This window comes from Lissotriton vulgaris, chromosome 7 (assembly GCF_964263255.1).
Source record: "Lissotriton vulgaris chromosome 7, aLisVul1.2, whole genome shotgun sequence".
Classification (NCBI taxonomy): domain Eukaryota; kingdom Metazoa; phylum Chordata; class Amphibia; order Caudata; family Salamandridae; genus Lissotriton; species Lissotriton vulgaris.
Genome location: NC_141695.1, coordinates 49,748,624 through 49,892,802, shown reverse-complemented (window position 1 = coordinate 49,892,802; position 144,179 = coordinate 49,748,624). Strand labels below are relative to the sequence as shown.

The following is a 144,179-nucleotide window of genomic DNA, read 5'->3' as shown; positions in this document are numbered from 1 at the left end:
TATACATCAACACTTTTTATTAAAAGTATTTTGACAAAGAAAGCATAGTTGTAGCGGTTGCATTAATGAGTTTTGGATGTTTTACTACAATGAGCGAAGAATAAGTATGATGAAAGCTGAAGGTTAAAAAGGACCAGATATTTAGCAGCTACATTATGTGTCACAGGCAGCCGGAAAAGTGTTTTAGACGCCCTTAAAAGGACACCACAGAGATACCACCTGACCGCCACCCTTGCACCCAACAAAAGGGGTTGCGACCAAGTAACTCATGTAGATACGCAGATCGTCAAATGATTATCTATCTGACATCACTGGTCCCTCTGGGCTTAAACGCCGAGATGGTAACGAAATGCAGTACGTGGAGATAGGTCGAGTAAGTGGTAGGTAAAAACATTTTCGGACTACTGCATGCTGATGTGCTTTGAATGCTGCCCCCCACCCCTTCTTTCTCCTCCCTTCTGCAGGTCACGTCAGAACGTCGGCTGAAGTGTGGGAGAGCGATGGTCGAACCACCGACGAAAGGGGAAGGAGGGAATATGTGCATAGTCCTTATAACGATAAGTTTTTAAAAGACGTAGACTTAAACATGACTGTTCCTCCTTAGAACATAGCGACTGGGAGGATGGACTGACATAGAAATTGGACGGGTACTGTATGACGAAAATTGACTAGACATAACACGTTAGATAATATAACTAGACATTTGACCAGGTAGGGAAAGGACAAAGAAAAATGTGTGGGTAAGGGTTACCACGGCACCACCCGTCTGGGAAGTTAGAAATGTTGCTGATGTTCAAAATGCACTGCCCCCTTTCTCACACTCTTATAGATATAGCCAAGCTGTCCGACTATTCTCCCGATCAATACTTGCCGTTGCCTCAGCCTGGAGAACTTCCCACCAAAGGAAGAAAACTGAAAAATGGTTTAAGATCGAACCATGGGTAAAAAGCACGACCAGGTTAATTTCTGATCGACTAACCGAGGTGTAAGTATTGGCAATTGAGAACGCTCGCAGAGATAACAAGCGAGAAGGAAAAGGAGGGAAGGGTAGAAAGAGCTAAGCACGTAGATAAATAGGATAGTAAAGATACGTAGGATACAATATGGATTTTGTTGGCCACCTGTTGTTTTCTGTTTTGTCGTGAATGTCTTATATATATGTAATACATGTGCTGTCTTCCTTGTCTGAGTTTGTGTGTATGTAATGTACGGATTTATGTCTTCCCTCTGTCTGTATTTGCGTGTTACCTGACCTTCGCTGTTCTGTGTTGTGAGCGCACTAAATGACCTATTTTCGTACACGTCTCTCTTTCTCTCTCTCTCTCTCTCTCTCTCTCTCTCTCTCTCTCTCTCTACATGTCATACGTGTACCGAATGGCTCGTTTAGATTGCGGACGACTCTCACTCTCTATGAGAGTCTCCCTATTTTCTCTCCCTCTTTGCGGTAAAATAGTGCCTCACTGGCACCAGTCTGATTGGATACTTATTGAACGCGAAGGTGTTCAGAAAAATTGACCGAAACTAAAATTGATTATGATTTGCCATATTACTACCTCTCCTTTCTACAAAATGAATGAACTCGAATTGGCTAAGAAAGAAAGGACAGGTGAGACGACTAAGGTCCCCTAATCTGGCCCTCCTAAAAAGGGAACTATATGTCAATGGCACCCTATTTTTATCGTTGTTAGAGACAAGCGTCAATGTCCAGACTGGCCCCCAATGCCCAGATTGCCCCACCCCCTTTTGCACCCAAGCGCGAGCGCCCGAAGCATCCCCGCCCCATTTTGATAGACCCCAGCTGCTGTCCCGGATATAAACATGATGACCATGGGTAACTGTTGTCCCTCGAGAAAACCTTGTTTTACCTGACTCTCGATGATGGCACCCCCGCCCTGTTTGAAAAGGTTAGCCAGCCTTGAAGGGAAATGCTCCGAAATGTTGAATATGATGAAATGCACAGTTGATGGGAATCTCATTTATCCTCACTTGAGTTATAAATAGGACAATGAATAAACCTGGCATGAACTCAGTAGGAATGCTGACATATGCACTGCTTGGTAATAGACCTCTGACTGTGACCGATGAGCGTATCTCCCAAAATGCGTAGAATTGAGGGAGGAATTCACATACGTAGATATCTTCTTCTGCCATTTCTCTAAAAACCTTGTTTTGTACCTATTCAAAGATTCACGATCACCAGGAGAAGGGTCAGACGTGACGTACAGCCTGGCTGCAGATCTTGAGACACGTGTGACCTCGACCAAAGGTGGAGCTGCAGAGCAACAAGATACGGGACGAGACCGCAATTTCAACGTGGAGAATGAAAAATGATGGGCCGCCTTGAAGCCCTTCGTCTGCTAACCCACGTGTGCCTGGAGTCTCCGTTCCCCTTCTTTGGGCCCGATTGATGGGCCTGCCTGCTTGTTATCCTTTGCTCCCTTGGTCCCTTTTGTGTGTCCCAGGAACTCTGACCCAACTCCGCCCTCTCTCCTATCGACTATTTGAACCACACTCACCCTCTTTTCCACGTGACTTTTTGCCAAAAGGAAGGACTGCATTCAAATGGGAATAGGGTGTTGCCACGGAAATATAGGTGCCGAGCATAAGGCGCCGCTAAACGGATTGTTTAGGGAACAGGACTGTGGTCTAACAGCAGAGGACTGACCGCACCCTGCAACGCGTAAGGATAGAACCGAGCTGGACCTATAGCTCCACCGCCGGTGCTCAACAGCGCCAACGAAAGGACACGGACTAGAGCCTACCAGTGATGGCTCACTGCTAAAAGACACTGTGACGAAGAGACTTTGTATATTGAACTGATTCCGCCCTCAACTGCTTGGTCAAAATGTTCATTGGTCACATTTTTAAGTCAGAAACATTTATGCTATGTAGTGCTTTTGAAATGATAGGAACTCGACAAATGCAATTTCCTATGTGCTGCATTCTGCCCATCACATCAACTGTTCATGATTTTTGTGCAATATGTTAGTATTGACAAATGCTATTTCATCAACCACATGTTTATATGTACGCCCCTTAACTAGGAGGGATAGGAAAATGAACTTTGTTGTTTATATATACCCCCATTAATTAGAAAAATGAACTCTGTTATGTAAAAAGGGGCGACTGTGGAAAATAGAAAAATTGATGTACATAAGCAGCGTTCATTTGCCCTCTCCCGTCCCCCTCCCTGTAGGCACCACGTATACCCTGAAATATTGACCGTATCACTCCGCCAGTAAAAGCCCGTGCCCATATGTACATGACAGCCATTTTAGGCACCTTGGCCTCTTGCCCACTCATTAGAATCACTGGCTTCCCTCCTGCGCGCATTTGAGCACCCCCCTCCCACTCTCACATGCATAGACCATGAAACCCAGCACTCTGCGCGACCCTGCTATGAAAGGCAACCCTCCTGCTTGACCCAGGCACCCCCCCCCATTTCCCTCTTGAAGAAGCATCCTTCGCCTCAGCTGACATAGCCCCCCAGCTGTATCTGACTGCCCCTGTTCTCTCATGTACGGGTCATAAGACCTCTCTCTCTCTGTGCGACTCTGACCCTGCGCGCACCCTGACCCCCTCCTTCTCCCTCACATGGACAAGTCATAAACCTTCCTCCTCTGCAAGATCCTGTCCTTGGGAGTCACGGCCGCGCCTGACCAACACCTCCTTTCCTTTCATGAATAACCCCTCTGTTAGCAAACCCTCCCTCCGCGATGGACTGTCCACACATGTCCGAGGCCATCGCCTAAGCCGGGAGACACTGTTTACTGCCCTTTATTGTATGGAGTCACTCCTCTTCAAAGGACCCACTATTGATCCTGGCCTCCCCACCCCCTGGGCTACGATCAGGCGCACACATCCTAATAATCAGCGGAACATTCAGCTGCGTCATTGCCCCCTCTCTTATCAGCAGGTCAAGGGTCCCTATTGTGAACACATGTGGGGTAGGATTGACACGAGGATTATGGGGTTGTCTTTTCTTTGTTTCACAATGCTGTGACTGTAATGCCAAGTGTTTTGTAAAGTATAAAAGACAGAATCTCAGCTCACTTGTTAGAGCACCTCCCGATGGCACCTTGTTTCGTGTCTGACATGACAGGCTCTCCTCATGAGAATTAAACTCTGTTCTTGATTCCTGCTTCCAGCGCCCGTCTCTTTATTTTGGTAATTATTCAGAATGGGAACTAAGAGGCGTCTTGCGCCAGCAGCCTGGGCATCGATGGTAATATGGGCTCCTGTTCCACAAAGGAGCCACTAGACTTAACTGAAAGAGGAAGAGAGTTCTATAGTTTAGGGACCAAATAAGCAAACCTGCGGCCACCAAACTTTTTAAGTTTTACTTTAGGGGCGACCAGCAGGTGAAGATGCGCCGAATGAAGATTGCGCACCGGACGGTGCTGCGTGATCAGGGTTTAAAGGAAATCAGGACTGGTGCAGTGGAGGCCTTTAAAAGTCATGCAAACAATCTTAAAAGCCGCCCTTTCCACAACTGGTAGCCAGTGGAGTTTTTGCAGTAGTGGTTTCGCAGATTCCCACTTTGGGGTTTTGTGGATGAGTCTGGCAGCCTGATTCTGTACAATTTGGAGACGGGTGTGCAGCGACTGGGGAAGACCATAGTAGAGGGAGTTCAAAAAGTCGAGGCGGGATAGCACTAGGGAGATCACGACCTGGACCAATGCCGCATGTGGTAGTAGATGGGCTATTTTGCGGATTTTTTGCAGGTGGAACATACAGGAGGAGATCCCAGCATCTACTTGGGCCTTAAGAGAGAGCACCACATCGATGATGACCCCCTAGCTCTTAACCGTGCTTGCTGGGGCAGGAGGGGAGCCCAGCTCCGTGGGCCAGAATTGAGGGTCCAAGAATGCTGGGCTGTTACCAGGAAGGATAAGTTCAGTTTTCCCTGGATTTAATTTAAGTTGGTTGTGATTCATCCACAGTTGTATATGGGTCATCACTACTTGAAAGCTTTTGGCGGCATCAGGAGAGTCAAGAGGAAAGATGATCTGCAGATTGTCAGCATAATTGAATACTGTGATATCCCAGCTTTTGAGCGAGTGAATCAGTGGCCGGAGATATAAATTGAATAAAAGAGGGGAGAGGGAGGAGCCCTGAGGGACTCCGCAGGTTGTGAAGGCCTGGCTGCCGTGAAAGGGCCCAAACGGACAGCTTGTGTTCTGCCGACGAGAAAAGACTCAATCCAGTTGAAGGCAGGTCCCTGAATGCCGGCCTGTCTGACACAGTGGAGAAGGATGTTATGGTGCACCGTGTCGAAAGCGGCTGACAGATCTAGTAGCACGAGGGCCTGGGGTGACCCTTTGTCAGCATTCCCCCTCAAGGCATCCAATACTGCCAGGATGACTGCCTCGGTGGAGTGGGCCGGCCTAAAGCCGGCTTGAAAGGTTCAATATACCAAGAATTCTCGATTAAATTTGAGAGACATCTGGTAACCTGATCCTCGAGGAGTTTGGACAGGTAGGGCAAGAGGGAGATTGGACGGTAATTGGAAGAATCGGTGGGGTCCGCACCTAGTTACTTCAGCAGGGGCACAAGAGTGGCCTCCTTGAAGCAGCTGGGGACCGTGTCGGTGCTGAGGGAGGAGTTCAGCAGGGGCAATATGCAGTCCGGTAGTATGAGGCAGACGTCCCGAAGGACCGAGGGAGGGCAGCAATCGTTGGGAGAGCCCGATTTGACACGGACCGCCAGCTCGGCGAGGGAATTGGGGTTGAGAGTGGGGAACTGATCAAAAATATATTGGTTAGTGGGGGAGGTATCTGATAATCCAGTGAAGGGGAGAAGAGGGATGGAATTCTTGATTTTGACTATTTTTTCAATGAAGAAGGAGTTCAGGGCGTCACAGGTTTCCTGAGATGGGGCCTGAGTTGGGAGGATTCTATCATCCGTGGTGAACTCGTTCATAATTTAAAAAATTTCTTTGGATTTATTATCAGCTGATTAAATTCTGTCAGAGATGTGGGTGGATTTAGCCAGGGAAATAGCGCCTTTGTACTCTTTACGGGCTGCCATGAAGAGCAATCTGTTAGAGTCTGAGTAATTGCGTCTCCAGATCCGTTCGAGCTGACGCACCTTCAGTTTCTGTTCTTTAAGGTCACCAGAGAACCATCTGTGTGAGCTGCTGTGTTTAGTGCGTGAAAATTTAGAGAAAGGGTTGAACTGGTCACTGGCCATTTTTAGCCAGTCGCCAATGTCCTCTTCTATTACCTCGACATTGGCATTAATGTCGATGGTGGGTCGAGACTTGGCCAGAGTGGCAAGAAAGCCTTGGGAGTCATAAGAGCTCCATTTGCGTGATGACCCGCCAGCCAAGATAGGGGCCTTGGCCCTGCCGCTGACAGTGATGGTGGTATCGATTAGATAGTGATCTGACCAAATGCAAGGGGAGACGAATGGACACAATAGTGCTAATTCATGAGTCCAGATGTGGTCCGGAGTTTGACCTTTAATGTGAGTGGGCACAGAGATTTGTTGGACAAGATCAAGGCTGGTTAAGGCTTCAAATAATTCTGTGGCGTGAAGGCCAGCTTTCTTGTCGTTGAACCAGTAAATAAAATAGCCAAAGAGAGCAATTCTGGGGTCATGCGTAAGTAGGTTGGTTAAATGTTCCACCAGGAAGATGGGAAACAAGGGCAGGAAATGGGGGGGCCGGGAGAAGAGTATGAGTGTGAAAGCACCAGCCTCTGTTTCTAAGCTGATAACAAGGTTGTCCACCTCTTGGAGGACTAAAGAAGCAGAGGAGATAAATCTAAATTGTTTCGATATAAAGGCTGCCACCCTGGGGGACGGTCGACGTGGAGAATGTAATAGTCAGGAGGAAGGGCCGCAAGAATGTCAGGATGTGAGTTGGTGGTAAGCCAAGTCTCAGTAAGTAGCAGTATGTCGGGTTTGTCTGTAGTGAGGAGGATAAAGATGTCTGAGTGGTGCTTTACCAGAGAGCTTGTGTTCAAATACATCACGCGGACGGTTGTAACACTCCCTGCAGGCCCTGTACCGTGCTTGGGACTCTCGGAGACATTGGTAGACCCACGAGCAATACCGGCGGAGTTAATCCGTCGCACAACGCCAGGGGGAGGTGGCGGGGGGTAACAAAAGCACGGTTTGTAGCTTTTTAAGGAAATTTGGCGAATATGATAGCATTTGACTCACCGGTAATCTTCATTACCTCAAGTCCTGGTCTTCCTGTTCCATCCCTGTGCCACCTTTTGTGATGAAGCCATCCTCCATGCAGCTTTTAGGGCAAGTTTGTTGGTCTTTTGTTAGTTCTTGCTCTGATCCTGAAGAGGGAATCCTCTTACAGCTGTAAGGCTTCAAATCACTATCTTATCTGTCCGTTGTGTGCCCTGCCAACCGGTGGCTCTGGACAGCATAGTGTCATGCTGCACTTACTCCCCCATTGGCCTACTTACCTTACCGTAAGGAATCCCAAGGTAAGTGGCCTTCCTCCAACACACTACCCTTTGGTGTGTCTCCTTTACTAACTAACGTGTCCCTTTTTACTGCCTAGCCTGTCCTCTCAGCCGTGCGACAATGTTGATGTTCTGGTGTGGGTTTCTAATTTCCTGCACTCACACTGCCCCACAAATATACTTTCTGCAGGGGCAGCACAGTCCTTTTAACCCCCATGCTCTGATTGAGAGTGCGATGATGTCCCCCCATAGTGTATTCAAAACATTACTTGGCATTACTGTACCCTCATTTGGTCCGGTGTCTTCTAACTAATCTTGTCATGCCTTTGTTACCCTGCGGGTGTTAGTATGCCCCTTCCTTTATTGTTTACCACTAAGGTGGCTTAGGCTGGTAATTTTCCGGCCAAGGCAGCTTTTATTGCACCTTCCCCAGATTCCCTCTTTGGGAAAGGACTCTGCCATAACAGAATTAGAACTGAGGAAGTATGAAGACGTATGCTTTACTTTATCAATAGAGGTCCAATACACTACTGTTCATGTAGGTCTGACTCTGATATTGCAGTCTATGGGCGTGGTTCACAAAGATAAAATTACACTTTGTGTATGTTTATGATTGCTTGTTTTAAGATCATTGAATAACAGCATTCACAACTCCTCATGTGTCTTTCTTAAGTTGGATTGATTCAAGAATAAATAACTGACAACTAGCCCATTCAGCAGTTGGGTACAGCTGACTATATTTAAACATTTTCGTGATGTTGGCCTACAGGGCATTATGTTGTAATCAGTGACCTAAGCAGGGTTCTTGTTACCCAGGCTAAGAATCACCTAGTACAATTCTTATATATAAGTATCTCACATTATAATGGTTATGGTGCACTATCGCCGCACTCTGTGAAGTTTCCACAATAGCTTAATTCCAGGCTGAACCATTACTAAACCCTACTATTACAAACTATTTTCAAAGAAGCAGAAGGAGCACTAAAGCGAATCAATTGTGTGTAAATTGCCTACTAGGCTTAAACTGAATTCCAAAGAAAGATGTGTCAAAACATGTCTTTTCTCAGTGTTCTTTTCTTTATTTTCTCATTTTCAGAATTACCATATACTCAGCCAGCACGTTTCATCCTGGAACATAGGAACTTCTTCAGGGCTGTTTAGAACATATAAAGCAAAGCCTTATAAACAGGTTAACATCACAAACATTTATGACACTAACATTACAAACATTGCATACACATATAGATGACAAACATTACACATAAATGTCAAAAACAATTGAAAATCCTTTAAAATTACATATGTGTAACATATGTGTAACACCAATTGACACATCCAAACAAAGATCACTATTTATATATCGACATGTTCATATCCATTTGGCCCTTATTTCAGCTCTCTCCTCCATTAAAAACACCTCTCTGTCTTGGCAAGCTATAAAACTTAAAAAACATTTAGCTGCCGCAAAAGAGTCTTACATAGGGTTCAGACTTGCTATTAGTAAGGGACGCCCTTTGAATGCCTAATAGTGAGGCGCTAATCCTATTTAGAGAGTCGCAAATCATTTGCGACTCGCTAAATAGAGTTTGTACATGGCGCATTCATTTTTTGCATGCGCAAGCCGCAACTCCATTTGCGCTTGCAAAAAGGGTCATACATCTGGCCCTAAGTGACATGGAGCTTGGTTTAAACAGCTGCATGAGTTATCACCACAGATATGCCACTGATGGCAACACTAAACATCACACACTCAACCAGTCACAGATCCTTTGCGGATTGATTAGCAAAAGTAATTCACCTCTTCAATTTCTTAACACTTGGCAGTGGCATCATGTGGGAACTCTTCAGGACCTTGTAAACCAAAAGCGTGGCACTCACCACCCTCTTAGCAGCACTCAGTGGCAGCCTTGCACGTGTCGGGGTTGGTGGAGCAAGACGGGACCAGTTGGCCTGATCTAGGTACAGACAAAGTGCTCAGGAGGTAAAGACAGAGGGGATGCACCAGTGATTATGAAACAGACCAGATGGCTCTCAGCGGGGAAAGCCCCAAGTTAGCTGCTGTGCACACTATGAGTGTCTGTGGAGGCCATAAATATTGACAAGGATTTCCAGGTGCTTCATACCTGGGCATGGGCAAATCAGCCCCAAAAACATTCAGGTCTCCTGTTCTGAGGACGCACACTCGCCATAATTCTGATCTGGGGAACCTGAAATGTCCCAGACACTGTAGCCGATAAAATGAGGGTTTCCCTTGCACACCACTGCATAATCAATTTTTAATGCAGCAGACATATTAGGTGAAAGGAAACCCTGCAATACAACTACTCTTTCTGAGAAAGTGCGCAACTTCTTCCAAACCAAATATTCGAAACATAACTGCCAGCATATGAGTGGAGTGAAAGACAATCTCAAGGGGAATCTCACATAATTGCCTGGCGGTCAGCTGAGGTGTCAAGTCAGACCATAAAAAGAAGAGTCAAACTGTGCCTATCCATGTATATTACGTTTGTGTAATGCTGCATGCCAGCCGTGCTAGTTTACTTCAGGGAGCATGGTGTCACTATGCAGCATTAGATTCTGGAGGGATTAAAGAGAAAGAGAGAGGGTGAGAGAAAGAGGGAGAGAGAATGAGAGATAGAGAGAGATAGAGAGAGAGATAGAGAGAAAGAAGTAGCAAAACCATCAGTGGTACAAACATGGCTAAAAAGTTTAAGATCAGAAAGCAGTGTGTAGGCAGTTTTTGTACTGTTTGCTATTTTCAGTCGCTGACCACTAAGTCATAAATCAATTCAGTCACAAAAGTCACTGTCTCTTCCATTTCCATATATGCAGCTCCTGCAGTAAAGTGATTTTGGAGGCAACACGGCATGTCATGAGGAGGACATTCACCTATTCCTGTTTAGCACCAGCTTCCTGCTTGACGTGTTGGCAGCCAATCAGATTTCAGCACAGGGACTGTCGGATCCTCAAAACTGCTGAACGGATTTACACCAATTTACAAAAGGGTTGCTTTCTTGACCAAAAGCTATCTTTCTGCCAAATTTGGTGTAATTCCATCCATCGATCATTTGATGTGTCATCAGTGATGTCACTGACCATGTCATGAGAAAAGTAATATGGGAGGACTTAAGCAGTGCATTGCGGGAGCGTAAGTTATAGTTAGCTTAGGTAACTATAACTGCTGAGTTTCATTGTGTTTGTATGAGTGAAATCTGAGTCTAACTATAACGTCCCTGTATCCTTTGTTTTTTCAATTAATTTCAAAGTTTTTTAAATATTATATTTCCTTACTATACCAACCCTGTAACCTTTGGTTTTTTAAGTGGATTTCAAAGGTTTCTCAAATTAAATTTCCTAGCTGTAACGTCCATATAACTTTTTTAAGTGAACTTCTATGGATTTTTAACTAGGAGTTGTGTTTGCAGAGTGGTGGAGAAAGGGGTCTGGGCCTCCGACCACCAGTCAGGATTCCATCTGTGTTGGACTTACAGAAGGTACAAGGAGGGCTTTTTGGCTCCCAAGAACCCTCAGAATCCAAGAGGATCTCATCCCCCAACCAGCAGTGCACCAGGGGGCGCGTTTGCAGAGTGTTGAAGAAAGGCGACGTAGCATCTGAAGACCTCTTTGTATCCTGTTATGTGGCCTTACTGGAGATAACAGGAGGACTTGTTGGCAGCTAAGGACCCACTGGAGCTAAGGGACCTCATCCCCATCCAGTATTGTGCCCAGAGATGCATTTGAAGAGTGGTGATAAAGAGGCATGGCCTCTAAACACCTCTCAGCAATCCCGCTGTGTGGGAATTACTGGAGGTAACAATAGGGCGTGTTGGCCCCAAGGACCCTCTGCAGCCACGGGGACTTCATCCCCAATCACAAGGGCACCAGGAGGTGCATTTGCAGAGTGGTGGAGAAAGGGGATAGGGCTTCTGGTGACTTGTTGGTCCTGCATTTAAAGTTTTTTTTATTTTTTATGTGGGGGGTGCATGGTCCCATTCTCTGGGCTGGATTGTGCCCCAGGGACCCCATGGCCCTGAGTCAGCCCTTTTTCAATGGGGGTCCACATGGCCCACCTCACTGGGCTGATTTCGTCCCTCTTCCCCAAGGCCCGGCGAAGAGTGTGGGCGCCCTGTTCCCCCCAATGGCACCAACTCTCTACTGTTGGGGACTGAGGTGGGAGCACAAAGAGACCCTCAGTCCCTGCCAGTTCCCTGCCTCCTGCGAGAGCCGTCATTGCTTTGGACAGAGGGAGCTGCCAACATTCAAATCTCCTCTATGTCAAAGCAGTTGTGCTCCACTTGAAGCAAGCAAGAGCAAAATGCTCTCACTCGCTCAAAGCGAGCACAGTTTGAATGACAATGCCCTGGTGTCGTGGCGATCCCCAGGGACATGTTGGCTCCAGGAGGAGGGCTGTGAGACCCCCCTCCTTTGTTAGATTTTGCCCCAGTTCTGGTCCCTGGGGCTGCTGAACGGTCCGTGCGGCCCCCACACTCATTTATAATAAAGCCCTTGAAAGCTGGTGGTTGCTGGGGCTGGAAAGTGTCCACGCACCCCGCAATGTATTTAATTAAAGCCCCTGGATGGTTGCGGTCTCCGGGGCTAAAGGAGGTCCTCATGCCTTGCACTCATTTATCTAAAAGCTCTGGGGAGGTGGTGGTCCCTGAGGCTACTATAAGCCCTAGGAGGGGGGACATGTGTGCCCTGCTCCTTTGGCAGCCCCAATGCCCCCAGAACCTTGCCCACCCAGGGGTCAAAGAAAGTAAAAGTGTGGGAGACTGCGTTCTTTTGTTAATCTCAGAAAAAATTGCGTATCCGGATGCAGATTGTCAAAGATTTATTTTAATGATTTTTTGACTGTAGCAGGGTCTTTGGAGACCACTGCACCACAGCCAAGATCTCAGGGTGTCCCTAGCATGTCCCCTTTTCTTTTTTTTGTGGGACTCGACTTTAAGCCGAGGGGCTGCCAATACTTTCTGGTTGAAGTGTTGACAGCCAATCAGATGACACCACTGGGATAGTTGGATTTGCGGATAATTCACATTCCAGATATCCAAATTTGTTTTCCAGTTAATAGTTCCCAAACTACTATTTACAACAATGCTCAAAAAGCACGAACCGACATCTAGCTTCCTGACTAGTTTCGTACAATTCCGTCCTGCGGATTGGGCTGCAGGCTTATTCAAAGGTCCTATGGGAATTAACATGGGGAAAACGCATTTTAGGGACCATCTTTTTTTCTTGGTCCCCACTTGACGGATCACCCCAAAACTTTCTAGACTCCATCTGAAGTATGGGGTACATTTTTAGGGTCATTTCATGAAGATTCATCAACCGGTGGCAAAGATATAGGGGCCACATGTATCATGCATTTTAGCGTTCACAAACGGGTAGATTCTGCGAATCTGCCCGCTTGAGAACGCAAAAATTGCTTTTCCAATGCAGCAAACCTAATTTTGCGACTCGCTACCCTGCAAAATGGGTTTGCGATTTGGTATTAGGAAGGGGCGTGTTTAGGGCATCCCTTCCTAATACCAAATCCCATTGGTATGTGTGAATGTTTTGTGACTGCATTTGCGGTAGCAAAACATTCGCATTTTACAACCTATTTCAAATAGGTTGTAGCCCATTCGTAAATGGGAAGGGGTTTCCAAGGGATCTCAGCAGGCCACCATCCTTGTGATTTTGCGATTCCAAGGGAGTCACAAAATGCGACCTACCTCATTAATATTCATGAGATAGGTCATTTGTGACCCACTAGGAATAGCAAAAGGTGTACTATACACCTTCATACATTGCATTTTGCAATTTCCTAATTGCAAATCCTTGTGATTCGCAATTAGGGAATCGCAAAATGCTATCTAAATACATCTGACCCATAGATACCTATGGAAAATAGGTCCTAACTATATATCTCCACAAAACTTTCTGTAAAACTTCTACTTTTTTGGGTAGTTGAGCTTGGAAAGATTTGGGGTGATCCGTTGAGCAGAGGTCAAGAAAAGGGGGTCCCAAAATGCATTTTCCCCATTATTTATCCATAGGAGCTTCAGACACCGCTACCACTCAAACCCCTGAACAGATTACCATACAAATTTGGCAGAGAGTAGATTTTTTCCAGAAAAAGTGCTCAAAAGGAGGTGGTAACCCTTCCCATTTGTAAATGGTGAACAAAAAGTTAGGGCTAGGCAGTTTTTTTAAAGAGTAGCCACTGCCTATAAAAATAACCTTGATTTTGTTTTAAATAATCCTGTTTTCTTTTAAGAGAAATGTACTGCAGTTAAAAAAAAGATTACTTTATTTAAAAACAATGTCCGACATTATGGTCGCATGACCCCAGCAGGCAATTTGCAACCTTCCTCATTATTGTTTATGAGGTAAGTTGAACTGCTTTCTACTACAATTCTGTATTTTGTAAAGCAACCTATTAGTTCCCAATGCATCCTTAGCACATGAGGCCCTAAATCCCTTATTTTTAGTTAGGAATGTATTGTGCTATAGCTATTTGGAGATGCAGGACTGACTACTCCAAAATTATAAAAATGTCTCATGTGGAATGGGGATGACCAAAGAAATCTGTATTAAAGTAACAATCTCCACAGATAATTTCACAATTTCAGCCCTTTATTTAGGGACAAACTCCCCCGTGACTGACCGGTTGATTGTGTCACCTGAAATATCCAGAGTAAAAATTCTTTATTTAACTGGTAATATTAGAGAATTCGCATCAAATCAGAATGAGCACCTAAGGAGCAGTATAAACAGTACCAAGTTAAAACTCATGATCGGGCCGTTTTGCGAGGCTCAAATAGCGAATCATAAGGAATCGCTATTTGAGACTCGCAAAACGGTAATCATGTAGGAATCGCAATATTAATTGCGATTCCCACTGATTCCTTATTTGCGATTAGCTAATTGCTAATCGCAAATAAGGAATAACTCCCCATGCATTCCTATGGGCCAAAAGGCCCATAGGAATGCATGGGGAGTATTCCTTATTTGCGATTAGCAATTTGCTACTCGCAAATAAGATAGCGATTTAAAGGGTGCCAGGGGTGTCCAAAGGACACCCTGTAGCACCCCTTAAATGCAAATTGAAACAGGTGTTGCGCACACACATGTCCAAAGGACATGTGTGTGTGCAACATGCAACTTAGAAAAATGCTTTTAAAAGCATTTTTCTAAGTTTTTGCTTTTTACCGAGAGGTCTGACCTCTCGGTAAATAGCGGCCCAAAATTGCATTTTCGCAATTTTCAAATGCTTCATGAATTGCATTTAAGGAATCTCAAATAGAGATTCCTTAAATGTAATTCCTCGCTATTTAGCGATTTAGCAATTACCGATTTTTGCATTTGGGATGCTGAATCCCAAATGCAAAAATCGCACTCGCAAAGGGCCGGATTCTCAGAATCCGGCCCTTTGCGAGCCGATTTAGCCTTCATGAATAAGGCTGTTTGTCCATGCTTACAAGGTGTGCAAACAAATCAGTAATATCACTCCCTTGATTATCAGTACCACCATGAAAGGACATTCTTAAGCATATATTTATTAAAATGTCATTCAACATACCTTAGCAACCGAAGTTGATGCGCTGTGTTGCAAGAGAGGGAGAAAGTACTGATTATACTAAGATAGAGCACTGTCCTTCTCTCTCCCTAGTGCCCTAGCACTGGTGCACAATTAGGCTGTCTAACACCATGTGCACACCTTTGCACCACAGAAAAAACATATGTGCAATGTCTAGCATTGTTTTTTTTTGCTGAATCGATATTTTTACTGTGCAAAATACAATGTCTAGACAAACTTTAATGTGTGCCGTACACTGCAACTTACAAACAAAAACAGAAAACTTTGGAAAGATAAAATAATTTTTCCAAGTTAGGGCCACTCTCAAAAAGGCTTGTGTAAGTAGAAAGGACTTCGAAATAAAAGCTATGAATGATTGCAGGACAATACCCATGTACCACCCATGAAATGCTCCCCTGGTGCAGGGTAATCAAAAGCTGTGCTTTACGTTAACTTCAGGCATCTTTACAACGCTAGACAAGTTTTGCACTGGAGAGTAAATTCAAAATAAAGATTTGACGCTGATTTGCTTCAATGCAAGTAAATCTGCCCCCTGGTGTGGTATTACTGCCCTAGTATAAGTGATGGGCCTGAAAATGGGGAATAACATTGTGAATCGACTCCTGCATTACATTGAGCAGGGCACACTGAGTGGAATGAATGTTTGTAATGATAGTTATTTTATTCCCTGTGCCTCCTAAAGAGCATTTACATGTGTGAACGGGATGAAATAAGTTGATGCGAGGAAGGTAGGAAGCTGCTTTGGGCAAATAGAATACTCCCTTCCAGCTGTCAGAAGTACTAGAGACTGGATTGCAAAGCATGTTGTCCTTCGTTATATTACATTTCGTCACCTGTAGGTGGTGCAATTCTTCTTTTAAACAATTTATACATCTTGATTATGAAACATGAGTTTGTTGAATGGTGTTGTCTAGTTATTATATATATAAAAAAGACAGATCTGATCATAGAGACTACTTGGAAATGAAAAAAACTAAATGACACTTTTTCATCTTCTTTGGAATGCTCTCTTACTTACAAGTAATCTTCTTTGCTCCGCGTACCGTTGTCCTCATCCCATTCATGACAAAGTGGAGATAATCATCTCCCAACAGAAAAAAAAGGCAAGAGGAATGCTTGGTTACCCTAATACTGCCCCTCCCACTGGGAGTACATAAGCAGCACTTACCCAGCATTCCACCTGAACTACCAAGCACCCATCAGGAAGGCTGGCTGGCCGGGAGGGAGGGTGGGGCGTAATGAATAGGAAGAGGACTAGGGGACCTGGAGGAATATGACTTGTTACAACACAAGTCATTACATTGTGTAGCATTGCAACGCGGTTGTTAAAATGACCGCATTGTTACCAATCAATGCCATTACATGGACTTGCAGTAGATGGCGTGCTGACATTAGAAATTTGTAACTTACTATTTCAACTCCAGCCTACTTAAAAGTAGGGACAGTGTTGGAATGGTAAACTATACTATTCCTAATGTACACTGTTTATGCCTTATGGGGATGGGATAATGTATTTTTCCTTCTTTTGAAACATGACATGTAGCTTATTTATTTATCATTTTCAGGCAGTGTGTTTGATTAGTACAGACCTATTGTATTTGCTAATGCTTGTTGTATTTAGATATTATTTATATCGTTATTATGCCATGGAAGCTCCACTGTTAGTGATGATAGCACAATCTAAGGACGTTTTCATGATATGGATGTTCTGCTTTGGCACTGGACAAAATCAGTAATTCATCCAAAAAGACAAAAACATGGGCATTTATTAGAAAACTAAATACTGAATACAGATGTTGAAATGCAACAGGAGCATTGCATTATACCTAGTGGGATTGCTATATATTCATAGTGCCCTAAATATGTACTAAAGGTCGCCTTCTATTCATCTACTTCTTTTTTAAGATCCACTTTAAATCAAGCATTCTCATTGCATAACTATTTAAGAAGAACCAAAATTAAGGGTAAGGAATTCCTCTTTTTAATGGCAATAACATTTACCTAACTTATTTCATGCAAGTTTAGGATAAAGAAAATATAAGCTACTGCTATTGAGAAATAGGGGTGAATTCTCATGGGTAACTTACACTTACACTGTTGAATATCTTTACAACTTTTGGCCATTCACAAAGTCTGAGTGTAAAGTTCCTAAAATTGTTAACTTACACATCTCCAACCCATCAAAAATGGGGTGGAGCCACATTTATGAGTGTTATTTACTTTTCTCAAATGGAACAGTTGTAGGGCCAGCACCACACATAGCCCACCTCTGTTATTGCAACACTCTCTGATAGATAATAATGGCAACAGGGACTTCAAATATAATTCCTTAGCAAATAATGTGAAATTAAAATAAAATTTGAAACATTGTGCACACATAAATAACTATAATTTAAAGATAACAAATATATACAAATAAAACATATTTAATAATGTTATAAGACACATCAATTTATTTTTTCAATTTAAAAATTAAGTAACATTAAAAATTACTTTCAATTACATTTATATATAATGTTTAATCATTATTAAAATATCATAAAACCATATTTTTTTTCTTTAAATGGGAATGTATTTTTAATTAAACTTCGGAAAAATAATCTTAATTTAAAATAAAATAATTAAGTTAATTAAAGATTTTTTACAAAAATTTTCCATGTTTAATAAATGTTACTTTTTTCTTTATACTTTAGCATACATAGATCTTCACTTCAACTGTGGTGGCTACCTGTGGTATAGTAGAGGGAAAAGGAAACAAATATTTAATCCGGATTGGCAGAGAGAGCTTTAAAAACAGATATACAAATTACACAGCTGTATAATTTAATTATTCACTATTTTTACCTAAGCTGCCACCCGTGGCACCACTTCTGCTGGATTCATCCTATTTCTCAGTTAGAGTGTACACTCCTTTGCTACTACTAATCACTAAATGCATGGTCAAGAGGTTTGGCTGGTCATCGTAGCATTGGTCACTAATTCTTCCTGGTAATGAAATACCAGATTCATTTCTCAGCTGAGCTTGACCTGATTAAGAGCTTACTGCACCCTCCTGGTCATTGCCCAGCCTGAGCATCTATCCCTAGATACAGAGGCCAGCTGTTTCTCTTGCCCGGGAAGCTTCCTCTTTACCTTTGTATTACAATTTGAGGCGTAGACAGCTGTTATCCGGGAGCAGTGCGGGTAAGCACCAAACTCAACTAAAGTTGGTTGTGTCTGACCTCTGTCCACACAAGGGATCCAGGTCTCTAGGCCAGCTGCCTGATTGAGGCCCAGTTTGTAGGACAATGCAGACTGAGAACCCTCTGATCTGGGGGAAATACTTATGACTGATTCTTTCAAGGAGGCTGGATTTCAGTTGGGTGGTGAGGAAACACCACATTTCTGAAACAGCAGGTACTGTTCACAATAAAAGGGTGGAACTTTTTGAATCAGGGCAGTTTAACTTGCACCGGGTCTACTTGGACATCCTACTGCAAAGCAACACTTTTGGAAGGATCCTTTAGCGAAGTTCTGTGGATTAATTGGCGACAATTAGATAGAATGAGCAGTGAAATGAGTTTCTCCTGCAACCAATTTCCCTAACTGGATGACAGGACTTTTGAAATTTCCATTAATACAGGCAATTGTCTTCAGAAGTAAACGATTACCTCAGAGACCTATACCACAGGAACCGAAGGGCCAAAAAGGCTTCATCTGTCGGACCCCTGACCTTCCTCCTCCCCAGGTCTGACTCCTTGTCCTGGAGTTGCTTTTCACTCCATGCATGGGAGAGAACCTCCAATACCAGATGTGCAGATCAATGCCCAAAAATGTGGGAACATCTGTGCCTTCTTATTGCCACTCCCTTAAGTCCAATATGTTGATCACTGCACAAATGCTTCGTTGGGTTGTGAACTTCATTTATAAGCTATGGAGTGATATGGAAGCGCCTAAAAGCACATCGGGCCGAACTTTAGATCTTTTTATCACTTTATAATGCCTTTTGACCTTTTGCAAGGTGATATTTCAGGAGTCTCTACCTTTGACTTTGAAACCCTTTCTGGGTGGGTATCAAATGTGGTTTGCGTCTTGCACTAAATCCATCCTGTACATTGCAGAATAGGGAACTTCTTCAAGTCCTCCACGCTCAACCCAATGGAGAATCACAAAATGTCCATGGTGTTTGGGGTGAGGTTCTGAAAGAAGTTTCCACATTTGTGGGAATGTTTGCCCCATGCAGGCGGGAGAGGAATCCTGCTTCCAGAGCTGCTGCTGTTTTGTCAACCATTGGGTTTACTCATGGGGGATTTCCTTGGCAGTGGGTCAGATTTTTCTCTACAAAGGGTGGCTGAGATACTCTGTAGCCTGCCTGAGGTTGTTACAAGCCTTATACCTTGCATAATATTAGCCTCCATGCCTTGATATATATCATGCTAGAGAATGTAGATATTCTCAATTCCTCAATTTGAAATAATTATTTTTTTGAAGGTCTGGAAGTAAATATTATTCCACTCATCTGCTTAAGCTCCTGAATAATATTTTTTTCTCCTGTTTTAGCTGTTTTGAATAGTTTTGCACAACGTGGTTAATTCTTTGTAGCGATTTAAGATTGATCAGGCCATTCATAATGGTATTCTTCTTGATAACCATTTACACTTCAAAAGCATTGCCCACACCAATAATTCCCCCCTGGAACACCTGGTGTGGGGCTATTGGCTTTGCTAATGGTTTTTTTCTCTTCACAGAATGCATTTCAAGTTTGCAGGAGTGTGCAGACAAGAATTGCAACCATCTTCGAATTTCCTAAAAACAACTCAAAACACTTCACAAGTTGGCTAGAGTATGTATGTGTGCTGGCATTGTGGTCATCCTAGAATGGGTTGTTTTGCATTAATACCAAAAGGCATTTCAAGATGGCTGCAGTGCCTGCATTCCTAACGCCTACATCAGTGCTGCTGTTGCACAGCATTGGCACATAAAGGGTGTTGATGCACACATGCATCATCACATGAGCTTTGGTAGCTCAGGTATCACAATGCTCGCATGATGTTGCGCTGTTTTAAATTACCTTTCCAAAATGGTGATGCGCATCTTGGAGTAGTAAATTAAATAAAAATAAAAAGTGTCTCGAAGCAAATTTTATTTTATAAAGTGGTGTCCCAGCAGGAATTTGTAGCTGCCCAGTCCTCAAAAAAAATAAAGACAAAAAAACGAGATAGGGAGGAAGGAGCAATGATGAAGCAGGTAGGTGATGTAAGCGCTAATGAGCGGCAGAAGAATCTGTGAAGAAACTGGATGGGCTACACTGACCAAACCAAGAAACCCCAGGAGGGGCAGTAATCTGAACAGATTAGCTGATGTGCATGAGAGGAGCAACACAGAGTAGGTGGGTGGGACAGGGCTTAAGCAACACATGATGGAGAGAGAAAGAATACACAGGCACCCACAAGGAATAAAGGGAGAAAAAGAAAAAGTAATTCGCTGAATGTAAGCAGTGGATGGATAGAAGCCTTTTCATGAAAAGAGTTAAAAATAAGCTATGCACCACTAGAGAGTCACATACAATAAAAGAAAGGTGATCCGTGGAATAAGAAGCAAGCAAAGAAGATTGACAAGAATGCCAAAGAATGGTAAACAATTGGGAGACATAAAAGGCCATTATAGAAGGGGCGTAAGACAGGCCCCCGCTGCCCCCGCATTGCGGGGGGAAGCCGTGCTCCAGGGGTCCCCTTACTGAAGCAAGCATTTTTTGGTAATTAATACATGACGCCCACCGCCCTCGCTCGTTGCACCTCGCCATGGCCTCTTTATATTGGTGCGCAGATGTCATCGCCTCCGCAGCTGCGCAGTCCTCACCCTCAGGGTGGGGCTGGCATGGGGAACATTGTCATGCGCATCGTGCAAATAAAAGTGCGCACATGACGGGTGAGGTGAGGTATCACAGAGGCCGGAGATGACTGATAGGGACCGTGCTGTCGCCGGACATAATTAATTAGTTCTAGCCCCTGGCTAGCCTTGCAGTCTTCCCCGTCTTCTGCCGCCCGCAGGTGAGTCTCCGACGCCTCCGAGCCAGGAACAAGAAATCCGTCTCAGAGGGTGGGGGGTGAAATTGGATGCATCATAGTGCGGGCGGCCGGGGTTAAATAAGTACAATGTAGTATAGGCCCTCAATCCGTTCTGTGCAGTGCAGACCCCGAAGATTGCTCAAGTTTGAGAGATAAGGGATCATGGTTGCAGCTTGTGCACCATCGCGTGGCTGCAATAAATCAAACATTTTATTCATGATGATTGTCACCTTTGCAATCATCATGATTAAAATTTTGACTTATTGCAGCCACGCTATGGTGCACAAGCTGCAACCATCACCCCCCTCTCCTCTCAGTCTCAGAAACTGGACCCCCAGCGCCGTGAATTGCAGAGGGAGTGACATATTTCAGGACTGGAATCTGAGGAGGAGGGCGACCGGGCCGATCACCCCCCGACCTCCCCCCCTCCCCCCCCCCCCGTAATTAACCCATCGCTACAGCTTGCGGCCTGGCAAGCTGTAGTAAGGTCAATCTCCCTGGAAATCTATGCAGGCTCGAGGTTGCCGGTGTCTGGTTTTGAGTGTCAGTGTTGCTGACAGAGACTCTGTGGCGCCTTCAACAACAGAAACACCATCTACCTCCCGTACAGGAGGCGGGCACATTGAAAAGTGAGGAGAGTCTTATGGAAAGGGGCGACCACTCGGTCCCCCCGAACGTATGGTGGAGTACCCCGATCCCCCCGGGAAGCCATTTTTGGGCGGGAGGCGAGTCTCGGCTGGTATGCCCGAAGCGGCGTAGCCGGGGCGCGCCTTTTCCTGCCCATAGAGGGGTTGTCCTAGACACCTACACCGTTGGCCACGCCCTGTAGGCGGATCGGAGGAGGGTCCACGCCCGCCCGAAGGAGGATAAGAGGAGCGACAATCCAAGGAAGCATCCTCTTGTTCCTGTGCTCAGAAGCTGCACCTCCCCGTTGCACGTGAGCTCGAGACGGAACAAGGAGCCAATTTTGAGAATTTGTAATTCTTGTGTTTTCTCTTCTAGCGCTTCGAACTCTGGTTCCAGGATCTTTCGGTCGAATATCGTAAGAGAATGCCGGGCAAAAAGGTCGGAAAGAAGGTTAGCACAGACCAAATGCTCCGTATGCTGGTGAAGGACATGGCGAACATGAAGAAGCAGATGGCGGCCATGAACGGTACGGGCCGGCCTAAGAAAGTCATCGGACCAGCATTGCCGGGGGTAGTCCCTGCCGGGAGAGGTAAAAGGGCCAGGAACAGGGCGGCAGGGGGTGAGGCTCCGGTTCCCGAGTCACCTCCGGCGAGCCCAGTCAGGCCAGTAGAGGCCCCAGTTCCGATTCCGGATGCAGGACAGCCGATCCCTGTCGTAGTTACACCTGTGAACGAGGGGGGTATGCCACCCGAGTTAGCCGCACAGTTGGCGGCGTGGTTGGGCAAGAATAATGAGGGTGCCATAGCTCCAGGGGATACGGCCGAAGAGGCCAAACTAATAATGAAGCAGTTGCGGCAGTCTCGAGATGCTGCGAAGGCACCTTGTCCTTTTGTTCCCCCTCAGGTTCCCGCAGAACAGCCGTCTTCGGGCGTTGGAACAGCGGCAGCAGCGAGTTCAGCTACTGATTCGGGTAAGAAGCCGTTGCCAATGGCTGGGGAGGGGTCGGTACCCTCAAGAAGGGAAAAGGTGGTACAACATATCCCGTTGGCCACTAAGGAAATGATATGGGCGGATAAATATGTGAATATATTTTCGCTATTAACTGATCATTATGAAAAAGAGCACGTTAAAAATCAGAAGGAATTGTTGCATCCAAGTGTATGGCGAGCAAAGATGGCGGGTTTCAGAGTTGAGACAATCGCTAATTGGGCCAGGGCTTTCGGGATGTTCACTGCAATCATGGGGGAACGTAGGCCTGAGGTATTGACTGAGTTGGCTTGTTACCAGACACGAATAATGGAGTTTTATGAATCTTACGATGGAGATCAATGGTTGGGTTATGATAACAAATTTCGTAAGGCCAAGGAGCACGACTCATCCCTGACGTGGGATTGTTTCGACTCCATTTCCTGGCAGAAACAGGTCAGGTCAAACCCGACAAAGCCGTCTTCGTTTGGCGGGAATGGGGCAGAGCCTTCCCGCCATTCCCTGGCGGTGCCCTTTCGAGCGGGCGCCGGTGGTGATCAGCACACAAGGAGTAATGGGAACTCTGGCAAAAAAGGAGTCTGTTGGAGCTTCAACAGGGGCAAGTGCACTAGGCCACAGGGGACGTGCAAATTTAGGCATGAGTGTGCAGGGTGCGGACAATCTTCACACCCCGAGAGTTCATGCAGAGCCAAGAATGGCGATTCAGGGGGCAGAGGCGGCGCCAAACAGGTCTAATGACGGCCGAGGGGCGCTGCTACCTACTCCCATCGACATCATGGCAATGATCCCTTGGCTGAACGAATACCCTGATCATGTCTCCGCTGGGGTATTGAGGGACGGTTTCTCATGTGGTTTCCGCATCCCGGCGGGGGATTTTCGGGGTGAATCGCTGTGTGAAAACCAACTGTCGGTTCGTCAGAATGCGGTTGTAGTACAGGCAAAGATTGCAAAGGAGGTGGCCCGAGGTCGGGTTGCGGGTCCATGTAATAATAATAATAAAACCATTTATTGAGCGCCTGGTTACACTGAACAGTGTGTCCCCGCGCTATAGAACCCCATCATTAAACCATCAAACCAGCCAGATCAGTAGAATCTCTAACCAGACACAGACCGCAAGTCTTTAGGGAAGATATGCGTCTTAAGTTTCAAGCGGAATCTCCTCTCGGAGGGTTCCATCCGCAATTCAAGGGGTAGTTTATTCCAATAGGAGGCCGCTAAATAACAAAATGAACGGCCGCCAATTTTGGCTTTAAAAATGCGAGGAACTGTAAACAGCATACTGCCCAATGATCTTAAGTGATGTTTTGGGCGGTGGATACTGAGGAGCTTGTTCAGATAAGGGGGTCCTTTCCCTTGTGCGATTCGATGGGAAATGCACATGGCCTTGAAAAGTATACGCTCCTTTATAGGAAGCCAGTGCAATTTGGATAATGCATCCTTTCCTGAAGCTCTGCGTGGGAGGTTGAGAACTAGGCGGGCAGCCATATTCTGGACTCTTTGTAGTTGTTTCAGACCTTTTTGGCTCAGCCCTATGAGTAGTGCATTGCCATAGTCAAGATGTGGGGTGACTAAGGCATGGACAAGGGATTTCCTTGTATTCATCGGTACTAGGTCCAGGACCTTACGCAGGATTTTGAGAACTGCGTAACATTTACCAGTAACCTTTTCGATATGCTTCGCATACGAGAGTTTGGTATCTAGTATCATTCCCAAATTCTTGGCTGAATCCGTAGGAACAGGGGTCTGACCAAGTTCTGCTGGCCACCAGTCTGATGACCACGCTGAAGGAGCCTTACCAATGAGCAACACCTCAGTTTTGTCTCCATTCAGACGCAAACAGTTATTGTTCATCCAGCTCGCTACAGCTGAGAGACAAGCTGAAAAGTTGATAGCTGTCTCTTCTCCATCTTGACTGAGTGTAATCATTAGTTGCGTGTCATCGGCGTAAGTTATAATATTAACCCCGAAGGACTCAACTATACGTGCAAGGGGTTCCATATACAGGTTGAACAAGGTAGGGCTCAGACTTGAGCCCTGTGGAACCCCGTGCTTCAGCTGTCTGGGAGTGGACTTGAATGGCGGACAATGAATTTGGAAACTTCTATTTTCCAAAAATGACTTTAGCCACTCATATGCATCTCCTTCAACTCCAATCTCTGATAGACGTGACAGCAGCGTAGAGTGTGACACAGTATCAAAAGTTGCGCTTAAGTCAAGTAACACAAGCGCTGCTGTCTGGCCTTTATCAGCTATTTGCCTCAGCAGTTCTGTTGAGTAAAGGACTGCCGATTCAGTAGAGTATTGAGCTCTGAAGCCAGATTGAGTAGGGTGAAGAAATCGCCCTTGCTCCAGATGTTCCATAAGCTGTATATTTACAATTTTTTCTGCCACTTTCATACAGAAGGGCAACAGAGAGATTGGGCGGAGATTCTGAAGTTGAGACACGTGCAAGTTAGCTTTCTTTTTTAATGGAATAACCTGAGCTCTTTTCCAAGGTTCAGGTACCTGCTTTTCAAAGAAAGAAAGGGAGATGAGATGACTTATGTGATTTATTAAAACATCTGTGATGTCAATGAAGCATTTAGGTGGGACAGCATCGTTAGGTGAGCCTGATTTCACACTTTTAACAATGCGAAGCATAGACTGACGGTCTGGCATCACAAAACTGTTTAAGCACCTAGTTCTATCTGGGCAACTGTCTGTCATCTTCACCTGCATAGAAATCGCAGGTATTTTGCGAACCCGCCTGTCCAGAATTTTGTTTGTTCACCGTTGGGTGTAGTCCCCAAGAAGGACCCAGGTGAGTTTCGGTTAATACATAATTTGTCCGCTCCTAAGGGTCTTTCCGTGTATGATGCGATTGACCCGGGAGTTTGTTCGGTGCGGTATGCTTCCTTTGATGAGGCTGTCGCCATGTTGAATCGCCTGGGGCCCGGAGCGCTGATGGCAAAGTCGGATATCGAGTCAGCGTTCCGGTTGCTCCCGGTACACCCACAGGATCAGCGTCTGCTAGGTTTTGTGTTCCAGGGACGCTATTACATGGATAAATGTATGCCAATGGGTTGCTCCATCTCTCGTGCGTATTTTGAAAAATTCTGTAGTTTTTTTACAATGGGCGTTCACCAGAGCCACAGGCTTTACGCAGGTTATGCATTACCTTGATGATTTTCTGTTTCTGGGGGCAGCTGGGGACACGGAATGTGCACAGGCTTTGAGTAAATTTTGTGATCTCATGAGAATATTTGGCGTGCCACTGGCACCGGGCAAAACAGTGGGACCGTCTGCTTCGCTCGAGTTTCTAGGAATTGAGCTCGATTCCGAAGAGGGGTTCTTCCGTTTGCCTAAGGAAAAGGTATTGAAATTTATGGCCTCACTCGGGGCATGTGTTGACCAGACGAAAGTAACGTTGCACCAGTTGCAGCAGGTTGTGGGTCAGCTTAATTTTGCCCTTAGAGTGATACCAATGGCTCGCCCCTTTTCTCGCTCTATTGCTCCAGCCATGGTGGGCCTTAGGGAAGGGCATCACCGCACAAGACTCTCGGCAGAGGTTCGCCAGGACATGCGCATATGGTTGGCATTCCTGGCGGATTTTAACGGTCGTGTCCTGTGGAACAAACCAGCGGTTTCCTCCGAGGAGCTGGGTTTGTGGACCGACTCGGCAGGGAGTGTGGGTTTTGGCGCCATCTTTGGTAATCAATGGTCGGCACAAACATGGCCGGCATGGTTGCACGAGAGTGGGCTCACAGGTAACATTGGGTTTCTTGAACTGTTCCCTATTCTAGTGGCCTTGAAGACATGGCCGGAGGGATTTCGTGATCGCACTGTGGTGTTCTGGTCGGATAATATGACTGTGGTAGAATGTCTCAATAATCAGGCAGCTCGCTGCAAATTGATCTTGAGATTGATGAAAGAAATTGTCCTGCTATGTATGAAATTAAACGTCCACTTTAGAGCAAAACATGTGCCTGGGGTACTGAACCAGGCGGCTGATGCACTATCTTGTTCCCACATGCAGGCCTTCCGGGGCCATCTGCCCTCTGCGGACTTGGTGGCGGCACCATTTCCCGAAGTTCTCTGGTCTCTCGGTGCCCCGGATTACAAAACCTCATGGGAGAGAGTCTAGCCCCCAGGACAAGGAAGGCATATGAAGGGGCGTTCCGTTCCTATTGGGCATTTTTGGGTCCAGCTGGGGGGGAGCATTGGGGGCAGGAGGAGTATGTCCTGAAATTTCTAGTCTCATTGCATCAGGCAGGCCGATCAGTGGCAACAGCCAATAGACACCGAGCCGCCATTGCATTCATGGCGCAGGCTCATGGCATTCAGGACCCCACAGCGTCCTTTCTAGAAAAGAAGGCGTTGCGCGGGTGGCAACGCCTTGAGGGTCGTAGGGAGGACGAGAGGCGCCCGATAGGGCTAGCAATGTTGTCCCAGTTAATGTCCGTACTCCCTGCGACTTGTTCATCTCAGTCAGAGACAGTGCTGTTCCGGGCCGCCTTTGCATTAGCGTTCCATGGGGCTATGCTGATAAGCGAACTGGTAGCAAGGAACAAGCGGGATACGGGGGGAGGTCTGTGTCGAGAACACATCCAGATTAGAGGTGACGCGATGGTAGTCACTATAGCCAAGTCCAAAACCGATCAGGGAGCGATCGGAGACAGTGTGGTTGTTCAACGCATGCTGGGATCCCACATGTGCCCAGTGAAATGCGTGGAAGAGTACTTAGCGCAAAGGGCGGCATCATGGGGGGGAGCTTGCTGAGACATACCGACGCCACCCCACTGACCAGGTTTCAGTTTCAGCGGGTGTTAATAATGGCAATCGCGGCAGCGGGCTTGAACCCGGGCGATTTTGGGACCCACTCATTCCGGATAGGTGCTGCTACAGAGGCTACAGCCAGGGGGTTGAGTGTGGATAAAGTAAAACAGTTGGGGCGTTGGTCCTCGAATTGTTATAAGAGGTATGTGCGGTTGCACATGTTGTGAAGCTAATGTCATGCACTCACGCTTCTTGTTTTCTGTTTGGTTTACAGTTTCGCGAGCAGGCTTTGCGGGGCGGACTGTGCAGTTGACCCGACACCTGGGAACCAGTGGTCAAAGATCACCGGCTGAGGGAAGAGTGGTGTGGGTCGTCGGCCACTCATACGTGAGGCGTGCCGCAGACGTATTCAAAGCAGGTGACATGATTCACATGGCTGGGGAATACGGGTACAGGGTGACCTTCTTCGGAAGGGGCGGGCTCTGTATTGACCAGTTTCAAAATTTTATGGAGGGTTTGTTAGGGCGGACAAGGTCACCACCATCTGTAATCATAGTGCATCTTGGGGGCAATGATTTGGTGACCACTGGTCGACGAGTACTTCTCGAATTAATCTTATCCACAGTAAGTTGGTTGGCGAGAAGGGTTCCGGGGTGCACGATTGCATGGTCACACATGATTCCGCGGAAGGTGTGGCGGGGGGCTATCTCTGTGTCAGCTTTAAATCAGTCGGTGAAGAAGGTAAATAACAAACTTGGTAGGTTGTTTCGTACAGGTACATTGCATTGTGTTCCTCATGGGTGTATCCGGGGGGACCATATGTATCTGGAGGATGGGGTCCATTTGTCCCGGGAGGGGAATGTTTTACTCATAGGAGATTTTGTAGCTTGGTTAAAGAGTTTGTGCAGCCATGACCTTTAGGTAGGAGTTTTGTGGGGGAGTCCGGATAGCCGGTCAACTATCCGGCCTGTGGCGGTAAGGTCATGATCGGTGAGCAGTAATTGGAAGATCCCTAGAGGTGGGGGCGTCACCCATTATGGATGGGAGCGCCCGGGGGGAGTCGGCCATTGGCCCCTCAAACGGAGAGGCGGTCTCCTCTAAGGATGGGGCCGCCGAAAGGGAAGGCAGTCATAGGCCCCTCCCTGGGGAGGAGGGGCTACGGGCCCCTCCTGGGAATTTCCCGGGGCCAGGACATCTGCGACGGCAGATGTGGTAAGCAGTGTGGGGTGGGAGGGGGGTCTACGCTACCTTCTAGACACCTCACACGAGTCCTCGGACGACCACTAAAGATGGCGTCGAGTAAATATGGGGCCCCCGTTAAGACAAGGGAAATTGGAAGTTGGCACAGAGGGACAGTCCTCTGTGCGCCCGCCCCTCACAAGTGAGGGTGGAGTTCTGGTTTAGGGATCTGACACCGGTTACGACCTTGCCGTTGGCCCGTAATGTTAGGATGTACAATTTGGATTTTTGAAATGCATTTACAGGATGTTTTAGAATCTGTTAGGAGAACCTCTGTATTAGAGATGTGTTAAGGTTAGCCAAGAAACATCGTAATGTGTAAATGAAATTGTACATGATATGAAACTGTTATTTTAATGTTTTAATTTTGTTTCATATTTTAATAAATACGACCGGGAGGGTAACTCCCTCCCGCCTTCCAAAAGTTCAAGAACCGTTTCCGTCTTCCCATTCTTGGGGAGTGTGTTGGGAGGGGGTGACGGGTATCCCAACCATATGGAAAGGGGCAACCACTCGGTCCCACCGAACGTATGGTGGAGTACCCCGATCCCCCCGGGAAGCCATTTTTGGGCGGGAGGCGAGTCTCGGCTGGTATGCCCGAAGCGGCGTAGCCGGGGCGCGCCTTTTTCCGCCCAAAGAGGGGTTGTCCTAGACACCTACACCGTTGGCCACGCCCTGTAGGCGGATCGGAGGAGGGTCCACGACCGCCCGAAGGAGGATAAGAGGAGTGACAATCCAAGGAAGCATCCTCTTGTTCCTGTGCTCAGAAGCTGCACCTCCCCGTTACACGTGAGCTCGAGACGGAACAAGGAGCCAATTTTGACCCACCCACCAGCCCCTGATGACAGCGATTTGTTTTGGAATAAAGTTGAGTGACACGATACTGTTTCTTTTTTAGGTTGTTTTCGAATAAAGTTGGTAATTTTTTGGTATGTAAATAAAGTGGTTGCTCTTTCAGCATGTATGTCGTCAAAGTTTAGTAGGAGTTTATACTTTGAATCGCTCAGTATGACTGTCTTTTTCCATCCTCTTTAGTATAAAAAATGTCGTATTTATTTTGGTCGGGCGGTAAGGTCATGATCGGTGAGCAGTAATTGGAAGATCCCTAGAGGTGGGGGCGTCACCCATTATGGATGGGAGCGCCCGGGGGAGGCGGCCATTGGCCCCTCAAACGAGGAGGCGGTCCCCTCTAATGAGGGGGCCGCCGAAAGGGAAGGCGGTCATAGGCCCCTCCCTGGGGAGGAGGGGCTACGGGCCCCTCCTGGGAATTTCCCGGGGCCAGGACATCTGCGACGGCAGATGTGGTAAGCAGTGTGGGGTGGGAGGGGGGTCTACGCTACCTTCTAGACACCTCACACGAGTCCTCGGACGACCACTAAAGATGGCGTCGAGTAAATATGGGGCCCCCGTTAAGACAAGGGAAATTGGAAGTTGGCACAGAGGGACAGTCCTCTGTGCGCCCGCCCCTCACAAGTGAGGGGGGAGTTCTGGTTTAGGGATCTGACACCGGTTACGACCTTGCCGTTGGCCCGTAATGTTAGGATGTACAATTTGAATTTTTGAAATGCATTTACAGGATGTTTTAGAATCGGCTAGGAGAACCTCTGTATTAGAGATGTGTTAAGGTTAGCTAAGAAACATCGTAATGTGTAAATGAAATTGTACATGATATGAAACTGTTATTTTAATGTTTTAATTTTGTTTCATATTTTAATAAATACGGCCGGGAGGGTAACTCCCTCCCGCCTTCCAAAAGTTCAAGAACCGTTTCCGTCTTCCCATTCTTGGGGAGTGTGTTGGGAGGGGGTGACTGGTATCCCAACCATAGGAGACTGAGACATCTGCCTATTTAGCCGGTGTGCCACCCACTACTAGCATTCTGTAAATCAGGCACAAATGCGTGCGCGGATCTCCGTAGAAAAGTTTCGTAATTTAAAAGAGGCAGCAACATCTGGTCTTCACGTCGTTTTTTGTTTAATAGAGAACCACATATTTGGAACTGAAATAGACTTTTATGCAAATCCCATCGGATGTATTTATTGTTTTTCATAACACTGTGCATTGCCTTTCGGTTACTTCAGAGTACTCGGTATTTCAGAAATTTACATATTTGTAATAACCTAAGAAATAGCTCACTAATGTGTCTCTGGCATAAAGGATGATGAAATTAAACACATGTTATCCCAATTCATTTAATGCTAGTTATTACCTGGAGGTCGAATTCACCCATTAAAAAATTCACTGCTGCCTTCTTATTTTTGCCCTCTTCTCTGCGCTAGGATACCTGTATAGTTAGCAAAAACGAGGCAGAAGCACGGACCCACAATCTACCAGAACATATCCAGTTCAAGGAGAGTGGGGACCATAATAATGGAGAAAGTATCAAAACCACTCTATTCCTGGTTGAGAAGCGCAACATATTTTAAAAGTAAACCCCAGGACCAGATGTATAGCAGCTTGGAATATACAAGAAAATAGAAGAAGATATAGAACCACTGATTCACCTATATAGCTTTAAGATGTTATGTTATGTTATGTTATGATATGTTATGTTATGTTAAAAGAACTTGTTACCGCGCACGGACACCAATTGGTTTCATGGCGCTCAGAGACAAGTGGAAGGAAAGAACAGGTGTCAGTGAGGGGATTAATCATAAGCTAGCTGCAAGAGATAGGTTTTAAGAATTTTACGAAAAGTGATGTAGTCAGAAGTAAGCCGGATTGAGAGAGGGAGAGAATTCCAGGTAGAAGGGGCAAGAAAAGAGAAACAGGCGCCACCATGTTTCTTGCGTTTGTACCTGGGGGTAATTAAGAGATTGTGAGCAGAGGACCTAAGATGCCTTATTCAGTAGTTTTCTATAGCGCTAACAAGACCCGAAGGTAGCAGAGCGCTTTACAGTAAAAGGAATGAAAAGGTGAACAAAAAGACGCGTAACAAATTAAGGCGATCATCGAAATACAATAATGGAGGAGGGAAAGTTCATGGCAGTAGGACTTATTGGTAGTAGGATCCAGAGATAACACATAGTTCTGGGGGTGGTCCTAGTTACCCAGGACCTTGGGAACGGATGAGGAACAAGGATTTGAGTTGGTTCTTGAATACCGCATAGGACGGTATGGTTCTGATATGCGGGGGGATAGAGTTCCATATTTTGGGGGCATTTCCAGTGAAGGAGCAGTCCGCAGTTTTCTTCTTTCTGGTTTTTGGTAGGATGAGCAACAGGGAGTTAGAGCTTCTCAAATTTCTGCTTTGGCTTGCTTTTGTGAGCTTGTTTGCCAAGTATTCTGGTTTTCCGGGGTGGAGGGCCTTGTGGGTTAGGCATGCCGTTCTGAAGGTGCTGCGCATTTCCACCGGGAGCCATTCAAGTTCTTTGAGTACTGGGGAGATGTGGTCAGATTTTTTGCATCCTGTGATCATTCTTGCTGCCGCATGTAGTGTTGTTTTTAATGGAGCCAAGTGCGTTTTGGGGATGCCTGTTAGGATTGAGTTCCCATAGTCCAGTCTAGATAGAACTAGAGATTGCGTGGCTAGTTTAAGGTCCTTGTTTGGAATGAAAGGTTTGATTTTGTTCAGAAGTCTGAGGTTAAAGAAAGCACTTTTTGCCAAGTTCTTTATGTTGTTTGTCAAGGTTAGTTTGGGGTCTAGGGTGAAACCCAGAGATTTAACGGAATCAGCTAGCGTGAGAGAACCTTTAAGAGCATCAATCGACTTCAGTCACTCAATGATTTGAGGATTGTCTTCTTTGTTTGAGATGAGAAGAGTTTCGGTCTTGTCGGGATTGAGTTTCAGGTGATTCTTTGTCAGCCAATCTTGAACATCGTTTAAGACAGCATTTAGTCTGTGGATGTCGTTAAGTGAGTAGGTTTCCAGGTAGATCTGCGTGTCATCCGCGTAGACGTGGAAGAGGATATTGGCATTCCTGAGTAGTTTGGCGAGCGGTTCCATATAGATGTTGAAAAGCTGAGGAGAAAGTACTGATCCTTGGGGGACACCCTTGTTGACTTACTGGGTTTCGGAGGTGAAGTTCTTCATTTTTATTATTTGTGAGCGGTTGTGTAGAAAGGAAGAAAACCAGTCAAGAACTACCTCGCCGAGGCCAGCTCTTGCTTGCAGAGTCTTGAGGAGCAGCTTATGGTCCACCGTGTCGAAAGCTGCGGATAGATCAAGGAGTATGAGGAGGCAGCACTTGTCAGCGTCAAGAGAACCGTGAATGTTGTCTATGATGTTCAGCATCGCGGTTTCTGTGCTACGGCCTTGTCTGAAGCCGGATTGGAGGGGGTCCAGGAGATTGATGTTATCCAGATGGTGAATCAGTTGCAGGAGAACGCAGCGTTCCAGTGTTTTGGCGAGTAGAGGGAGGTTAGATATCGGTCTGAAATTGTTCAAGTCAGTAGCGTCAAGACCGGGTTTTTTCAGCAAAGGGGTGACTTGTCCCATTTTTAGACAGTCCGGGACCACTCCGCTTTGTAGGGAGCTGTTTATGATTTTGCCCCAGGTAGGTGCTAGGGTGAGCTTAATTTTTTTGATTAGTGAGGGGGGAATGGGGTCTGAGATGTGAGCTGATGGTTTGGAGGTCGAGATCAGCGAGATTATCTCAGCTTCCTGCACGTGGCGAAAGCTTAGCCAAGGGAGGGGAGAGGGGCCGGAAGGGACGGCCTGTGGGATGGCCGCATTGCTCTTTGGGAGGTATAAATTGTTGATGTCTAGAGATAGTTCGATTTTTAAGACCTTATCGTTGAAGAAACTGGCGAAGTTGTCGCATAGTTCTTTGGACGCCTGTAGGGGTGAGGGCTGAGGCTTGGATGTTTGATGTCTGATTATGTTGTAGAGCTCCTTAGGTCTGTTTTTGGAATTGGATAGTGCCTCTCGGAAGAAGCTGGATTTCTTGTTTTTGATATGGTTGTTATACTTCTTGCGGGCTGTTTTTAGTTGTAGGCGAAGGATGGCTGTTGGGTTGTTTCTCCACTTTCTTTCTTTGGCTCTCAAAGTTCTTCTTTCTGCGTTGAGGTCTGCATTGAACCTGGTTCTGGAAGGGGTGGCACGGCTTCTTTTGAGCTTTAGAGGAGCTAAATTATCGAGAATGGAGACTAGCTCAGAGTTGAAGTGGTCAATGAGATCATTGGTCGAGAGGTGTGGAAAGTTGTCTGGAAGAAGTGAACTTAGCTGACCTTCTAGAATGTCTAGGGGTACTTGGGAGAGGTTTCTCGACCATTTGGGGGGTCTTGGGGAGGTTTAAGCGGGATGATGGGGTGATTGATGTGGAATAGGATCATATGATGATCTGACCAGTCAACGGGAAGTATGTGGTTGACCGTGATTGAATTCTTTTGTTCAATGATGGCGTCCAGTATGGCTCCTTTGTAGTGTGTCTCCTCAGTGCAATGTTGAGTAAGGTTGTTGTCGGGAATGTGACGATTGAGGCTCAGAGAGATAAAGGCAGGGGCAAGTGCAGAAAGAGATTTGAAGACAGTGCAACCCATTTTAAAAATACAACGGGACGCGACCGGGAGCCAATGCAATCTTTTCAGCAGGGGCATGACGTGTTGGTACTTTGGCTGTTGGAAAACCAGTCTGGCCGCCTGGTTTTGTACCAGCTGAAGCCGATGAAGGTGGTACGCAGGGATCCCCACATACAAGCAGTTCGCATAGTCAATGCGTGAAGTGACAATGGCCCTAATAACAAGTATGAGAGCCTCTGAGGAAAAGAACCTTCGGATTTTACCAATTCTGGGTAGGTGATAACAGCAGGCCGAGGTGACGGAGTTGATTTGGGGCCTCATCGACAAGTCACTTGAAATGATGACATCAAGGCTCTTCACGGACTTGACTGGACAGGGAGGGGGACCAATGGCTTGGGGCCAGAAGCTAGGACTCCAAGGATTTAAGGGCCCTCCTGTCAAGACCAACTCAGTCTTGCTGGGGTTAAGCTTCAGCTGGCTGAAGTTCATCCACTCATAGATGGTAAGCATAATCGATTGAAAATTAAAGCAAGAGAGAGAAGAGGAATCAATAGGAAAGATTAGCTGTAGGTCGTCTGCGTAATTAAAGATGGTAACAGGAATTTGGCGGAGAGAGGCTAAGAGGGGTAGCATGTAAAGATTAAATAAAAGGGTCGATAGAGCAGAACCCTGGGTGACACCACAGAAAAGTGAAGATTGAGGAGCAGAGAAAGTGGAAAGTTGAACCGATTGAAAGCGGTGTTGAAGGAAGGACCCAATCCAGGTCAAGGCCAGGCCCTGAATACCCGCATTTCAGACACGGTCTATTTTAACCAGAAAAAGCCAAGAAGGAAAACAACTCCAGGTAAAGAGACTACCTGGGTTATCTATATCTAAGACTTGGAACCTGAAGTATCTCAGTGGAACACTTAGAAGTCAAACTCCCAAGAGGTCTTCCCCCCCAGCATTCCCCCAAAGAAAGCGAAGAGTTATTAAAGAAGGATATCCCAAATGTTGGAAACGATGACCCCAAGATTGATCCTGTCCTGAAGAAGGTGTTACAATATCTATGTGTTTGACACCGAAACGGGTCGACGCACTGTTCTGTAAATAGAATCCAAATAGAGCCTAGGGAACAACAAATATTCATAAATTACTGGTACTGTAATCCCTACAACTAAACATAGAAAGGCTTCTTTGGATCAAGTAAATGCATAGCAAGAATATTTCAAGCTATTGATAGAAAGGGGTTTATTTGAATATTAATTTATTAATGTACTGTGATTGTGTGATGATTCGAAAAAAAAATTCAAAGTTCCAAACTGTGATTAACTGATATACTGTGTTGCTGTAACAAATAGTTTTCTCCTGGTTTTTAATTTAATTTGTATATACTTTATGCGTTATTGTAAATACTTGTTTTTAATGTTATATATCATTTCCTTTATGATGATTTAACTATATATGTCTTCAGGAAGTGTTTCTGAATTTTAAAAAGGGAAGATAACGTTTCTTTTTCCACTGTTTATGATCAAATAAAAAAGACTGTAAACGTTACATTTTAGCGTGGAACTTTGATATTTACATTCATATTTATGCTTCATTGGATGTATGTGTTACATGATAAATTGTTATTGTTATTGTTATCTTGGTTTTATATCGAGCCAAATCACCGTCAGGTCTCAAGGCGCTTCTGACAGATACAGCAACAAGAAGTAGGATGAACAAGAATGCAGATTATCGGACTAACTTACAGAGATGCAAAGGCGTCTCTGAATAGACATGTCTTCAAAGATTTCCTAAAGAGGAGGAGATTAGGTTCTTTGCGAAGGGCCTCAGGTAGCTTATTCCACATTGTAGGGGCTTGGACTGAAAAGGATCGCCCACCTTTGGTCGCCATTTTAAAGTGCGGACATGACAGCAATTGGGAGTTGGAAGATCTTAAAGCTCGCTTGGGATTATACACTTCAAGCCTCTCTTTTATATAGGCAGGCGCCTGCCCATAAATTGCTTTATGGGCAATGCACAGGCTTTTAAATTCCACCCTTTGCTTTATAGGGAGCCAATGTAGCCTATGCAATAAAGGGGAAGCATGGGTCTGTCTGGGTGATCTAAAGATTAACCGTGCTGCATCATTCAGGGTGACCTGTAGACGGTTGATTAAATTTTTTGGTAGACCTAGATATAATGCGTTCCCATAGTCGATCCTGGAGACTATTGTTGCCGAAACAATGGTTCGGAGCATGTTTGTAGAAAGCAAAGGGACTAACTTTCGCAACTGCCTAATCAAGTTGGTGCAAGATCCAACAACGGCGGATACTTGGCTGGTCATTGAGAGCTCCTGGTCAATCTTAATACCAAGGATCTTTACGCTGGGTCATGGCTTTGGGGTCGGTCCAAGTTCTTGGGGCCAGAACAGATCATTCCATGGTGAGGTGGTAGTTGAAACTACCAGGACCTCCGTTTTATCGGGATTAATTTTTAGCAGATTCGTTGTCATCCAGCTCACTGTAAACCGCAGTATATTTTGGGCCATGGACTGAGCCGATGTTGTATTATCGATACTCAGCAACAGTTAAAGACTTTACAGCCCATGTTCACCAAGGAGTCTATCAGTGGCTGCAGATATAAGTTAAACAGGAGTGGCGAGAGTGCGGACCCTTGCGGGACTCCACACTCCAGGACACCCACATCAGATACACGATCTGCTAATTGAATCCTCTGCGTCCTCCCTAGCAGGAAAGACGTTAGCCATTGGAGAGCCTGTTCTTTTATCCCAGACATAGCCAGTCTGTCCAGGAGCAATGTATGGCTGACAGTATCAAACGCCGCTGAAAGATCTAAAAGTATCAGGGCGCTTGGTTTTTTACTGTCAGCCATGCATCTATGCTCATCCAGCACCAAGAGCATTAATAATTCAGTGCTATGATGGGCATGAAACCCCGCTTGCCGCTAATGGAGTAGATGACATGATTCCAGGAAGGGTGATAATGATCTTAATACATGCTGTTCTAAAATCTTAGACAGAAAAGGCAGCTGGGATATTGGCCTGTAGTTTTCCAAGCTGGTTGGATCGGCCCCTGTTTTTTTTATCAAGTGTTTAACACGTGCCTCTTTAAAGCTAGCTGGTAATAGTCCTGTAGCTAATGAGTTGTGAGAGAGAGTGAGTAAAAAAGCAGAAATCCAGGGATTCTCTTTTGACTTTTTGTCCACTGCACCCTGTTCCCTGGAACTAATGGGGTCTTCTCTCATTCCTAAAACGTAAGAGAAATGCAGCCTGGAAGACAAGTAACTGTCTCCAGTTAAACGGTGAAAAAACGGAAATGTTGCTTTTCTGAAAGGCTCAGCTCCTCTCCACCACCGATTTGTGGCCCAAGTAATCAGGGGCAACTCCCTCCCCTGGTGACACCACAAAAAACCTGGATGTTAAACTAGACTAGGGACTATCCATGAAGGAATACATAGTTGAAATCTGTTGTTCCTGTTTTGCGACTATGAGACTACTGAGGAGGGTCTTTCCTTGGCTAGCTTCTTTTGCCAGGAAAACATTGGTCCAGGACTAGTTCATTAGCCTCCTTGATTACAGTAATTCTATGTTTATCGAAGCTAATGGCACCTTACTCTCTAAACTCTAGGTGGTGCACAACACAGCTACCCGACTGGTCTGTAATGTCGCAGCCCACTCACAGAGCACTTTAATGGCTTCCTATCAGAAATCTTTTTATAGATATGTTGCCTTGATGGGTAGAACCCCTTTATAGCAAATACAAGGAGATGATGGACGGGGCGCTGAAACCTTTCAGACACTCACCCCCAGTCACAGATCTGGGTTGAATCCATCAACGTTCTTTAGCTCACTTTGCCACCCCAGTTCAGACACAGCTGTATGCAAATCAGTCTTGACCCTTTGCCTCATGGGAACAGTCCAGCCCGAACTGCCAAGCCCTGTCTTCCATGGACTGGAAACAAGCATTCCGGGACCGGTTTAGGCTAACAGCCCTCATCAGCTAGGCTAGCTTGAATCCAGTGGCAAAGTGAACAATGGACCCACTTCTGGGCATAACCTGCCAACTTAGGGAAAACAAAGCAAAATCAAGGAGATGATGGACGGGGCACTGAAACTTTTCAGACACTCTGCCCCAGTCACAGATCTGGGTTGAATCTATCATCATCATGAACCCCTTCATTCCTAAAGGACAAATTGCATATATATCAGCCTTCCTGCATTTTAAGATCTAGCGCTAAGGAGCTACTTACTGTCCCCGTGTTCTTATCCCTAGATACGGTGGCAGAGCTTTTTCTTTCACAGTCCCTAGTGCCTGGAATCAACTCCATCTCTACTTCTGCTCGGATTTCACTAAAGTAAAAAAAATATTGAAAACCTGTTTTAGGTTCTGGATGTTTGTTATGTGCTGGCCGAGCACTATGATATACCTCTGGGTAGGTCTGTTGCACTTTATCAAGTTAAAATAACATGCCGCTCACTGTGGGTTGCTGCTGGGGAGAAGGACTTGGGATTTTTGCGCACTGCAAGCGCTTTCTGAATTGGACCCTGCGGGCTGCCTTGTGAGGAAAGGAGACGAAGTGTACCACACGCCGAGGGACTGCGAGGACCAGCAGGCTCGGTGAGTCACAGCTGCTGCCTCTTCCCTCGGCGTTCCCACCCCCCCACCTGGACATTTGAAATACTTTTCGGGCCCCCGCTCCGCGGGTGCCGCTCACTGTGGGTTGCTGCTGGGGAGAAGGACTTGGGATTTTTGCGCACTGCAAGCGCTTTCTGAATCGGACCCTGCGGGCTGCCTTGTGAGGAAAGGAGACGAAGTGTACCACACGCCGAGGGCCTGCGAGGACCAGCAGGCTCGGTGAGTCACAGCTGCTGCCTCTTCCCTCGGCGTTCCCGCCCCCCCACCTGGACAATTGAAATACTTTTCGCGGCCCCCGCTCCGCGGGAGCCGCTCACTGTGGGTTGCTGCTGGGGAGAAGGACTTGGGATTTTTGCGCACTGCAAGCGCTTTCTGAATCGGACCCTGAGGGCTGCCTTGTGAGGAAAGGAGACGAAGTGTACCACACGCCGAGGGACTGCGAGGACCAGCAGGCTCGGTGAGTCACCGGTGCTGCCTCTTCCCTCGGCGTTCCCGCCCCCCCCCCCCCACCTCCAGAGATTTAATCTCGCTCATATTTCCGCGACGCGGGACGCGCGTGGGACATAGCCCGGGGCTAAGCCCGGGCAAAGGGCGGGCCCTCTGCGGCCCTCATCGGACTAAGGAGGACGGGGACGGGCCACCCCCTTTGTCTGTTTAGAGGTAAATTTCCGACTTGTACTTTCTGTAACTATGCCTAAGCCCAAAACAGGGGATATGTCCGACAAAATCCCGGATGATATATTTGCACATTCTCCATCTAGTATTCCTTGGCTGGATGACTTAAATAGCCTGTGTAAGGTTAAGTATGTTCCAGCAGCACTTTCCCCCACGTTAAAATGCTGCAGCTTATCACTATGTCCAAGGGAGCTGAAATCCTTCCCTGATACCCATAAAATACCTCCCAGGGTTACACCTGCCAAAAGGAAGATCGATGGGGACAAAGACAATGGGAGTCTTCCTAAAACACAAAAACTTGATAAACCTTCTCTAAGTCCTATACCACCTTTAATTAATTTGTCCTTTATTTCGCCACCTGTTGCTAACCTGGACGACTTATCACCATCCTCCCATCAGGCTCTGCTGACTATGGTCGAGCAACTGATCAAATCTTTAATACACCCCTTGATGGACAAAATCACTACGTTGGGGGAGAAGCTGACGGGGTTGGAGAACACTATTGAATCTCTTCTGAAATCCTCAACCAACGTTGCAACAACTCAATGCCCGCCGACAACCGCTCTTCCAAATCTACCTAATCTGATCACTCCTTATGAAGCGGTGGCTACTCAATTGCCAATTCCCACCTCCTTGTTGCCTATCAATCCCAAAGCCCCCCCAAAATTGACAACAGCACGTCACATTCCATCTAAACATGTGCGCACCACCCATATACACTTACCTCCAGAAGCAGCGCCTTTTGTAATTGTTCTCTCTGGAGTTCCCGAACTAACAAAGGGTAAAGCTGAGAGACAACATCAACTTATGAACAAGGTCAAGTTCTGGTTATCTAAAAACAGACTTCTGCCCTACCATCTTGATGGCCGAATAATAAGTGTCCGGAGGGTGGGCTGGCTTGGACCCCTTAAAAAAGACATCTTGGGCGATTTGATCCTGATACGATTTAGGAGCAGACATATTGTGCCATACATGCAGACATGGCTATCTCAAAATGGCGATGGACTTATTTCTACCTGGAATCTACATGACTTTTACCCTAATACGTCCTACATGCTTTCCCCTACCCCCCGGGGCATTGACAACAACCCAGTGGGTAGAGGAACCCATTTAAGTAATGGCACTAGTTTTTCAGTGGCTTTTAATTGTCCTAAACCATCGTACAATAGTTTTATGTATTGTAATTATTAAATCGTTTAGAACACTGTTACCTACAATGTTGCCTAAAGGTTGTGTAAAGCATGCTTAACCCTTTTAACTGTGCAATTTAAAGCCATTATGAGTTTTATTTTAAAATGTTTTCTAAAACGTATTCTAATATCTGTCTGAATGCTTTTATGATTTTAAACCTAAAATCGAATAAAGCCTTTTTTGATTTGATTTGAACTTAACATAACAACATGTGTGTTGTACTTCTGTCTATGTATGTTTATGGCACGAAGAGCTTAATCCATGAGTGTACATTTCTGACTACATGTGCCAGTTCGGCTGTACGTATTTTGTAGGGAGTATTTGTGCAATTTGCTGGGTTTGTTTATTGTTTCTGTAGGTATACATGTATGCAGTATTTCTATAGGGCAAACAAAGCAATAGATGTCTTTTTTTATAGTATTTTATATAGCGCAAACTTGACCCAAATCAGGTATCAGAGTGCCTTACATAGCACCAGTTGAGGACACATTCATTGTTGTTAGCCACGGGGAGATTAAGTGATTTGCCCAGAATCACAGGTTGGTCAGCGTCATTGCCGAGACTCAAACTCAGTTCCCCAGATTTGAGGTCAGCTGCCCTAGCCGGTATACACCTGTTACAACGCATTCGTTACTCCGCACTACCATTACAACGCGACTTTTACAACGCATACCATTACAACACATTGCGCTGGGGGGCGCTCTAGGATAGGGAATAAGTATAATTTACTATCCAACACCTTCCCTAGGGTCCACGGGGACTGGAGTTAGAATAGTAAATTATACTTACCACTATCCAGCACCTCAAAGCGCTATGCGTTGTAATGGTATGCGTTGTAATGGTCGCGTTGTAATAGTAGGTAGTTGTAACGGTATGCGTTGTAACATGGTACATCCGCCCTAGCCATTAGGCCAACTCCTCTCTCCAAGTTAAGTGCTTTTAGTGGTAAAAGTCCAGGAAAAAGTTAATGAATGTTAGAAGAGGAAGATGATTTGGGAACTGTTAACGCATTGTTACGAAGTGTTCTTTAAAGAAGTCTATATTCAACATTTTTCTACATTGGAGCAGTGTTGGTGTGGCTCTCATGGATGCAGGGATGTTGTTCCAGATCTAGGTTGTATAGTTGGAAAACTATTGCTACCTTGTTATTTGTTTTGCATTCTTTTTGGACTGCATTCTGCAGTCTAAAATTGTCCTAGCTCTAGGTGAACTAGGGCAGTTATGGCAAGCTTGTCTGCAGGATAAACAGGGGTGCTGATCATGATGGCTTTGTAAATGGTGCAGCTAAATATGATTTGAGCTGCAAGGGGAGCCAATAGATATCCATCAAGATGGGGGTGATCTCATCATATTTCTTAATGCCCTGGATGAGATGTTCTGCTGCATGTAGGATCCTCTTAAGGGGTTCCAATATGGAGCTGGGAGGCCATAAAGCAGTCTGTTACCGCTATCCAGATGTGGAAGCACCAGGGGTTGAAAAGCAATTCTAAAGCCCTGTTGTGGAAAAATTAAGTTTCACTTTCACTTCCAGAGATCCGGTACTAGCCCTTTCTTATCTTTTGGCTATGTGTTTGAAGTTGCATAAAAGCTGATTGTTCTTTACATGAGACAATTAATAATTAAGACACAGCCACTCTAACCTGCACTTTGCACTAGAAAAACAACACAGAAACAGAAAAATTGAAGGACTAGCAACATAAAAGCGTGCTTACATTTGTGGGAACAAAAGACTTTAAATGTGATAAGTCTAACATGCTTAATAATTAAGTATTATAACAGAATAGGTAAGAAAATGTTTGATTAAAATGCTTTTACTTGCAAAGTAGAGCAATTCTTAATGATGAGACTTAGCATCTCTATTGCTTTCACTCTGATGCACCAAGAGAAGTAGAACCTGGTACAATTATATTACTCTACATGGTATATGGATGTTATTTACAGTATTAATACTTGACATTATTATGATGATGAAAACCTAAAAACTATTTTAGTGAAATGATTTTTAGGAATATTTTACATAGACTTACTTTGAAAATTGTGGTAGTAGGCCATGACAAGTTCAGACATGTCTCTGTAAATATTACTGATTTAATTATGGTTTTATCTAATTATGAGGTGACATCCTGATTTGTCCCCCCTCACTACAGCCAACAAAGGTCCATCCGTCTCTGTGGTAAAGTGTAGTGATGCGAAGTGTCAAATCGGAGTAGGACCCAATACTGTTAGAGGAGTAGAGTAAATATTAACACTTCTGTTCAATCAATCAATCAATCAAAGACATTTATAGAGCGCACTACTTACCCGGAGGGTCTCAAGGCACTTGGGGGGAGGGTGGGTGCTGCTACTGCTCGAACAGCCAGGTCTTGAGCTTCTTCCTGAAGGAGAGGTGGTCTTGGGTCAGGCGCAGGTCGGGAGGGAGGGAGTTCCAGGTCTTGGCGGCCAGGTAGGGGAAGGACCTTCCTCCTGTTGTCGTTCTTCGGATGCGGGGGATGGCGGCGAGGGCGTGACTGGCTGATCGGAGATGGCGTTTGGGAGCGTAGAAGTTGATGCGGTTGTTGAGGTAGCTCGGGCCTTGATCGTGTAGGGCTTTGTGTGCGTGGGTGAGGAGACGGAAGGTGATTCTTTTGTTGACGGGGAGCCAATGCAGGTCTCTCAGATGTCCGGAGATGTGGCTGTGTCGTGGGATGTCGAGGATGAGTCTGGCTGAGGTGTTCTGGATCCGCTGGAGTCTCTTCTGGAGCTTGGCGGTGGTTCCGGCGTAGAGGGCGTTGCCGTAGTCCAGTCTGCTGGTGATGAGGGCCTGGGTGACCGTCTTCCTGGTCTCGGTGGGGATCCACCAGAAGATCTTCCGTAGCATGCACAGGGTGTTGAAGCAGGAGAGGGCGTTGACTTGTCTGGTCATGGAGAGGGAGGAGTCCAGGATGAAGCCCAGGTTGTGTGCGTGGTCTGTCGGTTTGGGTGCGGTGCCCAGGGCGAGGGGCCACCAGGAGTCGTCCCAGGCGGAGGGCGAGGAGCCCAGGATGAGGACTTCCGTCTCGTCTGAGTTCGGTTTCAGGCGGCTGGTCGTCATCCACTCGGCTACGTCTTTCATCCCTTCGTGAAGGTTGGCTCTGGCGGCGGCGGGGTCGTTGGTCAGGGAGAGGATCATCTGGGTGTCGTCAGTGTAGGAGATGATGTTGAGGTTGTGTTGGCGTGCGATGGCCGTGAGGGGGCTCATGTAGACGTTGAAGAGGGTGGGGCTCAGCGAGGATCCTTGAGGGACGCCGCAGATGACTTCGGTGGCCTCTGACTTGTACAGTGGTAGACGGACTCTCTGTGTTCTTCCGTCAAGGAAGGAGATGATCCATTCCAGTGCCTTCTCCTGGATTCCGATGTTGCTGAGGCGCTGCACTAGGGTGCGGTGGCAGACAGTGTCGAATGCCGCGGAGAGATCTAGGAGGATGAGGGCCGCTGTTTCTCCATTGTCCATCAGGGCTCGGATGTCATCGGTGGCAGCGATGAGGGCGGTCTCGGTGCTGTGATTGGCTCGGAAGCCAGACTGTGAGGGGTCGAGGGATCCATTTGTCTCGAGGAAGGCGGCCAGCTGTTTGTTGACGGTCTTCTCGATGACTTTGGCTGGAAACGGGAGGAGCGAGATGGGGCGGTAATTCTTGAGTTTGGTGCGGTCCGCTGTTGGTTTCTTTAGTAGAGCACTGAGTTTGGCGTGCTTCCAGCTCTCCGGGAAGGTGGCGGTGTCGAAGGAGGTGTCGATGATGTCCCGCAGGTGGGGTGCGATGACAGCGTCGACCTTGTTGAAGACGTGGTGAGGGCAGGGGTCGGTCGGAGATGCGGAGTGGATGGAGTTCATCATGCGGACGGTGTCTTCAGTGCTGATCGGAGTCCAGGCGCGGAGGGTGGTGGTAGGGGGCGGTGGTTCGGTCGTGGCGTGCGTCGGTTGAGTGCTGAAGCTGTTGTGTATGTCCGCGATCTTGTTGTGGAAGTAGGAGGCGAGGGAGTTGCAGAGGTCTTGCGAAGGGTGATGTCGTTGTTTCCAGCGTTGGGGTTGGAGAGCTCTTTCACGATGTTGAAGAGTTCCTTGCAGTTGTGTGCGTTGTTGTCCAGCCGGTCCTTGAATGCAGTTTTCTTGGTGGCGCGGATCAGTAGGTGGTGCTTCCGGGTGGCAAGCTTGAGGGTGGTCATGTTGTCCGGTGTTGGTTCCCTTCTCCAGGCTTTCTTGAGGGCTCGGCAGTTCTTCTTGGAGCTCTTGAGTTCGTGGGTGAACCATGGGGCCTTCTTGCTGCCGGGTCTGCTGGGCGGGGTCCTCAGTGGGGCGAGTTCGTCCGCGCAGTTGCTGATCCACTTTGTGAGGTTGTCGGCGGCCTGGCTGGGGTTCGCTGAGCTGGCGGGAGGGTTCTGGCTCAGGGAAGCGGCGAGCTGGTCGGCTGTGATCTTGTTCCAGCTTCTTCGAGCAACCTGTTGCTGGTGGTGGTGGATCGTCGTTCTTCTGAAGGTGAAGTGGACGCAGCTGTGGTCCGTCCAGTGGAGTCCACTGAAGGCGTGGCTGAAGGCGATGTCTTTGCTGGATGAGAAGACGGCATCGAGTGTGTGTCCGGCGAGGTGGGTGGGGGTGGACACCAGCTGCTTGAGTCCGAGGTTGGCGAGGTTGTCGAGCAGGGTGATGGTGTTGCGGTCGTTGTTGTTCTACAGGTGGAAGTTGATGTCCCCCAGGAGGATGTAGTCAGCGGAGGGGAGGGCATGCGGGCTGACGAAGTCGGCGATGTCCTCGCTGAATTGTGTGCGTGGTCCCGGGGGTCGGTAGATCAGGGTGCCTCTGAGGGTGGTCTTCGGGTCGGTGCGGATCTGGAAGTGTAGGTGTTCGGCGGTAGTCAGGGTGTCGTCGGTGTTGGTCGGGATTTGGATGGTGTCCCTGTGGATGATGGCGATGCCTACCCCAGTCAGGATGTTGCGATCTCTCCGGGTGATCTTGTATCCCTCTGGGATGGCGATGGCGATGTCGGGCACTGAGGAGTCGTTCATCCAGGTTTCCGTGAGGAAGGCAACGTCAGGAGCTGTGGTGTCGATGAGGTTCCAGAGTTCGATGGCGTGTCTGTGGACGGAGCGGGTGTTGAGCAGGATGCACTTGAGGTGGTTGCTGCTGATGTTCGGCTTGGCGGGTGCTGGTGCGAGGCAGGTCCGGGTGCAGGTGAACTCTGTTGGGTCGACATACTTGATAGTAATATTACTACTGTTCCTAGTTTGTTGTTCTTGGAAAATAACAGGAATTCTGAATTGGTAGAATTGAGCTTCAGGCAGGAGCTAGATATCTATATCCGGACGATGTGCATTGTTTGAACCACTGGATGTGTGAGAAAGATGAGACTTTCAGGCAGAGTTGTGTATCATCAATATATTGGTGAATCCTGATGTTATCTTGAACAGAGTTCCAAGCATTCGGCCAATTAGCATCTTGAATATGGAATAGACGCTAGATGTCCGAGCGTCACTTTTTTGCACCTAATAGGGGGAAAAAATGCTGCTACCTGAAAAAAATGGCAAACTTTCATGAATGCAGCAATGGAGCAGACAGGAGTGATCACAGCCTAGGACAACAACCCTAACAACCTCAATACCAGCCAGGATGACCAGCCAAAACAAAAGTGCTGCAGATGAAAGCATCAGTTTTTTTCGTGCAAATGGTATCAACAAAGAGTTTGGGGTGCTGAAATCACCACCTTCCCAGCTTTCAGGGACTGACAGAATTTTGTCAGGAAATCAAAATTTTGTACACAGTTTTGGCATTTTATTGGGACTATTTTTCCTATTTTTGTGGACTTTCAACCTCCTTCCAGTTAGTGGTGAAATGGGTAGAAAACAACAATGGATTCTGGAAAGCTATACATTTCAACAAAGTAGACAAAATTCTGAGTTCAGCAATGTGTCATTTGTGTAGATCCTTCAAGGTCTTTTTAAAGAAACTAACAGTTGAAAATTGGAAAAATTGAAAATGAGTTGAAAAAAACAGCCATTTGTGCCAACATTTTCACCTGTAACTTCTTCTAAGTATGACAGATATCTTAAATCAATATAGCGTTACATCCGTCCTTCTGGTTGTGAGGATATATAAGACTTGTGGGTTCACAAGTCCCCGAGGAACCCAGAGCCAATAACTGAGCAGTATCTTGCAATGGTTTTTATTGTGTACTGGGTCTATAGAAATTCATTTTGGGAAATATAAACAGTGAAAAATCAGTGTGAAAGACACCTATGTATTTCTGAAATGGGAACAAAATCTAGAATTTAGAAGCAGTAGCTATTTGGTTTGGGTTTGGTAGGTTTCCCAAGATGGCAGCCGAGCCCGGGGGACAAAAACCCAGGTGACCAACCTTGCAAAACCAGGTAATGTTGTGATTGGTAATTTTGAATTCTCCACTATATGTTTTGGGCCATTGCCTGTCATAGGTACTTGCGCCATCCTCATGGGTGAGGTGCCATTTTTATTGGGAGACCTGGGGGAATGCTGGGTGTTAGGAAATTTGTGTCAGCCTGGTGATCCCACACAGCTAAATTTGAGGTTTGCAGGGGATTCTGGGTAGGAAAACATTGGTGAGTCCACCCAAGCTATACCTCCCTGGACTTCCCCTGGGGTCTAGTTTTCAGAAATGTGGGGTTTTGGTAGGTTTCCCTAGATGGCCAAAAACCTAGGTGACCCCCCCCACTTGCAAAACCAGGTAATTTTGTGATAGGTAATTTGGATGTCTCCACAATACATTTTGAGCCCTTACTTGTCGCGGGTACTTAGCCCACCCACATGAGTGAGGTACCCTTTTTATCGGAAGACTTTGGAAAATGTGGGATGGGTGGAATTTTGTAGATCCACCTAGATTCCAGAACTTTCCATCACAGAAATATGACGAAAATGTGTTCATTTAAACTAAGTTTGAGATTTGTAATGCTATGATTCCCTAGGTGCCTGTTGCGCTAGGGCCTAAAATCAATAGGTAGGCACATTGCGTAAAAAAAGTCAGTGCCTAGTTGGCTTTCTTCTGCGGGGGGTGTTTCCCTGATAAGCCTCCAAGGGAAGGGGGGGGCAGAAACAATATGGCTTTATTTTTAGTGGGATGGTATGCCCATTCTGGACAGCCCTCACCTCCACGTATAAAAAAGCCAGCGTAATCTCTGGTGCCTAGAGTTCTCTCTGCTGCCCCCAGGGGGGGCAGATCTGGGGCTACTGACCCCATCTGCCTCCTGGGGGGCAGAAAGACTTTGCCATGTTTTGGGGGGTGGTGGGGGCATTGACATGCCCATTCTGGGTTGCCCCCACCCCTGAATTTTGAAAACAAATCTCCCCTGATGCTTAGTGAGCTTTCTGCCCACAGGGGTCCAGATAAGGGGCTATTGCCCCCATATGCCTCGGTGGGGGGGGAGAAAGACTGTGGCAATTGTTTGGGAGGGTGGGGGCATCAGCATGCCCATTCAGGGCAGCCCCCACCAATATGTTTAAAAAAAATCATAATCATTGGTGCCTTGTGGAATTTTTGCCCCCCCACCCGGGAGGCAAATCAGGGGCTACTGCCCCCATCTGCCCCCTGGGGGGGAGCAGAAAGATGGTCTCAACTTTTTTTGGGGGTGGGGGAATTGACATGCCCATCCTGGGCAGCCCCCAACCCCTACATAAAATTTAAAAAAAAACTGACATCTAGTGGGAGTTTCTGCCCCCCCAGAAGCAGATTAGGGAGTACTGCCCCATCTGGCCCCTAGGGAGGGCAGCAAGATGGGAGTTTTGGTGTGGGGCAGTGGGGGCATTGGCATGCCCATCTTGGGCAGCCTCCAGACATAAATCAAATTTAAAAAGTGGGCTTTCTGCCGCCCTGGGGGTCAAAAACACTGGCATTTCACTGGGGGGGGGGGGCATTGTCATGCCCATCTTTGGAAGCCCCACCCCAAACAAAAGAATCCCTGGATCTAATGGGCTTTCTGCCCCCCCCGGGGGGGAGATTGGTGGCCTAAAGCTAAAATTGCACCAAAAGAAAATTGGGGGAGCAAAGGCCCTTGCCCAATGGGCAGCTCCCCCTCCCTGGTGTCTAGTAGGTGGATCCCTGCTTGGGATTTGCCCTCCTGGAGTGATCCCTGAGCAGGTATCCAATGGGGAGGGGTATCTCTCCTTCCCAATTATACTTCTCATGACTTTCTACGTGCCCAGGGGGCTGAGATGGCCCCCTGAGCACGTAGAAAGTGAAACTGAAATGGGCCTATCAGCTCGTTTCAGTTTTGGTTTATTTGAAATGACGTTAGCGCGACGTTTCAGAGAAACCAAGGCAACACCATAGGGAACTAAGGAAGCTCTACCCCAGCTCCTGAGGTTGTTGGGGCAAAAAGGAAATCCCTCTGGTGCACCAGAGGGATTTCCGGTGCAATATACAAGGATGGCTGGGAGCCGTCCTGAGCACGCGAACACCGTGGTTCTGGATGGCTCTCGGCCGACCAGAGTATCGAAGGGGTTAAGGTGGCATAAATATGGGGCAGCGGCAAAATTAAGACCAGGAAAAACCTGGTCTTACTCTGGCAAAACAAGGAGAAATGCTTTATTTCTCCTCGTTTTTGCTGTTTCTATGTGTGCTGCGTTATGCAGCACATGTGCATTAACGTGTTCATTACTGCACATAAACAATCATTAAAATATTTACGCAATGCAACTTCTATGCAGCACACGTAGAGGTTACAAAACGCCACTGGTTAGTGCTTATATGCCGAAAGGGACACATCCCTGCACATAAACAATCTTCCAATGCAACTCAAGCACCCTTGCACAATGGTGCAAGAGTGTCTGCATTGGCGCTAGGCACCTGTAAGGCAGGGCTGCACCGTAGTCTTGTAAATACGGTGTAGCCCTGAGTTTCTGAAGTGGTGAAGCGCAGCTTTCAGCCAACAAGGCTAACACTGCGCTCTGTCACTTCATTGACATTATACCCCTGGATGTGGTAGTCCAGCACACCAGGAGCAGCTGGACCCCTTGGAGGAGCAGGTGTCAGAGGTAATCTCCAAGGAATCGGTGATATTAGCTGGGGGACAGGACAGTGCTGGCTATGACGATCAACAACAGCAGCAGGGTAAGTTGCAACAAGGAGCAATGTCAGTAACTAGGTCATATTATGCACTGTAGGCAGCCTTGCCCCAGCGTTCTGTTGCACTGTCTGCATACCAAAGGGTAGTATGCTGGCTCATCTATGGTTACACATAATATTAACAATATTTTGCAGCAGGGCAGTACTGCAAGCCTTCTAGCTGTGCTGCCCTACATCAAAAGAAAACTACATGAATGTGCCGTCTCTACACGACATGGCAGATTCCTGTTCTTACTGCCAGTGCTGGTGCACATTCAGCAGCCGACTGCCGTAGCAGGCACCCTTGCCCCTTGGTGCAAGAGTACCTACGGTGGCACTAACCAGTCTATTGTTCACCAGTCAGATGAAGGCACAGGGATGCGTTGTATTGTTGTAAACACAGCGCATCCTTGCACTTTCCTAATGACACATCTGTGCGCAGCAAGATGGTTTGGGGTGCTGCTCTGCACGTTATGTTTAGGAAATATGCCCCTCTCTCACCTGTGCCCATGCACTTTAACCTATCCTGGAAATCCATAGCATGGAATGGGTTTCTCAGAGGAGAAACAACCCACCTGAGGAGTGGGGGATATGTAGGCAATGGAAAGTATCAACACATAGGGCATTTCGAGAGCCATGTCCATAGTAGTCTAGATTAAACTATATTACACTCAGCTGCCCTGGCATGCAGAGTCAGAGCACACAGGTTTCAGCTGCCATGGTAGGGATCACCTGAACTCCTCTCATCTACTTAATCTGACTGGGTGTGGCAGTGAATGCAAGTGATGTACACAGGAGGACCATGGGGCATATGTACAAACAATTTGCAGCAAACAATTCTGCTGCGCTAAGCTGCTTAATTTAAAAAATGCAGGGATGCACCATGTTTACGGGAATATGTGCCACCCCTGTGCTCACCCCTGTGCCAGAGCAAAAAGAACAGCTGTGTGCCAACGCAGGGACCCTTACACATAGATACCAGTGTGTTTACTTCTGGCTCTGGAGTATCTTGCTGCAATCTCTCTCGTCCCCCCTCCCAGATACATTCTATAGACAACTAAATTGCTGAACACAAGGTCACCAATGGCGCCCAGGTTGCTTATTCAGGTTGCAATTTGTTTACAAATAGAAAGTGCGAAGGGGACAAGTTTTGAAGCGAGTTATAAGACAACAGGCTACTGATCAGGTGGAAATAAGCACTCTACAGCTGTAAGATGGATAACACAAGACCGTGCCCCTGATATTAACATGGAAAAGGCTCGGAATCTGCAGGTGTAAATCAGAGGTCACAAGGTGGACTGGAGGTGGCCAAACTTGACTGCACTCACAGCCATTGGAGAACAGCTTGGAAAACAGATTGATCTCTTCAGTCATGTGTCCCAGCCTTCTCAAGGCTTACCAATATCAATTGCCTGGCAGAGTAGCAGATACTGAGTCAAATTTGCCTCAATGAGACCATTGACAAAAGAACTACAGAATCAGGTAGTGGACCACTAGGAATGAATTTGTTATCCAAAATTCCAAGCATAGGGCTCAAAGGGTAGCTTTAGGAGGACTGGCATACCAGAAAAACCTGAATATGTAAGCATTGAATTATATCTGGAGGATTTGTTTAGCAAACAGATAGAGCCTCGTGGCTTATCAAGCTTCTTGTCATTGAATAGTGCATTCCAGGTTCTGGGGCCTTCTCCTTCATCAAGTTCTCACCCTAGACTGGTGGTGACTTGATTATGCAATTATAACGACTGAGACCATTTAAACCAGAAAAAAGAGACACATCCAGGTTAACAAGAAGAAGATGATCATCCATCGGAACTTCGTGGGAGCAGTGCTGTCCAGATGCAACTCATTTCTGGCAATAAAAAGGAGAATCAAAGAAAGGAACATCAAATGCATGCTTACCTTCACTGACAAAATAAACATCATCCGAAGAGGCAACACTTACTTCTTCACAATCCCAAAGAAGCAACTGCTAATAACATTCAATGACAGAAGGCACCTTGGCGTGCTCAACTAAGAACATGGAGACAATGGTGCACCATTAGGAAACATTTTCATCACAGCAAATACAGGCTGGTAAGTGGATGCAGATCAGGTCTGGGCCAACTTGAAGAATGAAGGACACTGACATCAAGTTCTAGCATCTCCATATTGCATTCAACAACAGAGGATGAAGAACAAGAAGTGGAGGATTAAACTGGAGGATTAGTCTCATGTGAGAGCCACCCCAATGATGTCCAACTCATCATTTGGACAGACGCACCATGGCCTACATACAGAGGCGGCGTACTCTGAGACACAATTGTGGCAATTTTGAATTGTTACACTACATATGAGGGCTACATGGTTTGTAACAACTTCCTCATCTGTGGTGATGATACAGTAAGGGTAAATCACAGATGTGAATCCTAAACAATACAGAACGTTTTACTCATATGATATGGTTTGAGGAATTTTTTACCTTGAATCGAATGGAGCCAGTTGTGCCGGCAGGCTCTGGGAGTGAGTTATGTTGTGTTTGGGACTTTCACAAAAAGGAAGTAGACAACTTTCAATAATGTGATGCTTGTACAGGTTAGGTCTGCTTTGTATCCCTGGTCTATCACTGAAAATATTCCCAGACCAGGAGAAAGACATTTGAACATCACAAATGATGTGTTTAACATGTTATGAATTCCTTGCACAGAATGTTAGAGGATAGGACAATTTATGTATATTGGGTGGACAAAATATCATGTCAAAAAAGACGATTTAAAAAATGTCAAGACTGTAAGCGCAAAAAAACGTATTGATTTACTATTCTTAATTCCACATCAATGTACCTTGAAGATATATATGTACATATATTTGAAATTAAGTATGGTAAAGCTTTACTTACCATCCAAATTTTTTTTTTTTTTTAATAAATCTTTTTATTAAACAATCTCGACATGATGGTCCATAATCACAGTAATTAGTAGATAGGGTACAGTACGTTACAAAGGAAACAATCGAGAGTTTCAGTGGGCGGGAATCTTCATTGTCTAATTCTTGAGGGGGGGGGAACAGATATCTCCTCGGTGAGCGTTTCAATGGGCCCATATTTTAGACCATTTCAGGGGACACCCTGTGCTACATATACAGTTTTTTCACGCATCATACTCCAGTCGAGGTATTTTTCCCAGTCAGTTACGGTAGGTGTATATGCGCCCCCCCCCCAGAGTTGGGCTATAGTACTCTTAGTGAGCATGCAAGCGAGAGTGACCCATTGTGTTTTATATGTGTTGAAATCGGTAGGCTCCCAGATATTGAGGAGGCAGTAAGATGCAAGTGGTTTGATTTCGACACCCAGTGTTTCGCTCATAACCGCGTGGATTGCACGCCAATATTCTTTGATCAAGTCACAGTGCCAGAGTATGTGCATAAAAGTACCTGTATGTGTGCATCCCCATCTACATGTGTCATCAGGCAGTCCACTTATGTGTACTAGTTGGGGCCCTGTCATGTCTGTCCTGTGAAGGATTTTCAGTTGCACTAGCCGGAGTCGCGCAGGAATAGCGACCGTCCTGGGGGACGAGACCGCCGTTTGCCAGTCCTCGTCATCTAGTTCAATCCCGTCATTGGTCCATTTATCATGGAGTGCCAATAGGGGTCGCCCATATTGTTTATTAGTTTACGGTAGGTAAGGGAGATGGCATTCTCAGGTAGGTGGCCATCTAATAGTCTGTCTTCTAAGGGGGAGCTGTCCGGAGGGTTGTACCGCGTGGCAGTGCTGTGTTTAGTGCATGTCGGACTTAGAGGTAGCGGAAGCGCTCTGAGTTCATGAGGGAGTATTGGTTCTGCAGTATGTCAAATGATTTAATGCCCTCGGCGCTCCAAAGGTCTTTGATGTGGGAGATACCAATTAGATCCCATTTGTCGAAACCCTTGGTTTGTCGCAGGTCTCCAAGTTTTTGAGAGTCCAAGAGTCAACCTATTATTCCAGCCAAGAGATTTGGTTGCAGCATGCCAAATTTCGACTGTATATCGTGTAGGGCCAGTAAGTGGAAATCTATTCGGTTTGGAGTATAGTGGAAGGGCAAATTATCTATTTGGTAGAATCCACCGGTCCATATTGAAACCGGGATCTTCCGGGCAGCAATATGTGCATTGGTTGATAGTTGTGAGGTTTGACGCCCAGTAGTACTTCCTGATGTCCGGCAGTCCAATATCGCCGTCATACCAGCTGAGTGTAAGTTTTTTGTGGGTATGCGCGGTCGCCCCGCCGACAGAATGTCTCTTTGGAGTCCCTCGATCGCTTTGAAATACGCGTTAGGGACAGGATCAGCAGAGTTTTGGAGGATATAGAGAAACCGAGGGAGGGACATCATTTTGAAAAGGGCCTTATCCAACAAAGAGAGAGGAAGTGTCTTCCAGTGTGCAACGTCGCTACGGAGACATTGCAAGGGGGGGGCGAGGTTACAGTCATGTCTAAGCATCGGGTCAAGTTAAATGTGTATACCCAGGTATTTAAAGCGATCAGAGACGATGGGTATGGGACAGCTGTGGGGTAAAGGGTGTGGTAAATAAAATTACCGGGACTATTTTTCTATACATTAAACGACAATAAGAATAGCTCAATAAATGAGAGGCAGAGTCCGTGGTATCTGAGTCATACGGGCTTTAATTAAGTGCCTCGAGACACTGGACATTGGGTTCCATCACCACTAAGGTTCAGGAAGGGATATTCAACATTTTATTAACATCACACAATATATATAGTAAAACTGTACAGTTGCATTGAATACAGTAGGCGTAACAAGTGAAAAGAAGAGAGATAAGAACATATGGGCGTGAAAGAAAGCGTGCACAGGGCGTACACGGAGGTGTGTGCTGGAGACGTCACAGAAGTGTCATAGATGGGTGGATGCATAGAGGAAATCTGCAGGGTCAGCAGGAACCTTTACCACAGATGCGCACGCAACTAGGCATGACGTGGTATTAACGTGTAACTGGGGAAAGCTGGGGGCTTGACTTTAGCACTAGTAGAGGAGACTGAAGTCTGAGATGTCAGAACGACCTGCACCTATAGCATATCTGGTATCTTGTGTTTGGAGGATGTATTATCTGAAGTGAAAGGTCTCTCGGGCAGAGGCTATTCATCACTGAATGCTAGTGTGTGCATACGTGTCTTGGTGCAATGCGCGGGGCCATGGGCCTACTATGGCAACGGGAACAGTAAATTACTTGCAGGGAGACAGGAAGGCCGGGCCCTTTGCTCTGCAGCAGGGAATATGTTTACCTATTTCACTAGACTGGAATGTGTTTTCGCGGAGGCTGAGCAGATAACTGTAGGCAAAATACCGTCTTGGCAGGCAGGCCAGGCCGAGCCAGGCACCGCTCGGCTGGGCAGGAAGTAGGATAGAGGTCAGGGATGCATACCTAAACTGCAACTTTCAGAGACAGAAGTGGTTCGGAGTCAGAAATCAGGGCCTGGCTCGGCTTAGCCAGAAAAACGTGTGCATCCTTAAACGTGCATTATGTAAAGGTGTTGGCAACATAGGTTTAAGAATCAAATTAATGTTGCTTTCATGGAGGACTTGGTAGATGACATGTTAACGTTGGACGCAAATGCATATGCGTCTTCATTTTCGGCCATGGAGGGAAAATGCATGGATGCCATGCACATACATTGAACGTTGGGGTACACGATAGGGGACATACTTGGCCATGTAAAATTCGATTTTCCTCAAGGGGGAGGATCTCCGTGAAGAACATCAGGAGGGATTTCTGCCAGTTTACGCGGAATCCGGAACAGTTGCAGAAGGCAGCGAGGATATCAAATACGGCAATAAGAGATCTTTTACGGGACGTCAGATAAATGAGAATGTCGTCTGCGTACAAGGAGATGCGATCTTCCCAGTCCGCCGACCATTGCATCCCTCGGATCAAGACGTTTTTTCGGACCCATGCCGCAAGGGGTTCGAGGGCAAGGGCGAAGAGCAACAGGGAGAGTGGGCATCCCTGCCGTGTATCCCGGCTAAGCTCAAATGTGTCAGACTTCCTGTTATTGACAACGATTTGGGCCATATGTCTATTACATAATAGGCACACCCACTGACAGACGACCAGACCGAAGCCCATCTTCTCAAGCACTGTGAAGAGGTAAGGCCACTCAAGAGTATCGAATGCCATAGTGGCATCTAAAGAGGCTATGACCGCATCCTCTTCTATAGTTGAGGCCCTGCCCATCACACCGTGCAGTCTGCGCATATTTAGGGCTGTGTTCCTTCGCGGCATAAAACCCGATTGGTCAGGGTGTACTAAATCCCCGATTACTTTAATCAGTCTGTTAGATAGAATCTTGGCTACAATTTTGGGTTCCACATTGAGAAGGGAAATAGGGCGGTAAGAGGAGCAGTCTGTTTTTGTTTTTCCATCTTTATGTATAACGACTATAGTGACAAGTCTCTGATCGGGGCAATGTGCCTTCGACGAGACTGGATTCACACATGATTTTTAGATAGGGGGCCGGTTTGTCGGGACGGAGCTTGTAGAGCTCGATTGGAATTCCATTTGGGCCGAGGGCTTTGCCCGGTTGGAGTGAGCGGATAGCAAGTGCAATTTCATCTACTGTAAGGGTGCTATCCAAGAACTTATGGTCGATATCAGATAGTCTTGGGAGTGTGATATCTCTGATGAAAGCCGAGGATTCTAACTCTGTGTAGGGTGTCACCAAGCTGTAGATGGAGTAGAAGTGGGTAGCAAAGTGGTTAGCTATGGACTGAGGTTCTGTGATGAGGAATGCATCCGCGCTACTGAGTTCTGGGATGAGTCTACTAGCATGGTCTCTTTTGTCCAGCCAGGCGATCAGCTTCCCGGCTTTGTCTCCCCAGTTGTATATATGTCCCAATCTATCTTGCCCCTTTAGTTTTGCCCGGCCTGTTACTAGAGACCGATATTCGTCTTGATACAGACGAAATAAGTGAAGGGCTTCCGGGGTAGCGCTTGTATGTATGTGTGGCTCAAAACTATAGATCCAGGGCTCAGCCTCTGAGATGTCTTTGAGCCTGTGCTTTTTCGTACCAGCAGTTAGGGAACGGGCCAGGCCCCGAACCACGGTTTTGAAGGCCTCCAACAACATCTGGGGTGATTCCACCGTTCCGTCGTTTTCTTGGAAATAAGTGTCAATGGATTTAATGAGGTTTTTACGGATATTGGGGTTGTTGAGGTACCAGGGGTTGATAGGTGCGACACGTCCCACTAGTGTGTGATCAAGAATGATGTGGACCCAGAGTGGGAAGTGATCTGATATTCCCCTGGCCAAGTGATGGATCTTGTGAATAGTGGAGATCTGCGGGGCAGGAACAATTATGTAGTCATGGCGTGAAAGGGTGTTGTGAGCCCCTGAGTAGAAAGTATGTTGCAGCTTGTCTGGGTCGTAGGTTCTCCAGCAGTCAAGTAAACCCATCGCCTCTAAAAATCTGGGAAATGAGTAAGTGGCTTTAGGTAATTTGCGAGGTGGGTGTCTGTCGAGAGAGCCCGATAGGACTGAGTTAAAGTCGCCAACCAAAATCAGGTGTTCCTCTGGCATTGTCAACAATAGGGCGCTGAGATCATTGAATGTTGCAGCTTGTAGTCCTGGTGGGGCGTATATGGAGAGGAGAGTAAAGGTACCGCGTTCCAAGGTGCCCGTGATTCCCGCATATCTCCTAGATATGTGGTTGTAACGGATAGGGGGAATGATTTCCTCTGTAGTATGCCCACTCCCCTTGGTCCCGAGGTATAGAGTTAGCGTGTGCTATCATGTGAAAACCATATCTATGCATTGCCTTGCATGTATTACCTAAAAGATGAGTTTCTTGGAGGAGTACAATGTCAGGTGCAAACCTCTTTATGTATTGTAGTACCACTGTCCGTTTGATTCTATCCCCCAGCCTGTTAACATTCGAGCTTAGGACTTTGAGTTCCTTGTTACGCTGCGTCCCCATAGATTTGTGCGTAGCATGTGACAGATTACCTTATGAGCAAAAGCTGTACCATCAAGATAAAACAGATTACAACAAACAGAAAAAAATAACCCTTCCCAACTACCCTAGCGAGTATAGGGTGATAGTGTACAGCAGCTGTAGTCACTTACCCTTGTACCAGTGAGCCAGTGGTCTTACTGGCTCTTTTCTCTGCATCTTTACAGACGCCTCACCTTCTATTACCTTGGATTCAACTTTATATTTTAGCCTGTGCCCTACTGGGTTGGAATGATCACCGGTACAAGGGTAGGAGACTACAGCTGCTGTACACCATCACCCAATAATTGTTTTATGGCTATATCTTTGGGCATTACAAAATTCAAATCTACAGGCCCTAATTTAGATGTTGTCTTATATATTCCCCCACCCCTCTTTTTCTCTTACTTTCCAGACATTACAGCATTGGATAACGTTCCTAAGGTACATTGCTCCAGGGGTCTTTTGTCTGCATAAGATATATGTATATGTTTTTCCACAGTCTCATTTCTCTTAGAATATCTCTGTTATTTTTCTGTTACCCTCTGAAGTTTGGACCACTTAGCAAGAATTTCTGATCTTCCATTACACAAGATAAATGGGTACAGTTGCCGCAGACGTTAACAAACCTGTGTCTTTTTCCTGCTCGCTTTCAGTCATTCATGTCAAGATGTTTTGCTGTGTTTATCCACCATGAGGACACATATGTTTGTCTAGCACAGGTACTTTCATATCTAGGATGTTTTACCAGTAATAAGCATGGGTACTTCACACACACAAATATTCGGGCCTTTCTAACATAGCAGGGTTTTCACATGTGTCTGGGTGACATTCACAAATGTATTTTGGAGATTATGTGCTCTCTGGTGATGTCACTCCATAACTTGCTCATAAACCATTATTTCTATAATTCCCATCCCTGAAGAGTCGTGGGGTCATTTTCCCCGACGAAACACGTGTCGGCTGGTTGCATTTTCCATCAGAATAAAGAAATTACAACATCACCCAAGAATCCTGTACAAATTGCTTCTATGGATATTTGCATGTCTTGTTGAGATCTTGTATGTGTGCACTGAATTTAGCTAAACTTGTTTGTTGTAGGATTTCCCTACACATATTAAGGGGTTACAAGGGTCTCCCCTTCCGAGGCAGCACCATACGCACCATTGTGAGTCACACACACTCACATAAATTTGCTGTGCGCCATTTCTTCCTATTTACAAAAACCCTCAACCTCCATTTCCAAAAGAACAATAGATGTAACCCAGATCTCTTGACTGGCGGTGAAGGTGCTGTATCTTGGTTTCAGCGCAATACATCTTTCCTGCTTATCTGTCTTGATGCTCAGCCAGTGTGGATGTACTGTACTGTGGAATGTTGGTATGTGTTGGTATGTGTGGTGAGGTAATGGAATGTTGGGGATGCCTGATGTTTGAGTGTCAGTTGGGAGTATGGGCTGAGCAGCAAGGGAGCTGCACCTGGTGGGGCTCTGTGATTCTGTACTGAAGACCTAAACTTCATCAATAAAACTTTCTCAATTATTATACACCTCGGCTACATAGACTTATTACATTTGGCGACTATCTGGAAAGAATCTACGGGTACCTCCTCATGGATTACAAATTTCAAAATCTGAAGAAATTACAAGGTAACCACAGGAACCTCCTGAAACTTTAAACTACGAATTTTAAAGAAACTTTGCACCCTTGAGCCCCACCTGTGACCCTGCTATCGGTCGCCCACAACTGAAATGTGCCAGTTCCTACCTGTTGTTCGTGCCTGCTGACCTGCTGCCTGCCATTTCTTGCGAAACCAGTCGCCTACAACTGAAATGTGCAAGTTCCTGCCTGCGTGTCCTGCACTCCTTTACTTAACCCCTTCGCTGCGGGGTTTATTTTCCCGCTGTGCTGGGGGGGATGGGGGCGCGCACGGCGTTCCTGTGTTCATGACTAGCTCAGCTCGTCACAGGTGCATTACCTGCTGTGGAACGCTCAGCACAGTAGGGGAATTATGCCCGCATGTGAGCGTTCCACGGCTCATGACGAGCTGAGCTCGTCATGAGCACCGGAGCGCCGTGGCTCATGATGAGCTCAGCTCGTCATGAGCATGAAGAGGTTAAGGAGCTGCATAACTGAAAAATGTCTGGCGGATCTGCCTTGATGCTTTGCTACCTTCGTTCAGTCTTCAGAGAGCCCAGAATGGGGGAAGAAAACCATAACCGGGACAAGAAATGTCTACCGAGTCAGTGATCCCTGATCTGCGTCAGAGAGATGAAACCGGAGAAAGAGACCCAGAACCAGAGAATGGGGACGAGATCCGGTCGGTGTGTTGCATGCTTCTTCAAGTCAGGGGGCTGACTGAGATGCTCAAGAGCCAAGCTGAAGTGTAAATTCCATTGTTTTTACAATTTAAACAGTGGTGTAATTTAATTGACTCTGCCCGCGGGAGTGAATGAATATTTTCTGCCATCTTCTGGAGGTCAGTGAAACTTTTATTTTGCCTGCATCTTCATTTTAATATTAGAAAATGTTTCCCGAGCACATTTTCAGCTTGTCAGTTACCTTTACATCTTACAGCGATCGTTACTGATTTTACCGCTGTTGTTTGTGCAATGAGGACTTCACGGCTCATATTTTCTGAGGAAGAATCACCGGTTGGAGGTAATTACTGTTGTTTTTTTTTTTAAACTGTCACCTACCTTCATCACTAGTTTTTTCCAGGACGAGCCTGTCATCAGTTTGAGTCTGCCTATTGCGTGTGTAACGTTTCTTCTTGTTTGCACTCTAGCCTGTAGAGTGATGTTTTCTTAATCAACGCGCCCAGAGCTACCCGGCACGAAGTTGGTAACGTGCTTCCATTTTGGGATGTCAGGTGTTTCAAGCATTAACAACCTTTCAAACATTTACAATCTCCCATTTGCCAACCACGTTCATGACTACTGCGGTGAGAGGCGCTGTTTTTTCCACAAACACGGAGGGGTGAGTCATGCAAGTGCGGTCTAATCTAAAAATAAAAAGGAGATCTTGAGCGCATTCATTTTTGTTAAAGAAGAAACAGAAGTTTACATTTTTCGACCTAGGAGCAAGTTGTTATCTAACCACAGTCTACCTTCCGAGGTCTACTTTGCAACATGCCCTCAGTTTGTTGTAGAAATGTATTTATCAATGAGGACGCTGCACATATGGTGTGGATACAGGCTTCTTTATTTATATTCGTTACTTCCCTAAAGAGCGCCGAGCCGGCGCTGCTCTCTGTATGCTTTCGCATCCCTACAAAATGGCCGCCGCACGTCACGTCATTACGTGACGTGCAACAACTAGTACGCGCCACTACATGTCTCCCCTTTTTCCAAACAATGGATAAGTCACTTACAGTTCGCTGTCCATATCGTAGTCTCGAAACCTGGAGGGTCTCACCACAGACCTTCCACTCCGGGTTACCCTGGTCGGGGTCACCGGGGCCCCCCTGCTCTGTATCTCTGTGCATCTTCCCTCTCTCAGCGCAGCCGCGCTCTCGTCCGTACTCCTCCATTGTATGTCCATTTCAGTTCCTTGGTCGCTGTCAGTGCTTCTCTCCTCCAGTCGTTCACCTCTCTCACTTCTCCCTTCTTGCTGCTCTCCTGCCGGTTGTTCCATCTCCACATTCGGTTCCTCCATGTCCTCCCATTCAGTTCCATTTTGCTGCCATCGCAAGACTTTGTTACATCTGGCAATGCGATCTTGGGACCACACGTTCCACATCGTACCTGAACTCAAGTAACTTCAGAGTCATTTTAGATATTCTGGGGGTGGGGTTGGCATGTCCCCTGGACGTTAGCACCTTCACCAAGGGCTTGTGATCTGTCTTTAGTTGGAATCGGGCTCCCCATAGGAATTGTCGAAATCTGGCCATGGCCCACACTACGGCCAACATCTCCTTTTCGATTACACTGTATTTTCTTTTGGTGTCGTTCAATGCACGTGACGCAAAACTGATCATCTTCATCTTCCCTTGCCCCCGATCTTGCATGAGCACTGCACCTAGCCCCTTATCGCTGGCGTCGGTTGTGAGCACCGTTGTGCCCTGTGGGTCATACCCTTGGAGCGGTACCGCTCCTGCAACATCTTTCTTGATTGTATCGAATTCACTTTGAGTCTCTGGTGTCCATTGGAAGGTGGTGCTCTCCCTGGTCAGCATCCTCATGTGGTGTGTTTTTGAGGCGAAGTGTACCACAAATTTGCTGTAGTACTCCGCCATGCCCAAAAATGACCTGACCTCCTCTTTGTTGGTGGGGGGCGGAGCTTCGGAGATTGCCATCACATTTTCTGCCTTTGGTGTGATTCCTTGCACCCCTATCTCGTGGCCTAGGTTGGTCACCGACTCCAGACCCAGTCGGCACTTTGTCCATTCTGCCGTGAGCCCCTTGACTTCCAGGGTTTCCAGCACCTTGCCGAGCTTCAAGTCATGGTCCATTTTGTCCCGCCCCATTACCAGGATGTCGTCCTGGAAATATTGGACGCCCTCCATGTTCCTAAACAGCTGGTGCATTAGCTTCTGGAACACTGCAGCTGCCGAGGCCAGTCCAAACGGCATGCGGCAGAACTGATAGCATCCAATTGGGGTGATGAATGACGTGAGCTTTTTGCTGTCCGGGTGCAAGACTATTTGGTGGTAGGCAGAGGTTAAATTGATGGTGGAGTACCACTTGACTCCCCTGGTTTTCGCCAACATTTCGTCAATCCTTGGGAGGGGGAATTTCTCCACCACAATGTTCTTATTTAGTTCTCTCAGGTCAACACAGAGCCTCACCTTCCCGTTCGGCTTCATAACTACCACCAATGGCGCGAGCCACTCTGCGCATGTGATAGGTTCAATTATCCCTTTTTTCTCCAAGTCTTGTCGTTCAGTTTGAACCGCTTCTCTCACCGCTATGGGCACATTTCTTACTTTGTGTGCGATTGGAATGGCTCCCTCCTTAAGTACTATCTTGTGTAGGAATCTCTCCAGTTTTCCCACTGTGCCTCCAAACACCTTCGGGTAGTCTTCTTTCCACTTCACCAGATTTCGCCACACTTCTGGTTCCGTGAGCAGTATCTGTTCTTTTCCTCCTGGGTCCAATTTGATTCCCAGGTCGCCCTGGTCCAGCCATCCCAAAACTGACGGTCCCTTCTCTGAAATGTACAGCTTGCAGAACGCTGACCGGCCTCTGAACTCGAACTTCAAGGGTCGGAATCCCGCCATTGGTATGCGGTCGCCGTTATATGTGACTGGTCGGATGTCCAGTTTCTCTAGTTCTGGGCCCAAATGTGGTCTGAATGTTTCGTTCCACACCGCTCTCTGGACGATGGTGTAGGGAGAGCCAGTATCCGCAACTACACTTATGGGTATTCCGCCAATCGTCATTTCTAGTACAGGTTTAGTTGTCCTTTTCCCATCCACACATAGCACCTGGTCGTATATACACAGGACTGTGACTACCTCTTCTTCTGTGTTTTCTTCCTGGTCTTCCTCGCCCTGGTCGATGTATTTCACCACGCTCTTGGATGCTTTCTTCCGGCACACTTTCTCATAGTGACCGATGTTCCCACAGTACATACATTTGGCCCGGAACGCTGGGCATTTTCTGTCGTGTGCCTCATGGGACCAACTTCCACATCTGTAGCACATTTTCTTATTCTCGTTGCTTGCTTGTTTCCCTGGAGGTCCGGTGTTGCCCTGCCATTTGTTAGGTCCCTTTGGGGCAGACCCCTTGTACTTATGGTCTCTACGAGGTTCCTTGTCGTAAACCCTGTTTACCATGGGACTGGGTGTCGTTTCTTTCTTGGTTGCGTCTGCGCACCTGCGTGCAAGTTCTGCCCTTTTGACGATGACCATTACTTCCTTGAGTGTGGTGTCCCCACTTGCCCACAGCTTGTCCTGAACGTTCGTGCTGGTAGTGTGCATCACTATCTGGTCTTTGATGAACTCCTCCTCCCATGTTCCATACATGCACGTGGTCGCCAGCTTCTTCAGGGCCGCCACATATTCCTCTATCAACTCTCCGGACCGTTGTTTCCTCTGCTGGAAGTTGAATCTGTCGACTGACACACATACCGTGGTTCGGTAGCGTTCGTTCAGGTCATCAATGGCATGGGCATATACGTCATCGTCTGTGCTTCCTCTCTGTTTGGTTTTTTAAAAAGAGTGAGCGACCCGAAATACCCTTGAGGGCTTGGGTAATGAAGTTGAAAGGGTAAGTTTGCCTTCAAGGGAATTTGTTCAAACTATATTTTGTTTAGTTGAAGTTATTTCTGAAAAGGATCAATCACTTATCCTTGGAATGAATCAATCAACAATTTTTGAGCAATGCAACAACATATAACATGTAAACATATAAATAAGGACACAAGGTGTATACGAAAAATATATCTTTATCAAATAGCTCAGTCAAAAGAAATCAGCTACATATACATATAAGTAAATTACAAAGTGACACAACAGAACCTAAAAAGACACCTATCCCAAATCACATTGAGCCAAACAAAAGAAAGGGATAAGGTGTATAGTCGACGTTTCGGTTTCTCTGACGTTAGTTTGCTGAAACCATCCTCAGGACTGTTATTAAATTATGGTCTGTAAAGAGATTGTTATCTGTTTGAAAGGAGTGACTGCATCCCGTAGATGACTGTTCGTCAAGATAATTTATTGATTCTATTCGTTATTGAATGGAAAACTGCACTTGATAATTCAGGCTGTCGATGGGATGTTCCTCATGGATATTCAAATATATATGATGGAAGCAGAAAAATCCCGTATGTATGAAATTGAGTCTCGTAATTTCAAGATATCAAACTTGAGCAAATATGGACAGAAGTCGATGATATATAGAGCAGTTATTAATCCTGCATCACCTAGTATTCGGGCGAGGCAGAGTCAAAGCACGTCTCGTCTGTACGAACCAACGTTGAAATTACGAGACTGGTTTCAGCAAACTAACGTCAGAGAAACCGAAACGTCGACTATACACCTTATCCCTCTCTTTTGTTTGGCTCAATGTGATTTGGGATAGGTGTCTTTTTAGGTTCTGTTGTGTCACTTTGTAATTTACTTATATGTGTACCTACAGCCCTAATTTTATTTACTTATTGATCTGTATATGTAGCTGATTTCTTTTGACTGAGCTATTTGATAAAGATATATTTTTCGTATACACCTTGTGTCCTTGTTTATATGTTTACATGTTATATGTTGTTGCATTGCTCGAAAATTGTTGATTGATTCATTCCAAGGATAAGTGATTGATCCTTTTCAGAAATAACTTCAACTAAACAAAATATAGTTTGAACAAATTCCCTTGAAGGCAAACTTATCCTCTCTGTTTGGGCACCAGGCTTTTGTAGATTCTGAGTCCTTCTGGTCCCAGGTTGAGTAGTAGTATGCGCTTTTTCCTTTTTGGGTTAAATTGTTCCTCATTCTCATCTTCCAGGACACCTATGAAATTATCTATATATTCTCTCCAGTCTTCCCTCTTCATTAGTGGTTCCCCTGGCTTGGGCAGGAATTGGACTGGCGCTATTGCGTATCCTGCTGGTGTGCTCATTTTCTCCTCCTTAACTGTGGGTGCTGTGTTCCCTTTGCTGCTGGGGCTACCTGGGGTGCTGTCCGTTTCTTCTTTTCCTGGTTGCACTTGGGGACTCTCAGAGCCAGCCCCCTCCCCCTCCTTTATGGTAGCCAGCGCGGTTCCTCACGTTTGTGTGGTCGATTTGGTTTGGCACGCTTTTTCTTCCTGACTACTCTTGGATCTCTGTGCCTCCTTGCCTGTTGCTTTCCCCTTCCCAAGGTGTCTATGGGCTCTGCCGCGCTCTTCAGGGTCCAGTACCTTATTTGGTGACTTCTGTACGAGCTCTGTCCACCTTGTGCTCTTCTGGGTCGCTTGGCCGTGCTAATCTGACCTCTGTCAGGGTCTGGGCCCACTGGTGTGCTGCTGTCTCCCTTGGTGTGCCCTCGTGGTGGGTCCGTTTTTTTTCTTCTTTTTTTTTTTCCTTTGGGCGCCTGGTGGTGGCTTCCCGACCTCGTCGCCACTGTAGAAATGTATTTGTCAATGAGGACGCTGCACATATGGTGTGGATACAGGCTTCTTTATTTATATTCGTTACTTCCCTAAAGAGCGCCAAGCCAGCGCTGCTCTCTGTATGCATTCGCGCCTCCAAATGAGTTGCGCGCGCATCCCTACAAAATGGCCGCCGCACGTCACGTCATTATGTGACGTGCACCAACTAGTACGCGCCACTACACTTTCCCCTTCCCAAGGTGTCTATGGGCTCTGCCGTACTCTTCAGGGTCCAGTACCTTATTTGGTGACTTCTGTACGAGCTCTGTCCACCTTGTGCTCTTCTGGGTCGCTTGGCCGTGCTAATCTGACCTCTGTCAGGGTCTGGGCCCACTGGTGTGCTGCTGTCTCCCTCGGTGTGCCCTCGTGGTGGTTCCGTTATTTTTCTTCTTTTTTTTTTCTTTGGGCGCCTGGTGGTGGCTTCCCGACCTCGTCGCCACTGTAGAAATGTATTTATCAATGAGGACGCTGCACATATGGTGTGGATACAGGCTTCTTTATTTATATTCGTTACTTCCCTAAAGAGCGCCGAGCCGGCGCTGCTCTCTGTATGCTTTCGCGCCTCCTAATGAGTTGCGCGCGCATCCCTACAAAATGGCCGCCGCACGTCACGTCATTACGTGACGTGCAACAACTAGTACGCGCCACTACATATGTCTACTTGGGATTAGCCTTCCTTTGGCAAGGATGTGTGGTACTGTTCCTTTTACAAGCATTCGGATTTGCAGCTTACTTACTGTTTTAAAGTTCATTTGCCTTGACAGCTGGGCGCAGTTATAAGAAGCATGGGAGATTTATACTTCTTTGTGTGTTTTACGTATAATAACAAGCTTGTTTTCTACAGTTCAAATGTTTATTTTATCTTGCTAAAATGAAATGTACTACTATGTTAGGGGAGGTGGGATTTGTTTCTACCGATACGTTTCTGTAGGGGAATTTTCATTAAATGAGGTATGAGTTCGATAGCCTGTGACCTTCCACTTATGCATGGATACGTCACCTACATTATTACTGTATGTTACTTTACTAAATGCTAATGTTGTTCACACTGCTTTGTTTATGAGTTTCAGTAAGGGAACTTTCATTAGTCTGCGTTGTAGTAGCCTCCCGGCTATGTTAGTTCCTCCTTTATTCAAATTTTTGACCGTGGATTCGGCACCTACATTTTTAGTGCATGATTTTTTATTTTAATTTACAGTGCTATGTGATAGCATTTGACTATGTGACCTTCCACCACTTTTCAAATTAATGCCTGTGGACTTGTCACCTACATGGTTTCTACATGTTATTTAATCTACAGTACTTTGTTCGCAAGTTTCTGTATGGGAATTGTTATTTATTTAGGTATGTGTTGTCACTTTTTCACATGGTACCTGTGAGTAATTTTACACCTACTTAATGTCATGTTGGAGTTAGGTTAATCCAACCTACACTCCTTGAGTGCAAGTGCCTCCCTTCTTTTTCTTCTGGGGAGTACGAATTTCCTTCTTGGTGTCACTTGTTGGGAGCACATTGTTGTTCTTTTCGTTCTTGTGCTATTCTTTTTAAATGGTTGACGTTCTCTGCTTATCATCCCCATGCTAGTCTGGCCACCTGGTGTGTTCTGCTGGCAACTTAGATGTCAAGTTCTTGTATTCTTTCTACAACATTTATTGCAAGATTTATGTTTATTGAAACCATTGCTTGACGTTCTGCATTTCCCTAGGTCCATTCTTCATTTGCTTTGTAAAGGAGAAGAGGTGTGCCATGTGTCATGTCAGTCTTGGGTAATTAATGAATTGCATTCTTTTATGGATTTATTGCAAGGTTTAATTTTGCTATGCTCACTACTTGTATTATTCATTTGTTTCTGTCCCTTAAAGGGGTGTTGTATCTTGTTTTAAGTGCAATAAATCTTCCCTGCTTATCTGTCTTGCTGCTCAGCCAGTGTGGGTGTACTGTGGAAAGTAGGCATGTGTGGTGAGGTAATGGGATGTTGGGGATGCCTGGTGTTTGAGTGTCAGTTGGGAGTATGGGCAGAGCAGCAGGGGAGCTGCTCCTGGTGGGGCTCTGTGATTCTGTACTGAAGACCTAAACTTCATCAATACACCTTCTTATTATTATACACCTCTGCTACATGGACTTATTACAGAATGTTTTGATTTGTTCTGCATTCCGTCCATCAATTGTGTGTCTTTAGCTTTCTCGCCCTAAGTGCGCCGGTTATGCCCAGACGTGGGTCCTAGCTCACTGTGCCACTGGATTGAAGCTATCCTGGCTGATGAGGTTTGAAACCCCGAAACCGGTATTAGGATGCTTGTGTCCAGTCCAGGGAGGACCTGACTTCGCAGTTCGGGCTGGACTGTTCTCTTGATTATAGAAAACAAAGGTGCCTAGCTTATTCAACATCAATACAATACAGTATAGGAACACAATGGAATACTATACGATTAAGGTTTCCTAACCCAGCCGGGAAAGGAATTTATTTCCAAGAAACAATGTCAAATATACAATATAAAAGGAATAGCGTGACACAAGCCTGTGCCGTACCAAAGAGGAAAAAAGAAAAATAGGAGTTGAGTGAAAGGGGTGTTTTTCAGGCAAAGGAAGGGAGCAAGAACAGGGCACTGTAGACAAATTAAAGATTACTGACAGTATCGCCTGGAGTGGAGCATACACAATCTCATTTAACAATATCATAAGTGTAACCCCACTCATGGGTGTCGACGTTTCGATCCCTATTGCTCCATTAAATACATGGGATCATCATCAGGACTTAGAAATAAACAAAGCATGCCTGAATGCAATAAAGCCTGTTAGGAGAAACAAAAAAGATAAAAGAGTTTTAAGAGTAACACTAAGGAGTAGTTTACACATGTCTGCCAACTTTGTAACACAATCGGATTCACAGTGTGTGAATAAGTGCTTGGTGAGCGTGCCAGGTAAGAGAACATAAAAATACTGTTTTGACAATAATCGGAATCGCAGTGACATGCGTGGTATGCTGCATTATTGGACTGTGCAGTGACAGTGATTGTTCTGGTTCATCTCAGGACATGACGGTGAATTGGGATTTTCACTGTGCAGTGGTAGTGAATAATCCTTAGGTTTACCGTGTGTGTGAGTGATACTGGTGGTTAAGTGACTGCGCATAAAAACGCTAAATATCTCCCATTGTTGGACTGATAAGAAGGTGATGAATGTGGTTCATACCTCTATTATTTGAGGTAAGAAGCCTCACGTGGGAGGTTTCCTGCACTTCTGGAGTTTGCTGGCGGTAGTTATTATCGTCACGCCAGGCTGGGGGCACAGATAGAAAAGTGGAGAACTTCAGTTGCGAGTCCACTTGTTTACTGAACAGAAGATTGCGAGGTGTGAATACTAACAACATACCCAGGGGTTATATATCACGGAGGTCCTTATTGGGATCCAATCGTAATGTCAGTTTTTAACAAATGAAAAACTCGTTACCCGTTTCCGTTTTCGTCTGGTAAATGCACTGAAAACAAATTGAAAAACGAGAACCCTTGTAAGTACTTTTAAGGATTGGATTCGGTTCAGAGTGTTAATAACGGGGCGTGTAAGGCTCAGGGCGATAACAACGGGGCGTGGAAGGACCTACCTTTTCCCACTCTACGAGTGAGCGAGGTACGGGATTTTAAGTGTAGGCATCAATGGCCGTACACGCAGTGCACCATCAGTGTGGTGCTCAGGCGCTGAAACGAATAAATAAGAGCCGATCAGTGCGTGGCTCAAGATTGGGCCATAACAGGACAGGCCTTTTGATTCTAAGTTACTCACCAAGTCTGAATGACGACTCGCCTCTGCTGTGGATACTCGGTCAATGCCGGTTCCCTGTAGTGATTAGTGTGGGGGAGTTGTTTGTAGACTCGCCTACTGGTCACGTGATTGCCGCTGTGGGCGCCATCTTTGAGAGGTGATCAGTTATGAGCCTCGCGAAGGATTGGGCAGCGGTAGCAGCCATCTTGGAGTGGATACCTAAGTGGGGTGACCATTGGGGTGTGGGGGTGCATGGGTACATTAACTGTGACAGTGTATTTGTGACAGTGAAAGGAGACTGGTGATATAATTAACATTAACATTAGTTTAGCCCCAACTGTCCAATTCCATTTTTTGGACTTCTTATTCGTCTCTTTATCATAATGCAACCATTTGAGGAACTCATCTTTCAGAATCCAGTTTTCAAAATTGTACATAAAGCCAAATCTCTTTACGGGGTCGAGATAATATTTCCACAGACATTTTAGTCCAATCAGAGTAGTGTAGTCCAGTCCTCACTCCGATTGAGACCTGTATGGATGGTGTTGAATTGTATAATGGATTTCAATTCCTCCCGGTTTAGCAGTTGCTGCAAATTGCCACCTCTCTGAGGTAGTTTGACTGACTTCAGGATTGTCCATTTCAGGTCATCTGCCGTGTGATTCATGTTGGCAAAATGTTCTACCAACGGGGCATTAGCGGGTACACACCTTATGCGGCTCCGATGCTGGCTTATCCTTGTCTTTATTTTTTGTGTCGTTTGCCCCACATACATATGGGGGCATGGGCATAGAACCGCATAAATTACATTGCAACTATTGCAATTCGTGAAATCTTTCATGCGGATTGTGACATTATTGTGACTAAAAGTGCGCCCCTCAAGTGTCAAATCACAAACAATACATTGTCCACACTTAACATGCCCTCTCAGTGGTGGTAGACCCCAATTTGACTCAATTGTGTTATTTGGAGGTGGTGCAGGTAGGGCAGCCCGGACAAGGTGGTCTTTTATATTCTTACTTTTTTTGAATGCAAACAAGGGTTTGTCAAATGTAAGCTGACCTGAATTTAAGGTTGGCCAATGTCGCAGAATTGTTTTTCGGATTTTATTCGAAATTGGAGAAAAGGTTGTAACACAGGCTATTCTCTCTGAATTTTGCCTGGTCTTTGGTTCGAGCAGGGCCTCCCTAGGACAGTACCATGCTCGTTTTGAGGTGTTTCTTACTACTCTACTTGGATAACCTCGTGCTTTAAGTTTTGAACACAAGATACTTGCCTCCCTGAAATAGTCAATTTTTGATGAGCAGTTCCGTCTGATCCGGAGGAACTGCGAGTACGGGAGTGAGTCTTTAAGAGCTTTGGGGTGGTTACTGTCGTATCTGAGTAAAGTATTGCGTTCGGTCGGTTTCCTATATAGGCGAGTTAGTAACTCGCCTGCCTCATGATAGATCGTTAGGTCCAGAAATGGTATCTCGGTTTTGTGATGGGAAAGAGTAAACTGCAGGTTGTCGCAGTTATTGTTCAACCAATGTAGAAAGGAATCTAGAATCTTTTCATCTGAATTCCAAATCAGGAAGATGTCATCTATATAACGGCGTCAAATCCCAATGCTGGTTCTAAATGGGTTGGTGTCAGCTAGGATTGTGCCCGTCTCTAGTGCATCCATATACAGAATGGCCAGATGGGGAGCGAAAATCGCTCCTATCGAAGTGCCTTTGATCTGCTGGAAGAACACCCCGTCAAAGACAAAATAGTTTCTTGTGAGACATAGTTCCAGTAATTGTAATATGAACAGTGTCGGTACTCTGTGTGGTCGTGGTCTGGAGTCAAGTGTTTTCTCAATAACTCGTAGAGCCGCTCCCTGAGGTATATTAGTGTAGAGCGACTCTACATCAAGCGTACAGAGTGTTTGATTATTGGGGTCAAAGGAATGATGTTCGACAAGATTGATCATTTCCATGCTGTCACGGACATAACAACACGTGGAAGGCACAAAGTCCTTAATGAAAAAGTCCACATAGGACCCCAATGGTTCCAAAATTGATCCACAAGCCGATACTATCGGTCGGCATGGCGGGTTCTCAATGCTCTTATGAACTTTTAACATTAGGGAAATTATATTCCTTTTTGCTGAGAAAACCCTCGTCTCTGGCATCTGTGGTGATTTTTTTAATCAGACTTTGGATCTCAGTCGTTGGATTGCGACACAGTTTTAAGTAGTGTTCCCTGTTACTTAACTGGCGGTTGATTTCATCTTTGTATGTGTCAATATTTTGCAAAACGATTCCTCCACCCTTATCAGCACTTTTAATGATTACACTCGTATTAGATTTAAGGGAATCTATTGCCTCCTTTTCAATTTTGGGAATATTATACGGAATGAACAACCTATTCTGGGGATTGAAGTAGGGTCTGTTGGTATAAAAATCTTTGTTCAGATATGGGTAAGTAGTTTCGGCACTGTAATTCTTAATGTCCTTTTTAATTTTATTAGATTTCTTATTCTGTTCAATGCGATAATAGTCGGCCACTGTTTTATCTATTTGTTCCAGCAATTTTTTGCATTCAGCTGTAGGGTCGGAGTCGTTAATTTGTTTAAGGAGGTCAGCAATTTCTGTCTCCAGTGCTTTCAATGTCTCTGTCGCAATATCAATGCCTAGTGCTAACCACGGTCTCGAACATTTGGTGCCAATATGACTGAAGTTTGTAATATACTTAGGATTATCTGTAAATATGCCAGGGATATTACGCACCTGTAAGCCAAGTGGAATTACTCCAGATTTGAGATAATCCGTTAGCATTAGTACCATCAATTGTAGTCTAACCTGTTTCTTCCTTAGCTTTTCTAGTTGTTCTGGTAAACTGGACACTACAGTTAATGGGGCATCTGGGGTTTCTGATAATAGTGATGGTAATGTGCATAGATGTTTGATATGATCTACGGTGTACAAAGGGGCATGGTCTGACATCTCCTAAGGCTAAAGAAAAGAGAGTTGTTTCAATAAACGACAGAACATAGTGGGGTTCTCAGATACTTCAGAGGACTCATCTGATAATTCAGAACCAGGTGAGGAAGGAAGTAACCAAAGAAGAGGGGGCGGAGGAGCACAAGGTAATTTTTTATCCAGAGGCCAGCCAGGTACCCCACAGAGAGGGAAGGCCAAAAAACCCAGGAAATGGTTCAACACTCCAGGAGAGCGGAGGACCCGCAACAACTTTTATCAGTGGTAGTACCCACAGCGCAAAATATGACTGAAATATTACCAATTTTCAATCTATCGAACCACATCCTACAGCATTCGGAATTAGAACTCTTGAAGAAAGGGCTTTCTTTTGTCCCTACGGTGCGCCCAAACTATATGGAATTACAAACAGAGTTACTTAGATTCTTTAGACTGGTTCGGCTGAAAGCATTTTTTCAATTGCACCCTGCGCCTGAACCTAATCGAAACACCCCTTTCTGCCCTCCCTCCACTTTCTTACCCACGGCGAGTATGATTCCGCCAGAGATCATTACTTTCGAGAAACTCATTCTCAAAGATCTCGAGATATTGGAGAAGAAGAGGCTGTTCATTTCGTATAATATTCCCAAAATTGAAAAGGAGGCAATAGATTCCCTTAAATCTAATACGGGTGTAATCATTAAAAGTGCTGATAAGGGTGGAGGAATCATTTTGCAAAATATTGACACATACAAAGATGAAATCAACCGCCAGTTAAGTAACAGGGAACACTACTTAAAACTGGGTCGCAATCCAACGACTGAGATCCAAAGTCTGATTAAAAAAATCACCACAGATGCCAGAGACAAGGGTTTTCTCAGCAAAAAGGAATATAATTTCCCTAATGTTAAATGTCCACGGCTCCCGGTCATCTACACCCTCCCAAAAGTTCATAAGAGCATTGAGAACCCGCCAGGCCGACCGATAGCATCGGCTTGTGGATCAATTTTGGAACCATTGGGGTCCTATGTGGACTTTTTCATTAAGGACTTTGTGCCTTCCACGTGTTGTTATGTCCGTGACAGCATGGAAATGATCAATCTTGTCGAACATCATTCCTTTGACCCCAATAATCAAACACTCTGTACACTTGATGTAGAGTTGCTCTACACTAATATACCTCAGGGAGCGGCTCTACGAGTTATTGAGAAAACACTTGACTCCAGACCACGACCACACAGAGTACCGACACTGTTCATATTACAATTACTGGAACTATGTCTCACAAGAAACTATTTTGTCTTTGACGGGGTGTTCTTCCAGCAGATCAAAGGCACTTCGATGGGAGCGATTTTCGCTCCCCATCTGGCCATTCTGTATATGGATGCACTAGAGACGGGCACAATCCTAGCTGACACCAACCCATTTAGAACCAGCATTGGGATTTGGCGCCGTTATATAGATGACATCTTCCTGATTTGGAATTCAGATGAAAAGATTCTAGATTCCTTTCTACATTGGTTGAACAATAACTGCGACAACCTGCAGTTTACTCTTTCCCATCACAAAACCGAGATACCATTTCTGGACCTAACGATCTATCATGAGGCAGGCGAGTTACTAACTCGCCTATATAGGAAACCGACCGAACGCAATACTTTACTCAGATACGACAGTAATCACCCCAAAGCTCTTAAAGACTCACTCCCGTACTCGCAGTTCCTCTGGATCAGACGGAACTGCTCATCAAAAATTGACTATTTCAGGGAGGCAAGTATCTTGTGTTCAAAACTTAAAGCACAAGGTTATCCAAGTAGAGTAGTAAGAAACGCCTCAAAACGAGCATGGTACTGTCCTAGGGAGGCCCTGCTCGAACCAAAGACCAGGCAAAATTCAGAGAGAATAGCCTGTGTTACAACCTTTTCTCCAATTTCGAATAAAATCCGAAAAACAATTCTGCGACATTGGCCAACCTTAAATTCAGGTCAGCTTACATTTGACAAACCCTTGTTTGCATTCAAAAAAAGTAAGAATATAAAAGACCACCTTGTCCGGGCTGCCCTACCTGCACCACCTCCAAATAACACAATTGAGTCAAATTGGGGTCTACCACCACTGAGAGGGCATGTTAAGTGTGGACAATGTATTGTTTGTGATTTGACACTTGAGGGGCGCACTTTTAGTCACAATAATGTCACAATCCGCATGAAAGATTTCACGAATTGCAATAGTTGCAATGTAATTTATGCGGTTCTATGCCCATGCCCCCATATGTATGTGGGGCAAACGACACAAAAAATAAAGACAAGGATAAGCCAGCATCGGAGCCGCATAAGGTGTGGGACCGCTAATGCCCCGTTGGTAGAACATTTTGCCAACATGAATCACACGGCAGATGACCTGAAATGGACAATCCTGAAGTCAGTCAAACTACCACAGAGAGGTGGCAATTTGCAGCAACTGCTAAACCGGGAGGAATTGAAATCCATTATACAATTCAACACCATCCATACAGGTCTCAATCGGAGTGAGGACTGGACTACACTACTCTGATTGGACTAAAATGTCTGTGGAAATATTATCTCGACCCCGTGAAGAGATTTGGCTTTATGTACAATTTTGAAAACTGGATTCTGAAAGACGAGTTCCTCAAATGGTTGCATTATGATAAAGAGACGAATAAGATGTCCAAAAAATGGAATTGGACAGTTGGGGCTAAACTAATGTTAATGTTAATTATATCACCAGTCACCTTTCACTGTCACAAATACACTGTCACAGTTAATGTACCCATGCACCCCCACACCCCAATGGTCACCCCACTTAGGTATCCACTCCAAGATGGCTGCTACTGCTGCCCTATCCTTCGCGAGGCTCATAACTGATCACCTCTCAAAGATGGCACCCACAGCGGCAATCACGTGACCAGTAGGCGAGTCTACAAACAACTCCCCCACACTAATCACTACAGGGAACCGGCATTGACCGAGTATCCACAGCAGAGGCGAGTCGTCATTCAGACTTGGTGAGTAACTTAGAATCAAAAGGCCTGTCCTGTTATGGCCCAATCTTGAGCCACGCACTGATCGGCTCTTATTTATTTGTTTCAGCGCCTGAGCACCACACTGATGGTGCACTGCGTGTACGGCCATTGATGCCTACACTTAAAATCCCGTACCTCGCTCACTCGTAGAGTGGGAAAAGGTAGGTCCTTCCACGCCCCGTTGTTATCGCCCTGAGCCTTACACGCCCCGTTATTAACACTCTGAACCGAATCCAATCCTTAAAAGTACTTACAAGGGTTCTCGTTTTTCAATTTGTTTTCAGTGCGTTTACCAGACGAAAACGGAAACGGGTAACAAGTTTTTCATTTGTTAAAAACTGACATTACGATTGGATCCCAATAAGGACCTCCGTGATATATAACCCCTGGGTATGTTGTTAGTATTCACACCTCGCAATCTTCTGTTCAGTAAACAGGTGGACTCGCAACTGAAGTTCTCCACTTTCCTATCTGTGCCCCCAGCCTGGCGTGACGATAATAACTACCGCCAGCAAACTCCAGAAGTGCAGGAAACCTCCCACGTGAGGCTTCTTACCTCAAATAATAGAGGTATGAACCACATTCATCACCTTCTTATCAGTCCAACAATGGGAGATATTTAGCGTTTTTATGCGCAGTCACTTAACCACCAGTATCACTCACAAACACGGTAAACCTAAGGATTATTTACTACCACTGCACAGTGAAAATCCCAATTCACCGTCATGTCCTGAGATGAACCAGAACAATCACTGTCACTGCACAGTCCAATAATGCAGCATACCACGCATGTCACTGCGATTCCGATTATTGTCAAAACAGTATTTTTATGTTCTCTTACCTGGCACGCTCACCAAGCACTTATTCACACACTGTGAATCCGATTGTGTTACAAAGTTGGCAGACATGTGTAAACGACTCCTTAGTGTTACTCTTAAAACTCTTTTATCTTTTTTGTTTCTCCTAACAGGCTTTATTGCATTCAGGCATGCTTTGTTTATTTCTAAGTCCTGATGATGATCCCATGTATTTAATGGAGCAATAGGGATCGAAACGTCGACACCCATGAGTGGGGTTACACTTATGATATTGTTAAATGAGATTGTGTATGCTCCACTCCAGGCGATACTGTCAGTAATCTTTAATTTGTCTACAGTGCCCTGTTCTTGCTCCCTTCCTTTGCCTGAAAAACACCCCTTTCACTCAACTCCTATTTTTCTTTTTTCCTCTTTGGTACGGCACAGGCTTGTGTCACGCTATTCCTTTTATATTGTATATTTGACATTGTTTCTTGGAAATAAATTCCTTTCCCGGCTGGGTTAGGAAACCTTAATCGTATAGTATTCCATTGTGTTCCTATACTGTATTGTATTGATGTTGAATAAGCTAGGCACCTTTGTTTTCTATAACGTAGTTATACCCATGGTCCTTAGCTATCCGTTGGGTTCCCTTGTTTCTTAAAAAAGGACTGTTCTCTTGAGGCACAGAGTCAAGACTGATTTGCATATGGCCAGGTCTAAACTGGGGTGGCATGGTGAGCAAAAACATGATGGATTTAACCCAGATCCTTTAACTGGGGGTGAAGGTTTTGATTTGTACTGCATTCTGTCCATCAATTGTGTGTCTTTTGCATCAATATATACATGAGTGCTCAGTAGAATGCATGCATTTTGGACATGCCAGACGACCACACCTGATTTCAATAACCACCACAGGAGCACCAGAGACGCTGAAGCTTTGCTTTGCAGGCCGTGGACATAGGCCTATCGTTAGAGAGCCAGAGGTGGTCATCTTTAGTCAGAATATTTGGAATCCCCATGCACTGCCGAAGCTGGCAATCACTGTATACCTTGCGAAGCCTTTACTACTGCCAATATTGATTGCATCAAGATTAACTCACACCATTACCACACAGTCATTTGATTTATAACGGAGATAGCATGCCTCAGCTCAGTGGAACTGGAATGGGAACTATTTTAAGGGAAGATGCAACAACTTTCTTGAATAGGGGCAACATGAATTCCTCCTTCTCCACAGAATATGGCAACCATAGATTGGAGCAAGAGGTTTCTACTACCCCTTTAACGGAAAGATTGCTGGATTGTTACAGAACTATTGCCTGGCGTTTCTCTCTTTTTGGGGAGAAACTACTGAACTACCTTGTATGTCATAGGAAATATAGCAAGAGACTGGTCCCTGACTCTTTGCTGCTTTGGCATCAGACTCTGAACATCTGCTAGGCATCCTGGGGGCATCATCCATAGCCAGGGCCCTCCTTCTGGGACTTCTCATACCCCTTTCTCTAGTCGGTGGAGTGGGATGCAAGTGAGAGGTACCCTCCCAGATTGCTTGTCTGATTGATCTAAGTGGGGCTCTCTTCGACCTCCCCAGCCAATCCAGCTTCTCATTCACTCTTCTTCCAGAATACCAGGAGAGTACTCATGTTCAAGTGAAAGACCATGCATTAACTGTTTGTTTCATGGCATGTGTCCAACACAAAGACATCTACAAGAGACCCAACAACCAACCTGCACAGGGCTCACCGTCCATGCTTCCAACCGGCGATGGACATGTTACTTCAAGATATTTCAGACATCAAGACTTCCATGTGCTCAATCAATGACGTGGTCTCTAAAAGGGCAACAGAAGTCAAATAGCACCAAATGGATATTGACTCCTTTCATCATCTGTTAGAGGCTATATGCACACAAGTAAAGTTGGTGTAGGCATGTTTTAATGGCATCATAATATCCCTGGAGGTTTGGGCACTGAAAAGGAAAGTGACTGACTTGGAAGACAGGAGCAGATGAGATAATATTTGCACGATGGAACTTGCTCCCTTTTCTCTGCAGTTTTCTGCCAAAACTTCTTGAACTGCCATTTGTACCACAGTTGGAGATACAGTGGGTCCACAAAGTCAGACTTTGCAACTCCTCCTCCACACAGAGAACCCAAAATATTCTGTAATGCCTTCTGAGTCATCAACAACCACAGCAGACCATTTCAGCTGTGAGGAAAGATGCCCATTATCAATGTGAGAATGTAGTAACTGAGGTGGAGGCGAGACATATTCACATGGGGTTTATAGAATTACACGGTTGTGGAACAGAGGAGAACAGCTCCAGCAGGTTCAGAAGTTAGGACCAACAGTGTAAGTACATTCCATGTGGCTAGGCAATAGCAGCTACCTAGCAACCCCAGCATTCTGAGGCAAGCAGAAACCATGTACACAATACTACATACCTCCCCTTGTTCCTGAATAAACAAAAAGAAAACTAATAAAGAAATATAAAAGCAACTTATCTGAAGCGAATACAAAGAATACAAAAGAACTCATCTGAAGGGAACAGGCAAAGAACATTTCCTCAAGCTCTTCCTAACACCCTCATTATTTAGACCCGAGCTTCTGACAAATTAGATGTTGCCTTAGGCACACCATTATTCCCATGAGAAGTGTTCAGGTCAGAGGTATGCATAACCTTTGAGACTTTATTTAAGATTCCACCATTACCCTCCTTCAATTTGCATAGCATTATCATAAACCTTTACAACACGCTGCGGTTTACCAAATTTATACAGAGGAGACTTGATTTTAACAAAATCCCTAACATTGACAAAAGACATCTTGACACCCCTTTTTGCATCAAACAAAGTTTTTTGCTTAGTTTGTGAAATGGTTACATTCTCTTTGACTCGATCCATGAGATCATCAATGTTTGTGGCAGACTGCAGCAATTTAGACAACCACCCAGGCCTGAAGGATGTCTTGGCAGTTCTTCCCCTCATGAGGACAAAAGGAGCAACCTTGATGATAGAGTATAGTGAAGTTCTGTAAACTGACATCATACCATCAAGGGCCTATCTAACATAATGATGGCCCATCTTGGCCCACTTCACACAGTCCCCAACTACTCGGTTCATCCTCTCCACAAGCCCATTCATCCGGGGATGGTATAATGAGCTCTAAAGATGTTTGACACAGACAGAATGGAGAAATTATTCAAACTCGCTGCTGACAAATTGTTTGTCATTATCAGAGACTATAACCTCTGGAAAATCCTCTCTCAAAAACACTTTGGTGAGAAAGTCAACAATAGTTTTGGTATTAGCCTCTCTCACCAACTTTATCCCAGGCCATTTGGATGCATAACGCAGGAAGTGGGGGACACCCAGTGTTGTGTTTAATACCCCTCACACACCAACAGGCCCCTTGGTGTCATGCTTCATCATCGGGGTCTTCGCACCCCGCTAGAGGGATGCGGCGTGCTACGACCAGCGGCTGCGCGGGAGCACTAGAGTGGTTGACTATGTGTGGTGTGTGTTATGTGCTTGTGCTGGGGTATATGGGAGAATGTGAGTGAAGGGTGTGGTGAGGATTAAAAAGACACCTGGCCAGTAGGTTATAAGAAAAATTTATTCAAAAACTCTGGCTAACCTATTGAATAAATTTTTGAATAGAGTTTTTGAATAAATAGCACCAGCCAGAGTTTTTGAATAAATTTTTCTTATAACCTACTGGCCAGGTGTCTTTTTAATCCTCACCACACCCTTCACTCACATTCTCCCATATACCCCAGCACAAGCACATAACACACACCACACATAGTCAACCACTCTAGTGCTCCCGCGCAGCCGCTGGTCGTAGCACGCCGCATCCCTCTAGCGGGGTGCGAAGACCCCGATGATGAAGCATGACACCAAGGGGCCTGTTGGTGTGTGAGGGGTATTAAACACAACACTGGGTGTCCCCCACTTCCTGAGGTGTACACCCCGAGTAGGATTCTTCTTGTTTAATTATCAGTGCCCGTGGAGTGAGAATCCTATCTCCATACTCTACCTCCCTCTGTTGATACTTGTTGTTCATTTGGATGCATAATCAACTAAAACCAGGATATTCTTGTAGGATCCACAAAGAACATCATAGGGTCCTCGTACATCAATCCCTACCTTTGCCCAGGGTTGTCCGGACACTCAATGGGATTTAAAGGAGGTGTGGACACTTTAAGGGACTTATTGGAGGAACTGCAAACGCAACACTCTTTAACCATGTTTTCAACGTCCACATTCATGGATGGCCATCAGTAAGCATCGCGATGGCGGTGCTTTGTGAGTATGGCTTCAAGGTGTCCTTCATGCACACGTCTCAAGATTCCTGACCTGAGGGAAGAAGGGTGAAAACGTTTTTCACCCTTTCGTAATAGACCATCCCCCAGAGACAACTCTTGACCAATTTTACAAAAGGGTTGAAGCAAAGGAGAAAGGACCTTTTCACATGGTCAGCCTTTAATAACTGAAGCACTGACATCCTGAAGGATGGAGTCAGAAAGGAAAGCTGATCTCCACTCCTCCTCAGAGCCCACTTTGTGTTCAGGAATATCTAAGGCAGCAACAAAACAATCCTCGCAATCCTCATCAACAAGATCATCAAATTTCATGTTCTCCTGTTTGTTTTCGCTAACTGGAAACCTTGAAAGAAAATTTGCTCTGACGTTTTTCCCACCATAGATATGTTTGACCTCAAAATGGAACTACAACAATCTGGTGACCATCCTGAGTATCCTAGGAGTAGAGCACTTACTCATACCATCCCCTAAAATGCTTACCAGGGGCTTGTGATCAGTGAGAAGAGTGTAATGTTTACCCCACATATACAGGCAAAACTTTTCTATAGCCTAACAACATGCCAGTAACTGCGATTCCATGACTGAAAATTAGTGTTCTGCTCCTCTCAGTACACGAGAGGCAAATCCAATGGTATGTTCAATGCCGTCAACTTTCGGAGTTAACATGCCCCCTAATCCCACTTCACTGGCGTCCACTGAGATGAAGAATTCGTGAGATGGGTCGAAAGGCTTGAGTGCCTTGCAACAGCTCAAAGAGGACTTTACACGATCCAATGTATTCACACACTCCTTGTCCCAGTTCATCACAACACCTTTCTTTAACAGTGCACTTATGGGGCGAACAATCGTTGCAAAATTGGGAGCAAACTTAGAATAATATTCACATAGCCCCAGTAAGGATTTAACACCGGACTTATCAGTGGGGGCAGGAGCATTAGTGATGGCTTCCAATAGCCCTGGCTTGGGACTTACACCTCCTTGAGACACCACGTGACCCAGGTATTCAAGCTTATTGCAGGAAAACTCAAATTTTTCAGGTTTGAGTACGACGCCGTGTTCCTTGAACAAGAACAAAACTTTATCTAAGGTGACGTCGTTAGTGGCACTGTCCTTACCAAATACAAGAACATCGTCTTGAAACACCAAGACTGAGCTCAAATCCCAAAGAATGTTGTTCATAATTCTTTGGAAAACGGATGCTGCTGAGGCTGAACCAAAGGGCATCCTGCAATATTGGAAGGTGCCTAGAGGGGAAACAAAAGCTGTGAGATGCGTGGATTCCGGGGGGAGTTTAACCTGATGGTAAGCACTTGCTAAATCCAGCTTGGAGAAACATTTGGTTCCCTTGGTGGCTACAACAGATGGGAATCTACCCAAATCTCTTTATTAAGGGACTTTAAGTTAACACAAACCCTTAGTTGCCCATTTTTTTTGCGTGTAACCACCAAGGGAGAAAGCCATAAGGATGACTTGGCAGGCTCAAAGACTCCCTTGGCGCACAATTCTTTTAGTTCTTTCTCCAAATCCGATCTAACTATGAAAGGTACACCCCTAAGCTTGTGCTTATCAGGGGAGGCATCATGCTTGACAACAATCCTATGCTTCAAACCTTTAACTTTAACCAAACACTCTCTAAAAACAGAAGGGTATTTTGCCTTCCACTTTTTTTTGATGTCATTGCAACATTCCACTACTAGAACCTGTGCCAGGGTGCCGGGCTTCAAAATCATCCCGAACAATCCCTGGTGAAACCACCCGAGGATTTCAAACCCTTTACAGAAACACAGATTCAAATGAGGTTTACTGAATTACACGGTCGTGGAGCAGAAGAAAATAGCTCCACCAGGAGCTGTTTTCAGCAGTTAGGAGCAACCGTGTAAGTACATTCCATGTGGCTAGGCAACACCAGAATTCTGATGCAAGGAGAAACCATGTACACAATACTACAGAGAAACACTGTAACTCGAACGTAAATTTACCTTAAAAAATGAAAGACAGCTTCTGGGAGCACAGGGAACAGAGTCAGTGTTTGAAGACTGCCTCAAAGCACATGGTTTTTAGTTGTCATTTTATACAGTACATGAGACATCATAAAATCATGAATGCATTCCTTTGGGGTACGAATCTGGGTCTAGTCATGAGCCCATAAGTCTGATTGTGGGATGTGGAGTGCAGGTAGGCCTTCAACCTTGCATGGGCATCCACTGGCACAATGTGGGGCCAGTGGATGCTTGTATTGGGCATGCTGTGATCTGATTTGCTGTGTGTTCCCTACTAGGGGTCGATTCCGATGTCGGTCAGAAGGGCTCCGAATGGCAATCGGTCTGTCAGATTCGATTTCGGAAGCCTAATTTCAGACCGAATCGGACGCCTCATTGAATGACCAAGTACAATGCGTGGTAAGCTTTCCGACCGTCTGACTCAGTTCCGGAAGGCAGTCGAACGGGTCGAGCCTTTCGGAGCAAAAGCGTACAGCTCTATGGACCCAATTTTTGAGCGCGCGAGTACGATGACCGTATCCGACAGCCGTTCCGAATCGGTTTGTCTGACAAGAAACACCTGTCGGAATCAGTCTTTGTTGGCCCATAGCAGACCCCCCTCACCCCTGGCCGTTCCCAAGGGTGAACGTAGGGGTACCCAAGGGTCCCCTCATTCCACCTATGCACAGTGTGCCCGCCACAAGGTGCACGTTGTACCCCAGCCATCACTTTCTTCAATGGAAGCCTGTGTAAGCGTTTGGTACACAGGCTCCCATTGAAGTCAATGGGAGTACAACAAAATCATACCCAGATGCAAATGGATTCTTTGTACTCACTCGGCCAGACTCCTGTGACCCGAGTCGGCCGGAAGGTGTTCCGGATCCGATTCGCTAGGGATGCTTTCCAACCGAGATCAGAATCGGGCCCTTACGTTTTTCTCACTTTATGGTCTTTTTGAGAATGCGTGCCCCTCCGGCCAAATGTGTTTTATTTGGGCCAATCTTCTAAGACTATTGCGGTGTCTCAGCCTATTTGTGGGATCAAACTGGGTTTTTCTGTTCACAAATTTGTCTAAGGGTTATGTGTCCCTCCCCACCTCAGTTGCTTCAGGCCTAGGTCGCAGGGCCTGCCTGACCACGTACATCTGACTCAGGGTGGAGGGGAAGGTTACATTAGGTAAATTCAATAATGGTGATGCAAATTAATTTTTGTACGTACATATATCATAGTGTAAATTGACATTGTATTTTCCAATATTAACACCACCAAACCATCATCTCTGCTGATTTCTCCCATGAAGCATTATCATGTGAGGATTCGGAAAATTTTAAATATGTTAGGCCGTTTGGAACCGGCCTTGATGTTGATTACTACAGATGGAGGAACTCGAGAGCATGGCCCTGAGGAAATTTTGGACTCACTGGACATTAGTGATATGGACACTTGAGAACACCCTGAGGAAATCTTGATACATAAATATATGGCGGCCAGCACAATTCAGATGTGGAAGACCTTTGGGGAGATACATTTTTGCAAAATTAAAGATGAGACACTGATAATTGACCCATATATGCTCTTGTGGAAGACAAACAGATCACTTCACAATGTTGACCAAGCTTCTCCATTCCTTTGCATAGATCAAACTACTGATGGGGGGTGACTGGAACTTGCCACTAGACCCGTACATCCAAGCATCTGGGAACCACACAGTTAGACAACCCTGGGGCAGGTTTATTCTATCTTATTAGCGACCCTCTTTACTAGAATGAGAGATAGGGACCACACTCTGGTGACGCCCACCATTTTCCCAAACAGTACCTCTGACCATTAACTACTAACGGTTGACTTACATTTCCAACTTCTGCAACCAGATGGTGCTATAAGGACCCTGACAACAAATACCGACTGTCGGTATTTGAACCAATGCTTGAAAGACAAACACTGACACAGTGACATCCGCTCAAATGTTAATAGTGGCCGAAAAGGCCATAAAGGCCTGCCTCAGGGGACTCATGAAGGAAGACTCCACTGGCTTTAAGAGATGTTGTGAGCCTGACCAATGCAGGCTTACTGCTCTCACACAACAGCTGTATACCAGCATATAATTTGGCACTGACTCTCAATCTCTGTGAAGAATTGCTTAAGGTCAAATATGACCTGAATACTCAATACACAAAAGAATCAGAATCAGCATTCTTTATACTGTTACAGAGGCACAATGAGAGAGGGGGAAAAGCTAGCCTGCTGCTAACGGCACAACTGAAACATGTGCAATCTTGCAGCATGATACTGGAAATCAGGACAGCTCCTACTATATCACTGACTGACCCATATGAAATCTTCTGGGAATTCACCACATTCTATGAATACTTATACTGCTTGGAAACTTAGTACGCCATACACAAAGAGTACGAGTTCATGGGAAGACTCACTCTACCGATACTCATACACAACCAGACAACATTACTGGGGGACAACATACATGACAAAGTAACTGCTCAGGCAATAGATGATATGGCAATGTTTAAGGCACCGGGAGACAATGGATGTCCGACAGAATTCTATAAAATAAGCAAACATCTGATGGTGCCTCTGCTGGGCAGAGTGTTCAGAGAAATCTCAAATGCTAATGTTCCCCTACCAGAATTCAACAGGGTGTCGGATAATTCTGATACCCAAGACAGGCAAGGACCTACTTCAGTGCGCCAATTACCGACCAATATCCCTTATCAATGCTGATACGAAGTTCTTAGTAAATACTTTGGCCACTTAATACTAACTTCCCACTCTTAATCCATCCATCTCAAGTTGGGTTCATACCAGGTCGTTCTTCGCTGAACCTCTTGAGAATGCTTTACCACCCACTGAGGAAAGTAGGACAAGATGATGATGACTAAAAGATTTTTATCTCACTCAAAGCTGAGAAGGTATTTGATCATTTAGAGTTGCTGTATCTTTATAGAGAATATGGAACTGGGGAAAGCATTAATAGACAAAGTCCCCTGGCGTATTGTCTCTCCCACTGCCTCAGTGTCATGCAGGGGCTTTTCCTTAAACGATTTTGCTATCAGATGTGAAACGAGACAGGGGTGCTCACTCTCCCCTCTGTTATTCTTGATGCCACTTGAAACGTTGACAGCTACTATCCGCAATTTACATATCCACCAGATATCCACAACAGTTGAAGAACAGAGGGTTTTTTATTACAAAGATGACATGCTAGTGGTCTTCATGACGGCAATTGAGACATTCTCCAGTTTCTTGGAGTACAGAATAAACTGGTTGAAGTGCAGGGTTATGCATATCACTCTGGCAACCTCAGCTGCATCATTAGGGATTGTGCCATTCCGCTGGTGGCGCACCTGTCTAAAATAGTTAAGAGTGTACTTGAGTAGGTATCTGACCACAGTAATGTGATATAACTTTATCCCCATCATTGATAAAGTGAAGAACGTGTTTGCAAATTGGTCAAAATTTCAACTATCCCTCAGGGAGAGGGTGCAGATTATTAAAATGAATGTGATGTCGATATTTACCTACATATTTTGAATGCGCCCCTTAAAAATTCCACAGACTATGGTGCGTGAGATCGATCACCTTATTCTGAAATTTGTTTGGTGGTGCCTTAAGCTCCTCCTCAAAGCCATTAAGCTGGATGCCAAGACTACCACAGGGGAGCTGCACAACCCACATGCAGAGACCTACTAGTTATCCTATACCTTATGCAGTGCTAGTTGGCATGGCACACATGCAGTTTGCCATGACAACTTTGTCATGTTGTCTGCACTACACCATGCATAATGCAGTGGCAGTCTACATGGCCTAGGTGAGGGTTGCCTGGGGACCCTCTTTAGTCCCAATACCATAGGTACCCAGGTACCATTTACTGGGGACTTGCAGTTGCCTGTAAAGCCAATTGTGGAACAGTTTTAAGGAAGAAGAACTAGCACTGGGGACCTGGTAGGCAGCGACCCTGCACACTACAATCAAAACCACATCATTTTCCAGGCATAAAATGGGAGTTTACCATCTAAAAAGAGGAACTTTCTCACAGCGAGATAATGGAGGGCTGGACAACGGGAAACCATATCCGGTCCTGTACACACATAGGGCCTCATTTATGAAAAGTGACACATCGCTGCGTGAAAACAGCGATGCATTACTTTTCACTGCGCTCTCCCTGACACTAAGGATGCGTCATATTTAAAGTATGACGCATCATGTCGCAAGGAGTTACAGATACGTCAGTATTTCTGACGTATCTGTAGGGGCAAAAGTGACGCATTTCTGGAGTGTGTCACAAAAGTGACGCAACTCTAGCAATGTGTCCTTTCACATGTGCAAGTCCCTTGTTGTTAGGGCCTGCGTCAGTATTACGCCTGCTGTGAAGTAGGCGTACGATTTGGACGCATCAGTGTCCAAGAAATGGCTCAGTGAAATCTCATAGATTTCACTGCGTCACTTCTATGACTCTTTCTTGCGTCAAAACGCCCCCCTTCCATACATTATACCTGGCGCAGGTATAATGTGGCGCAGGGGTTTACAAAGTGACGCATCTACCTAGATGCAACAGTTTGTAAATATGGTGCAACAAGACACAATTTTTACTCTGCTTATGCGTCACAAAAAGTGACGCACCGGTGGCGTAAAAGTGACGCAATAAGCCCCATAAACCATATACGGTCCTGTACACACATAGTGAGGGTTCTAAATATAGGGAGTAGTGATTGTGGAATGAGGTGCCTTTCTACCTTCCTACTAACACAATGGAGCTTCCACATTCCGACGTAGCTAATATTTCAGGACTTCAGATCCGCATGGTGTTGAGACCATTTCACAGCGGGAGGTGGGTAGGTCGATGATCAGTCACTTTCCTTCCCCTACCCCCTTTTTCTTTCTCCTTTGTTTTTACCCCCCTACCCACCCTGGTGCTTCTTACCGTGCTCCCCTATGTTCGGTTGAGAATTCTTTACTTTCTTTCAGTTGTACTGTCATATACGATTACGCAATGACATTATCACTCAAGAATTTTTGTTTTTTGTATATGAAACCTATTTAGTACTGTGAAAAAACAATAAAGAATTGAAATATGAAAAATAAGACTTTACCATTACATAGACTCTTTAGAAGCGGATGACATATGGATTCATCTCTGGGACACTTCAGCTGACCTAGAGCAGGTCATAGAGGAGATGGACCAGTTTGGTGACCTGCCCAGTCTGCGAGTGAACGAAAACAAGTCGTGCCCTAACCCACAAACTCAGATAGTCATGAATTGCCAGCAGTGCCATATTATTGGGAGCACACTACCTGCAGGTACCAAGGGGTACAAGCCAATCACATCGCACAGGATTGCATAGAAGGAAACACCACCAGGGCACTAATTGCAATAAGACTATTGGTCCTTTTCTGGAAGAGTCCCCCTTTTCAGTGATGGGGAATTTGCATTGTCCTCCCACAATTAATATCTACTCTCATAAACATCCCTATGAAATTACTGAGAAAAGACCCTGAATTATATACCTCTGAGTCTAATATGGGAAGGAAAGGGAACTAGAGTGACACTAATGAAACAACAGCTAATGCAATAGAGGGTGGGATAAAATGCCTTAAGCCATGTGCTGTCGTACCTTGAGGCACAGCTGCAATGAGTAAGAGGTTAGCTAGAACAACAGACTGATGAGAAAACACAGTGAACCTAATTCACTATGGTAAACTTACACTTTTGTATAATTTTACTATTTTGTTTTGTATCCACAAACTAGATGTTCAGGGCTAAATGCATCAAACTGTTGTGTTGCACTTGCATCAGGCAAGATAACACAATGGCTGCATAACACTAAAGTCAGGTTTGTCAAGCAACACAAGGCCAGCTTGCTTGGCACTGTGGTGCTTGGTAAATCTGAAGCAACGCAAGGAAGAGCAAGTTGCTGCTTTGTTTTACTCTGTCCCAGGAAGGCGTTCCATGGGTGGAGATTGGGTGATAGAAACCGGTCCCAGGAAGGCGTTCCGTGGGTGGAGCGTGGGTGATTGAAACCGGTCCCAGGAAGGCGTTCCATGGGTGGAGCGTGGGCTATTGAAACCGGCCCCAGGAAGGCGTTCCATGGGTGGAGCGTGGGCGATTGAAACCGGCCCCAGGAAGGCGCTCCATGGGTGGAGCGTGGGTGATTGAAACCGGCCCCAGGAAGGCGTTCCATGGGTGAAGCGTGGGTGATTGAAACCGGCCCCAGGAAGGCGTTCCATGGGTGGAGCGTGGGCGATTGAAACCGGTCCCAGGAAGGCGTTCCATGGGTGGAGCGTGGGTGATTGAAACCGGCCCCAGGAAGGCGTTCCATGGGTGAAGCGTGGTTGATTGAAACCGGCCCCAGGAAGGCGTTCCATGGGTGAAGCGTGGGTGATTGAAACCGGCCCCAGGAAGGCGTTCCATGGGTGAAGCGTGGGTGATTGAAACCGGCCCTAGGAAACCATTCCATGGGTGAAGCGTGGGTGATTGAAACCGGCCCCAGGAAGGCGTTCCATGGGTGAAGCGTGGGCTATTGAAACCGGCCCCAGGAAGGCGTTCCATGGGTGGAGCGTGGGTGATTGAAACCGGCCCCAGGAAGGCGTTCCATGGGTGGAGCGTGGGTGATTGAAACCGGTCCCAGGAAGGCGTTCCATGGGTGGAGCGTGGGTGATTGAAACCGGTCCCAGGAAGGCGTTCCATGGGTGGAGCGTGGGTGATTGAAACCGGTCCCAGGAAGGCGTTCCATGGGTGGAGCGTGGGTGATTGAAACCGGTCCCAGGAAGGCGTTCCATGGGTGGAGCGTGGGTGATTGAAACCGGTCCCAGGAAGGCGTTCCATGGGTGGAGCGTGGGTGATTCCACCTTCCGCCTCCTCACCCACGCACACAAAGCCCTACACGACCAAGGCCCGAGCTACCTCAACAACCGGATCAACTTCTACGCTCCCAAACGCCACCTCCGATCAGCCAACCACGCCCTCGCCGCCGTCCCCCGCATCCGAAGAGCGACTACAGGAGGAAGGTCCTTCTCCTACCTGGCCGCCAAGACCTGGAACTCCCTCCCGACCGACCTGCGCCTGACCCAAGACCACCTCTCCTTCAGGAAGAAGCTGAAGACCTGGCTGTTCGAGCAGTAGCGGCACCCCCCCTCCCCCAAGCGCCTTGAGACCCTACGGGTATGTAGCGCGCTCTATAAATGTCATTGATTGATTGATTGATTGATTGATTCCATGGGTGGAGCGTGGGCGATTGAAACCGGCCCCAGGAAGGCGTTCCATGGGTGGAGCGTGGGTGATTGTAACCGGCCCCAGGAAGGCGCTCCATGGGTGGAGCGTGGGTGATTGAAACTGGTCCCAGGAAGGCGTTCCATGGGTGGAGCGTGGGTGATTGAAACCGGCCCCAGGAAGGCGCTCCATGGGTGGAGCGTGGGTGATTGAAACCGGCCCCAGGAAGGCGCTCCATGGGTGGAGCGTGGGTGATTGAAACCGGCCCCAGGAACGCGCTCCATGGGTGGAGCGTGGGCGATTGAAACCGGCCCCAGGAAGGCGCTCCATGGGTGGAGCATGGGTGATTGAAACCGGCCCCAGGAAGGCGCTCCATGGGTGGAGCGTGGGCGATTGAAACCGGTCCCAGGAAGGCGTTCCATGGGTGGAGCGTGGGCGATTGAAACCGGCCCCAGGAAGGCGTTTCATGGGTGGAGCCTGGGTGATTGTAACCGCCCCCAGGAAGGCGTTCCATGGGTGAAGCGTGGGTGATTGAAACCGGCCCCAGGAAGGCGTTCCATGGGTGAAGCGTGGGTGATTGAAACCGGCCCCAGGAAGGCGTTCCATGGGTGAAGCGTGGGCTATTGAAACCGGCCTCAGGAAGGCGTTCCATGGGTGGAGCGTGGGTGATTGAAACCGGTCCCAGGAAGGCGTTCCATGGGTGGAGCGTGGGTGATTGAAACCGGTCCCAGGAAGGCGTTCCATGGGTGGAGCGTGGGTGATTGAAACCGGTCCCAGGAAGGCGTTCCATGGGTGGAGCGTGGGTGATTGAAACCGGTCCCAGGAAGGTGTTCCATGGGTGGAGCGTGGGCGATTGAAACCGGCCCCAGGAAGGCGTTCCATGGGTGGAGCGTGGGTGATTGTAACCGGCCCCAGGAAGGCGCTCCATGGGTGGAGCGTGGGCGATTGAAACCGGTCCCAGGAAGGCGTTCCATGGGTGGAGCGTGGGTGATTGAAACCGGTCCCAGGAAGGCGTTCCATGGGTGGAGGGTGGGTGATTGAAACCGGTCCCAGGAAGGCGTTCCATTAGTGGAGCGTGGGTGATTGAAACCGGTCCCAGGATGCTTTTTTCCGGTCCAGGGAAGACATGACTTGGCAGTTCGGTCTGGACTGCTCCCATGAGGCACAGGGTCAGACGGATTTGCATACAGCTGGGTCTGAACTGGGGTGGCGAAGTGAGCTAAAGAATGATGATGGATTCAACCCAGATCTGTGACATTTCACGCAGCGCAGCAATTTGTCTTACTGCGCTGCGTTGTGTGAAATATAGCGAAATCCACTCCATTTTACTGAGAGTAAATTTATGAATGCGGAGAATCCGCACTAGTGGCGGACAGTCTGACATAAAAAGGTAGGTCTACAATGTGGAGATGCCTGAAAGGGATGGTTTTGACTATTTCTATAATATGCTGCTGTTAACATCAGTTAATGCGAGCTATAATCGATTCATGTAATGCTATGACGATTTTACTGAGAAGTCAATATAGCAAAATCAATACAAATATATTAAAAGAAACTGCACTCATACCACATTGTAAGATGCTTGGCTTAGTAAAATCTAGAATGTTTGGAAAACGCTGGGGCAGAGAACTAATTTGTCAACAAATGTTTTGAATACCTTTATTCATGAAAACGAATTTATCAGCATGTTAAACATTCTTTGAAAAATTACAAGAAAAGCATATATATTTTAATATATATAGACAGTTTTCAGATACAGCACACACCATAAGAGCTTCTGGTCTCAAAGATCCCACAAGTGAGTTAATCAAATCCCGAAATATTGGTGAAAATTGCTCAGCACAGTAATTGGTTTGTCTGTAATGATGAACATTATGACGTGGGCGGCCTGGAAAGGGACATCCTCCTTCATAGACATAATAGAAAGACGCGTTCTTATATGCAAATGCCTTGAATTCTTAATTTCCATTGTTGGCGAGAGATTGGGTGAGTGTGTGAACTGTTTACAGCTAAACCTATACCGAGTGTTTGAATGTTTTGCTTTGACTGGGTTCATAAAAAGAGAATGTTGTTTATTTGAACCATCCAATGTAATTACAATAATCTCAAAACGATAAATGCATCTAATATTATGTTTACTTTTGATATAAGGGGCAATGCTTAATTTGAGCAGGTGCTTTTCGGTGCAGAGCACCGACATTTAACTTTCAACACCGGCACTTAGACAAACAGCCCCACCATGAGGCATATTGCCCTAAATTAGAGCACAGTACAACAACATGTGTTTGTTGATTCAACATACATTAAAATGACTAATACCTGTGACAAAGGCCATTCTTATAGCTATAGGGGCACTAGAATAGTCTTAATGGTGACATTGCTAAGTGTGTGGTGGATGGGAGCTGTGCTGATCCTGTTATTGGCAGCGGGATTAGGAGAAATGTGTGCTGCAAGCTGCAGTGGCCTCCTGTCGAGAGCCCTGGCTCCTACTATTGTACAAATTAAGCACTGGGTTTCTTGGCCATGCGAAGCACATCTCATTGCATACATCGTTTGGCAGTACATGTCTTGTATTTTACTTGAAGACAAGAGCTATCATGTTTTTAATATGCTGCTGTTAGATTATGGTTGTAGAATATATGTATATGGTTAATTTCGCTGTGGTGAGAGTTATTCCAGGTTTCTATTTCCGGGAGCAGTCTGAGGCATTTCGGGGAATGTGGCACCTTTACTATGAATGGATGTTTAACCTGGGGTGTGGCCAGATGCCGCTGCTCTCACCTAAACATCAAAGGGACTGGCCCCGAAGGAACAGATGTGGGCCTCAAGCAGAGAGCTGGCTAAATTCTCCGAGCCAGGAAACCAGTTCTTTATATCTGGTGTGTGTTGTCAAGCCGTTTATTAGTCGGAAAGAGAAGTATAAAGTTACATCAGTGAACAGCATCCAAAGGCGAACAACAACATCATACACCGGACTTTTTGTGTTGTTACAGTTCACCATTGTATCTATGAATTTCATTTTTGTGCAGCTTTTTACCCAAAAAACTGCACCAACCACCATATTTGTTAGGGAGTAAAGAGAAGCCGGCAGGGTGGGGATGCGGTTTAGTTCGGCACAACTATTCCATCTGCAAAGTGCACGGGGAGCCCAGCCGCGCAGCGGATGACAATGCGCCTGGTGGCGGCGCTGTCCCTGTATTTACAGGGGTGCACATCTGGATCGCCTTGGCAAGTGCAGGTCGTGACTCTGAAAGGCAGATTGCTCACTCTCAGATCATCTTTATAAGGCTTCCCTGCATTGCCGCAGATGGCTTGGATTTGCTTCGCGGTGGCATGGATGAAGGAGTTGCGTTCTTTGCATTTCGGATTTGGAGGATCCTGGTTCGTCATACACCTCAGGTGCATCATTTTGTCACAATAGTCTTTGCCAGAAGTCTTTGGATTGTCATAATGTTGTCTGAGGAACTTTTGGTAAGCAGTCTCTCCGTCACGTGGTCTGCAGTGTTGGTAGGCGCAAGTGACAGAAGCCACCGCCAGCAGCAGGACCGGGAAGAGTAGTGTTCGCAGAAACATGTCAGTGACCGGTCACCTGGAACTAACACTAAAAGGAGGGGAGAAGCAACATTAGACATGTGACGTATACCACTCATTAACATAGGCATTTCATCATTTCAAAACTTTTCACAAGTATTGCAAAAGTCAGTCTGCGAACACCCGCCCTCTCCCTACCACGCATCACAGGGCAGGAAGTTGTCGTGCTGGGCGTTGCTGCATGAAAGAATGATACATCTGCCCCCCTGGTATCTTTAGACAGTCCCAACTGGGAGTGTTATGGGGTAAGTGTCAGGGCAATCTACTGCAGTGTGTCCTCGTGCAAACCTGCATGGTATACACCAATGCTATGAACAATATCACTACAAGCTGTGAAAAGGAGCTCAGAAGGAAAACTCAATAGGAGATATGTATTTGTGACACATGTAATCCAATCACGTGAAAAAAGAAAGGGAAAGAGTGTCCAATAACTCTATTTTATTCAGATAAAACCTCTAGGTATTAAAGCACAGGATTGCAATCCTGCTGTGGTTCCTAAGGGGGCTCAGTGTGTACTTGTCAAAGAAAGAACAAACAGCTTGGGCAATGAGTTATGTGCCAAGGTCAAGTTAAATGGAGGAAGAGGCGGGTGGTAACTACTAGCTCCATCCTCCCAGTATATTCCGATGTTGTAATCAGTAACAGGAATACCTTCCTTGGTAGTACAATTCTCATATCCACCATAATCCCGATATTGTCCTTTTTACCTACATCCAGTGCTTCATTTCTATAAGAATGAGTGCCGGGCGAATATATGACATTACAACGCAAACAGTTACAATGCATGCTTTAACAACACGGTTTTTACATCACATCTACAATTACATCTCATGATTTTACAATGCATGCCATTCCAACGCATTTTTAGAAACTACCAATACAACGCATTCCATTACACCGCCTCCCATGACAATGCATCCCATTACAAAGCATAATACTTTTAGAGCGATGTAGGGTAAGTGTTGCTTAGTGTAGGGACAAAAATTACTAATCCCACTCCAGTGAGTGCAACAGTATGGTAAGGGTTGGATAGTGTAGGGGTAAAAATTATTATTCCCATGTACCCCTAAACCCACACCCACCCTAAAACAAAAAAAAACTCCATTACTTACCTTATAAAGTGTTGTAATGGCATGCAGTGTAATTGCATGCGTTGTAATAACTGTTGTAATGGATGCTTCCCGCCGGGGCCTAAAGCTCCACTCAGAGACCCACAGCTGACGCTTTTTAAGAGCCGGCGCATTGAACCCCAAGCCTTCATAGACTTGCATCTACCTCCTGGCTCTTCCATCAACTATCAGACACTCTGCCCCTTTATGTCATTCTTGTCTGTCCCTGCTTCTATCTTTGCAACAGTTTTTCTCTTACTTCTATCCCCTTTGTATTGTTTTCCCTCACTCGCCCGCGAGTAATCTCTGATATGGAAAAATAAGTGCTGACTAAAATTAGTGCTGGTGGCCATCCCCACCGGTAACCACCTGCTCGAATTAAGCACTGCCTCCATCTATTATTCAAGAGCTAAAAAAGCCTCTGCTCATTGTTAATCATGGCCTTGTCCACCTCTGTCTAAAATTGTGAGAAGCGAAAGAGAGAATGGGAGACCTGAAAAAAAACAATGAAACTCCTTTTCTTTATAGCGCCGTAAAGGATACTTTCTGAAAGGTATGAACTATGTAAACACGGTTAAAGTAAGCAATGAAGACATGCGTATGGCTACTCTTGAAACGCCTCAAGCATTATTACCACACCACGAGCACAGAATCGTTGTATAGTTTATCCACTACCTTCAAATTATTAGAAGTAACAAACCTCCATATGCACTCTTACCAGTTTGCTAACTATTGGAATGGTGTGGGGTGGAGTTGGGTAGAGTGGAACAACATAGAGTGGACTAGCATACACTGGAGTATAATGGAGTGACGCAGAGTGAAATAGTGTTCAGTTGAGTAGCATATAATGGAGAGGCATACACTGAAGTGTCAATTTTGGAAAGGTGTACATTGGAATTGGAGCAGGGTAGAGTGGAACAGAATACAGTTGGGTGGCATAGAGTAGATAGAGGGGCATCCAATAGCATATCACAGAAAAGATAGTCATAGAGTGAAGTGTCGTAGAGTGTAGTGGAGTGGAGTATATTAGTGTAAAGTGGAGTGGCATACAGTAAAATACCATACAGTCGAGTGTTATAGAGTGGAGTAGCATACATTTGAGTGGCGTTGAGTGGAATTGAATTGACTTGAATAGTGTACAGCAGAGTGATGTACAGTGGAGTGGTGAATGGTATAGTGGCATATAGTGGAGTGGTGTGAAGTGAAGTTGCAAACCATGGAATAGAGTTTAGTGAAGAGGCATAGACTGGAGTGGCATACAGTGGAGTGGGGTAGATTAAAATACAGTTGAGTGGCGTACAATGGAGTAGCGTCCACTGGAGTAACATATAGTTGAGTGCCTTACAGTTGAGTGACATGCAGTGAAATATTGTACGGTGGAGTGTCATACAGTAGAGTGGTAAACAGTAGACTAGAGTTGAGTGTTGTACTGTACAATGGAGTGGTGTACAGTGGTGTAGCATAGACTGGAGTGGTATACACTGAAATGATGGAGATTACTATACAGTTTTTTTTTTATTTTTTGTATTTTTTTTATCTTTCCAAGCACCTCAAACGACATATCCAAGCTGCCTCCCTTTTACGTAGGGTAAGTTCACGGTCTCCACCCCTAGGGTGTGGAGGTACGTGATCAATGCCCTGAAATCATATTATGTTGTCATCTTTATGGTGTTCTCGCATGTGGTATGTCATTGAATTTTTTAAATCATAATTTTTCATAGCACGTACATGTTCTTGAATTCTCATTTTTAACGGTCGTACAGTGCTACCAACATATATCTTTTCACATCCACAACCAATCACATAGATTACATAACTTGTATTACAATTTATGTAGTGCCTTATCTCATATTCACAATCAGTATTGTACTGGAATTTTTTAGATTTGTTCTTACCCAAAGGGCAGATATTTCATCCCCCACAGGTGAAAAAACCTTTTGGTTTTGTGGGTATCCATGTTGTAGTTTTCTTGGTTACAGGGTAACTCGGGCACAGTACGTTACGTAAGGTTTTGCCTCTCCTGAAAGTGATTTTGGGGGTGTCACTAATCTCATTTTTCAAATTAGGTACCTCAGTAAGTAGATTCCAATGTCTTCTCAGTACCTTAAAAACCTCAGTGCTGTTAACCTGTTGTTTACATCAAATGTCAAATTTTGGTTAAGACATCTGTTGATATACATAACATTGGGCCTATTTTTACACACTTCTTTGGTTTCCCTCTATTTTTGGTTTCCTTTGTGAACCTTTAGGAAGGGGGGGACATACCGTCATAGAACCATGTACTGAACTAGGTGTGACGGCAGGGGCAGAACTTTCTAATGTCAAGGAATGCTTTGAGGAATATGCAACATTTTAATGGAGAATGGTTTGAACATTGAGTTATGTAGACAATGCTTTGATTACTTTTCTAGCTTAGTCGTATAAATAATGAAATACTTACAGTAACTCTAGGAGGGTCTTCTCTCTTTTAACCATCCTAGTATTATTATATCCCAAGATCAATCAACTTTTTGGATATTATTTGATTCATGGTTGTGTTGATATGTTATGTGCGGGATGGTTCCCACAGCTTGCACTTTTGGTGTTTGAAATATAATATAAAATGACGCTGACAGATGTGATTCAGATATAAAATAAAATCGTTTTAGATGAAATACTGCTAGCAGATATTAAACTATTTAAAGTGCATTTACTGCAAAAACATTGACATATTGACAGGTTGGCCATTAGTATGTAATATGAAACAAGCAGGCACTTTGCATATAAATTAGAAACAAGATGTTACATGATGCTTCTAATCATCAACTGCTGCATTATTTATATTTATCTTTATATGTGGGCACTGTTCTGTTGTAATTTTTATGTATCTATTTATACATGTATGTGTACATGTTGTCTTTTGTGTCACTTATAGTGGTTTTGTATGTCCCTTTTTTGTAACTTACAGCCCTGAAGAAGTTCTGGTGACAGAACGAAACGCGTTGGCTGGTGTCTATAAATGGATTATTAAAAGAACATTGAACTTTATCAATCACGATTCAGCGTCTTTATAAGAGGACAGCTCAACGACCTATTTATCTCCTATGATCAGTGGAGATTCACTTTTGCAGCGGTGCTTTTTCGCCTATGATAAAAATATAGACTCTTTTTCCAAGTTTTTGGATATGCTTTCGGGACAGGGAGCATGTGAGAAGTGCACGCTGGTTTATTGAAAATTAAATATTTTGGTGACATTTGGGTTGATGCTTTGAGAAAAGAGTGGTCCACTGTCCGAACTGTGTTGTATCAAAGATTACTATACAGTCTACTGCTGTAGAGTATAGTTACGTATAGTGTAAGAGCCTAGAGTGGAGTATCGGAGAGTGGAGTGACATACACTGAAGTGGCATAGAATGGAATGGCATACAGTGAAGTGGCATAGAGTGCAATAGCATAAAGTGAAGTGGCATATAGTTGAGTTGTGTAGAGTGTAGTGTTTTTCAGTGTAATACTGTCCTACAATCAAATAATATAGAGTGGAAAGCCATACAGTAGAGTGGTGTAGAGTAGAACTACAAAAGTGGATTAGAATGCAGTACAATGGCTTACGGTGGAATGATGTACACTAGGGAGGTGTACAAAGGAGTGGAGTAGCGTGAAATAGCATACCATCGAGTGGCATAGGGTGGAGTTGAATACAGTGAAATAGGGCATAGTGGAGTGTCATACAGTGGACTGGCATAGAGTGTTGTGGGAAGAGGAGTTCACCTAATGGCTAGGGCGGTCGACCTTGAATCCAGGGAACCAGGTTCGATTCTCGGCAATGACCCTGAATAGCCTGTGATTCTGGGCAAATCACTTAATTTCCCTGTGCCTAACAAAAAGGAAATGTGTCCTCATGTAACGCAACTGGTTCCATGTACAGTGCTTTGATACCTGATGCCTTCGGTTCAAGTTTGCGCTATATAAAACTCTGTAAAATAAAAAAAAAATACAGCGGAGAAGTGTAGACTTGAGTAGTGAAATGCAGAGTGGGGTAGACTGGAGTAGCCTACAGTGGATTAGCACATAATGGATTGGCATAGAGTAGAGTGTCGTAGAGTGGAGTTGTGTAGAGTGCAATAGTGTAGACTGGAGTGGCTTAGTGTGAAGTGTGGTGATTGAAACATATGTGGTGTTAACCTGTATGCACATGCACAGAAGTAATTAGGCTGGAATTTACATTGGGATATGTAATTATTGGTAGTATCTATGAATAGTGTAGGTAGTGTTAAACTGATATATTCTAAACCACTTAATTATATGATGTGCCACAGTATTCCACAGTAATTTAACTTTACCCCACATGCAGATGAGTAGGCCATATGCAATTTAGGGAGAACTGTTTCTTGTATTTATTTAAGCAGTGCTGTTATACATCGATATTATGGCAGTAATCTTTAGTTTTTGTTAAATATTTGAATATGTTAAAAATAGGAATTACACTGTAGTGTACTATATTTGTAAAATATAGTTTAGTACTGTTTATTTTAAATTATTTAACATATTTGTTTTGTAATTAAGTTCAAGTACCGCAGTACTCCAATAAAGTGTTGTGGTGTTCTGTACATTTAAAAATAATATATAGAAACAAACATGTAAATCATATCCCCTACCTATTACCACTTTAAAAAAGAGGTTATAGGTGGAGAAAAATATCAAAACTAATACTTATATGTATCTAAGGGCGTAATGCAGAAATCCTCCAAAGAGGACCCAAAAACAATATTGTTGCCTTTAACTTTTGTGAAGGCAGTCATTAGCCAATCATCAAATGCCTTGCCATCACTATGTACTAGCGATGGCAGGTACTCCAGACCTAAAGCACATACAAAACAAGCTCCTTGGTACAATGACAGACTCTTTGCAATAGAAAAAAACATTGCAAGAAATTAGAAAAAAACCAGAGAAAGGAATTTGACTGGGCACCAAAATTTAAATATAAAGCTTCAATCAGATCCTATCACAACGAAAGAAAGAAGGCCCAGGACAATTTATATGAGGAAGAAATCACTCATGCTTTGAACTCCCCAAAATAACTATTTAGAGTGGTTAAAACGCTATCCACTCCACTTGATAGTAACACCGTTCCCCAAGCTTCAAAAGAAAGATGCAACGATATAGCATCCTTCTTCCACAAAAAAAGTGACTGATATTTTAATGATCAGTTCTAAAATCAATCCCAAACCTGTGCTAGGGGAGGTAACTAAGGGCATGGATCTGCCACTGCCTCTGATTCTAGCAAAATTCCCTACGCTTAACAAAGAGACAATCCATAATCTTATAAAGGCAACCAAATCCAGCTCTCCATTAAATTCCGCTCCCCCACATACCTCATCCAAAGTGGCTGAGGTCATATTATCATCACTTATGGAGCTTCTTAATTTCTCACTAGAGGTAAGCTTGGTCCCTAAGCAATGGAAGCATGCAGTAATTAGGCCTCTATAGTAAAAACCTCAGCTAGATCCAGAAATCCTTGCCAATCTATGACCTATCTCATTACTCCCTTTTCTAGGAAAAGTACTAGAGAAACATGTCAATTGGACATTAGCACACTTTCTGGAAAATAATAACATTCTTCTTTGAAACCAAGATGGGCATCCATACCCGCCATAGCACAGAAGCAGCACTTTTGGTGGTTACACAGGAGCTCAGAGCTATACTGGATAACGGAGGCTCAGCCACCATCCTACTACTGGATTTAAGTGCTGCATTCAAACACAATGTATAATAATAATAATAATAATAATCCAGGCCATACACAGACCTCTGATCAATTGGCCTGTTGACATGCCCCACCCTGTTCTCAAACCAGTGATACAACATTTGGGAATCTGGTTGGGCTATTTGCTAGCAATGGACCACCAAACAAATAAACTGTGTGGCTTCTGTTTCTCTTTACCTCAAATGCTCAGGAAGATACTGTTATTGGTCCTAGAGCATCTAAGGAAAATGGATTTTGAATCCCTCATAGTTTCCCATCTGGATTATGGAAACTCACTTTATGTGGGCGCACCCACATACGTAATAAAGAGACTTCAGACTGTGCAAAATGTGCCAGCAAGACACCTTCTAATGGTTCCTAGGTATTTCTCTATTTGAGAACCCCTAAAACAGCTTCATTGGCTCCCAATTGAGGCAAGGATTACGTTTACATACCTCTATATTGCTCACAGGGCCATAAATAACATAGGCCCATTAAAACTCAGAGAGTTGGTAACCACTTATGTTCCAACTAGACACCTGAGATCCTCACATCTACATTTTCTCTGTACAACCATGGTAAAAACGATGTGATAGGGAGGAAGATCATTTGCACACGTAGTACAGAAGTTGTGGAACAATCTTCCACCCAGTCTCACAGCACTGGAATATTAACTTTCCTTCAGTAAGAAACTTAAGACATGGCTGTATCCCCGTTAATGTACCAGATGCCCTACTCTCAGCGCTGTACTCACTAGCACGGGGAAACCTTACGGTAGGCATACGCTTTACAAAACATAAACATAAACACATTCTACAGTACTTCAACAAACAACTCAGAAATTTCACAAAAGTACCCCGACTACAGCTATCACTAAGTTTAAATGCCTTATAATGTACAAAATAGTTGTCTGTAACACCAAAAAGGATTATCTGCACACCATGATCAACTATCCTGGCAAATGTCATGGAAATCTGACCTTGCTTTCGAAAGTACAACGTCTATGGAAAAATGCAATGGTGCCCAAACGTGTTTTGAGAGCGCCCTTTTATCTTTGCTCCTCCTTGAACAATCACTGTAAAACGTCCCATTGTCTGCCTATGTAGAAAAAGGAATAGGTCTGGAAAGCGTTATAGAGATTTCTCAAATGGGTGTAAAGTTATTAATGGTGAAAAATTGGAGGAAGACTCTTTGCTTTTAATGAAAGTAAAGGCCCAGGGCATGGGGTCTTTGGGGCCTTTTTAGTGCTCAGGGAGGGGGTCCTGCGGCTCCTTCCCATTTTGTTTATTTTTTTCATACCAGGAGATGGAGTCCCTGGGGTCTAAGTAAGCCTCTGGAAGAATGGGGTCTTTCGGCACGTCATTGGCTCAGGGAGGGGAATGCACACCTCTTTCCCTTCATTATTATACGTTGCCCTGTGAGATAGCGTCACCAGGGCCCATACTTTGCTGGGACATGAACCTCTACTCACATCCTATACATATTAAAAATAATGGCAGCTGCCATTGTTTGTGTGCTTTTGCCATGATACTGTGGGATCCCACGTTATCATGGCAGAAAATGCTGTTCTTCCTCCTAGAGGGCCTAGGGGGGCAAGGTATCCCTCTCCGGTCCCCTTATATTTTTTATATATGAAGTCCCGGAGTCCTGTAATTACTGCGAGCAACATTGTTCTCATTTTGTTTGCATCCTGTCAGAGCACTCATGGGAGAGAGATGGGCCAATAGAAAAGAGCCAGATATTAAAATATTTTTTTAAGCAAATTACTGAATAAATTTACACCAATTCATTAAAAAAAACACAATCTGTCCGCCAACATCTAGCTTCCTGCCAACTTTGGTATAATTCCATTCAGCAGTTCTTGCAGTAGCGCTGCTTAAAGAAGTCTATGGGAAATGCATGAGGAACTTTGCTTCAGAAAGGAACTGCAGTGAATTTGAGGTAGTTATAGTTAGGGCCAAAGTTTCAATAGGAAAAGTCTTGAATGTTTTGCAGTAACATTAGTGCCACTTCACAAATCTCCACAAAAGGTTCACAAAACTTCCCCTTTTTGGTTCGGCTGCTGTACTGAATGTCTTGGGGTGATCTGTTGAGCCGGGGCTAAGAAAAACGGGGGTCCCAAAATGTGTTTTCCCCAGGTTAAGTCTAAAGGGATTTTTAATGTTTGAACACAACTACAACCTGAACTGCTGAACAGAATTAGGCCAAATTTGGCAAAATACTAAATGTTGTGTGCTTTTTGTGATTTGCTGTAAATTAATTCAGTATTTTTTCATATATCCATCTTTAAAAATATAGATGTCCGGGGATGCAAGTCCTTGCAGTGGACTCACAAATACCACTAAAATTTGATTGACTAACAACACTTCACCAAGAACTGTTGGCAGCCATCTTGGGACTCGGCTTGAAACTGAGTCCCAGAAATGTTGTTAAAAAAAATGAAAGGACACAGGGTAAGAATACCCATACCACCCAGATGTAGAGGGCAGGTCGCTGAGGTAACCTGTGGGATATAGACTGTGGGGTAAAGGTAACATCCCGGATAAACTCTCATAGGCCTCATTTGCGCCTTAAAAATATGTTATGTTCATATATTAAAAAAACATCTGCCAGGTCTGAAGTATATTTTTTGTGGTCAATGTTAACCTTTTGTTTGTACAGTGTTCCCCTTTGGAGAAAATAGTTGTCCAGTTGTTCATAATGGCTCAGTCACAGACAATGCTACTCACTCTCAATGTACACATTTGTCAGCCACTGCATCTGTTTCATAAAATGTGCTTTTTAGGTTTTGCCTGGCGAAAGCTGCGCTCTGCGCAGCTTTTTCGCGCAGGCAAAAACCTAATGATTACTGTATGTGGGTTTGGGTCGGCCCTCGTCATTCATTGGCTGGCTCCATAAATGGAGCCTAGCCATTGGATGAGGGGCCTGTCCGTCAATGCCGGACCAGACACGGGGGCGTTCCCGAGATTCTTTGGCTTTTGCCGACGTCACGCGATGTCAGGCGAAAGCCGGGAACGCCCCCGAATCTGTTCCGGCATTGCCGGCACTTCTGCGTCTCTCCTCCCCCGTTTCCCGCCCCGTGACTGGCCGGCCGGCCAATCCTAGCGCGGCCGGCCGGAAGTGCCCGCCCCCCGCAGCCCGGGGGAAGAAGGAAGACGGCAAGAAGTATGGCGGCGCCCGCGGGCTCCCGTGGCCTGGAGGGAACCCCGGGAGATGCGGAGGACGTTGCCGGTCTCCCATGCCGAAGAGGGAGACCGGAGAAGTGCCAGAGAGATTGCCGCCGTCGACGTTGCCGGTCTCCCATGCCGAAGAGGGAGACCGGAGAAGTGCCGCCGTCGCAAGGTGCAGGTGAGTTGCTTTTCTGCACCCTCCTTTCCTCACGCCTGTCTTGTGCTCAGATCACCGGTGCTAATAGTAGTATATTGCTGACTGCAGTATTGCCTTGATTTGGGAAAAAGCAGCTTCAGTTTATACAGCACTGCATAAGAGTGCATTCCAAAAGTCTAGCCTGGAAACGACGAGAGCATAAACAGCTAATTTCAGGTTTTAAGATTGTAATTTGTTAAATAGCATGAATCAGGCTCATGCACGCCTTGGAACAGTGTAGAGCCGAAAGTATACCACAACGAGCAATCTGTCAAGAAATGAAAGAGCAAGTACGGGAATGGAAATTTTAAAATGTAAACTTAATTACCAACATTCACTGAAAGCTAAAAATGTAAAAAAAAAAAGTTCTGAAAATATCTTCTTCAAGCCAAAGGCCTGGAGTTCTGGAACTAATTGTTAGTGTGTGGGTAACACGTTTCTGAAAGATGGGGCAGGCCATTGGAACCGCTCTTTCGGAGTGATCGGTTTCGAAAGGCGGTTTCATTCTCACACTTTAGGCGAATATTGAACCTTCAGAAACGGGGTATTTTTCAGCCGTAGGGCCTGCTCGATTAGGTAAACGAGCCTGGTACAATCTTGGCTTCCAGTGGTAAACTGTGTTACGCTCTGAAGTCTTTTGTGCTTGCACAGTCAGTCGGTGGCTGCTGTGCAGCCCGGAGCCATCATCCGTCCTGCTGCAGTGTTGCGCTGGCGAGAAAACGTGGTGCACAGATGAGGACCATGCCCCCCGCCACATCTGGGAAACTGTGACTGTGAATCTGAAGCAGTGTTTGGTGTTCTTGCGTCGTCGCATCGACGCACTGATGTCATGGTGACAATGCCGTGCGTGTTACCTCACAGTTGCAGGTTTTTGCTGTGTCCGTGGTGCCCACCTGGCCTTTGGTGATGTGATAGCGCACTGCGGCGCTTTTAACTCAGTTTTACGAGTCTGTGGTTCTTACTAGCCTAATTTCAAGCTCATACTAGGATGACGACTTGTATGTGTGTGTATAGGCCGCCACCGATCCTGGCAAAAGGTGCGCTGGGGGGTGGGGGGCGGGGTGGGGAGAGTTGTGGCCTAATGGTCAGAGCTGCTGACTTTTGAGAACCAAGTCAGAGGCATGAATGGCATTGGGCCAACATACTGTGATTCTGGGCAAATCACCTAACACCGACGTTCCTCAACATAAAAGGAATCTGACCCTGTGTAATGTAAGCTGCTGCTCATGGAAAGCGCTCTAATGCATATGTCCACACTATACCAGGATTGGTTTGGGTTAAAAAAACGTCCCGGGCACAACAAAAACAAGCATTGGAAATGCAATAGGTCTCGCACCATTAGAGTTAGTGCTTTTAGAATTGTTTATGGATTTATTTTGTAAATGTTTAGCATTTTTGTTTCCTGTAGACAATGCTAAAGTATTACAAATAAAAAAAGCCATAAACATTTCTAAAAGCTCTAACTGAAATGGTCTGAGAACTATTGCACTGTGTGAGGGTGAGTGAGGGTGAGGGTGAGTGAGGGTGAGTGAGGGTGAGGGGTTGAGGGTGAGTGAGGGTGAGTGAGGGTGAGTGAGGGTGAGTGAGGGTGAGTGAGGGTGAGGGGTTGAGGGTGAGGTGTTGAGGGTAAGTGAGGGTGAGTGAGGTGTTGAGGGTGAGTGAGGGTGAGGGTGAGTGAGGGTGAGGTGTTTTGGGTGAGTGAGGGTGAGGGGGAGTAGTTGAGGCTGAGTGAGGGTGAGTGAGAGTGAGGGTGAGGGGTTGAGGGTGAGGGGTTGAGGGTGAGGGGTTGAGGGTGAGTGAGGGTGAGGGTTTGAGGGTGAGTGAGGGGTTGAGGGTGAGTGAGGGTTTGAGGGTGAGGGGTTGAGGGTGAGGGAGGGTGAGTGAGGGTTAGGGTGAGGGGTTGAGGGGGAGGGGTCGAGGGGGAGGGGTTGAGGGTGAGTGAGGGTGAGTGAGTGAGGGTGAGGGGTTGAGGGTGAGTGAGGGTGAGGGGTTGAGGGTGGGTGAGGGGTTGAGGGTGAGTGAGTGAGGGTGAGGGGTTGAGGGTGAGTGAGGGTGAGGGGTTGAGGGTGAGTGAGGTTGAGGGTGGTTGAGTGAGGATGAGTGAGAGTGAGGGGTTGAGGGTGAGGGGTTGAGGGTGAGGGGTTGAGGGTGAGTGAGTGAGGGTGAGTGAGTGAGGGTGAGGGTGAGTGAGGGTGAGGGTGAGTGAGGGTGAGGGGTTGAGGGTGAGTGAGGATGAGTGAGAGTGAGGGTGAGTGAGGGTGAGTGAGGGGTTGAGGGTGAGGGGTTGAGGGTGAGTGAGGGTGAGGGGTTGAGGGTGAGTGAGGGTGAGGGGTTGAGGGTGAGTGAGGATGAGTGAGAGTGAGGGTGAGCGGAGGTTGTGTGTGTTTGTGTGTGTCATTTGCGAGAGATAAAGCTAGTGGCATTGTAAATGACAATGCCATTTATTTATGCTAAAAAAAACATAAATAAAAATAATGTCAAGAGCAATGCCAATAGCTCTAACTTTAACAAAGGCAAAACCATTGCATTGTAAATGCTTGTTTAGAATTCAGTAAACGTTAATAGCATGGCTAATGAGGATGAATCCATTACTCACTGCGTTAAATTGAGACCCTAACTGGTATGAGATAAAATTATAACATTTTGCAACAGATAAGGCCTGACCACCCTGTCAATATCCCCGGCCCACCATAGCACCGCCTATTTTTACATTCAGGCACATCTTTGCTGCACTGTTTTACCTGCCAGCTTCTACTGCTTAGTGTTGTGCCTGTCTACTTCTGTTGCTTTGCTGTGCCCATCCATGTCTTTTTTAGTTGTCTGAATGTTCCAGTATTCCTAATGGGCAGATACTCAGACCAGATGCAACTGCAGCAAGAATTTCGTACAAACAGAATCCTCAAACACATCAAGTAAGAAGGAAAGTGAACAAAGTGACTATCACCAGATTCATACCACTTTCAATTAAGGATCAATCAACATCAACAATTATTTTTCCAAATGTTGTGAAAGTGGATAACATCATAATGAGGAAAATGTCCCCACATTAACCAGTCACATATCATACAGGCAAAGCCGTAATGAACCTGGGGCCAGATGTGTGACCCGTTTTTGCATGTGCAAACAGGTTTGCAAACCAGTTTGCGCATGCAAAAACATTTTGGGCCATGAACAAAGCTTATATTACGAGTCGCAAGTTTTTTGCGACTCGCTAAATAGGTTTTGCGACTCGCTATTTGGTAGGAGAGTTCCCTTCCAAATAGCGAGTCTGAAAAAATGTACTAATGTTTTGCGACCGCAACTGCGGTTGCAAAACACTCGTAATTACCACCTACTTCAAGTAGGTGTTAATGCATTTGAAAATGAGAAGGGGTCCCCAGGATACGCAAATGCATGCAAATGAATGTTTAAAAGGCAGGCAGTGGTCCCAGGGACCACTGCCTGCCCTTAAAAAATGAAACGCAAACGTTTCATTTGTTTTGTTTTTAAATGTATCCCGTTTTCCTTTAAGGAAAATGGGCTGCTTTTTAAAAATATTAAAAAGCTGTGTTACTAAAAAGCAGTCCCAGACATGGTGGTCTGCTGAGCCCAGCAGGCCACCATCCCTGGGAGGGCTGTCATTCCCAATGGGCTCGCAAATTGCTAGAGGCTCATTAATATTCATGAGCCTCGCAATGTGCGACCCCATTGGGAATCGCACAACAGTGTGAACACACTTTTGTACATTTCATTTAGTGCCTCACATTTTGTGCCTCGCAATGTGTCGCAAATTGCGAGGCGCTAAATGAAAAGGTCGTACATCGGGCCCTTGGCCATCTCAATACACGAGGCATCAGCACCAGGCTTCACCCATGAGTAGGCTTTTATTAGTGTGGGAATTGTACAGGTTGCAAGAATAGAGGCACGGTAGAGAGTACAGGCTACCCAGAGCAAAGAAGAAACATATAAAGGGCTCTTCAACGTCCAGTGCCCATCTGATTTGTTTTATTTTGGTGGTGCTATTTATTCCATGTGGAAATGTGAGCTTGAACGCATGAGCATCCTAGGAAATCAGACCCAACTTATCCAGTTACTGAGAATTCAACTCTGAACATGTACATGTCTTTGGCATTGGCAGGGTCCTGAGGACTCAGAGTTGGCCCTCAGGAGAAGCCCCTCATGCGATACCAATCAGGAGGCTAGAGCCCACCTATGCCATCACCCCTGACACCAAACATCTGCAGGTCACATGGTTGACGTCTCTGGACTTCTCTTTGCACCTCCATTTTTCTCTGTATTTTGTGGGTGCAGTAATTACGTTCCTTGTAGCATTAAAACTGCATTATGTGGAAAACTTCAACATGACTTAAATCGATGCTCCATGGAGCACCTTGATAGTTATCATGCCCTAACTTCCTAGTTGTGATTCTGAGGGAGTTACCGAAGGAATCAGTCAACACATGTGTCCTGGTCCCTGCAGTCTCCTCTCTTCATCTACACATAGATTCCTTAATCCCACTGGGAAATCCTGGGATTATTTTGCAGCGCTAGCGAAGGACAAAAAAAATGAAGATAAAGAAAATGTGGAAAATACCAACAAAAAGCTCCATTTCTTTAAACTTACCGACGGTTCACTCAACGCCAGCGCAGGTCTCTGTGGTGCAGACAAGACGGGTCTCTGCTGCCTCAAAGCCCCGCCACAGTTGGAGGCTTTTTATCCTCCTTTTCCTGTCACGACTCCAGGAACAGGTTGCACAATTTATCGGAAATCCATCCTTTACTCGGCTGCTGCCAAAGTGCTGTTGGGAAAAACTCCCTTCCTGAGTATGCAATGGCAATCGATTACAGGAAACGAAAATGAAGTGCAGAGCAAAGCACAGCAGTGCACACCAGTGCGCCACCATCAGTAAAAGTGGACATGGATTGCCTATTTGTTTTCGCATGTTTTCTTTTCTTTTTTGGAATAATCACTATTACTGCTTTTTTGATGTGAAAGTATAATTGTGGAGTTTCAGTGCTCGCTCTGTAGCCTTGAGTGACACTTGGCTCCATGTTACTGAATGTGTCATAATCCAGGGATCATAACCTTTCATTCCAGTTTCTTCAGACCGTGTTTATTCTTCTGATCAGACCCAATTGGTAAACATCCTTCCTAACCCTATAAACAGTAATGCTTCGTGCTTTTGCTCTGCGGACATAGATGGGGCCACCCTTGCCTGGTACCTCTGGTTCGAGGCCACAACACATGCAGTCTTAGTTGGGCACAAGACCCAGCATCCCAGCCTTCCATTGTAACAGGCTCTTTCAGAGGGTCTTCCATTGTCCTATGAAAACACACCATCCTCAAAGGAAGGATACAGCAAGGCCTTCCATTGGAACAGGCTCTTTCAGAGGGCCTTTCATCGTCCAATGAAAACACACCATCCTCAAAGGAAGGATACAGTAAGGCCTTCCATTGGAACAGGCTCTTTCAGAGGGCCTTTCCATCGTCCTATGAAAACACACCATCCTCAAATAGAAGTGTACAGCAGATAGAGCAGACTTGGCCACAGGGACCCTGGGTCATCAAGGGTGAGGTATGTTGCTGCTGTGGTCATTCCAGTGTTGTTGCATCTTGAGGGATCGGGGTTTCTAAGAGCTGCACTGGGATGTGGCTCTCGGTGCTGCAGCAACACTGGGGCTCTGACTGCTTCTGTGGGAATGTGGATAATTACTGCTACCTCACAATTGACAGTGTTACTGCAATAGAGGATTCTGGCTCTCGGCTGAAGTAGAATGGTGTCTCCTCTGCAGAAGACCTGACCCACAAACCCAGTGGGTTCGGGGGTCTCCCTGATGATGCGGTTATCTTGAGTCTCAATGCTGCAGAACACTTGGGGGAATGTATGACGTTACAACACATACATTTACAATGCAGGTCTTTACAACTCAGTTTTTACATCACAACATCCTTCACAACGCATTCTTTTACATAGCATGCCATTACATCGCATTTTCAGAAACTACCTTTACAACGCATTCTATTACATCGCATTATACCTTTACAACGCATACCATTACAATGCATACCATTACATTGCATTTAAGGTAATTGTTGGATAGTATCGGGTAATAATTACTATTCTAACTCCAGTGGGTGCAGCAGTATGGTAAGTGTTGGATAGTGTAAGGGTTAAAATTACTATTCTAACTCCAGTGAGTGCAACAGTAGGGTAAGTGTTGGATAGTGTAGGGGTTAAAATTACTATTCTAACTTCAGTGAGTGCCACAGTAAAGTAAGTGTCGGAGAGTGTAAGGGTACTATGCATTGTAATGGTATGCGTTGTAATGGCTTGCGATGTAATGCCTGCGTTGCAGTGACATTCATTGTAGTGACATGCAATGTAATGGCTGCGTTGTAATGCATTGCTATGTAAAGGTAGTGCGATGCAATGACTGCGTTGTAAAGGTTGTTTCCCAACTTGGGAATGCTTTGTTGAGAATCTTACTCCTAGAGAGATGCTGCATAATATACAATATGATGTAAATGTGCACCCAATGTAAATATTCTTTATGCCAAGGTGCTATTGCGCAGAAAAGACTGAGGGGACTTAACCTTTGATATCTAACCAGATTAGCATGTTAAGAACTGACCCAAGGACTGATATCATTGTGACTGCCATTTTCTGTCTCCATATTGGACAGCGCACGAATAAGGACTTGACTGAGCAGATTAAAGGTGAATTCCTTCCTACGCATTTATATTTACAAAAAAAAAACATGATTGCGTAGCTTGAGTAGGTACTACTTATAGTGTCCTTGACAACAACCACGCAACACATAGAGAGCGGTTTTACACATCTTTATTCTACTGCGTATAAGCCAAAACTTAACATTCTAAGCCTGCCTAACGCTAATGTCACGGCGTGCAGTGGGAAACAAAGGAGTTCCAGCGTTCCTTTATTTACAAGAAACTACATATCCCACTTGGTTAAATGAAAAGTTACAAATGTTTGTCAAAATCAATAAAGACATAAATAATGAATTAATACAGAAAATCAACACATAAATAATGATACTATTCTTCAATTAAAGGTCACGGCACCTGAATCACACATCCTGATCGTGTCACTGGAAACTGGAATCTGGCAGTGAAAGTGTCAGTGTTATGCACAGGTGAGGTGGAATCATCAGCAGATCCAAGTCACCAACAGCCTGTCTGCACCCAGTCTTTACATGGACATTGATGCTTGGTGAGTGATGGGCCACATGGCGAAAGGGAGAGGAACCTCTTGTAAGCGACTTACAAGGATGCTGAGTGGTCCCCATGTGTCTTTTGGTGTTAGTGCTAGTAAAGGATTCAGCCCCAAAAGGAGCATCAAACTGTCTATTCCTTGATTGTTTGACAAGCACTCAAATTACCTCATGTGAAGGTGACATATTTTGTATGACTTTGTCAATTCTATTCAAATGTCTTTATTCAGTTATAAAGAAATTACCATAAAAGCACACAATAAAATCCATTCAATTCCTTGCTACTTAAAAACATAATGGTACATTAAAAAATATTCATATAAAGGCAATAGCACTTAAAATCACGAGGTCTCAGTGGCACTTAAATTCATATTCACAGTTTACAATAGTACTATTTTCCATAAATTAAAAGTATTTTTTAAAAATGCAGTAACTGCTGCAATAACATATTCATTTTTTAGGTATTGTATTGCAAGACATGCGGGACAACACTGGTTTAGCCCTAGTTTCTTTAAATCGGGGAAGATCCATCTCCTTCTTGGTGTATCATAGTACCTACAGAAAAGCAACATTTTAAATTGTAGATTTCACTGAGATGTCATCACTTGGGCACTTACACAAAACTCTTGCCCAATCGTTTACATCGGGAAAACTTAAAAGTCTATGTAAAATATTTACCCTAAAACGTGTCAACAGAAAACGATCAAAATCACCAACTATTAATAATGGGTATGGCTGTATCGTTGGCAACAACAGAGTTAACTGGTAGGCATGTACCGCTGATTTCCTCAATTCAATGATCACTCTACCTTCACTGAAAAGCCTCATACATCTGTCCTTCAGGGATTTTCTTGAGACACTGCACGTTAAATATGGCTCAGTGAAATATTCCAGATGTCCTAACTTCAAAAGGATTGTTTTCACATATTCTAGCCATCTCACTTGTGTGGCACCATCCAACCCCAGCGCATTTTTTAAAACATCCCGTTTAAAACCAGTTTCATCCAATGTCCACATTTTATGCCAAAGGAGGACAGGTTGGATCTTAATCGTGTCCTCCAAATATGACATACCCAATTTCTGGTGGCAGATGTAATTTAAAGTACTATCTGGAAGGGAAAGAAGATATTTAAATCATTTAGGGCCAGATGTAGGTCGGTCGATAACGGCCGGAAATCGGTATTTTCGGCCGTTACCGACCGGTATACATGATTTGGCATGTAGGGGCACAATTTTACAGAATCGGTAACTTTACCGATTCGGTAAAGTTACCGATTCTGTAAAATACCGAATCGGTATTTTTACCGATTCGGTAAATCTCGGATGTAGGTGGGACTCTTCTGAGTCCCAAAGGCCCTACAAAATCGGTATTTTACCACACAATCCTATTGTGTGGTAAAATACCGATTCCAGGTGTGCATGCACATGTGTGCATGCACACCTAGCCATGTGACAGACAGACATGCCCTAAGGCCACATGGCGCACATGCCCATTTGTGGGGTGCCAGAGGGTGTCAAAGTGACACCCCATGCACCCTTGCAAAATTCGGTATTTTCTGATTCTGTAAATACAGAATCGGTATTTCCCATTGATTCCTATGGGCTTTGAAGCCCATAGGAATCAATGGGAAATACCGATTCTGTATTTACAGAATCGGTAAATACCGAATGTTACCGAATCGGTATTTCCACATCTGGAAATACCTACATGTCCACCACATTGATTTACCGATTTTCAATTACCGAATCAGTAAAATTCGGTAATTAAAAATCGGTAAATCAATATTACCTACATCGGGCCCTTATTTTCCGCTATTTGCAGTGAATGTACCTCTGCGTAGCCCCATATTGCCACTCCATAGGTGGCTACAGCCACACATTTGGCCCTATGGTTGTGTAATAATTCCCAGTAGGGCATCTGCCTAGTTTACGGCTAAAGTTTGTTAATGCCATTAATGGCTTAACAAACAGTAGGCGTCTAATCTTCACTGCCTCTGACTAAGAACCAGACCCGTCAAATACAATCTAGAATCAATGGTGATAGATTTAATCCTCTTATTTTCCCCTGCCCCACAATTCATTGTGAATGTTTTAGAGCAGTTAATCGAGAGCCCAAGCTTTGTCATAAAATTAGAGAACGAATTCACAACCCTTTGAAGTGCAAGGGGTGTACGGGCCATTAAACCTAACGTTGACCCGGTCTGTGTCTAGGTTGATCTATTTAAGTCTGAGCGCCAGGATACCCGTAGGGTGGAAGTCGCGCTATATAAAAGCCTAATTCAATTCAATCATCTGCATATAAGAGTGCAGGGATTGGACGCTTCACTACCATCGGTAGATCCCTGCACTCCCTAACTAAAATAGTTTCCTGGTTATTTATGTACAGAGTGAAGAAAAATGGGGCAAGGACACAGCCTTGGACCCTTAGTATGTAAGTTAAGACCCTGTTCATCAGTACCCAGACCCTTATGGAACCCGTATTGAGAATTGCTTATCACATTCTTGTCCTCCACCCATGTCTGCATTCTATCTAATAAAATCCGCCCAATAATCTTGACTGTTGAGTCCAGCAGTGAAATTGGGCGATAGCAGGCTAGGTTCGCCCTGTCTCCCTTTTTAAAAATTGGGATGATAATAGATTCGTACCAGGTGCACTACATGCGTTAAAAGCCTGTGTTAAAGGATTAAGAGGCAAGATGGCGACCGATTAACAACGCCGCGAGGATCCTCCGCTGAGCCTCCCCGCATTCATTTATTTCTCGTAACAGTAATCACTTCTGGTAGCGGAAATACTGAGTTGCTGATTGCGGTGTAAACCCCCCCGAAAGGAGTCGTGGAAAGTTGCAGTAAGGACATACGTAATGCGGGTGAAGTACACGAGTAAAAACGGACAGGCTGCATCCTCTCAGTGGGCACTTATGCTCTGCGTCACCTGGTCGGACGCATAGACCGCTCTGCGATCGTTGATGGGATCTGTCCTGCGTTACCTTCTTCCATCACGGCAGACCGGCACAGGAATACACGAGTGCCTGCATCAACTTGTCTGCAACTTCGTAGCGGAAAGGCATTGCATCAACAGTGCCTTGGTGGAGGTGTGGGGGCCGAAACAACAGGACGGATACAGTACTGGAACATTTCAGGCAGCGCCGGCAGCATCAAACAAGTAAGGATGACCGGCAGGGGAATGAGGGCTCTAAAAGGGAAAACTGCACCTTCTGGCTTTCAGCAACAAAGCGCTCTCTCTGTCACCCGCCAAAAGAACTTCAAGGGCAGAAGCAGTAGTGGAAATAAAGTCGATAAGGCAGATTCCCTAGACATATCAAACTCGTCTCATTTAACAAACATGGGAAAAAAAGCTATCACTCGAGGGGCAAGGGAATCAGACTCCTCACAACCTCTAAAAACGAATAGCTTCATGGCTGCAAAAGGGGGGGAAAGTAAGGAGTCTACGTTGGGAGCCGTTAATCAAGGGGTGATAATCTTGGCAGGGCTCACCAATCAACCCTTACCCTTTGTGGTGAACATCAATACACTAGTTTTGGCTCCTGAAGTATTGACCATGGCAGATGGCGCACTTGAGTATCCAAACTGTGTCCATTGAAAGCTCCACCGCCACAGCGAATGGTACCAATCCTTTGCAATTCATTGTTACCTGTTTTCCCCAATTAACAGTAGTATTCGATGGCGCACAACTTGTTGCTAATCCCAAGACAACGGACAATCAACATAAGTTCTTCTCTTTAACAGAAGAATCGGACATGTCACACATCAGTATTTCACTTTCAAGCGGAGAGGAAGGACAGAAGTGGTATAGCAGCCCCGACTTTGATGCACACAGGAGTAAGCCAAGTACTAAAAAGCACCTCAAAAAGAAAAACAGCAGAGGCTGACTTCAAAAAGAAAGTGACATGTCTGAGAAAGAGTGCACAGCGGAACTGAAGTGGGATTATAATAACACCACCCTTACCTTACTCGAAAATACCACTTCAGCCACTGGCCAGGCAAAAGGGGGTGACACCTCAGCAAATGAACCAGCGCTAGTGGATATCCTACAAACTATTAAAGGGTTTCAAGAGGAAGTAAAGGCGGACAGCCGCAGATCTCAACTAACCGCACAAAAGCTGCAAGGGGCGGTCAAAAAGGTCAAAAGAACTTGCTCCGACATTGCAAATCGGATTGCTAAGGTGGAGGGAAGGACAGAACAACTAGAAAAAGATGGTGTTACACTCCAGACACAACACGATGAGAACGAGGGAGTGGTAAAAGACTAGGGGCTAGATGTAGGTAATTCTATTTTACCACTTCAAAAATACCGAATTTTACCGATTCGCTATTTAAGAAGTGGTAAAATAGAAGGGGGCACATGTAGGTATTTCAGAATCGTAAATACCGAATTCGGATATCCTCTTACTTGGTACTTTTTTGTTTGTTCTTGGAAAATTTTTGACAACTCTTCTTCGTTGGAAGTGATTCTTTTTATTCTTATAAATTGCGAAGTAGGCAAATGTTTTTTCAGTGACATTGGATGGAAACTTTGAAACAATAGTGACGAATTTTTGTCTGTTTTCTTGATATGAACATTAGTGGTGATGATGTTGTTTGTTATGGACACTTTCACATCGAGGAATGCTATGTTTTGCTCATCTATAGTATGGGTGAATTTTATCCTTTCATTACAGGCGTTGAGTGCAATGATGTTATTTTCCAAATCTTCTCTCGCTCCTCTCCATATTATAAATAGGTCATCAATGTACCTTTTGTACAAAATCAAATGGTCTGTCCATGACGGATTCTCCAGAATGTGGTCGGTTTCAAATTTGTTCATAAAAATGTTAGCGTATGAGGGCGCCCCCCCAAAGCCCATAGATGTTCCACTGCTTTGGTTATAGTATTTTCCATTCCATTCAAAGTAACTGCAAAATAATGCAAATTGCATGAGTTGTATGATTAGCAATTTTTGTTCCTCTTGAAGGTTGCTTTTAGTAAGGCTCCATTCTAGTGCCTCTATGCCCTCATTATGGGGGATAGAGGTGTATAGGGCGGTTACATCTATAGTACATAGTAGAAATGTTTCATCCATCTTCAATGCTAACTTTTCCAACATATTCAAGAAAGCTGTCGTGTCTTTAATGTATGTGGCTGAGTTTTGTACAATCGGTTGCAAGAACCTGTCGATGAATTTCCCTATGGGCTCAGAGATAGACCCACACGCGGAGACGATGGGTCTAAATGGCGGATTGTTCAAATTTTTGTGTATCTTGGGTGTCATATACAGCTTTGGTCTTCTTGGATGTTTTATTTCTAGAAACTGTTTGGTTTTGTCATTTATCCACTTCATATCATGGGCATGATTAATGATCTTTTTTAGAATTTGTTGGTATTCCTGAGTGGGATCCGATTCTAGTGGAAGATATATATCCGGGTTATTCACATGGTCATTCACATTTTTAGTATAAAAATCCGTGTCCATGACCACAAGGGCCCCTCCCTTGTCTGCCTTCTGGAATGTCAATTGTTTGTTGTTGGCTAAATTTTTCAACGTGTTCCATTCTCTAGATGTGAGGTTACTTCTTTTAGGTTTGCTGTAGGTTATCTGTTGTACATCTGTGAGTACTGATCTCTCAAACGCTTCAATGGTTTTATGGGTAAATGGAGCGCAAAACTATATCCGTGATCCTTGAAGTGATCATTGGGTTTTCCCAGTCCACTTAAATGAATGTACCGTTTTCTCTTTATTTTCAGTTTAATTTATTAGTTTGCATGAATATTGCTTTTGTGAGATCATTGTTTTTATTTAATTCAGAGATACCACTTATATTTCCAGGTTATATCATGTATACATTTAGTTAAGATTAGCCTCAGCGCGATTAATCTCTATACTTCCTGGAAGCCATTACGGACCTAGTCACATGATGAGTATCACTCTGCCGTGATTGGAAGGCTTTCCGATCACGTGTGCGGAACTTTACTCCATAGTAGACGCTACCTGTTGGCGCGAAATATCGTGAACCACAGAGATGCCGAATTGGGTAACAGACCGGACGGTCTTATGTAAGTAACACAGAATAGAGAGCGCATATTGATTTAACTAGGTTATTTAATATAGTTCCAGAGATTGTGCATTACGATTACCTTAGCGTTTCTATGAAGTAATGATTGTCATGATATTCACGCTGCACTTGTCGAGTATAACCTAGGAGAGATATATACAGTTTTGAAGTTAAGGTGGTATCATTCAAACAATCTGAATTTAATCATGAAATGAACGTATGATTTTGTGTTTATTGGCAAGGTGAATTAACAGGTCCTGTTTCTTTTCACTCCATAGTCCCCTGATGAAGGGTCTGATGAAAAGACCCGAAATGCATTGGGTTTACAAGATGTATTACTAAACTTAGTATAATTATCTGCCAGAAATTGAGAAATAAAATTACTATACTACGGAGAATAATTATGGACTACTGATTTGTGATATATGGAACATTTCATGCATGAAATTATGTAGAATACAGAAAAGAAACCTATGAGTTTCGTTGCAAAACAGCGCACTCAGTTGTAGGAGGGAGTCCCCCTCCCACTCCACGTTTCGAGATGCTTATAAGAGGCACATCATTAAATCACTTGGGTATAGGTTGATTTGTGGTTCTACGCATGGCGGATGAGTTCGGGGAGTTGCTATTCTCGCTAATGGAAATGGGCTTGTTTTTAGTCCCTCTAAGGCAGACAAATATGGTCGGTGGACGATCACAGAATGCCAGTATTGGAAAGGATGAAAATTGACGCTCTGCACAATCTATGGTTGCAACAGCAATGACCCTTCGGTACTGGAGGTAATCTCAAATGAATTTATGCATTGGTCTTTACCCCTTATGGTCTGCGAGAATTTTAATATCAATATTCCTGTTAATTGGTGTTTAAATGATAGCTGGCACTGTATTGGTCGCAAGCCCAAAGTATTTAGAGCTCTGAGAGATTTTTGTAGCGTGCATGGATTAGTAGATGGTTGGCAGACAAGAAATCTTAGCGACCCCGGTTTTAAATTTTTTCCTAATCCACATCTTACTCACGCAAGACTGGATTACGTATTTATGCCAAACTCAATTAAAACTAAATTTAAGATGGAAAAATTCCAGAGAATTCTCTTGGATCATAACCCATTAATTTGATCTATAGAAATAAAAATTGACAAAAACAGTCCAACTACATGGTCTTTTGAGAAAACTCTACTTTTAGACAATAATTACTGTAGTCATATGAGGGAATAGAATCTGAATTTTTTAGCAGACAACGTGGGAAGTACATCAGATGAAATTGTGTGGGATACACTGAAAGCAGGGCTACGTAGGGAGACTCTTTAAAGGCCAATAAACAGGCTAAGCTAGTCATGCAGCAGATGCAGGAAAATCTAAGGAAGGCTGAGGAGGGGTTGGTGAGAGTGACAATGGGAAATACATCGGGAGGAAAGGAGATGATAGAGAAGGTGTAGAGTCAAGTGGCAATTTCCAAAGCCAAAATTATGAGTGTCTTTACCGATAAGGCTGTAAAAAAAATGCTTTCACAAAAAGAAACAATATAAGAGGTGAATGAGCAAATGGAAAACCAACTGGCTGTGCGCACAAGGCAACAGACAACCTCGAATTTGATTCGGGAAATTCTTGACCCTCAGGGAAATCGCGTTTCTGACCCAGAACAGATAAGACAGGCTTTATGGCAGATTTATCAGGTCTTATATACAGAAACCGGGGGGAAAACCAGGCAAATTGTGAGGAATACGTAGAGAGTGTTACCTATGAAAAATTTGAGGATGATGATGTAGATTTCCTAGAGGAAGCCCCAACACTAGATGATCTCTTGACCATTATTAGAGAATTACCAAAGGGAAAAGCAACATATTTGGATTGCATCCCCTAGATCAAATTAAAGATACCTTATTAAATCTTATTCTTCACATTCTTAAAGGGGGATCGCCAGCAAAATCATGGTCCCGGGCAAAAATTGTTATCTTCCCTATAAAAGGGAAACCCCCAGAACAACTTGGTTCATATCGACCCATCACTCTTATTAATTCGGACCTTAAAATATATTCTAAAATGTTGGCAAACAAACTAACACCTATTCTTCACAAAGTGGTAGCTCAGAGCCAACATGGCTTCATTACTGGCAGATCAACTATCAACCACATTCAGCGGGTTATTACCTTGTTTGACTGCATGGAGGTTACAGGAGACCCTATGGCACTGGTACTGCTTGACGCAGAGAAAGCATTCTATAGGGTCTCCTGGCCCTTCCTTTGGACTACCATGGGTAGACTGGGCATAAGGGAAGGATACATACAGGCAATCCAAACATTATAAGTGAACCCAAGGGCGGTAGTTATGGTGAATGGCAGCCTAACTGACAAATTGATGATTTCACTGGGAACACAGCAGGGCTGCCCTTGCTCACCATTGCTTTTCGCAATATAAATAGACCCTTTCATCTGTAAGTTAGAAGGGAATGGCGTAATCAAACCCATAATCTCACTGGACTATGTCACCAAAACACTTGCATATGCAGATGACATTGCAATCGTGACAGCTGAACCCAATACCGCCATGAGTGCCATTGAAGGTGAGGCGAACCAGTTTGGTTTGGTATCCGGATACGCACTTAATCAGATTAACTCAGATTGTGTTAAACAAGAATAGCAATATGTGGGATTCTCGAGTGGTGGAAGAAGCTACCTATCTGGGAGTTAGTATTACATCTGATCTGGATAAGCCGGTTGATATAAACTTGAAACCCATGTTGCCAGCCATGCAAAAAGATCTTCAACGCCTAGATAACCTGCCCCTTTCTATCACTGGAAGAGTGAATGTGATCAAAATGATCTTCTTTCCTGAGATTTTATATCTTGTTATGGCAATTTGCCTGGAATTCCCACCTTCTTAGTTTAAATCATAAGAACAAATGTTTTCAAACTTTGTCTGGGCATACTCACAGCCTCAGCGGGCATTTAAACTTCTCACACTACACAAAGAAAGAGGAGGACTAGCCCTCCCTAATTTAAAGGCATATTATTGGGCGACTGTGTTATTGTATAGCAGCGAGTTGCTACAAAACACCTGAGGACCCGAGGGGAGGGAGGTGCACACACCTTCTATATTTTAATTACTTTTAGGACAAAATAACAGAGGGTATTTTTGGCGACACTTACATGATAGTTATCATAAGAAAGAAAAGTTTTAAACACTACTCAGTGGTTTTAAGGTATGGAAGACCGTAAGGAAAATGATGGGTTTAGGGAGATGGTCTTTCTACACTCCCTTAGAAAATAATGCAAGCCTGCCAGGAATCTTTAAGGACAGCTACATGAATAAATAACTGGAGGCAGGGGTTGTACAAATTGGCTGTCTAGTCTCTCCGAAAGGGATACAGTCCTTTGAAGAGCTGAAAAACAAATTTGGTCTGGTTTGGCAAGATTTCTTCAAATATCTGCAAATTAGGGACTTTCTGTTACATAAGGTTGGGGAATGGGGGGGGGCTTAAAAGTAACAAACTAGTGGAGGACTTAATTCACAATATAAAAAATACTATTGGGGGGATCTACACACTTATAAATACATTTTCGGGTGATACGGTAAAAAGTTCACAGAAATGGCAAGAGATGTTGAATTTAATTATGCTTTTTCAATGTCACAAACGATTCTCCTATCAACCAAACTACAGGCACAACTTTTTAAAACTAGTTTTTCTCTATATTATACTCTGGGGGAATGGAAAAAGCACACGCTGTCCTAGGTGCAGGCTGTACAGCGCTGACACAGTGCACATCTTGTGATGGGTTAAGATCTAGTAAGCAAGAAATCGAGAAGTTTCTAACAACAGTACTAAAAATCCTGGTAGTTCTATCTAACGATGTTATCTTACTTGGGGCAGCAGATCCTAATAAGGCCTTAGTGGGACATGACCTTATATTTATAGCTATGGCGGTATTTAGACTAGGTATTGCCTCTGCTTGGCTAGATGCTGATACCCCCTCTTTCCAACAATGGTTATCTAGATTCCTGGTCATCTCAAATATGGAAATTTCTATATATAAGCGAAAGGGTAGGAGGCGACGAAAAAGAGGATTACAAATTTGGTCTCCCCTGTTAGAATGGTGCCAGCTGCAAAACGGGAGTTGAATGATTGAACTCTTAATCAAAACTGAAGATAGTAATAAGAATAATCTTGTAAATTTGTATTGCAAATAGTAATCAATTATATGTGTTATGAGATATTCTATATACATTTTATTGTAATGTATATTTATTTCACTGTCTGTCTGACCGGTGGGTGGGGGGCGAAGGCTGGGGGAAAAGATATGGTGTGTAAAAAGCTGAATAAAGATATTTTAAAAAAAAACATGTGTTAAAAGTGGTCCCCATAAAACTACATTAGATTTAAAAAGATCTACAAGTATACCATCATGCCCTGGAGCCTAACCACTCAGGCTTGAGTTAATTGCTGCTATAACTTCACTAAGTGTAAACTCCATTGGTAGTTCTCGTTCAAGGGTCTCCATACTGGTCTATTGCAGAATTACTGTACTGCGTTGAAAAATGCTGTATCCACTCAGGCTCAGTAATGGCAATCTCTATCGAGGCCTTATCCTTCTCAGCTAAAAAGGGCACGTTCACCGCTTTTCAAAAGGCAGCAAAATCCCGTAATTCAGAGACTTTGTATGTCAGCATATATTTTCATCTTCTTTTTGTGACCAGAGTCCCTAGTGTGAATGTCTTTTTTCATTCTTGGATCTGAGATTGGTCCATTGGGGCATCTTGCTTGTCGTGGCTCTTCCAAACATGAAAGTCGCAGTGCTTTTCCTGCTGTTGAGTGAGTGGTCAGACAGTAATCTGGAAGAGTAGTGTTTAAACAAGCATTAAGGGTGAGCTTCTCCAATGCAGCATGCTGAATAGCTTTTTCATAGTACTAATAAATCATTCTACCAGACCATTGGCCTGAAACTAAAGATGAGTGCTTTGTTATTGTTTTTATTCTGTGATTTAGAAAAACTTTGAATTCTTGACTATTAAAAGGAGGGCCCGTTTTCAGACTTCAAGACAGGAGGTACATCCACATCATAAAGATGCCATCAATTTTCCAAATATTTTTTCATGTGTGGTGGATAAAAGGTCATCTCCGGGTGGAAAATTATAATATTCATCTACAATGACTAGAAGATGACGTCCATTCTAAAGAAGACCAAAGAAATCAAAAGCAATTCTCAAACAAGCATGGTATGGCAATTCTGATATATTAAATTGGTGCTGAATGAATTGAGATTAAAGACAGCGGCAAATATGAGAAGTCTTTAACTAATTTAAACATTTTTGTCAAGATATGGAAACCAGACTCGGCCACAGAGAGCTCTCTTGGTGCCAACTATTCTTTGATGTCCTTCCTGGGTGATGTTGATTACTTGTTGTCGTAGGCACTCAGGACTAACGATCCATGACACTCACAGAATGAGGCCTTCTGGTATCATTGAAAGTTCATCTCTCATATTTAAGAGCTTTAAATGCACTCTGGTATGCTTGATTTCACAGTAAAATTGATGTATGCCTCCACTGTCTTAGAAGAGGTACCATTCCATTGAAATGGTACTCTTGAAATATAGTTAGCATGATTCTGTTCTTTTACTGACAATGAAGGATTGTATAAATGTATTCTTGTAATGTCAAATCCCAACGTTCAGTTTGAAGAGGAATTTTGGCTTTGGGATTGCTGAATATCGTCTAGAGAGCTGGATTATCAGTCACCAATGTGAAAGGCTTTCCGTACAAAAAAACATTGAAATATTCACAAGCCAGCCAAGACCACTGCCAAACTTTATTTTTCTGGCTGCAAGTAAGCATGTTTGATGTGTGACAGGTTTTTAGTGGTAGAAGCCACAATATGTCTCCAGGCATTTGTCTGTCTGCGGTGCTGTGCAAGGATTGAGCATAACTCGACAGGGCTAGCGTCATATACACCATCTGTGTGAAGTCTGGCATCAAAGTAGGCCATTTCAGTGGCACTCTGGTACTTTCAACCCTGTCCTGTCCGGTATGCTGGCACCCTCAGGGGTCCCTGCTTGCTCACATTTCTGCTTGCTAAGTTGTTTGTTTTTTCCTTTTCTTGTCACTGCCAATGTTTATTTATTTTGATTGTATTTGTTAGTGCCTGTGCTTGTTTTACCAGTGCTTGTTGCTTTTGGGTGCTAGAACCAGGGTCACATTATTGGACATGTGTTGTTGCTAAGCACCTGTCATGCTTACGGGAGCGGCTGAGGCACCTGCCATCATGTTAACTGCCTCTGAATTGGCTATAAAAGCCCAAGCCTTGCGCCTGTCAGTGCTTGGATAAATCTGCTGGTTCCTGTTTCAGGATTTCCTCCTTCACTATTAGACAGAATAATGCACCTGTCCAAAACTGCAGCAAGCATCATACAGCTAAGTGCATCGTGCTTTAAGGTTGCAAGACTTTGACATTTTCTGTTGTTATCAGAAGGCTCATCCTTGCATACTTGCCATGTGAATTTGACATCTGGCATTTGTCACAAATGACTTTTGATTCAAGACTATTGCATTTCATATTTGTATTACCCTTAGTGCTTTGGGTCATTTAATGTTTGAACTCATTTGGTATTTGTACTACGCTTAGTGCCTGGAGTCATTTTATATTGGAACTTATTTCATATTTGTATTCAGCTTAGCACTTTGAGTTATGTTATGTTTAAAATAATTAACAATTTCTGAGTGTTTTTGTTTCTACACTGTTTGACTAGAAATTTGATAGTAAGACGAATGTTGTGAACTTGATACATCGCCTTGTACATGGAAGCATCATGTTACACCTCTGCTCAGCATGTTGTATGGACACTGGCTTATGTAGCCCTTTGTGCACACGTACCTTCTCTATGTGCCATTTGTTTACCAGGCTGTAAATGACACATAATCGTAGCCAGTGACTCAATTTTAGCATCTTTGTTCTTAGAGAACTATTATGTGGATTGTATTTTCCTGCAACCTACAGGTGATAGAAGATAACTCACTTAATATGAATGTTCTCAGTTGAGTGTGCATTTCTTATTTTATAGAGAAACCCAAGTCCTCAAAAAAGCGAACCAACTCTACAAACAGATCTCCTCAAGGGTGCCGGTTGGACCAGACTGTGTGGAGTAGCAGTGTTCTCTCTCTTTTTCTTGTCCCATTCCCCTTCCCTTTTGGGACAGCTGCCGGGACTCCTTTAGTGAGTTCAGTTGTGCAAAGACGTGGTCTAGGAGGAGAGAAGAAAATTCATCACTCCTGCAGACAATCTGAACTTCAGGTGAGTGGCAGCGTCACAGTCTTATACTTCTCAAATTCTCGTGACTAATGAAAAGACACATTCTTCTTCATTAATTCTCATACCAGTGCACTAACCATAGCAAGGTATTTTCTTTATCATTTAACAGTAACTGGCAAATCCAAGAAATTGTCATAACTTAGAAATGTCTTGTGGGGAATTTGCAGTAGACAGCACTTGCATTTTAACTGCATCAGATTTCATGTCCCCATCATAAAATACATGGGTAAAGAATTACAAGCTTTTCTTGTGTAATTCACATTTTTCAGCATTCAGGGTTAAGCCTGAATTATTCAGCAAACAACATACCTGCAAGAGAAGTTGTCATACTATTTCTGTGCTGCTCTGAAAACCAATGTATCATCACTATAGTAAAATACATTTACCACAGGCTGTATGATACGTCGAATGATGTCTTGGATAAGTTTTGCAGCAAAGGAATCACCAACATTTGATTTCTTGTGGCAAAACAAACCAATATGTGTACAAAATGGTTATTATTTACCTGGATTATTCTTCAAGTTCTAATTGGTGGTATCCTTTTTTTAAGTTGAGAAAAGAACTTTGCAAAATTCAATTGAGTTATCATATCAGAAATGTGCGGACATGAATGTTTCTCTCGCTCAATCGCTTTTTTTGGCCTGAAACATGACAACGCATATTTGTAGAGCTTCTTCCCTGTCTGTATTAGACACAACTGCAATGGGAGAAAACAGTGGTGTTGGACCACTGTTTTCATGGTCAAGCAATGAATTATGTTCCTTCTCAATAGCTCCTTGCAAGTGAAATGCAATTTGTATGTGTCTTTGTGCAACAAGACGAACATCCTCATATATATGTAACTTTACTTTCAATGTTTTGAGTTTTCCGAACCCATTAAATAGTGAGGGAATTTGATTTCTACTTTCATGATGAACATTCATATTGTAATTGTGAAAAAGTCATCCTTTTTACCCTGATCACTCCCATTTTGTGATTGCCACTGATGGTAGCTGACTTCGTTTGTGCCCTGGGCTCTGCTAAGCAGCCCCAGGGCTAGTGCTCTGTGCAAAAGGTATATGGTAATTAGGTGCAATTACAAATGGAATAATAACCTAAATAATAGCCCCTAGTATGAGGTAGGGCATGTAGGTTTAAAGGTCGTGCAGATTTAATGCACTTCAGTGTGCTTTACTCTGTTGCCTGCTGTAATTTTAAAGGCAGTCCTGCTTTGCAAGCTGCTTTTAAAAGTAAATTATATGTAAATTGGTCTTTGAAATTTAAGGTACCTCTGAAGTCTAAAAATACCTTATTTTTGCATATATTTTACTCCTATTGTCTCCTCAAGGTACCACAGGGGTAGGGTACCTTGTTACAATGTGCAGGAACATTATAAAAAAAGTTATACGCCCTGGTGACAGTGCAATGACTTTATTGGCTAACATGTGAATACTTTATTAAAATCTAACTATTACAAGGAGTGAGTTAAAAATATAATTCAAAGACGTATAAATATAGTTAGAATACATCCACATGCCAAGGTTAGATGTGTTTTAACTATCATAGAAAATAAGTTTACAGAACTTGCTTTTCTGATGAGTCCCGATACAGCAGCCTTTCCTGATTAGCCAGCATGTGGCACCCTGAGCCAAACTGCTTTGATGAGGTGTCAAGAGGCCTGCATAGAGACAAAGGACACCTGGTGGGAGGAGATCTGTGGCTGCAGAGCAAAAGACAGGAAGGGAGCTGGGTGGCCAAACTGGTCTTCAAAGAGGGAATGACTGTTTGGACAGGACTCAGGCTCACCCCTACTTCCTAAAGTCCCAGACTGACAGGAGCCCCTGTATTTTAATTAGCAGAGGGGCTGGAAGGGGTGTGTTTGGGACACTTAGCCATGCCAGCAGGTTATAATATGCCACACTTTCAAAGAGGGTGTCACCCTATATGCCATTGGTCAGTGTTTTCCCCCTGCTTATCACCCAGGAATACTGGATACATATGAGAGAACTGCCGAGCAACTCAGATCCCTACCTGAAATTACAAGAAGAAATGCCCTGCTAGAACCCTGGCCTGTATCAAGAGGACTGGACTGCTACACCTTTGGGAACTACAGCCCTAGGGACTTTGCCTTGCATCAAGAGAAGAAGTATTACGACAGACTCCCTGAAGGCAACAGGTTAAAAGAGCTCCACCTGCATCTTCTCGAGCATGAAGACTCCAGCTGACAACTTTCAACTAGACTTTAAAGGATATCGCTGGTGCATTGTGGTAGATGAGTGCCAAAGTCAAAGACAAAGAACCTTATTGAGCGCACAGATCACCAAAAAGGTCTCATGGAGCTTGGGGAGAATCCATATGAGCTGGCGATCCGATGTAACAGCATTATTTATGGTCAAATAACCAGGTTTTTAACTCCCTGCGAAAGTGCTTGTGATCAGAGAAGGAGAGAAGCTGGGGCAGGAGCTTGTTCCAAAGAGCGGGTGCAAAAAAAGAGAAGGATCGCCCACCATTTCTTGTCGTGCAAATTTGTTGCGGGGTAAGGAGATCCTTAGTGCTAAATCTTACTGGTATGCTTGGATGATAACAGTTTAATTTCTCAGCTAAGTAGCTTAGTCCGGTTCCATGTAAGCTCTTGTGGGTGAGATATAGAATTTTGAAGCAACCTCTCTATTTTTACCGGTAGCCAGTGAAGAGTCCTCAGGCAAGGGGCTGATGGGGGTCCTGGGGGAATATTTATGATGAGTCTAGCAGCGGTGCTCTGCAAGATCTGAAGTTTTGTTGAGTGGAGATCTTCGTTTATGGAAGCTAATAAGGCATTACCATAGTCCATGCAGCTGACAATGAGCCCCTGTACCAACGGTGTTCTGGATTCAATAGGAATCCATTGAAAGATTATGCGTAATTTATGCAAAATCCCTCAACAGATGCCTATTACAAGGTGTACATGATTTTTCATTGACATCTGACTGTCAATTGTAATTCCAAGGTTGCACACTACTTGTTTGGGGGATGGATATGGGCCTCTGGTTTGGGGCCACCAATTCCTGGACCAGTACTCATCGGCTTTCCCAAACAGAATGATCTCCACATTGCTTCCATTAAGCTGTAAATGATTGTTGCACATCCAGTTACTGATATGGATCATACAATGTTTAAAACTGGTCATTGTTTCTATGGGGAAAGGGACAAACATAATTAACAGCTGAGTGTCATCAGTGTAAGACACAACCTCAAAGCCATAGGTTCTGATTACCCTGGCCAGGGGTGTAACAAAGAGGTTGAAGAGCATAGGACTCAGAATGGAACCCTATGGAACTAATATGCTTATAGACCGACAACATGATGCCAGGGTACCTATTTGTACTCTGGTGATTCTGTTCATTCGATAGTTCCTGAACCAGTGGAGGGCCCTTCTCCTGACTCTCACCTCACATAGCCATTGATCTAAAATGCTATGGGAGACAGTGTCAGAAGCGGCTGACAGACTAGCATGGCTGATGGTCTTTTGTCCAAGGCCAGCCTGTTCTAATTGACTACCTCTACCACTGATATTTCGGTACTAAGTGCCGCCCTAAACCCTGACTGCGATGGATTGAGAAGTCCATGGCTTTCCAAATGGTTGACTCAAGTACTTTGCCAAAATATGGCAGCAGTGAGATTGGACAGTAGTTACCAGGTACCATTGGATCGAAGGCGGGATTTTTAGGATAGGCTTAACGTGAGCTGCTTTCCATTTGGTAGGAACTGTACCCTGAGCTAGAGACATGTTGAATCACTCCGTGAGTTTAACTGTAAGAAGAGGAGCTATGTTTGTGCAGGAACCGGGTGGGAGAAGGTCTGCTGGGGCAACTGATTTAATCTTATCTAGAGCTATGGAGACTTATTCTGGGGTAACTGCTTTAAATTCCAGTAATAAAGGCAGGGTATAATCACTGTTAATAGCTGGTGAGAATCTACATTTTTAATATTGTGATTAGAAAAATACCTGTGAATAGAATCGACCTTTTCAACAAAGAAGGAGGACAGTGTGCCTACCTACCCATTCTTGCATAGGGGTATAGATAGGCTGATCAGAGTGAGGAGTAGTAAACTCCTTCAATACTTTATAAAGCTCTATGTTGAAATTTGTGGCTTTATTAATCCTATTTGTCAAATATATCTTTTTAGTCTGTTTGATGTTGTTTAAGTAGGTTCGATGGATCTGATTATATAATAAACGATCTTCATTTGTCTTAGTTTTTCTCCAATGGCGCTCGACAGCCCTACTGGACAATTTATCAATTTTTAATGCTGGTGTAAACCAGAGCGAGGCTTTAGCCTTGACCTTAACCCTCAACAAAGGTGCCACTTTATTCAGGGTCAATGTAATTTCATCTTCAAAGGCTGTTGCTACCTGGTCTATAGTCCCTGTATGTGAAAAAGACTGATGGTTAAAATGAGCCGAGAATGTTTCTTGGGTGACTTAACGCCATGGCCTTATCTGGGTGAAATCACTGTTGGAACAGTTATTTGGAGTGCCCATAGGTATAACACATATATATATTGTGATCAGACCAGAGTAGAGGTAAGGGTTGCTCCACTCTGACTTAATTGAATTGGTAAACAACACGTCCTGGGTGTGGCTGGCCTGATGAGTAGGTCCAACCACCTTCTGAACCAGACCTTCTGCCTTCAACTTTGTTAACAATTGGTTAGTGTCAGGGTCTGATAATAACTCTGCATGATCATTAAAGTCGCCAATGAGAATGAAATTGTCTGCAGCTAATACATGGGGCAATTAATTCAAGTAGATGGTTTACAAAGTTATTTTTATGACATGGGGGTCTATAAACTAGGGCAGCTCCCCGTGTTCCGATTGTTTGAGTTGCAATTTTAAAAATAAGTATTTCAGATTTTTCAGTGATACAGGAATCTAACGTAGTGATTTCGAAATCATCCTTGTAGGCCACTGCTATCCCCCCGCCTCTACTAGCAACTCTGTCTGATCTAGTAAGGTGGTATTCTGGTGGAAATGCAATGGCATATCAGGGAAAGCTTGTTCTTGGAGCAATGTTTCCGTTATAGAGCTGATGTCAGGCTTTTCAGAATCAAGAAGACTCCATATTCCCAACGCATGCTTAGGTATTGTCTGGGCATTAATATAACATCATTTTAATTGTTTAGGGGTATCAGTAGGCTTCCTAGTATTTTTTAATTGAGGAGTAGACGGAGTCGCAGGCTCATTGATGATAGTTTGTGAGCTTACAACAGAAGAGGCATTATGCACCTCTGTATTTAACTGTCTTTTAGGTTTAGAGGTAGCAAGGGGTATATTTAGCACTTTGAGCTCTTGACTAGAATAACATAATTAAGCCATGATTAAGGTAGACCAGTCTTAAGTTTTCTTACCTATGAAAGCTTGAGTAAAACGGGCAGAGGTCATGGCGGCTGGCGGCGGTCTGGCGCGGACGGGCGCAGACGGGCTTGCTTTTGACACACTGCCTGCTTAAGGAAGCAGGAGGGGAGGAAGTGTGGATATGCTGGACCGCCAACACCGCACCAGTAGCACTGGAAGTGAGGAAATGGAGCGACCATGGGAGCAGTTGTAGTGAAGATTTGCAAACAATTATGTAAATAGGTGCTTGTACCACATTTTTCATGTGTTTTATCATGGCTACAAGCAAATCCTGACTCATTTTAGGCTTTGAGGCAACCCATGTGTATACTTTAGTTTTTTACTTTGTAAGTTTTTATAATGGATACTACTCTTGGTACTTCTCCTCAGGAATGATATGTCAATTATAAATGGTATAAAACATCTACTTAGCCTTAAAGTGATCTGTGGACAATGTTTGAATGTTTTTGATTCTTTTTTTATGTAGACTTTTCTTCACTTTGCAGTTTTCTTCAAATTTGACTAGTCCCTCATGTTCATGCCTTTTTTAAGTAAGCATCGACATACCACAGTTATTATTGTCATTTTAACTGGAAAGTGATACTGAGGAACTCTTTGTTGGTGAAGTAGATGATGATTAAGCATGGGCGAATTTTGCGAATCTGGCGTTCGCGAATTTTGCGAATTTGCGAACTCGCAATCCGCAAAATCCGCAAATTCTCGCGAATTTGCGGATTTTTTTTTGTGTGTTCGCAAAGGTTTCTGCCAGTTCGCGAGGGTTTGGTACCAGTTCGCAATTGCGAACTTACTTGTCGGCTCGCAACGGTCGCAACTATGTTGTTTCTACGTCTGGTTCATCATCACAGGTTCCCAGCACCCTCTGTTTCACCACTGCTACCCTCTGTTTCACACACGCCACCCTCTGTTACATCAATGCCACCCTCTGGTTCATCATCACTGTAGATTATGGGGGGGAAAAGCAAGCACACCTGCCCTGCTTCAACTGACATGAATTAATTTGGGGTTAGTTTATTAATGTGTCACTGTTTTAAAATTCCAGGTCTGGCACCTGCTTCCTTATCAGTAATGTGCTTTCTGTTGCAGTGCAATGTTTTTTTCCAGGACCTTTGTGGCCTACTTGTAGCTATTCTATGAGCCTGCTGTGAGGGTCAGAGCTGGCTCATACAATTGTTGCAAGTAGCAACTGAACTCTGGAGGGGCCCCAGTAAGGAAGCACTACAGGGAATGGTTACTAATGATGAGTTTGAACTCTTGCACCTGCTGAGTGCTTTCAGTTTTGCAAAACTTGTTTTTCTGCAATTGCGCGGGATTCGTGGGGCCGAACACGCGCGAGATCAGATTCGGAAGCCGCAAATTCGTACGAATATGAGATTTGTTTTTTTGCGGCATGTTAGTTCGCAAGGTTTTGTGCGTTTTCGCAAGCCGCTTGTAGCGCAAGGCGCAAAGTTACCCTCACGGTCGTTCAAGGGCGCGGCCATCTTGTTTGCATGACGTATTTCCGTTTCCGGTCGCGAAGTGTAATCTCGCAAAGTGTGCGGCTCGCCAGTACAATTTTGCGGATGTTCGCGAGAAAAATCTTGCACGAACTTACCCGTGCGGTCGTGAACGGGCGCGGCCATCTTGTTTCTCATTCATTGCTATGGTTCTGGGCATGCTTTTGGTATCCTCTCTGTATCTCTGCCATCCTTTGCTTGTTTGAAGTTTTTTTGGATCTATTTTACTTATTATCTATCTCTCTATTTTTCTTGCTCTATATTTTTGTGTTTTCTGCTACTTTTGGTTAATTTTAAACTACTTTTTTCAACTCTTTACTTTTCTTCTCTTCCCTATTCTATTTTCTCTAATATTTAGCTTCCTTTCTGCCCAGACCAGTAGTAGTAGCTATTTCTTTACTACTCTGTTTTCTCCTGCTCTGTGTGTTATTATATTGCACATTTTTGTTTTTTACCAAAAGCAATAATGCTGCTCATTACATTGTAGGTAAATTATATTTCAAAATCTTCTGTGCATTTCAGCTGCACTGCTCTCCTTCTCAGTAGTTTTGCTACTATGCTTATTTGTTTTCGATTTTGTGTTTCATTGGCCTGTGAAATTATGTATGAGTGTAGTTTAAAGAACTGCGTAATGCTAGACACTAAGGTTCAGATTTTTAATTACCGACGCATCCCTGCAAAGTAGCAGTGATGCGCCAGTGATTGTGCGCCACGCCACCACCACCCATGGTGCGCCGTACTTACAATGCGGTGCACCATGGGCCCAAAACGTCACCAAAGCATTATGCATCTGTGCCGTAAAGGCGGCGCATTGCTGGAATTGGGGTGCCCTATCTCCCCAATGCTGTGTCAAGCCATACGTCTGCTTCAAGCAGGCGCAGGGTTTGAGTCACGCATCATTGTCATTAAAGTGAGTGATTGAAATCTTGTAGATTTCCCTCAGCCACTTTTAGGATGCGTCCCTGCGCCCTCCCTTGCGCCGGAACGCCCCCCTGATGGCGCAGGGCTTTACAACGTGATGCATCTCCCATATGCGTCACGTTGTTAATATACGCCGCACCATTGCGCCTCTTTTGTTCTGCCGCTGTGTCACAAAAGTCACGCAACAATGGAGCAAAAGAGCCGTAAGGGGCTTCTAAATCAGCCCCTACAGACTCAAGTCCAGTGTTTCCTTTGTACACATGGCGATAAGAAGAAATAGTGGTGGTGGATTGATAGATTGAATATTTTAATGACTGGTTAATGTAGTAGGAAACTTTAGTGTTGTCGCTGATCTGCAATCACGATGGACTTTTTCTGTCACTTCGCGTGCTGCGGACTGCTGCCTGCCAATCCTAGGCAAACCTTTTTAGTGCTTTGTTTAGTAAGTTACATAAGAAGTTTCCAATTTGACGGTCCGCCAATCAAGCAATAATAATAACGTAGTAGACCACATGAGATCGGTCAATAATATATCCCGTGGAATAGTTGGCTATTTGCTATTTCGCCAAAATATTTTGTTATTGTTCTTTTGAAATGTTTGATTTGGTTGACAAATATCATCCATGTTTTCTGGTCTTTCTTTCTTTCATCAGCTCCCCCCAGGGGCAAGAGGACACAGGAGGAGGAGGAGGGTGATGCTCAGGATGCAGGCCAGGATCGGGCAGGCGAGGGCTCCTTTGCTGGCCCCAGTAAGTTTTAATTTTAATATAGAGTACTTATTTTTTCCTAGCGTTCCTCATTCGATTTTTTCTAAATCGTCTTTGATCTTCTTGTAGACTGGATCTAAATTCTTATTCTGCCTTGACTATGACTCCCTGTGGTATTACTAGATTATCCTTATTAGTCTGTCTGTGTAGCTAACTAAGATTGCACATTTGGCAATTTCATTGGATTACCATTCTAGTCACCAATAGCTCTATGCACTGAGTGCAGTCCTCTGGGATTGTCCATAATGTCTGTTCAAGTCTTCTAAATGTTTATGCTTTGATAATTGCCGACAATATAAAGGTGAATGACCACCAAGAAGGAATAAGATACTACTTTACTTTTGGTTTGGATAGTAGGACAATCCATTCTACTACTGTTGCAGGGACAAATCTGCACAAACAGAACTATGGACACTAAATAATGCATTGCTTAGCTTATCAATTATAATAGGTGCTGTTAGACTTTCCACATACCTCAGTGATAACAGACTTTGTAGTTGAACCCCCAATCTCCTTACTGACTAGATAGTGTGGCAGAGTCATTTAGCTCCCAAAGTCACCGATGATTGATCCCCAATGATGTCAGAGGCACGGGCTCATGCTTGCAAAAATTCCAAAACCTTTAGCTCATCCACTCTAGTCTGGAGGGCCAAAAACCACAGAGTCTATTTAAGTTTAAAAGCTTTATTAAAAGTAAACACATTTATTAAAATCAAGTTTGTCATAAAAGTAAACTTTTAACTGAAAATGGAAAAGTGCTTAGTGCTAACGATTAATTGGACACATTTCTTGTGGTCGAGCCGAGCTCTCACCTGGTTTGAACTTGATCCTGCTCGTGTTCTTAGAAGTCAAGCTTCTGTCTGTTAGGAGAAAAAGTGGTGCGTGTTAAAAATAAAAGGCAATTCAGAAAAGGGGGTGGTGATGGACAGAGTATCTGAATTAAGCAGAACACTCCTACCAAGTCCAAAGACCAGGGCTTGATCCATCACCGTTTTTTAGCTCACTGCAGCATCCCAGCTCAGAACCCAGCTACATGCAAATTAGTCTGTCCCTGGCCCAGTGCATCATGGGAACAGGGCAGACCAAACTACCAAGCCAATTCTTATACTGGGAAGGAAACAAGCTTCCGGGGACCGGTTTCTGGCATTTCAGCCATCTTCGGCCCGGCTTGCTTGAATCCTGATGGTGCAGTGAGCAAGGGACTCACATCTGAGTATACCCTTCCATGCTTATGTGGACAAAACAATTCAGAAAAGGGGGTGGTGATGGACAGAGTATCTGAATTAAGCAGAACACTCCTACCCAGTCCAAAGATCAGGGCTTGATCCATCACCGTTTTTTATCTCACTGCACCATCCCAGCTCAGAACCTGGCTACATGCAAATTAGTCTGTCCCTGGCCCAGTGCATCATGGGAACAGGGCAGACCAAACTACCAAGCCAATTCTTATACTGGGAAGGAAACAAGCTTCCGGGGACCAGTTTCTGGCATTTCAGCCGTCTTCGGCCCGGCTTGCTTGAATCCTGATGGTGCAGTGAGCAAGGGACTCACATCTGAGTATACCCTTCCACCCTTATGGTGGACAAAACGATTCAGAAAAGGGGGTGGTGATGGACAGAGTATCTGAATTAAGCAGAACACTCCTACCCAGTCCAAAGATCAGGGCTTGATCCATCACTGTTTTTTAGCTCACTGCACCATCCCAGCTCGTTGGTGGCATTGGACGAGGGGAACAACTCTGGGGAGGAGGTGGTGGAAGTGCCGGACAATCCTGTGAGGGATAACACGGTGGTGGCGGGCAGAGGTAAGCTTTATATTCCTTACTTATTGAGATTGAAGACTGCAGAGTGTGCTTTCTGCACTGGTGTATTATAAATCAACCAGGTAGTAGCCTCCTCTAAATGTACTTCGGCTTAGCTGTGAAGTTTTTGGCGAGAAGAATCCCAATCAGATCTGAGATGAACTTGATGGATGGGATGAACGAAAAGTGAAAGAAGGGTGTAAGTAAGTGTAGAAGGAGGAGACATGTAATGATGACTGTCAAAGAAGAATGATATGTGTTTGCTTGGTCTCCGAGGTGGCTGGGAAGGAAAGAATATGGTATGGTGCAACTCTGGGTGAATGATGAAGCAAGGATGGGTGGAAGGAGAACAACCTGGGTGGGTGAAACAGAAACTGTATGTGTGCATATACTTTGAATGGATGGATGCCTGGATCATGGTACTATCTGACTCCTAGATAGCATATGTGTATCTAGAGAGAGTAGACGGTCACTGGATGAACTAAGTGTTACTTTGAAGAGCATGTAACACCGCACCCTACCGGTACAACAACAACATCCACTGGGACAGCTGAATCCTCCTCCGTGCCCCCACGGGCTGCCAGCCAGCTCAGTGCTCCAGCGGTACGGAGCCGGGCTACCAAAGCCAAACGCCACCGCCGAGCAGCAATGACAGCAGCTGCCCCCCACAGGATTTGCAAGGCACGCCAGCGCCGCTTATGCCTCAGAGTGTCCTACCTGGAGCAGGAGGTCCTAAGCTATAAGAACTTGGTAGAGGGCCTCCGCTTCGACCATCTAACCCTCCGCAAGGAGCATGATTCCCTGGCCGCTAAAGTCAACAGCACCCTGCCGTTGTGTCCCTTGCCCCTTTTTTAGAGACTTTTGGGGGGTGGGAATTGGGAGTTGGGTTTTTTTGGGACTTTTGATGGACAATCGTTGGGGTTAAGGAGGGTCTTGCGGGAGATTATTTTGTTAGGGCTATAAAAATATACTGTTTGAAACTTTATCTGACCATACCTGTTTTTTACTGCTTTTGAGTCTGGTGGGTGGGGGTTTAACAGTAAGTTTGTTTTCCTGAATAGTCCTAGGACGGTGTAGTACTACTGTCAATCTCTCGTCTCTCCTAATACTCCATTATACTACCTCCAACCAAACGCTTATCTTACCTTTAATTTGTGTTTAAAAGTAGGGCTAGGCCCAGGGCTGGCTCCACGGGAAATGGCAATTAAGGTTGGCAATCCAGGGCAGATGAAATTTCCTCCTCATTGCTGTGGTACTAGTGATGTGACACAGTGGCAGTTGCATGCCTATGGAAAAAAAGAAAATGAAACCTCGTTTGTCCTTACTGTAGCATTACAACGGTACGATAGAGAATATAGCAGGTGACAGTACACTAGAACATTGCCACAATGTAGCCTAACAAATGGTAAAGTATTGATAGTATAACTTGTACTTGTGTTGGATTTTTGACATTGGCTACTACTACAAGAAATAGTACTGAAGCTGAGTAAGTCTAGAATATATCCTCGGGTTCCTTCACCAGCCTGTTGCTATGACCTTATCCTCCCCAGCAAGTGTGTGGCAAGCAAAACCACACAGCCCGGGGGAAGAGGGTTAGGGTTTGTAAAATGGATGGGAATGGGGGTTTCTTTTTGGGTAGGTTTTGTTGAGAGAAAAAAAAAGCACAGCATGGACAAACATTAATTGAACATAAAGAAATTTTTGGGTACAAAGCTAACCATAAATCTTTTACGTGACATAAAGGAAGTGCATGCACTACTGAATGCATTGTTACTGAAAAGTAAGTAGTACTTTCGACAACCGTGAATGACAGAATGCAACAGTACAGGGCTACATTAAATTAGGTTTAAAAAATAGCCGAAGTAAAACCTATAGAATGGCTGTAGGGATCAATTTAGAAGCAGAGAGAGATCCAAGAAATACAGTCACACTCATAGAAGAAAACAATGGATACTGTATCTGTATGTTGTTGTAGTTGTCCTGTTGAATTTGGTAAGTAAGTTGCATGCAGCAAACAATTCCTCTTATTAGCGGCACTCCTCCATTTCAGCTGACGCTTCGTCCATTAATGTGGTGACCAGAAGACACCCTGTCCACTGCCTGCCTGGCGGATGCTGAATTGAGGCTCGCTAATGTGAAGCCTGATTCCATCCTTTTTTACCCATTGAACAGACTGAAACCCGGCCTGTAATGAATGAACGAAAAACATGAAGTGATATAATATTACAACACCACTGATAAATAAATATAAGGTATGTACGCTGTGTAGTGCAAAAAGTCACACTTTGATTTTCCTAATAGACAGTACAATATTTTTGAAAGTGCGTACTCTGTCTGAGTCACCTTTTGAAGGATAAATAAGTATGGGCAAATTAATTTAGCGTATCTTTCCTCTCAAGCTAGGTGTACTGTAAACTGTGTTTTAGAACAAAATTAGACCTTCCCAGCAGTGCTCCCACCCAGACCCTTACTAAAGCCAGTCCCAAAAATGTTGAAGACCCCCAATCAGATATCAAAAAACGAGGCCTAGCAGAAAACTGGTGACAAAACGTACTTTGAAAGTAAAAGTAGGCCCAAATACCCCCTTACCCACCGTGGATTGTATTCAAACCACTTGCAAGCAAGCAAAAGTATCCATAGCCAGCATCGCTCCAAGACTCGAAACCCCCCCACCCAAACACATGCAATAGAAATACTGCTAACCCTAACGAGCCCTAAGTTAAGAATAGTGCCAAAGGCTTTTGACCTTTGTGTTAAACTCATCCAAAATGTTTTGTGCTGTGTGACGTTTCTCCAAGCCAAACATGGCTAGTGTTGCATGTTTCTGAGCAGCTTCAAAAACGTGGTCCGGGTCAACACCTGCGTTTAGCTTTGCTTTAACCCCTGAAAAAGAGACCCAGTGTGCAGTGATGCACATGTAATCAGCGCCTGCGCCATTGGTCCACATGTCTTTTGTCAGATGTATAGTGTGAACAGCACTCTTCTGCAAAGCTGCCCCAATCACCTCCAGCACATCTTCATGTAGTGCTGGAACCGCAACTCTGGCAAAATAGAACCGGCTAGGAACCTTCCATTTAGGGCAGAGCGCTGCCACTAATTCTAGAAAACCAACCCCTTCTACAAAAGAAAAAGGGAGAGCTAGCATTTTAGCCAGCTTAGTGTTATACAGACGCGTCAAAGGGTGGTTGCGTTCATATTGCGCTTCTGTAAACAACATCTTTTTAATGTTGCCCTGGACCAAGCATTTACGGGATGATGATGATGATTTCTTTGACCCAGTTACGCTCGCTGATGAACTTTTTCGCATTGGTGTCTCACTCTCTCCCACACTCTTAGTGTGGCTCACATGGGGTGGGCTGCTGACAGGGGTACTGGGTGTAAGTGAAGTGTTTGACACGTCTTCTTCCTCCTCGTCATCATCAGATGAAACATCAACATTTTTATTACGTGCAATTAGGGCTTCCTTGATTGCCTGTAGGTGCGCAAACCATTTGACAGTGTGCTTTCTTTCAAGATGACCTCTCTGGCCTCCGGTACCATAGTTGGAACCAATCTTACCACGACTAACTGCCAACTTACAAATGGTAGAAATGGCGAGGTTTTCCTTTTTTGGGCAAACACTATAGAAGTCCCAAACTGCGGACTTGAAATGTCTTTGGGGGCCGGAGGAGGCGGCGATACTGGTGGTGGTGGTCCTGCTGCTAATGCCAGATGAAGTGGAGGATGTGGATTGCCGAACTTCAGTACGTTTTGCACTTTCACCACCACTAATTGAGGTCGAGGTGGATGGAGGTCCCTTCTGGCGAGTAAGAAATATGGAAGCGGTAGGTGTTGGTGTACTAGATAACTCCAATGATTGTAGTGTTTCTTCCAATGCCTCCTCGTCGACAACATCATCACGCTCATCAGCTTCTCGGGCTAGGGTCAAAATGTCTTTTTGCTGCATGCCCGCTGGGGCTGCAGTGACCTTTATGATGACTGCGTCGTCATTGTGAGAGTCTTCATCAGCAGGAGTATCCGCCACTTCTTGTTGAGCCTCATCACACTCCATAACTATGAGTTTTTCAACGACCTTCCTTTTACGCTTAACTACCTTTGTGAGATCATGGTGTGCCTCACTCTCAGATGGTGATGGTTCCCAATTTAGATCCGTAGCATCAGAAGGAGGTGTGCTTGAAGAAGATGTAGACCTCACCCTTGATCTAGGGGTGTGGAAGACAATGAACGATCATCAGGAGGAGTGGCTTCCTCAAATGATACCTCGCCTTGATTGTCGATTTCCTGATGTGCCCCTACTTCGGGAGGAACAACTATTGTGGGCACTTGTGACCCTCCATGGACCTCTGCTTGCGCATCTCCTTGCGCTGCCTCTCCTTCCACATGTACTTGGGCTTGTAATGCTCATGTGGTTGTTGTTGCGGCTGTGGTTGTTCAACACTCGTCAGATGAGTTACAACAACCTGTGTTGATTCAGGAACATTGCTGCTACTTTCTTTCGATGAGCCAACATCACTGGTCGATGGTGATTGAACAACTAGACTAAGTGCCTCTGCAGCACTCAAGGGCTTGGACTTAAGTTGGCATGGTGGTGGTGGTGGCACTGAGCCCAATGGAGCGAGGGTGCTGCTCCCAGCTTGGTGCCCAGCAGATCCCGCTGCTGCAGGCGTACTTTTTTTTTTACTCCCAAAAAACGTGGGGGGCGGCACACCAGTCTCCTTGGTATCTTGCATCTTCTGCTCCTTACTGGCAACTTTCTTGCTAGAGGAGCTACGGGGAACTTTTTTGGGGGCCATCTTCTTCAGAGCAGGTCAGAACAGCAGGCTGCAGTTGCACGAGTTGCAGAGTTGTCTGTGGCCAGACGTGATGTCGCGTAACGTTATGCTGCACACACACACACCGCTGCAGGACTTCTTCCTGGCACTGGTGGTTCTCTTGAGTCTTGTGCACCTAAAAGCAATGGAAGACAGAGGAACATCAGTTCAGTTATACACCTCAAAAAATCGAAAAACACAGAAAAATCAGCACAATCCCATGCCCTCCATGATGTTTAAATTCAAGACACCCTACAGAAAGACTAGGCCTGTGCACCACTCACTACCCCTGGGCATAAAGGTTGAAAGCTAGGCAAAATGGTTGCAGACCTAAGAACACTGCCTGCATTCAAAATGGCCCCCTCCCTCCCAGCACATGGCCCGGGCCTGTAGCCATGTGCTTTAATTCAAGACACCCCACAGAAAGACTAGGCACATGCACCTCTTACTATCTTTGGTGAAAAGGCCACAGCAACAGCCCAAAAAAAAACGAAAATCACAGAAAAATTAGCACAATTCCAAGCCCTCCATGATGTTTAAATTCAAGACACCCCACAGAAAGACTAGGCCTATGCACCACTCAGTACCCCTGGGCATAAAGGTTGAAAGCTAGGCAAAATGGTTGCAGACCTAAGAACACTGCCTGCATTCAAAATGGCCCCCTCCCTCCCAGCACATGACCAGGGCCTGTAGCAGCACTCAAAATGGCCCCCACCCACATGGCCTGTCGCCATGAACACCCCAAAAAATCGATTAACAAAGAAAAATCAACACAATCCCATGCCATCCACGCCCTCCATGATGTTTAAATTCAAGACACCCCACAGAAAGACTAGGCACATGCACCACTCACTATCCCTGGTGAAAAGGCCGCAACAACAGCTCAAAAAAACGAAAATCACAGAAAAATCAGCACAATCCCAAGCCCTCCATGATTTTTAAATTCAAGACACCCCACAGAAAGACTAGGCCTATGCACCACTCAGTACCCCTGGGCATAAAGGTTGAAAGCTAGGCAAAATTGTTGCAGACCTAAGAACACTGCCTGCATTCAAAGTAGCCCCCTCCACCCCAGCACATGGCCAGGGCCTGTAGCAGCACTCAAAATGGCCCCCACCCACATGGCCTGTCCCCATGAACACCCCAGAAAATCGAAAAACAAAGGAAAATCAACACAATCCCATGCCATCCAGGCCCTCCATGATGTTTAAATACAAGACGCTCCACAGAAAGACTAGGCACATGCACCACTCACTATTACTGGTGAAAAGGCCACAACAACAGCCCAAAAGAACAAAAATCACAGAAAAATCAGCACAATCCCAAGCCCTCCATGATGTTTAAATTCAAGACACCCCACAGAAAGACTAGGCCTATGCACCACTCAGTACCCCTGGGCATAAAGGTTGAAAGCTAGGCAAAATGGTTGCAGACCTAAGAACACTGCCTGCATTCAAAATGGCCCCCTCCCTCCCAGCACATGGCCAGGGCCTGTAGCAGCACTCAAAATGGCCCCCAGCCACATGGCCTGTCCCCATGAACACCCCACAAAATCGAAAAACCCAGACAAATCAGCACAATCCCATGTCATTCAGGCCCTCCATGATGTTAAAATTCAAGACACCCCTGAGAAAGTCTAGGCACATGCACCACTCACTACCCCTGGTGAAAAGGCCACAACAAGAGCCCAAAAAACGAAAATCACAGAAAAATCAGCACACTCCCAAGCCCTCCATGATGTTTAAATTCAAGACACCCCACAGAAAGACTAGGCCTATGCACCACTCACTACCCCTGGGCATAACGGTTGAAAGCTAGGCAAAATGTTTGCAGACCTAGGAACACTGCCTGCATTCAAAATGGCCCCCTCCCTCCCAGCACATGGCCAGGGCCTGTAGCAGCACTCAAAATGGCCCCCACCCACATGGCCTGTCCCCATGAACACCCCAAAAAATCGAAAAACACAGAAAAATCAGCACAATCCCATGCCATCCAGGCCCTCCATGATGTTTAAATTCAAGACACCTCACAGAAAGACTAGCCACATGCACCACTCACTAGCCCTGGTGAAAAGGCCACAACAACAGCCCAAAAAACGAAAATCACCGAAAAATCTGCACAATCCCAAGCCCTCCATGATGTTTAAATTCAAGACACCCCACAGAAAGACTAGGCCTATGCACCACTCAGTACCCCTGGGCATAAAGGTTGAAAGCTAGGCAAAATGGTTGCAGACCTAAGAACACTGCCTGCATTCAAAATGGCCCCCTCCCTCCCAGCACATGGCCAGGGCATGTAGCAGCACTCAAAATGGCCCCCTGCCACATGGCCTGTCCCCATGAACACCCCAAAAAATCGAAAAACACAGACAAATCATCACAATCTCATGCCATCCAGGCCCTCCATGATGTTTAAATTCAAGACACCCCACAGAAAGACTAGGCACATGCACCACTCACTAGCCCTGGAGAAAAGGCCACAACAACAGCCCAAAAAACGATAATCACTGAAAAATCAGCACAATCCCAAGCCCTCCATGATGTTTAAATTCAAGACACCCCACAGAAAGACTAGGCCTATGCACCACTCAGTACCCCTGGGCATAAAGGTTGAAAGCTAGGCAAAATGGTTGCAGACCTAAGAACACTGCCTGCATTCAAAATAGCCCCCTCCCTCCCAGCACAAAGCCAGGGCCTGTAGCAGCACTCAAAATGGCCCCACCCACATGGCCTGTCCCCATGAACACCCCAAAAAATAAAAAAACACAGAAAAATCAGCACAATCCCATGCCATCCAGGCCCTCCATGATGTTTAAATTCAAGACACCCCACAGAAAGACTAGGCACATGCACCTCTTACTATCCCTGGTGAAAAGGCCACAACAACAGCCCAAAAAAAACGAAAATCACAGAAAAATTAGCACAATCCCAAGCCCTCCATGATGTTTAAATTCAAGACACCCCACAGAGAGACTAGGCCTATGCACCACTCAGTACCCCTGGGCATAAGGGTTGAAAGCTAGGCAAAATGGTTGCAGACCTAAGAACACTGCCTGCATTCAAAATGGCCCCCTCCCTCCCAGCACATGGCCAGGGCCTGTAGCAGCACTCAAAATGGCCCCCACCCACATGGCCTGTCGCCATGAACACCCCAAAAAATCGAAAAACACAGAAAAATCAACACAATCCAATGCCATCCACGCCCTCCATGATCTTTAAATTCAAGACACCCCACAGAAAGACTGGGCACTTGCACCACTAACTATCCCTGGTGAAAAGGCCGCAACAACTGCTCAAAAAAACGAAAATCACAGAAAAATCAGCACAATCCCAAGCCCTCCTGGATTATTAAATTCAAGACACCCCACAGAAAGACTAGGCCTATGCACCACTCAGTACCCCTGGGCATGAATGTTGAAAGCTAGGCAACATTGTTGCAGACCTAAGAACACTGTCTGCATTCAAAGTAGCCCCCTCCATCCCAGAACATGACCAGGGCCTGTAGCAGCACTCAAAATGGCCCCCACCCACATGGCCTGTCCCCATGAACACCCTAAAAAATCGAAAAACAAAGAAAAATCAACACAATCCCATGCCATCCAGGCCCTCCATGATGTTTAAATACAAGACGCTCCACAGAAAGACTAGGCACATGCACCTCTCACTATTACTGGTGAAAAGGCCACAACAACAGCCCAAAAAAACAAAAATCACAGAAAAATCAGCACAATCCCAAGCCCTCCATGATGTTTAAATTCAAGACACCCCACAGAAAGACTAGGCCTATGCACCACTCAGTACCCCTGGGCATGAAGGTTGAAAGCTAGGCAAAATGGTTGCAGACCTAAGAACACTGCCTGCATTCAAAATGGCCCCCTCCCTCCCAGCACATGGCCAGGGCCTGTAGCAGCACTCAAAATGGCCCCCAGCCACATGGCCTGTCCCCATGAACACCCCACAAAATCAAAAAACCCAGACAAATCAGCACAATCCCAAGTCATTCAGGCCCTCCATGATGTTAAAATTCAAGACACCCAACAGAAAGACTAGGCACATGCACCACTCACTACCCCTGGTGAAAAGGCCACAACAACAGCCCAAAAAAACGAAAATCACAGAAAAATCAGCACACTCCCAAGCCCTCCATGATGTTTAAATTCAAGACACCCCACAGAAAGACTAGGCCTATGCACCACTCACTACCCCTGGGCATAAAGGTTGAAAGCTAGGCAAAATGTCTGCAGACCTAAGAACACTGCCTGCATTCAAAATGGCCCCCTCCCTCCCAGCACATGGCCAGGGCCTGTAGCAGCACTCAAAATGGCCCCCACCCACATGGCCTGTCCCCATGAACACCCCAAAAAATCGAAAAACACAGAAAAATCAGCACAATCCCATGCCATCCAGGCCCTCCATGATGTTTAAATTCAAGACACCCCACAGAAAGACTAGGCACATGCACCTCTTACTATCCCTGGTGAAAAGGCCACAACAACAGCCCAAAAAAAACGAAAATCACAGAAAAATCCGCACAATCCCAAGCCATCCAGGCCCCCCATGATGTTTTTATTAAAGAGACCCCACAGAAAGTCCACCCACCACTGAGTACCCCTGGACAAAAGGCCCCAACAACAGCCCAAAAATCGAAAATTACAAAATTGTAGTTGCAGCAACTGTAATGACCCAAACAAACTTACTTGTGAAATTTCTAATCCAAAAGTGATCCAAAGAAAGTCAAAAAGGCCTCACATACAAATATCCAGCAGCATCCACAAAAAGTAATCCTTCCAGCTCCAGATCCAAATGAAAAGTGACCAGGAGATGGATAAAGCACTGGGAGGAGCTTGCTGGACAGGAACAGGAAGTTG

The 144,179-nt window shown here is 45.0% G+C and overlaps 1 long non-coding RNA gene across 1 annotated transcript; it reads right to left on the bottom strand.

The window, feature by feature from the left end:
- Positions 1 to 39,597: 39,597 nt before the first annotated feature.
- Positions 39,598 to 108,250, bottom strand: LOC147700698 (uncharacterized). Its single transcript, XR_015297407.1, has 4 exons — positions 108,187 to 108,250; positions 92,305 to 93,396; positions 91,271 to 91,954; positions 39,598 to 39,626 (listed from the first exon to the last, which is right to left on the bottom strand). It is a non-coding gene; the product is annotated as an uncharacterized LOC147700698 (long non-coding RNA).
- Positions 108,251 to 144,179: the final 35,929 nt, after the last annotated feature.